The 144,179-nt window shown below is 41.1% G+C and overlaps 3 protein-coding genes across 9 annotated transcripts; 1 reads left to right on the top strand and 2 right to left on the bottom strand.

Moving 5' to 3' along the window:
• Positions 1-9,461: 9,461 nt before the first annotated feature.
• On the bottom strand, positions 9,462-38,459 carry RWDD2B (RWD domain containing 2B). Of its 3 annotated transcripts, XM_023548487.2 has the most exons (6): positions 30,996-31,153; positions 30,765-30,867; positions 21,399-21,625; positions 21,248-21,315; positions 20,761-21,123; positions 9,462-19,943 (listed from the first exon to the last, which is right to left on the bottom strand). In XM_023548487.2, the coding sequence occupies exons 3-6, from the start codon at positions 21,603-21,605 to the stop codon at positions 19,709-19,711; spliced, it is 873 nt and encodes a 290-aa protein (XP_023404255.1). In that variant the 5' UTR covers positions 21,606-21,625; positions 30,765-30,867; positions 30,996-31,153; the 3' UTR covers positions 9,462-19,708. The 3 variants fall into 3 exon arrangements, with proteins under 3 accessions (XP_023404255.1, XP_010588636.1, XP_010588635.1); XM_010590334.3 differs by lacking the exons at positions 30,765-30,867; positions 30,996-31,153 and adding an exon at positions 38,284-38,459; XM_010590333.3 differs by lacking the exon at positions 30,765-30,867.
• USP16 (ubiquitin specific peptidase 16) lies at positions 38,424-69,437 on the top strand. Of its 5 annotated transcripts, none has more exons than XM_003410318.4 (18): positions 38,425-38,562; positions 41,981-42,082; positions 43,941-44,119; positions 45,656-45,759; positions 46,553-46,656; positions 47,772-47,959; positions 49,102-49,197; positions 53,291-53,421; positions 54,217-54,304; positions 55,338-55,416; positions 56,899-56,990; positions 57,344-57,400; positions 58,328-58,504; positions 60,688-61,351; positions 62,537-62,631; positions 64,138-64,224; positions 68,346-68,502; positions 68,601-69,437. In XM_003410318.4, exons 2-18 carry the CDS (start codon positions 42,022-42,024, stop codon positions 68,723-68,725), a joined length of 2,484 nt encoding a protein of 827 aa, XP_003410366.2. In that variant the 5' UTR covers positions 38,425-38,562; positions 41,981-42,021; the 3' UTR covers positions 68,726-69,437. The 5 variants fall into 5 exon arrangements, with proteins under 5 accessions (XP_010588634.2, XP_003410366.2, XP_023404254.2 ...); XM_010590330.3 differs by having other exon boundaries at positions 38,426-38,562; positions 47,775-47,959; XM_010590332.3 differs by lacking the exon at positions 64,138-64,224 and having other exon boundaries at positions 38,424-38,562.
• A 600-nt stretch (positions 69,438-70,037) lies between these two features.
• Positions 70,038-83,799, bottom strand: CCT8 (chaperonin containing TCP1 subunit 8). Its single transcript, XM_003410317.4, has 15 exons — positions 83,666-83,799; positions 80,367-80,457; positions 79,752-79,831; positions 78,163-78,312; positions 77,526-77,706; positions 77,367-77,428; positions 76,593-76,730; positions 75,556-75,734; positions 74,712-74,778; positions 74,541-74,628; positions 74,336-74,451; positions 73,782-73,853; positions 73,540-73,704; positions 73,093-73,212; positions 70,038-70,252 (listed from the first exon to the last, which is right to left on the bottom strand). Exons 1-15 carry the CDS (start codon positions 83,723-83,725, stop codon positions 70,175-70,177), a joined length of 1,647 nt encoding a protein of 548 aa, XP_003410365.1. The 5' UTR covers positions 83,726-83,799; the 3' UTR covers positions 70,038-70,174.
• Between the last annotated feature and the right edge of the window lie 60,380 nt (positions 83,800-144,179).

The following is a 144,179-nucleotide window of genomic DNA, read 5'->3' on the forward strand; positions in this document are numbered from 1 at the left end:
TTTTCCTTGTAGCACCACTTCCACTTGAAATTACTTTATGTGTTTATTCTGTCGCTTGCATATCTCTGTTCTTTAAAGGCTTCCTGGGCGCTTCGTTTCGTTCTCTGCTGCGTCTCAACTCTTCCAAAGGTAAATGGCACATTGTTGGCACGCAGTCGCTAATTACTGCAGGAATAAATGCATGAAGTGCCGAACACTGTGCGAGGTTCCGGAGTTAAAAAGATGAACAAGACGAAAGTGAACTCTGCAGGTGCGGAGCTCAGTCTACAGGCGCAGTCAAAGGAATACAATATGAAGAGAAGTGCTAAAGTGGGTTGAGCCTCAAGGATTAGGGGAACAAGGACCCAATCCAGTGCTCACTGACTCGAAGCGTGAAGAGTGACCCAGACTGAAGAGTGGTCCATTTGAAGAATGAATAATAGGGAAACTGGAAGGTTGGAGGGCGTTATAAGCGAAGCTAAATTTAGGGAGTGCAGAATCAGAGATTTCCTATTTTAGGAGATCCCTGGGATACTGTGCAATGCTGAAGAGCAAGCAGGTGGCTGGCGTTCGTGTGAAAAACGAGGCAGAAGCACAGAGTTGTCACTAGTGGACAAAGAGACGTTTAAGTAAACACTTTTCTTCAGAGGGAGAAGGCTGCACTATCAAATAACTGCGCTCAGGCACCCTTAATAACTGATTATCGCGCCATGTATCCAACTGCTACTGGAGTTGGGTAATCAATCAGTAAATATTAGAAGCTTTTGAGAGCTAACCCTTCTAAAGGTTGTAATGACTGCAAAATATAAACTATTTATCTACTTATTTTTCCTGAAATAATTTGAGACAATTTATAGAATTAAACAGGTTAGGCAAAAAGGTAAAGATATAAATGGGACCAAAGAAAAGCAATATTATAAGACTAGATTTTGGGCCGCTTTTATGGTAGACAGGTTTCAGTGGAACTTCCACACTAATACAGACTAGGAAAAAAGGCATGTGATCTACTTCCAAAAATATAGTCCTGGAAGATAAGCCTCTCAGATTGAAAGGCACTCAAAATATGGATCAACATACTAGCCACAAGATGGACTCAAACATACCAGTGATCGTGAGAATGGCCAAGGATCAGGCAACAATTCACTGTTATACATAAGGTTGCGGTGAGTTGGAGCCACCTCAACACCAACTAACAATAACAGATTTAAGGTGCAGGGAGTTATTTAATGTACTTAGATGCTATGTTTTTCCTGGCACTTTAGAGGAAAATTGTTGGTTTGATACTCATTGTCTTAGTCATCTAGTGCTGCTGTAACAGAAATACCACAAGTGCATGGCTTTAATAAAGAGAAATTCATACAGTGTAGTAGGCTAGAAGTATAAATTCAGGCTGCCAGTTCCAGGGGAAGGCTTTTTTTGTTGGCTCTGGGAGATGTCCTTGTCATCAGTCTTCCCTGGTCAGGGAGGTTCTCAGCACAGGGACCCCGGATCCAAAAGATGTGCTATTCTCCTGGCTCTTGTCTCTTGGTGGTATGAGGCTCCCTTGTCTCTCTGCTCTTTTCTCTCTCAAAAGAGATTGGCTTAACAATCTACAGATACAGTGCAATCCCAATCCAAATTCCAAAGGCATTTTTTAATGAAATGGAGAAACAAATCACCAACTTCATATGGAAAGGGAAGAGGCCCCAGATAAGTAAAGCATTACTTAAAGAGAAGAACAAAGTGGGAGGCCTCACTCTACCTGATTTTAGAACCTATTATACCACCACTGTACTCAACAGATACATAGACCAACGGAACAGAATTGAGAATCCAGATGTGAAATCATCCACTTATGAGCAGCTGATATTTGACAAGGGCCCAAAGTCCATTAAATGGGGAAAAGAGTTTCTTTAACAAAGGGTGCTGGCATAACTGGATATCCATCTGAAAAAAAAATGAAACAAGACCCATACCTCACACCATGCACAAAAACTAACTCAAAATGGATCAAAAACCTAAATATAAAATCTAAAATGAGAAAAATCATGGAAGAAAAAATAGGGACAATGCTCAGAGGCCTGATACATGGTATAAACAGTATACAAAATATTACCAATGATGCACAAACACCAAAAGAGAAACTAGATAATTGGGAGCTCCTAAAAATCAAACACTTATGCTCACCCAAAGACTTCACCAAGAGAGTAAAAAGATGACCTACAGACTGGGAAAAATTTTTTGGCTACAACTCTGATCAGCATCTAATCTCTAAAATCTACAAGATACTGTAAAACCTCAACAGCAAAAGGACAACCCAATTAAAAAATGGGCAAAGGATATGAACAGGCACTTAACCAAAGAAGATATTCAGGCGGCTAACAGATACATGTGGAAATGCTCACAATCATTAGCCATTAGAGAAAAGCAAATCAAAACTACAATGAAATACCATCTCACCCCTACACAAGGCTGGCATTAATCCAAAAAATACAAAATAATGAATGTTGGAGAGGTTATGGAGAGTCTGCAATACTTATGCACTGTTGGTGGGAATGTAAAATGGTACAACCACTTTGGAAATCAATTTGGTGTTTCCTTAAAAAGCTAGAAATAGAAGCACCATATGATCCAGCAATCTCAATCCTTGAAATATATTCTAGAGAAATAAGAGCCTTCACACAAATAGGTATGTGCACACACATGTTCATTGCAGCGCTGTTTACAATAGCAAAAAAGATGGAGACAAACAAGCTGCCCATCAACAGATGAATGGATAAACAAATTACCCTATATCCACACAATGGAATACAATGCAACGATAAAGAACAATGATGAATCTGTGAAACATGGAGGAATCTGGAAGGCATTAGCTGAGTGAAATTAGTCACATGAAAGACAAATATCATGTGAGACCACTATCATAAGAACTCAAGAAAAGGTTTAAACACAGAAGAAAACATTCTTTGATGGCTACAAGGGTAGGGAAGGAGGGAGAGGAGTATTCACTAATTAGATGGTAGACAATTATTTTAGGCGAAGGGAAGGACAACACGGAAAACGGGAAGTCAGCACAACTGGACTAATCCAAATGCTAATAAGTTCCCTGAATACAACCTAACACTTTGAGGGACAGAGTAGCAGGGGTATGGGTCTGGGGACCATGGTTTCAGGGGACATCTAGATCACTGGGCATGACAAAGTATATTAAGAAAACTTTCTGCATCCCACTTTGGTGAGTGGTGTCTGGGATCTTAAAAGCTAGCAAGCAGCCATCTAAGATGCATCAATTGGTCTCAACCCACCTGGAGCAAAGGAGAATGAAAAACACCAAAGACACAAGGAAAATACGAGCCCAAGAGAAAGAAAGGGCCACATAAACAAGAGACTCCATCAGCCTGAGACCAGGAGAGCTAGATGCTGCCTGGCTACTACCAATGACTGCCCTGACAGGGAACACAACAGAGAATCCCTAATGGAGCAGGAGAAAAGTAGGGTGTAGACCTCAAATTCTAGTAAAAAGACCAGACTCAATGGTCTGAGACTACAGGGACCCCAGGGGTCATGGCCCCCAGACTCTCTGTTAGCCCAAAGTTAAAACTATTCCCAAAGCCAACTCTTCAGACAAAGATGAGACTGGACCATAAAAAAAAGCCAACTCTTCAGACAAAGATGAGACTGGACCATAAAGACATAAAATTATTCTGGTGAGAAGTGTGCTTCTTAGCTCAAGTAGACACGTGAGGCTAGGTGGGCAGCTCCTGTCCAGCTTTCGCGTGCATATGAGGTGATTGAAAACACCATGGCTTAGGTGAGGCACAACTTAGCCCTCAAGGTGACATCTTTGCTTTTCAACACTTATAGTAACATATTTGATTTTTAACACTTGAAGAGATCTTTTGCAGCAGATTTGCCCAATGCAATGCATCTTTTGATTTCTTGACTGCTGCCTCCATGGGTGTTGACTGGGGATCCAAGTAAAATGAAATCCTTGACAACCTCAATATTTTCTCTGTTTATCATGATGTTGCTTACTGGTCCAGTTGTGAGGATTTTTGTTTTCTTTATGTTGAAGTGTAATCCATACTGAAGGCTGTGGTCTTTTATCTTCATCAGTAAGTGCTTCACGTCCTCTTCCCTTTCAGCAAGCAAGGTTGTGTCATCTGCATTACGCAGGTTGTTGATGAATCTTCCTCCAGTCCTGATGCCCCGTACTACTTCATACAGTTCAGCTTCTTGGATTATTTGCTCAGCATACAGATTAAATAAAAAAGAAAAAAAATTTTTTTCTTTTTTATCTATAGGTATGGTGAAATGATACAACCCTGATGCACACCCTTCCTGACTTTAAACCATGCAGTATCCCCTTGTTCTGTTCGAACAATTGCCTCACATGTACAGATTCCTCATGAGCACATTTAAGTGTTCCAGAATTCCCATTCTCCATAATTAGTTATAATCCACACAGTTGAAGGCCTTGGCATAGTCAATAAACCACAGGTAAATATCTTTCTGGTATTCTCTGCTTTCAGCCAAGATCCATCTGACATCAGAAATGATATCTCTGGTTTCATGTCCTCTTCTCAATCTGGCTTGAATTTCTGGCAGTTTCCTATCGATATGCTGCTGCAACTGTTTTGAATGATCTTCGGCAAAATTTTGCTGGCATGTGATATTAATGACATTGTTCTCTAATTTCTGCATTTGGTTAGATCACCTTTCTTTGGAATAGGCACAAATATGGATCTCTTCCAATCGGTTGACCAGGTTGCTGTCTTCCAAATTTCTTGGCATAGACGACTGAGCACTTCAGCGCTGCATCCGATTGTTGAAACATCTTAATTAGTATTCTGTCAATTCCTGGAGCCTTGTTTTGCACCAATGCCTTCAGTGCAGCCTGGATTTCTTCCTTCAGTACCATTGGTTCCTGACCATATGTTACCTCCTGAAATGGCTGAACATCGAACAATTCTTTTTGATATAGTGACTCTGTGTATTCCTTCCATCTTCTTTTGATGCTTCCTGCATCGTTTAATATTTTTCCCATAGAATCCTGCAGTATTGCAACTCGAGGCTTGAATTTTTTCTTCAGTTCTTTCAGCTTGAGAAATGTTCAGCGTGTGCTTCCCTTTTGGTTTTTTATCTCCAGGTCTTTGCACATGTCATCATAATACTTTGTTTTTTGAAGCTGCCCTTTGAAATCTTTTGTTCAGTTCTTTTACTTCATCATTTTGTCCTTTTACTTTAGCTATTCGACGTTCAAGAGCAAGTTTCAGAGTCTCTCTGGCATCCATTTAGGTCTTTTTTTCTCTCCTGTCTTTTTAATGACCTTTTGTTTTCTTCATGTATGATGTCCTTGATGTCATTCCACAACTCGTCTGGTCTTTGGTCATTACTGTCCAATGCATCAAATCTATTCTTAAGATGGTCTCTAAATTCAGGTCGGAGATACTCAAGGTCGTACTTTGGCTCCTGCGGACTTGTTGTAATTTTCTTCTGTTTCAACTTGAACTTGCATATGAGTAATTGATGGTCTGATTCAAAGTTGGCCCCTGGCCTTGTTCTGACTGCAGATATTGAGCTTTTCCATCATCTCTTTCCACAGATGTAGTTGATTTGATACCTGTGTATTCCATGTGGCGAGGTCCATGTGTATAGTCACCGTTTATGTTGGTGAAAAAAGATATTTGCAATGAAGAAGTCATTGGTCTGGCAAAATTGTAGTATTAGATCTCTGGCATTGTTTCTGTCACCAAGGCCATATTTTCCAACTACCAATCCTTCTCCTTTGTTTCCAACTTTTGCCTTCAAATCACTAGTAATTATCAATGCATCCGGATGGCATGTTCAATCAATTTCAGACTGCAGATGTTGGTATAAATCTATTTCTTCATCTTTGGCCCTAGTGGTTGGTATGTAAATCTGAATAATAGTCGTATTAACTGGTCTTCCTTTTTTTTTTTTTTTTTCTTGTAGGTATATGAATATTATCCTATCACTGACAGCGTTGTACTTCAGGATAGATCTTGAAATGTTCTTTTTGACGATGAATGCAATGCCATTCCTCTTCAAGTTGTCATTCCCAACATAGTAGACCATATGATTATCCGATTCAAAACAGCCAATACCAGCCCATTTCAACTCAGTAATGCCTAGGATATCAATGTTTATGTGTTCCATTTCATTTTTGACGATTTCCAATTTTCCTAGATTCACACTTCATACATTCCATGTTCTGATTATTTATGGATGTTTCTTCTCATTTTTAGTCATGCCACATCAGCAAATGAAGGTCCTGAAACCTGGACTCCATCCACGTCATTAAGGCTGACTCTACTTTGAGGAGGTAGCTCTTCCCCAGCCCTCTTTTGAGTGTCTTCCAACCTGAGGGGCCCGTCTTCCAGCACTATATCAGACAATGTTCCACTGCTGTTCATAAGGTTTTCACTGGCTAATTCTTTTCAGAAGTAGACTGCCAGGTCCTTCTTCCTAGTCTGTCTTAGTCTGGAAGCTCAGCTGAAACTTGTCCACCATGGGTGGCCCTGCTGGTATTTGAATACTGGTGGCATAGCTTCTAGCATCACAGCAACACGCAAGCCCCCATGGTAAGACAAACTGACAGACGTGGGGGGTACATGCGATTAAGTCTAATCTATTTCAACACTGAATTTTTTCTAAAAGAAAGTTAGTAGGTTTTAATACTGTGGTAGATATGTAAATACTTATGGAGCCAAGTGGTATAAAGGATTACATTGCCATTCTTTAATCTTTTCTTTTTTTCCAGAGTATATATTTCCTTCACTTTTTATTTCTTGCACTATTTTGGTTAATAATCTGAAATTTTTTCACACTTTATTAGATATTTCATTTACTTTGCTCTCCTTCCCTACCACCATTTTTCTCTAGAAATCTTCCTCCTGAGACCTTCCGTCACCTACTCCAAGTTGGACTGACTGCCACAGAGGCAAATTTTGCAATTCTTACCCTTGTTTTCCTGAGTAGTTCCACTCTTTCCTGCACTTCCCCCCTTTTTCTTAATTCACTTCCTCGTTTTGCTCCAAAGTGCAGCATATTAAGTAGTTTCCTTTAAAAATGTAGAGTGATAATAAAATGTCTGATTCCTGGCATATCTGAAAATATTTACCAACATGCATGGTTGAATATAAGAATTTCTCATTTCAATTCACCATTGGTTAAGAGCTTAGATGAAGCTAGGTTTTCTCTAATTTAAAAAAAAAAAAAACTAGAAGGGGGTGGGAAGGGAAAAACACTAACTGGACAATAGATAAGTGGTAACTTTGGTGAAGGGTATGACAGTACACAATACTGGGGAAGCCAGCACAACTTGACCAAGGCAAGGTCATGGAAGCTTCATGAACACATCCAAACTGCCAGAGATACTGAATTACTGGATTGAGGGCTGGGGACTATGCTCTCAGGGGACATCTAGCTCAAGTGGCATAACATAATTTATAAAGAAAACGTGCTACATCCTACTTTGGTGAGTAGTGTCTCGGATTTTAAAAGCTTGTAAGCAGCAATCTAAGATACTCTACTTGCCCCGCCCCATCTGGGGCAAGGGAGAATGAAGAAAACCCAAGGAAAGACACACAAGGAAAGACTAGTCCAAAGGACTAATGTACAACTAGCACAGCCTCCACCAGACTGAGTCCAGCACAACTAGATGGTGCCTGCCTTCCACCACCAACTGCTCTGACAGAGATCACAATAGAGGGTCCTGGACAGAGTTGAAGAAAAATGTAGAACAAAATTCTAACTCACAAGACCAGACTTACAGGTCTGAGAGACTGGAGAAACCCCAAGAGTAAGGCCGCTGGACACACCCTTTTAACTCAGTACTGAAGTCACTCCTGAGGTTTACCCTTCAGTCAAAGATTAGACAGGCCCATAAAACAAACAATAAAACATACAGCTGAACCATGTATATGAGACTAAATGGGCACACCAGGCCAGGGGCAAGGACGAGAAGGCAGGAGGGGATAGGAAAGCTAGTAACAGGGAACCCAAGGTCAAGAAGGACAGAGTGTTGACATGTCCTGGGATTGGCAACCAATGTCAGAAAACAATATGTGTATTAATTGTTTAATGAGAAACTAAAATACTCTGTAAAACTTCATCTAAACCCAAAACCAAACCTAGTGCCCTCGAGTCGATTCTGACTCATAGCGACCCTCTAGGACAGAGTAGAACCACCCCCATAGAGTTTCCAAGGAGCCCCTGGCAGATTTGAACTGCCAACCCTTTGGTTCACAGCCGTAGCACTTAACCACTACACCACCAGGGTTTCCTTCATCTAAAGTACCATAAAAAAAAGCTACACAAACTAAAGCAAAATAATTTTCAAATATCATCACATTTGTCTTAGGAGTATTGATCATTTTTCTTCTCAGGTTTATTCTGAGCATTATTCAAGAAAAACTTAATTACATCAGTAGTAGATTCATATTTTAGTGGGGCCTCTTCAGGATAAAGGATACAAGTTAGGTTCAAAAACCAAACCAAAACCAAACCCACTGCTGTCGAGTTGATTCCAGCTCATAGCAACCCTGCAGGGTTTCCAAGGCTGTAAATCTCTAGGAAGCAGCCTGCCACATCTTTCTCCCTTGGAGCTGTTGGTGGTTTTGAACCATCTATCTTTCAGTTAGCAATCAAGCATTTTAACTACTGCACCACCAGAGCTCCTTAGGTTCAAAAGTGAATATTTATTTAGAATGAGAAAAAACAAAACACAGCAAATCTCAAACTTTAAAAAAGCCGATAAATAAAACAAGCATCACAAAATCTAAGAAAACATATTTTATTAAGCAAGTGCCTGATATGCCTCTACCACACTTTTCCCAACATTTTTTGTCTGCACACACTTTGACCACTACTTCACAGGACAATGACTTTGCAGTGTCTGCCATGGAGAGAACAGGCAGTAGTTCACACTTTCCTCTAGCATGACCTTCATCAAAAAAAAAAAAAAAAAAGCTCTTATTGTTAAATAAGTTCAGAAAAAAAACTCTTTCAGCCCCACGACTCATTACTAGTAAAGTCAAGAAAATCTTGGCTCATTGTCAAATTTAGGAAAAATTTCTCTCAAGTTTCCTTCACATACATGCTGAAGTGTTTCATATCATTTCAAGTGTTTTTATGCAGTGACTAATCTCAAAAAACTTTTCAATTGACAATACTCACTGACCACATGGCCTTCCATGTCCTAGTTGCAGCAAGCACTTTGTAAGTTGTATAATTGTTGACATCATTATTCATGTAAAAGTTAAGTCTTTTCCTAACATGTTCTTACGACACACTCTTCTCATTAATCGGATTCCAAACCATCCAAGAATCTATTATTTCTATTCAAAATTTACTCTCTTCACCATGAACTACTTTTCATTAGAATTTGCTTCCCAATAATTTCTACAGATTTCAGCTCATTTTTATACAGTTTTTAAAAAATCATTTTCAATACATTTATATAGATTTTCTCTCCGCTCTTTAATACGTCAAATTGAAAATGATTCATTTACATCTGAATCAGGATTCTGTTTTTTTTTTTGTTTTTTTTTAAACTGAACTGCTACAAAGTCTCTTTCCAATATGCAGGAAAAAATGGACTATCAAAGCTCTGTGGATTGAGGTAGGCGGAGCCAAGATGATGGAATAGACAGACGCTTCCGTCAAGCCCTTTTTACAACGAAGACCCGAAAAAACAAGTGAAACAAGTATATTTGTGACAAGCTGGGAGCCCTGCACATCAAAGGCAAGCTTAGACAATGAACTGAGGGTCGGGGAAGGAAGACACTGATCAGAAGCAGATAGGAGTTACTGGTCCTGAATCCCGGGGAGCCCTCAGGCACCATTCCCAGAGAGATGGTGGTGGTGGCGGCGGGCTACTACTAGCGTTCAGCCGCAGTTTCCTCAGGGAGAAGCAGCCAGCCACGCAGCCCACTCACACCTCCGGAAACTAAGGAGACCACCGTGCTCTTGGCAAAAGCTAAGTACTTGAATATATTTTATCGCATCCCCCCCACCCCCAAGCTGGCTTCAGCGGCTGAATCCCTGGGCCTGAGATAGACCCTGCTGAGCACCTAGAGGCATCCTTCCGGCCTTAGGGAAGAAAAAATTTGAAACTGGGGGGAAAAGATAATTTGCTAGCTCCATTAACTGGGGGAGCTCAGGACAGAAGCGGCTCCTATCCAGGCATAAACTGTCCGTGGACCTTGAACAACTTTCCCTTCTGCATGGACCTGTGTAGGCCTATTTCAGGAGAATAGGCCCTTGTTGGCAAACTCCAACCACTTCAGCTGTGTGGTGGAAAGGTGGGTGTTTGACGTTTGACATTGCTTTGCCTATTAAACAAGGTCCTCACCTACCCACATCAGGGACCTAAGGACTGGTAGCTCCACTCAGGTTACCCACCCACCTGTGACAGGGGTCTAAAGATAACTGGTACCTCCCAGTCCTTACAACCAAAAACTTTGGGTGCCCACGGTCCCTCTGCAGAACCCACCCACCAGCACGCTCTAGGAAACAGAGACGCGTTTTCCACAGAGACACTTGGGGGTCAGTTTTCAGCCCCCTGCCTTGTTCAAAGCATGACCCCATGCTGTAATCAGATACCGGTACGTACACCAATCATCCCTGCCCCTCTAAGACTCTAGGACAGAGCCCGTACCACACACTTGATATCAGCTACCTGGAAACCTGAGCTCAATTCATACAAGAAAACTGAATGGACTCCTAGACTGATATACCTGATAACAGCTCTAGCCAGCTGGGGACAGGACACCAGAGCTCCAAAGGCAAAACTAATCAAGCTAGCTTACTCAAGCAACCCATAGGGGTATACCAAAACAAAACAAAGCAAGCAGCTACGACACAGTATGCAAGCATAAACTAATACAATAACTTATACATGGCTCGGAGACAACAGTCAATATCAAGTCACATGAAGAAACAGATCATGATCACCCCAACAGGCTCTCAAAACAAAGAATCCAGGGATCTTCTAGATGAAAGTGCATTCCCGGAATTACCAGATGCAGAATACAAAAGTTTAATATACAGAACCCTTCAAGACATCAGGAAGGAAATGAGGCAATAAGCAGAACAAGCAAGGAACACAGATAAAGCAACTGAAGAAATTAGAAAGATTATTCAGGAACGTAATGAAAAGTTTAATAAGCTGGAAAAATCCACAGACAGACAGCAATCAGAAATTCAGAAGATTAACAATAAAATTACAGAATTAGATAACTCAACAGAAAGTCCGAAGAGCAGAATTGAGCAAGTAGAAGCTAGAATTTCTGGACTCGAAGATAAATCACTTGGCACTAATATATTTGAAGAAAAATCAGATAAAAGAATTTAAAAAAATGAAGAAACCTTAAGAATCATGTCAGACTCTATCAAGAGAAATAACCTATGATTGATTGGAGTACCAGAACAGAGAGGGATAACAGAAAATACAGAGAAAATTGTTAAAGATTTGCTGGCAGAAAACTTCCCTGATATTGTGAAAGACAAGAAGATACCTAATTAAGATGCTCATCGAACTCCACATAAGGTAGATCTTAAAAGAAAGTCACCAACACATATTATAATCAAGCTTGCCAAAACCAAAGATAAAGAGACAATTAAAAGAACAGCGAAGGATAAACGAAAAGTCACCTACGAGGGAGAGCCAATAAGAATAAGCTCAGACTACTCAGCAGAAACCATGCAGGCAGGAAGGCAATGCGATGACATATTTAAAAAACTGAAGGAAAAATTGCCTGCCAAGAATCATATATCCATCAAAACTGTCTCTTAAATATAAAGGTGAAATTAAGACATTTCCAGATAAACACAAGTTGAGGGAATTCGTAAAAACCAAACCAAAACTCCAAGAAATACTAAAGGGAGTTCTTTGGTTAGAAAATCAATAATATCAGGTATCAACCCAAGACTAGAACACTGGGCAGAGCAACCAGAAGTCAACCCAGACAGGGAAATCAAAAAAAACAAAGCAAGACTATTAAAAAAAAAAAAAAAAAGCCTAAAACAGGGTAACAGCGATGTTATTACATAAGACAGTATTAAAATAATAAAGGGACTAAGAAATATAATCATACACCTTCCATATGGAGAGGAAGATATGGCGATACAAAGATATAAAAGTTAGTTTTAAATTTAGAAAAATAGGGGTAAATAATAAGGTAACCACAAAGGAGACAAACTATCCTACTCATCAAAATAAAATACAAAGGAAAAATACAGACTCAGCAGAAACAAAATCATCAACAACAAATGTGAGGAAAAGGACAATATACAAAGAAAATCTACTCAGCACATAAAATCAAGTGGGAAAAAGAAGCTGTCAATACACAAAAAAAGACATCAAAATGATAGCACTAAATTCATACCTATCCATAACTACCCTAAATGTAAGTGGACTAAATGCACCAATAAAGACACAGAGATTGGCAGAATGGATTAAAAAACAAGATCTGTCTATATGCTGCCTACAACAGACACACCTTAGACTTAGGAACACAAACAAACTAAAACTCAAAGGATGGAAAAATATATATACATCAAGCAAACAACAATCAAAAAAGAGCAGGAGTAGCAATATTAATTTCGGACAAAATAGACTTTAAAGTTAAATCCATCAGAAAGGATAAGGAAGGACACTATATAATGATTAAAGGGAGAATACACTAAGAAGATATAACCATACTAAATATTTATGCACCCAGTGACAGGGCTGCAAGATACATAAAACAAACTCTATCAGCACTGACAAGTGAGATAGACAGCTCCACAATAATAGTAGAAAACTTCAACACACCACTTTCGGTGAAGGACAGGACATCCAGAAAGAAGCTCAATAAAGACACGGAAGATCTAAATGCCACAGTCAACCAGCTTGACCTCGTAGACACATACCGACACTCCACCCAATGGCAACCAACTATACTTTCTTTTCTAGTGCACATGGAACATTCTCTAGAATAGACCACATATTAGGTCACAAAGTTAGCCTTAGCAGAATCCAAAACATTGAAATATTACAAAGCATCTTTTCTGACCATAAGGCCATAAAAGTGGAAATCAATAACAGGACAAGCAGGGAAAGGAAATTGAACACTTGGAAACTGAACAATACCCTGCTCAAAAAAGACTGGATTATAGAAGACATTGAGGATGGAATAAAGAAATTCATAGAATCAATGAGAATGAAAACACTTCCTATCAGAACCTTTGGGACACAGCAAAAGCGGTGCTCACAGGCCAATTTATATCAATACATGCATACATCCGAAAAGAAGAAAGGGCCAAAATCAAAGAACTATCCCTACAACTTGAACGAATAGAAAGAGAGCAACAAAAGAAACCCACAGACACCAGAGGAAAACAAATAATAAAAATTAGAGCTGAACTAAATGAAATAGAAAACAGAAAAACAATTGAAAGAATTAACAAGACCAAAAGCTGGTTTTTTGAAAAAAATCAACAAAACTGATAAACCGCTGGCCAAACTGAGAAAAGAAAAACAGGAGAGGAAGCAAATAACCCGAATAAGAAATGAGATGGGTGCTATTACAACAGACCCAACTGAAATTAAAAGAATTATATCAGATTACTATGAAAAGCTATACTCAAACAAATTTGAAAACCTAGAAGAAATGGATGAATTCCTAGAAACACACTCCCTACCTAAACTAACACAAACAGAGGTAGAACAACTAAACACACCCATAACGAAAGAAGAAATTGAAAAGGTAATCAAAAAACTCCCAACAAAAAAAAAAAAGAGCCCTGGTCAGGATGGCTTCACTGCAGAGTTCTACCAAACTTTCAGAGAAGAGTTAACACCACTACTACTAAAGGTATTTCAGAGCACAGAAAAGGATGGGACACTACCAAACTCATTTTATGAAGCCACCATATCCCTGATACCAAACAAGGCAAAGACACCACAAGAAAAGAAAATTATAGACCCTGCATCCCTCATGAATGTAGATGCAAAAATCCTCAACAAAATTCTAGCCGATAGAATTCAACAACGTATCAAAAAAATTATTCACCATGACCAAGTGGGATTCATACCAGGTATGCAGGGATGGTTCAACATTAGAAAAACAATTAATGTAATCCACCACATAAATAAAACAAAAGACAAGAATCACATGATTTTATCAATTGATGCAGAAAAGGCATTTGACAAAGTTCAGCACTCATTCATGATAAAAACTCTCAGCAAAATAGGAATAAAAGGAAAATTCCTCAACATAATAAAGGGCGTGTATACAAAGCCAACAGCCAATATCACCCTAAATGGAGAGAGCCTGAAAACATTCCCACTGAGATCGGGAACCAGACAAGGATGCCCTTTATCACCACTCTTATTCAACATTGTGCTAGAAGTCCTAGCCGGAGCAATTAGGCCAGATAAAGATATAAAGCACATCCAGATTGGCAAGAAAGTAGTAAAAGCATCTCTATTTGCAGATGACATGATCTCATACACAGAAAACCCTAAGGAATCCTCCAGAAAACTACTGAAACTAATAGAAGAGCTCAGCAGAATATCAGGATACAAGATAAACATTCAAAAATCAGTTGGATTCCTCTACACCAACAAAAAGAACATCGAAGAGGAAATCACCAAATCAATGCCATCTACAGTAGCCCCCAAGAAAATAAAATACTTAGGAATAAGTCTTACCAGAGATGGAAAGCACTTATACAAAGAAAACTACAGTACACTTCTGCAAGAAACCAAAAGAGACTTACATAAGTAGAAGAACATACCTTGCTCATGGATAGAAAGACTTAACATTATAAAAATGTCTATTCTACCAAAAGCGATCTATACATTTAATGCAATTCCGATCCAAATCCCAAGGACATTCTTTAATGAGATGGAGAAACAAATCACCAACTTCATATGGAAGGGAAAGAGGTCCTGGATAAATAAGGCATTACTGAAAAAGAAGAACAAAGAGGGAGGCCTTACTTTACCTGATTTTAGAACCTATTATACCACCACAGTAGTCATAACAGCCTGGTACTGGTACAACAACAGATACATGGACCAATGGAACAGAATTGAGAATCCAGACATAAATCCATCCACATATGAGCAGTTGATATTTGACAAAGGCCCCAAAACAGTTAAATGGGGAAAAGACAGTCTTTTTAATAAATGGTGCTGGCATAACTGGATATCCATCTCCAAAAAAAGGAAACAAGACCCATACTGCACTCCATGCATAAAAACTAACTCAAAATGGATCAAAGACCTAAATATAAAATCTATAATGATTAAGGTCATGGAAAAAAAAATAGGAACAACATTAGGAGCCCTAATACATGGCATAAACAGTATCCAAAACATTATAAAGAAGATAGAAGAAAAACCAGATAACTGGGAGCTCCTAAAAAGCAAACACCTATGCTCATCCAAAGACTTCACCAAAACAATAAAAAGACTACCTACAGACTGGGAAAAAGTTTTTAGCTATGACATTTCTGATCAGTGCCTGATCTCTAAAATCCACATAACACTGCAAAAACTCAACTGCAAAAAACAAATAACCCAATTAAAAAATGGGCAAAAGATATGAACAAACATTTCACTAAAGAAGACATTCAGGTGGCTAACAGATATATGAGGAAATGTTCACGATCATCAGCCATTAGAGAAATGCAGATCAAAACCACAATGAGATTTCATGTCACTCCAACAAGGCTGGCGTTAATCCAAAAAAACACAAAATAATAAATGTTGGAGAGGCTGTGGAGAGACTGGAACACTTCTACACTGCTGGTGGAAGTGTAAAATGGTACAACCACTTTAGAAATCGATTTGGCGTTTCCTTAAAAAGCTAGAAATACAACTACCATACGATCCAGCAATCCCACTTCTCGGAATATATTCTAGAGAAATAAGAGCCTTTACATAAACATATATATGCACACCCATGTTTATTGCAGCACCGTTGACAATAGCAAAAAGATGGAAGCAACCAAGGTGTCCATCATCGGATGAATGGATAAGTAAATTATGGTATATTCACACAATGGAATACTATGCATCGATAAAGAACAGTGAGGAATCTGTGAAACATTTCATAACATGGAGGAACCTGGAAGGCATTATGCTGAGTGAAATTAGTTGCAAAAGGACAAATATTGTATAAGACCACTACTATAAGAACTTGAGAAATAGTTTAAACTGAGAAGAAAACATTCTTTCCTGGTTATGGGGTGGGGTGGGATAGGAGCATTCACTAATTAGACAGTAGATAAGAACTACTTTAGGTGAAGGGAATGACAGCACACAATACAGGGGAGGTCAGCACAATTGGACTAAACCAAAAGCAAAGAAGTTTCCTGAATAAACTGAATGCTTCGAAAGACAGCGTAGCAGGGGCAGGGGTCTGGGGACCATGGTTTCAGGGGACATCTAAGTCAACTGGCTTAATAAAATCTATTAAGAAAACATTCTGCATCCCACTTTGAAGAGTGGTGTCTGGGGTCTTAAACGCTAACGAGCAGCCATCTAAGATGCATCAATTGGTCTCAACCCACCTGGATCAAAGGAGAATGAAGAACACCAAGGACACAAGGCGGTTATGAGCCCAAGAGATAGAAAGGGCCACATGAACCAGAGACTACATCATCCTGAGACCAGAAGAACTAGATGGTGCCCGGCTACAACCGATGACTGCCCTGACAGGGAACACAACAGAGAACCCCTGAAGGAGCAGGAGAGGAGTGGGATGCAGACTCCAAATTCTCATAAGACTAGACTTAATGGTCTGACTGAGACTGGAAGGACCCTGGTGGTCACGGCCCCAGACCTTCTGTTGGCCCAGGACAGGAACCATTCCCGAAGCCAACTCTTCAGACATGGATTGGACTGGACAATGGGTTGGAGAGGGGTGCTGGTGAGGAGTGAGCTTCTTGGATCAGATGGACACTTGAGACTTTGCTGGCGCCTCCTGCCTGGTGGGAAGATGAGATGGTGGAGCGGGTTAGAAGCAGGCGAAATGGACATGAAAAGAGAGAGTGGAGGGAGAGAGCCGGCTGTCTCATTATGGGGAGAGTAATTGGGAGTGTGTTGCAAAGTGAATATGGGTTTTTGTGTGAGATACTGACTTGATTTGTAAACTTTCACTTAAAGCACAATAAAAATTTAAAAAAAAAAAAAACAAACAACTGTCTGTGGCCCCTCCAGAATCACCCAACTGAAGGGGAAATGTGTTGGAGGGGAAAGACAGTGATATCACTTCTGCAAAATTTACAAAAACATGACTCCCCGCAACCCCACATCTCGGTCTTAAGGTGAAGATGTCTACTGTCCCTACTGAAAAGGCAGGAGGCTATCTGTGGCGGTCTGGAACTCAGGTATCACTCCAGATTAGAGATAATCTAGGAGTCATTAATGTGTAGGTAACAATGGAGGCCATTTTCTCCCTCAGTTGCCACTGAGTCAAGTCCAACTCATGGTGACTCCAAACTGTGTCAGAGTACAACTGTGCTCCATAAGGTTTTCAACAGCTGATTTTTTTCAGAAGCAGATCAGCAGGGCTTTCCTGTGTGGTGCCTCTGCATGGACTCAAGCCTCTAACCTTTTGTTTAGCAGCCAAGTGTGTTACTGTTTACATCACCCAGGGGCTCAACTGAGACCGCAGGAGATCGTGTCATCGTCTGGCAGGGTCTGAAAACCTTTTCTATAAGGGGACAGATGGTAATTGTTTTCGGCTTGGCAGGCTATGCAGTCTCTGGGGAGACTACTCAGCTCTGTAGTTGTAGTGTGAAAGCAGCCATATATAACACAGAAACAAAGGGGTGGGATGGATTGGGGGGGGCTCTAGTTTACTGACCCCTGGTTTACCACATCAAAAGTTTAATTCTCACTCAGGCTAAATGCCCAGCATGGATTGACAGGGGTCTTTGCCTCACATTTTCAGAGACACAGGCTGATGAAGGCAATACCATCTTGAGGCGGAACCATCTGGAACAGCAGCTGTAGCAGAAAAAGACAGCCAATTGCCGATAGCCCTGTCACTCTCTCAGCTACAAAGCGGAACTTCAGGTACTCATATTTCACTGGCTAGAACTAGTCCGTTGGCTCCACTAACAGCAATTCGGCCAGCAAAAGTCAAGGAACAAATGAAGCATTTCATGAGTGTGGGAGACCGGTTGCCAAAATAACCCAACTCTGACACCTCCTCTTGTATTTATTATCCTTTGCAATGTGACTATGGGTCCTAACATCAAGAAAAGGAGTCTATTTTACCATCTCTTGAATGCAGACTGGCCTTGTGACTTGCCTTGACCAATAGAACATGGCAGAGTGATGGCATGCTGGTTCTAAGACTAGGCTTCACGAGGTGTGGTGAGCTCTGCTATCTCTTTTGGACCTCCCCCTCTGCCAGGTGACCAAGGTGGCTAGCCTGTAGGAGGATGAAAGATCATACGGACTACAATCATGGTGTCCCAGCCAGCACCCCAGACATGTAAAGCCACCTTGCTGACCAACAGCTAAGCAGACACACGAGTGAGTTCCTTTTCCCTCAGTCAAGTCTCACGCATTAAGGAACATCAACATGTGGTAGCAGCCTGAGTGCTAGCAAATAGAAAGTGTTTAATAAATACTTTTGGAACTGAACCTCAAAAACCAGGTAGCAGTTTTTGTGTTTATATGACTCGAGGTCAATTTGCTGAAAACAAGTTTACAGTAAGTCATTTTCCAGGATGAAAAATGTATTGAAATCTGACTTGCTGAAAACGAATTCTCTAAATTACCAATTCGCTGGATGGTCAAGAATGGTGGGTTCTACCTTTGCCTCAGCTTCCTGTGAGGCAAGCCCACGAGCGGCATGATGCTTATGTCCACAAAATAGAGAGACTGCAAACACCATATAGGAAAAACTTCGCCTACTTGCACATAAAATGGCTGGAGGTAGATGTACACTAAAGGTTTGAAAAAAACTCTATCTGCAAACTAGCTTTCAATTTGGCAAGGAGTAACAGGCATGGAAATTTAAACAAAACTTGTCTTATTTCATAATAAAACATCTAGAGATAGGCAAGGGCTGGTGTTGCACCAGCAGCTCAGCAATGCAGTGGGGTTGGCATCTCTGTGGCTCTCTTGGCCCTTCCTTCCCTTTTGTAAGAAAGTGCTGCTGTAACTCCAGCCATCGCTTTGGTGTTTGTGGCAGAAAAGAGGGGAAGAGGTGGTCTAGCTGCCTCTGTCAGTTCAACCAGGAAAGCAAAGGCTTTCCCAGAAGTCCCCTAGCCAAAGCTATGTGCTGAGGCCACCCCAAACCATAACTGAGGCTGGAGGGTGGGGCTTTAGCTTTTCCAGGTTCTTTAGTAGAGACAGGGAAGAGAGAAAGGGGTTGGGAATGGGGATAAAGTAGACCACCAACACTGTCTTCTCAGGTATAATTAACTTCTTCTTTATAACGGGTTCTTTATATGCTGCGAAATTTCTATCAACACTTTTAAGATCATAACTTGAAACTCAGTTCTGCCTTCCATCATGTTGATCATGCTTTCTCATCATCATTTTATGTATTTTTAAGACATGCATTTCAAGGATCTCCTTTTTCCTCTTTTTTTTCTTCTCCCTAACTTTCTAGGATGGGACTAAAATAAAATGACTTAACCTTTCAAGAAAGGATGGGAAAAACCAAATGGCCAACAGTGACAAAATACTTTCAACTACTCCTCTGTTCAGTCATTGTCCTTCCACACCAAAGAGCATCTGGAAAACACCCCCACATCCTCTGGCATTTAAAAACTGATACAGCTGACCAAAGTCCATGTGGTTTCCTCTGGCTCCGTCAGCACTGAACGCTTTCTCTTCAAAAACGGAAAACTTTCTTTGTCTTTCCAGCTCATCGCTTGTGCCATCAAAAGGAATGTCTTCTCGATGGCGAATTAAAATTCTCTTCCAGTTTAATTTTCTGAGTCTGAAAAGAAACGTTCCAAGCAAATTTTACTGACTCGTAGCAACATCTTAGAAATGTACAAACCGGTGGATCTCAAACTACTGAAGGGACTTCTCAGTACCATTTAGGGAACCAGTAGAGAAATGGGAAGACTAGCAAAAATTCTAATGCTCCTAGAAAGCCCCTTGTTTTACAGTGTATAGGGCTTATAGCATCTCTAAGTTGAAGGCAGACTCGGACCCACAGAAACAGACAGGGATAGAGAAGCCATCGTTCAGGGGCTCAAATCATTCAACACACATTTACAGAACATCTCCTGTGTGTCCTGTGTCAGGTCAAGGGAATAATGCTGATCATGTGATTTCTACCTTATCCACTGACTTGAGATCGAAACCCCATGAAGACACAACCCCAAGGACATACTTATTTCCACATCTCTACTATCCTGTTGGAAACCCTGGAGGCGCAGTGGTTAAGAGCTACAGCTGCTACCCAAAAGGTCAGCAATTCGAATCCACCAGGCACTCCTTGGAAACTCTATGGTGCAGTTCTACCCTGTTCTATAGGGTCACTATGAGACAGAATTGACTCGACAGCAACAAGTTTGGCTTGTTTTTGTTTTACTATCCTGTTATGCAACGGTTAAGATCTGGGCTACTAACCAAAAGGTTGGCAGTTCAAATCCACTAGCCATTCCTTTGAAACCCTATAGGGCAGATCTATTCTGCCCTATAGGGTTGCTATGGGTCGGAAATGACTCGAAGGCACATAACAATGACAACTATGCTGTTTAGTACCAAAATTAATGACACAGTATATAAAATATACGCAAGCCAACCTCGACCAGAACTCTTCACAGGCACTTTGTGGGCCTTCCACACAAACAACGCCAGGCTTCCCTGGCATGCTAAACCCAGACAGGGAAAGCTCCTTTGCCCATTCTAGAATATTCTTCCTTTTGCATTTGTTGTAGATGTGATGGCTATAGATCCAGAGCCGCGTGAGAATGAGGTCGAGTGGCTGGGCTGTACTTCCTGTGGTGGTGGAAGATGTGGCGTCTCTGCTGACGTAGCCAGAGGCATGTTCTCTGACCCAGTCTGTGGCATTCAGTATACAGACATCTCCGCAACAGTTCTTTTGCAGGTATGCGTGCAGATCTGTGTTCAGCTGAGTCTGCTGGGATCTACTTAAAAATACCGATCTGATGGAAAAGATAGGGGAAAATTTTGAATCAATTTTTTTGGAGTGAAAAACAAACACGAGAATTGCTTTTAGTCTCAGGTTGATTTTCAGCTCTAAGCTTGGCCAGACTTTCTGTACCATACCTGACGGTAATTTCAGGCAGAACTGCAGGGTATTTGAAAGGAAGAACACAGGCCAGTGAAAACGTCACCTGGTCGGAAAGGAGAAAAATGCCCTAAGTGTTGTTTTAAGTCTTGACATGTTTCTATTCTTCCAAAAACAATAATGAATTACCATTGCTTCCTCAGACACGTCCAGGTTGATATTGACAGTAAAGTAAATTTTTGAGGATCGCCCCTCTGTGGTCTTCTTTTCAACACAATCTTTCAGCTCGGCTAAAGCCAGCTGGTCATTCACTACGAACTCCTTCTCACTGGGGAACATGCTGGCCAGCAGCTCTAACTCAGAGAGCTGGGCCTCTGCCTGCTCAAGCTCAGTCATTTCTGCATACCTGTAAGTGCCTAAAGAGGTAAAAATAAGAGAGACGATTTACATATACCATCTTGGGGGAACTCAATCGACCAATACTTACTGAAAATGTATTTGATTTCTTTATAAAATGTGAAATTTAATCAGATTCTCTTTCTCCATCATTCTACTTATTGGATGTCATATGCTAAGGAGCAAAACATGGGAAAATCCAAGGATAGCCAGAACACTCTAGTAATAATGAGGCACCAAATTCCTTTGAATCAGGACAGTTGATCTGGCATCTTGAGCTACCACAACAAGCAATTTCACTGAAGTAAACAAATAATGTAGTTAGAAAGCTGTACCAATAATACAGCTGGAGAGAGGATATACCTGGCTACCTGGGAAACCTAGAATGAATGGGAAAGACAATTTACTAATGTGGATGGTTAGCTTTCTTGACTAAAAATTAAAGTTTATTAATTTAAAAAAAAGCAGAAGAATGTAAAGAAGAGAAAATAAAGAATAATAACCCACAGCCTACATAACCCGTTAACGTTAAACAAACAAAAATAGTACATGCTTAGAACATACAAGGAGCAGAAAAAGGTAAAAGATGGAGATTCTTTCGCCTCTTCCACTACCCGAGTAAGTCATCTCTCAAGGCAATGACTATTCATCGTTTTTGATGTTTCATATCACAAAACATTTTAAGCAGCATAAAACCCACTACTCTTGAGTCGATTCCGACCCCTATAGGACAGACTGGAACTGCCCCATAGGGTTTCCAAGGAGCAGCTGGTGGATTCAAATTGTCGACTTTTTGTTAGTATAAACCACTGTGCCACCAGGGCTTCTTAAGTATTATACATATATAAAAATATATGCAGGTATAATGCATATATGTATGTGTGTGTGTAGACAGTCATATCCAGATCTATTTTTCAATGTATCCAAAGAGAATATTATACATGTAATTTTTCTTATCACTTCCCAACCCCCTTAAAAATACATTTTGTCAATCTTTTCATTGTCAGCACATAGTGATCTATCTCATTCTCTCTAATGGCTGCCTGTCAAATTGAATCGTGTAATTATACCATAATTTATTAAACTCCTTACCTGTTGATGGGCACTTGGGTTGTTTCCTTGTTTTTGCCATTATGAAGAACGCTATAGTGGAGTCCTTCTGTATACACAGTTCGGTGAACTGTGAATACAGTATATTCAAGAATAAACTCATGGAGGCAGCTTTGCTGAATTGAAAGGTATGACAATGTAAATTTTGATAGATATTGCTGAATTGCCTTCCAGAAAGCTGCCGTACAGAATTTAAAATGTTTACATAGTCCTGTTTATCAATCTCTTCTTTTATGGGTTTTGAGTTTTATGTCTTGGTGAGAAAGGACTTGGCTACTGCAAGATCATTTAGAAATTTTTCCATTTTTAACTTGAAACACTTCTATTTTCAGTTTTTGCATTCAAATATTTGATCCATCTGTAATTTACTTTGGTTTATAAGGTGAGAGAAACACTAGCTTTATTTTCTCCAGTTAGCTAGTCATTTGTACCAATACATCTTATATTATGATCCATTTGAAGTGCCTCCTTAAACATGTTATACGCCTATTTGTATTTGGGTATATTTCTGGGTTCTCCATTCTGACTCACTGACATGTCATGTCAGGTCCCAATGCTCGATTGTTTAAATCACTATAGCTTTACGATGGGCCAGTAAATTGCTCCTACTCCATTCTCTCCACAGACATTACTCTTCTTTTCCAAAATTTTCCTGGTTATTCTCACATGTTTATTTTTCCATATAAATATTAGAATCATTTTGTCAAGTTTCAGAAAAACGACTGGGGAATTGCATTGAAATTAAACATTAATGTAGGGAAAAATGACACAATTACAACATAGAATTTTCCCTTCGGTAGAGTTTGTTTTTTTTTTTAATGGGTTTACTGCACTATAATTCATATACTATAAAATGCATTCATTTTAAAGTGTACAATTTAATGATTTCTGATATACTTACAGAGTTGCGCAACCATCACCAAGGTCCCTGGATAGTGCAAACGGTTTGCACTCGACTACTAACCTAAAAGCTGGCGGTTTGAACTCACCCAGTGGTACCACACAAGAAAGGCCTGGTTATCTGCTCCTATAAGATTACAGCCAAGAACACTCCATGGAGCAGTTCTATTTGGTAACATACGGGGTTGCCCTAAGTCGGAACTGACTAGATGGCAATGAGTTTTTAATTTTTATTTTTGCAATCACCACCACAATCTAATTTTAGAACATTCCTGTCACTCCAAAAAGAACTCTTGAGTCCATTCATAGTCATTCCCTGTTCCCACCCCTAGTCCCAGGCAACCATCAGTTTACTTTCTTTCACTATAAATTTGCCTGGTTTTTTGTTTTTGTTTTTTGCTATTTCATATAAAGGGAATCATGCCATATGTGGTCTTTTGTGTCTGGCTTCTTCCACTTAGCAAAATTCATCTATGTTATTGTACTTCATATATCCATGCTTCACTCCTTTTTATTGCTGGATTGTATGGACTCTATTGTATGTGTACACCAGATTTTGTTCATCCATTCTCATAAGAGTTTTAGACGTTTTTTCTTCATATAGGTAGTTGGAATCCCTGGGTGGCACAAATAATTAAGCTCTCAAATACTAGCCAAAAGGTTGGTGGTTTGAACACACCCAGAGGCACCTGGGAAGACAGGTCTCATAATCTGTTAAGGTCACAGCCTTGAAAACCCTACTGACTTCTACTCTGCGTACATGGGGTCACCATGAGTCCAAAAACTACTCAATGGCAACTAACAACAACAACAACAGATTCTGTACGTTTTGGGGGTAAGTTTATTTTATGCTGAACTGTTTTATTTTGGGGTCTGCTATTGTAAAGGGGGTCTTTTATTATACTTTCTGATATTGTTGACCACTCTCTCCTTGAAATCCTCTTCTTCTTTGTTTTCCTTCACACCACGCTCTCCTGGATTTTCCTTCTGTTTGGTCATTGCTAGGGATTCTTTGAGGGTTCCTACTGCTGAAAAGGATCTTTAAAATGTTAACACCCATTAGGTGCCCTTTTATCTTCTTTCTTTATTCTCTCACGGTGCCAAATACCATCTAATATTAAATGTCCACAGCCCTCAAATTTGTACGTGATGTCCATCTTCTTGAGCCCCTTATATGCAAATGTAACTGCATCTGTATATTTCTGTCGGATGGCATCTCAGACTTAGCAGGTCTACTACTACTAGTACCCACTACTGTTCAGTCAATTCTGAATCATGGTGAGTTACTCATGTGTGTTATAGAGCAGAACTGCTCCATAGGGTTTTCACGGCTGCCCTCTTAGTAGAAGCAGATCACCAGGTCTTTGTTCTGTGGTACCGCTGGGTGGTTTGAACTTTTAGGTTAATAAAAAAAAATTTAGCGCAAATCATTTGTACCTCCTAGGGACCTACTAACAGGTCTAAATTATGATTTTCTCTCCACCTGGACCCAACTCAGCAAATCTGTCCTTCCATCAGTGTTTCAGACTCATAGTGACCCTATAGGACAGAAGGGAATTGCCCCGTTGGGGTTCCTAGGTTGTTATCTCATAGAAGCAGACTGCCACATCATTCCCTCGCAGAGCAGCTGGTGGGTTCGAACTGCCGACCTTTCCATTAGCAGCCAAGACCTCAACCACTGTGCCACCAGGGCTCCTTCCTTTAGGACCCCTCCCCACTTTATTAAGTAGTTAAGGAGCCCTAGTCGCACAGTGGTTAAAGCAATTGACTGCTAACTGAAAGGCTGGTGGTTTGAAACCGCCAGTGGATCTATGGGAGAAAGATGTGGCAGTCAGCTTCTGCAGAGACTTACAGCCTTGGAAACCCTATGGGGTCACTATGACTCGGAATCGACTCCAGGGCAGTGGGTTTGGGGTGGGTTTTATTAACTAGTTAGGTCCCACTTAGTATTAACAGTTCATACGATGATGGAAAGGTGTCACTCTTTCCCTGGAAAAGTTGCTCGAGTGCCTGTGAGCCTGAATTGACTCACAGCACTCGAAAACAACACTAAATTGATGGAAATGTTGGATTTCTTCTGACCTAGAGGTACCACGAAAAAAGTTACTAAAGGCTGTGAGTGAACCAAGGAAAGTTGGGCACCCCTGCTGCATGGGATGGAAAGGAGTGGGTTTGGGACTTTTATTTTTCCTTGTGGGCACTGAAGTATTATTTGACTTTTTCAAACAATATGTTTATATTACTTTGATGAAATAAAATTTTAATTTAATTTTACAAAAGAAAATGTGCAAAAATACACAAGGAAACTTAGTAAGAGAAGGATAATGGAAGAGAGAGACATCAAAACATTCCATAAAGTGCCAATAGTTAAAACAGCCTGTGGTGACACAGTAATGGATACAAAAATCAGTAAACATAAGTAGTCAATTTAGTTACATGAGAATTTAGTCTGTGATAATGGAAATCTTTAAACTCACGGGGGAATTTCAACAAATAGTATAGGGGCAGTTAGCTAACAATTTTGGAAAATGTACATAGCTGGGAGTTTCAAATTCATACCACAGAAATAAATTCCCGATAGCTTAAAAAGTAAAATAAAATACAATGAGGTAACACACAGCCTTTGTGTTGTGATTATACAGGAGAGCAGAATACTCTTGCTCTTAGAAGACGCATGCTGATTGTTTAGAGGTCAAACGTTGTGACAGCTACAGCTAACTCTCAGATGGTTCAGCAAAAATAATTGTGCGCACACACATCCACACTAAACGTATACATGCAGATAAAGAAAGAGAAAAAGCAACTTTCTTCCATAGGTCTGAAGTTTTTCAAAACACAAAGTTGAGAGGTAAGCGATACTCCACCCAAAGGTAAAGATAAATCGCAATCTGGCAAAACATATTGACAACAGATGACAAAAGGTTTCCATCATTAGTGAATAAATGATCATAAAAACAGTAAGAAAAGATGAATATCCCGATAGGAAATGAACAAAAATGTGACAAGGCATCTGCAGAAGAATATAAATGGTTATTAAATTGATGAAAGGTTGCTAGACTTCAGTAATAACCAAAAAATTAAAGATAACAGTATATTCTATTAATTTTTTTGAGATAATAGTAGATTCACATGCACTTCTAAGAAACTGTAATACAGAGAAGTCTCACGTACCCTTTACTCAGCTTACCCCGATGGTAACGTCTTGCAAATCTATAGTATGAAATTACAACCAGAATATTGACGCTGCTGCAGTCAAGACACAGAACATTCCCAATACCACAAAAATCTCTCGCTTTGTTCTCTTATAGCTACACCCACCTCCCGTCTGGTCCCACTTTTTTTGTTAACGTCTGGAAACCACTAACCAGTTCTTCATTTCTATAATTTTGCCAAATGACAATGTTTTCTTTACTAATTAGTGACTTCATACAATTATATATCCTACTTGTCATGGATTGAATTGTGTCCCCCAAAAATATCTGTCAACTTGTCTAGGTCATGATTCCCAGTATTGTTTGCCTGTCTACCATTTTGTCATCTGATGTGATTTCCCTATGTGTTATAAATCCTAGCACTATGATGTAAGGAGATGGATTAGTGGCAGTTATATTGATGAGATCTACAAGACTAGTATCTTAAGCCAATCTCTTTTGAGATATAAAAGACAGAAGTTTTTATATCTCAGAGAGACATGGGGACCTCATACCACCAAGTAAGCAGTGCCGGGAGCAGAGCACATCCTTTGGACCTGAGGTTCCTGTGTTGAGATGCTCCCAGACCATGGGAAGACGGATGCATCACAAGGAACTTCCTCCAAAGGTGACAGAGAAAAAGCCTTCCCCTGGAGCTGCTGCCCTGAATTCAGACTACTAGCCTACTGGACTGTGAGAGAATAAACCTCTCTTTGTTAAAGCCATCTACTAGTGATATTTCTGTCAGAGCAGCAATAGATGGCCAAGACACTACTATTTTCACTTGAAATCATAACTTAAGCATTTGCTGTTATTAAAAAAAACTTCAAAAATATTTAAAATCCCTGAATTTACTGAAAATCCATACACATCTTTTCTAGTCTGTTTTGGAGCTGAGAAATCTAGAAAACAACCTGTTAGGCAGTTATTAGAGGAAGCGAATGTACTTTGATCAGAGAGAAAGTTTATCACAGTAATTTAAAGCATGGACTCTGGTAACAGACTGCTGAGGGGCAATTCCTGCTCTGCCACTTACCAGCTATGTGACCTTAGGCAAATTGCTTAATCTCTCCGTGCCTCAGTCTCCCTATCTCCAAAATGGGAATGACAGGGTTGCTGTGAGGATTAACTGAGAATTGAAATGAGAATAAGAATGTGTCATACAGTGCCAGGCCCAGAGTAAGTGCTATATACATGCTTGCTGTTATTATTATTGTGTGGTTTAAAATCAGGAAAGGTGTGCGTCAGGGTTGTATTCTTCCACCATATTTATTCAATTTGTATGCTCAGCAAATAATCTGAGAAGCTGGACTATATGAAGAGAGCGGCATCAGGACTGGAGGAAGACTCACTAACAACCTGCAGTATGCAGATGATACAACCTTGCTTAAAGTGAAGAGGACTTGAAGCACTTACTGATAAAAATTAAAGACTACAGGCTTCAGTATGGATTACACGTCAACATAAAGAAAACAAAAACCCGCACAACTGGACCAATAGGGAACATCATGATAAAAGGAGAAACGATTCAAGTTGTCAAGGATTTCTTTTTACTTGGATCCACAATCAATGCTCACGGAAGTAGCAGTCAAGAAATCAAATGACATATTGTGTTGGGCAAATCTGCTACATAAGACCTCTTTAAAGTGTTAAAAAGCAAAGATGTCACTTGGAGGACTAAGATGTGCCTGACCCAGTCATGGTATTTTCAATCACCTCATATGCGAAAGCTGGGAAATGAATAAGGAAGACCAAAGAATTGATGCCTTTGAATTATGGTGTTAGCGAAAAATATTGAACATACCGTGAACTGTTAATCTGTTGATCTGTCTTTGAAGAAGTACAGCCAGAATGCTCCTTAGAAGCAAGGATAATGGGGCTTTCTCTCACTTACTTTGGACGTGCTATCAACGAGATGGACTGATGGTGGCTGCAACAATGGGCTCAAGCATAACAGCAATTTTGAGGATGAGGCAAGACCAGGCAGTGTTTTGTTCTGTAGGCTCATAGGGTCGCTATGTGTTGGAACCGCCTTGACAATGGTCATTCATTCATTCCACAGATAGTTATTGAGCACCTTATTATATGTCAAGCATTGTCCTTGTCACCGGAATATAGCAATGAAGAAAAGTATCAAAAATGTCTGCCATGGAAGAGGTTTAATATTATGGCAAAAGACAACAAAAAAACAAATATTTATGCCTAGTGGGTAACTGCTATGAAGATGACTGAAGTTAAAGGGGACCCAGTGTGATGATGGAAAAGGTGTGTGATTTTGCACAGGCTGGTCAGGGAAGGCCTCTTTGCTAATGAGACTTAAGGAGAGAGACTTGAAGAACTGAACAGGAAGCCTTGTGTTTATCTGGCCCAAAGTGTTCCAGAAAACGAAACAGTATATTCAAAGGTCTGAGGGCAGGAGGGTGCTCCACCAGTGAGGCTGAAGCAGAGTGAGCCAGTGGGCACAGTGATACAAGACAAGGTCAGAAAGGAGATGTGGGGAGATTTATGTCGAGACTTGTAGAGCACAGTGAGGCTTCCGGATCTTATCCTGATATGAAGAGCATCAGAAGAAAGAGCTGGTAATCTGCTTCCAAAAGGTCATAGCTTTGAAAACCCTATATAGCATAGTCTACTCTGAAACACATGGGGTTACCGTGAGCTGGAATCTATCTGACAGCAACTGTTTTGGTTTGATATGACAGGCCACTGCAGGGATTTGACTTAATGAAGAGGCCCGCCTCTTGCTGCTGTGGAGAGTGTACGGGAAGGAGGATGAAAGCAGGGAGTCCAGACAGGCATTGCAATTACATGGGGAGTGACGGGATTAGGGTTGTGGTGGCTGAGGCAGTGAGCAATGCCCAGGTTTTGGACACCTATTGAGAGCAGCTCCAACAGTATTTACTGAAGAATTAGGTGGGGTATGTAAAAATGCCCCCAAGGCTTCAAGCAAGTAGAAGGATGGCTTCACCGCGTATTTAGATAGGGAAGATGGCGGAATGTGAAGCTTGGTTTTAATCATACTTCGTAATGAAGTGTCTACTAAGACAACTTTAAGTAGAGATTTGCAGCAAGCAGTTAAATATATGATTCTGGAGGTTAAGAAACATGTAATGTGGCTGGAGATGTAATTTTAGCAGTCACCTAGAGAGGGAGTGAAGTTGTATAGAGAGCCCTACTGAGTTTGCAGGTCTGGAAGATATTCAGAATGAAGAGACCTATGAGTGGACAACTACAGGAGTGATGTCACAAGTCAGTCATTTATGCCAAATTATTATCACAGATAAAATTTCGGCCCCCCCAGAAACCCTCGACATAATTTTCCGACTTAAGACATTCATTAATTGTTCTGTTATCGCGTTGTCTTGGCCATCTAGTGGTGCTATAACAGAAATACCACAGGCGAATAGTTTGAACAAAGAAATTTATTCTATCACAGTCTAGTAGGCTACAAGTCCAAATTCAGGGCATTTGGCTTTCTCTTCTCCGCTCTGGAGGAAGGTCCCTGTCATCAATCTTCCCCTGGTCAAGAAGCTTATCGGGACAAGGACCCTAGGTCCAAAGGACATGCATTCTTGCTCTTCATTCATGGTGGTATGCGATTCCCCCAACTCTCTGCTTGCTTCCCTTTCATTTTTCTCTAGAGAGAGAAAAGGTGGTACAGGCCACACTCCAGGGAATGTGATCTGGTAAGGGTGTTATATCCCACTCTAATTCTCTTTAAGATAAAATTACAATCACAAAATGAAGGACAACCACACAATACTGGGAATCAAGGCCTATCCCAGTTGATACATGATTTGGGGGGGACACAATTCAATCCATGACAAATGTAGAATGAAAAGTAAGTTTCCCAACTGGAATTTTTTTTTTCTTGCAGAATTTTCCCTATTTTAAATCAGAGCAGGTGTCCAGCAGCCCAAGTCCCCACGCAAGAATTCAGAAAGCATCCTAAACTCACCTCGCAACCCAGCGAGGGAGTCGTCGCCGCTAGCAACCGATTGCCCGCCACGCCAAGGAGGAGCCCCCAGGTATGGGCAGGACAGGAAACGCCGAGGTCGGCTCTGACCAATGAGAGACCGTGTAGCGCGTCAGAAGGCGGTGCCAGCAGGCCCCCAATTCCCTGAAGGTGGGGCGAGAGGAGGCGGCGTCCTAAAAAGTGCCGCTTGGGGCAGCAGGCTAGAGGACCTACCTCTGGTCATGGCAACGTCATGCTGTTATTTCCCGGTTTTCTGGCTGCACGGTTCTTTTGAGAGGCAGCCTCAGAATTCCAGGGCACAGACTGCTTCTGTGGGCGGCCTCACTGAACCGACGCGGCTCACTCTCGGGCTTGCGCATGCGCGCGCGCGGGCTGTCGGTCCCGGAAGCTCGAGCCGTGTGGGAGCGTTGGCCGGGTCACCGAGCCACCCGGGGTTGGCGCGGCGCGTGCCACCTGTTTCCTTCTTGTCTGCCGAGTTTTCATTATTATGCCTCCGCTTCCCGACCTTATGGACGTTTCCCAGCCGCTGCTACTACCAGGGAGAAGTGCAGTCGGAGCTTTTGCTGGGACAAGGGATGATCCGTTAACGTTTCTCAAACTTGAACATTTGTAGAAATAGGGGAGCTTGTGAGAAGTGCAGACCCCCGTTCGGGCGGAAGCGGTGGGGTTCCAGATGCTGAGTTTGTAAGAGCATCCCACGCCATGCTGCTAGACCCCCAAGGGTACTGACTAGCAACGTATTGGGAGATGTGACTGTGGCTGGATAGTGGCCATGATGGCCTTAGGTGGTCTTGCCCAGTAACCAAGATGAGGACGAGGGAGAGTGTGTGGGGCGCTCTGCATGCACAGAAAGGGACCCCAGATAAAAGGGCAGTTTGACAGATTCCAACACCAGAGTAAACAAATATTTTCTCCCATTCTAAGTATGTGCTTTATGTTACTTTTTCGTTTTAGAAACATGAGTTTTTAAACACTGATAATCAACTGATCTGTAACCTGACCATATGACTGCCAGTAAGTTTCCATTGAAGAAAAAGTCCCTTAAACTAGCCCAAGCCAGATTTGGCCCAACCCCTGAGGCTCAGAAGGACCAGCTGTAACTGTTAATTGACCTCAACAGTACTCTAAGAAACAGGTGAAATGAATTAGAAGGAAAATCTTCACATGGACCCAGTTCCAAAGACAGATGCGATAGAAACAACATCACTTCCTGTTTCCTGGCCCGCAATAGCATCACTACTTATTCCTTCTAGAATTTTCTCTCCTAGTACACCTGCTCGGCAAATCACAAATAAGCCCTGCTTCCCCATTTTTTTTTTCCCATAGCTCAGGTAGTCAGACCTGAGGAACTTCCTTGTGACTCCTGACCCTGCTTATTGCAGTAAAGTTACTTTCTCTAAGACCAGTGTCCAGGTCTTCGGCAAGTCTGAGCGCACTGGACAATGACCCACTTTCCCAGGTTCAGCGACGATAGGAAATGTGATCACCACGAACTTAAACTTTTTTTTTCCTATCCAAAAATAGGATGATAGTATAGGTCTTCATAGCTGCTTTATTATACTTGGTGTTTTGTGAGCGTTTTCTGATGTCATTAAATAACCTATTTTTTTCTCCAACTTTTACTATGAAATAAAGTTTCAAATACAGAGCAAAGTTAATAGAATTCGTGGAGCAGGAGTTCTCCAGCAGGAGGAGAAATCGATTTGCCGGGCCCCATTTTGCAAGGTCTGGAGACATTTTAGGTTGTCACAACTGGAAGGGTGCTACTAGCATCTAGTAGGTTGAGACTCAGAGATGCTACACAACATCCTACAATACACAAATCAGCCCCCCACAGCAGAGAATTACCTGGGCCAAAATATGGATAATGCTGAGGTTAAGAAACCCTGGCCTAAAAGAGCCTATTACAACGTTTTACTATACCAGCTTTGTCATATGCCTAGTCATCAATCCATCTGATCTGATGGATTTCAAAGTAAATTGCAAACATCAGTACACGTCTCACTAAGTATGTCAGCATGCAGATCAGTAGACTTCAATTTTTTTTTACTTTTTTAAGGTAAAATTTGTTGTTAGGTGCTGCTGAGTCGGTTCCAACTCATGGTGACCCTACGTACGAAAGAAGAAACACTACCCAGTCGTGGGCCATCCTCAGAACCCTTGTTATGTTTGAGCCTATTTGTAGGGTAACGCTATTCAGCTATATGCATCCCCTCCCTAATGGAATCAGCTTTGCTCTTCCCCAAAGCATGCTGGGGATGAATTCGGGATGGACAAGGGCTAAGGTACAAGGCCAGGAGTGGCATGACTGGGCCAGCGGCCAAGGCCGAAGAATGCCTTAGCAAGAAGGAAAACATCTGGGCCTGGACATGAAGTCCCTGGGAACACTGACTGCCCAAGGATGTGGGAGAAAACAACGAGCCTTGGCCCCACCTGGAATGGAATATAAGCTTGGGTCCCTTGCTAGGTAGTTGCAAAAAATACTCCAGCCAGCTGCCATTGGAGAGCAGCTGCTTGCTTGTGTCAGTAAGTTTCCCTGAACACATGAATCTGGAAAGGCTGTGTGTCAGTTCTTCAGATTACCTGCCAGGACGCACAGTGAGGGTTTTTCCTTGCTGGGGCTGTCCCCCGACACCATTGTTGCAGCTACTGTGTCAGCCCATCTCATTGAGGGTCATCCTTTTTTTCGCTCCCCCTCTACCAAGTACGATGTCCTTCTTTAGGGACCAGTCTCTCCTGATAATATGACCAAAGTATGCAAGACAAAGGCTTGCCATCCTTTCTTCCAGGGGATGCTCTGGCTGTACTTCCTCTATGACAGACTTACTCTTTCTTCTGGTAGTCCAGGGTATATGCAATATCCTTCTCCAACACTGTAATCTGAAGGCATCAATTCTTCTTTGGTCTTCCTTATTCATTGCCCAGCTTTCACATGCATATTAGGCGATTGAAATATCATGGCTTGGGTCAGGTGCACCTTAGTCCTCAAGGTGACATCTTTGCTTTTTAATACTTTGAAGAGGTCTTTTGCTGCAGATTTGGCCAATGCAATACATCATCTGATTTCTCAACTGCCGCTTCAATGGGTGTTGACAGTGGATCTGAGTAAAATTAAATTCTTGACAACTTCCATCTTTTCTCTGTTTATCATGATGTTGCTTACTGGTCCACTTGTGAGGATTTTTGTTTTCTTTATGATGAGATGTAAGCCATACTGAAGGCCGTAGTCTTTGATCTTCGTCAGTTAAGTGCTTCAAGTCCTCTTCACTTTCAGCAAGCAAGGTTGTATCATCTGCATATCACAGGTTGTTACCAAGTCTTCATCCAATTCTAATGCTGCATATAGTCCAGCTTCTCTGATTATTTGCTCAGCATACAGATTGGACAAGTATGTTGAAAAGATACAACTCTGATGCACACCTTCCCTGACTTTAAACCATGAAGTATCCCCTTGTTCTGTTTGAACAACTGCCTCTTGGTCTATGTACAGGTTCCTCATGAGCGCAATTAAGTCTTCTGTAATTCCCATTCCTCGCAATATTATCCATAATTTGTTATGATCCACATTGGTGAATGTCTTTGCATAGTCAATAAAACACAGGTAAGCATCTTTCTGGTATTCTCTGCTTTTAGCCAAGATCCGTCTGACATCAGCAATGATATCCCTTGTTGCACGCCTTCTTCTGAATCTGGCTTGAATTTGTGGCAGTTCCCTGCTGATGTACTGCTGCCACTGTTTTTTCATTATCTTCAGCAAAATTTTACTTGCATGTGATATTAGTGATATTGTTCGATAATCACCGCATTCTGTTATATCACCTTTGGAATGTGCACAACTATGGATCTCTTCCAATCAGTTGGCCAGGTAGGTGTCTTCCAAATTTCTTGACAGACTCATGAGCACCTCCAGCACTGCATCCGTTTGTTAAAACATCTCAGTTGGTATTCTGTCAATTCCTGGAGCTTTGTTTTTCACCAATGCCTTCAGTGCAGCTTGGACTTCTTCCTTCAATACCATCAGTTCTTGATCATATTCTACCTCCTGAAATAGTTGAATGTCGTCCAATTCTTTTTGGTACAATGATTCTGTGTATTCCTTCCATCTTCTTTTGATGCTTCCTGCATCATTTAATATTTTCCCGGTAGAATCTTTCCATGTTGCAACTGGAGGCTTGAATGTTTTCTTCAGTTCTTTCCAGCTTGAGAAATGTCAAGCGTGGTTTTCTAACTCCAGGCCTTTGCACATGTCATTATAATACTTTGTCTTCTCAAGCTGCCCTTTGAAATCTGTTCACATCTTTTATATGATCGTTTCTTGCATTCACTTTAACTACTCGATGTTCAAGACCAAGTGTCAGAGTCTCCTCTGACATCCATTTTGGCCTTTTCCTTCTTTCCTGTCTTTTTAATGACCTTTTACTTTCTTCATGTATGATGTCATTCCACAACTCGTCTGGTCTTCAATCATTAGTGTTCATTGCATCAAATCTACTTTTGAGATGATCTCAGTTGTAATATACTCAAGGCCTTAGTTTGGTTCTCATTGACTTGCTTTAATTTGTTTCAACTTCAACTTGCATATGAGCAAGTGATGGTCTAGCTCCACAGTTGGCCCCTTGGCCTTGTTCTGATTGATGACATTGAGGTTTTCCATTGTCTCTTTGAACAGATGTAGTTGATTTGATTCCTGTGTTTTCCATGTGGTAAGATCCATGTATATAGTCACGATTTATATTGTTGAGAAAAGGCATTTACAATGAGTAAGTTTTTGGTCTTGCAAAATTCAATCATGCTATCACCAGCATTGTTTCTATCACCAAGGCCTTATTTTCCAACTACCAATCATTCTATTTTCTAACTTTCACATTCCAATCACTGAAAATTATCAGGGCATCTGGATTGCATGTTTGGTCAATTTCAGACTGCAGAAGTTGGTAAAAGTTTTCAATTTCATCTTTGGCGTTAGCGGTTGGTGTGTAAATTTGAATAACAGGCATATTAACTGGTCTTCCTTGTAGGCATATGGGTATTATCCTATCACTGAGAGCTCTGTACTTCAGGATAGATCTCGAAATGCTCTTTTTATCAATGAATGTGATGCTGTTCCTCTTCAATTTGCCATTCCGGCATGATAAGACCATAAACCAAGAAAACCAAACCCACTGCTGTTGAGTCGATTCTGACTCATAGCAACCCTATAGGACAGAGTAGAACTGCCCCGTAGAGTTTCCAAGGAGTGCCTGGAGAATTCGAACTACTGACCTCTTGGTTAGCAGCTGTAGTACTTACCACTACGCCACCAGGGTTTCCATAGTAGACCATACCATTGTCCAATTCAAAATGGCCAATACCAGTCTATTTCAGTTTACTTATGCCTAGGATATGATCATCAATCATTCCATTTCATTTTTGACAACTTTCAATTTTCCTAAATTCATACTTGGTTCGTACATTCTATGCTCTGAATACTAACAGATGTTTGCAACTATTTCTTCTCATTTTGAATCATGCCACATCAGCAAATGAAGTTCCAAAAAACTTTACTCCATCCACGTCATTAAGGTTGAATCTACTTTCAGGCTGTACCTCTTCCCAAGTCATATTTTGAGTGCCTTCCAACCTGAAGGGCTCACCTTTCAGCACTATGTCAGACAATATTCCACTGCTATTCATATGATTTTCACTGGCCATTTTTTCAGTAGATAGCCTGGCCCTTTTTCCCAGTCTTAATCTGTAAGCTTAGTCTGTCAGTATGTCATACTGTGGTGGCTTGCGTGTTGCTGTGATGCTGGGAGCTATGCCACAGGTATTTCAAATACCAGCAGGATCACGCATGGTGAACAGGTTTCAGTGGAGCTTCCAGACTAAGACTGAGGTAAAAATTGCAAATGGTGAAATGCACACCTTAAGCATACATTTGCTAAGTCTGCTGAGTTACACCTGTGTAACTCAAACACTGTGAAGATAAAGGACATTACCATAACCTCGGGAAGTTCCTTCGTGCCCCTCTCCAGTCGGTCCCCTCGCCCAACTCCCCAAGAGAAAACAATTATTCTGACTTTTTCCCACCATAATTAGTTTTACCTATTGTAGAAATTCATATGAATGGAATCATACGGTACCGTTTTTTGAAGGCTTCTTTCACTCAGTATATTTTAAAGATTCATCCATGTTCTGCTCAGTAGTTACTTTTTATTGCTTAATAGCATCATATTGAATGAAGAATACACCACAGTTTTTCCTTTTGTGTGTGTGTGTGTGTGTAGAAATCTAGGTTTTTTCACCTTGTTTTCTGTACATGGCTATTATGAGTAAAGCTGCTATGAACCTTTTTGTACAAACATTTCATGTGCAATGACCATTTTCTTCAAAAATTTTTAAAGTGCTTATTATGTTGTAGGCACTTCTAGGTATTGGAGACATAGCCATGAATAAGACAAAGATGTAGCAGCTCTCAAGAAGCTTACATTTGCACATTTGTGTGTATTTGTGGTGAGGTGGAGGGGCAAGTATACAGGCAAGTATGAAAGAAAAATACCTTAGTAGTAATTGCTTGTCAAAGAAATAAAACAAGGTGATGTGAATGATCTGATGGCCATTTTATATAGGTCACTCAGCAAATACCTCTGCAGGGAAGTGACTTTTCAGGTGTGAAAATACTAACCATGATAGATCAAGGGGAACATCATTCCAGGAGGGGAAACAGGTGGTACAATGCCTTAAGGGTGCGTTTTTTAACAGGAAACAACAACAAAAAATGCCAGTGTGGCTGAAGATGTGCAAACAAATCTTAAAAAATTATATCTCAGTAGCAGTAAAGGACAGGAGAACAATTTACGACCAAATTTAACTAAACGTTTTTGTCTTGTCCATCTAGTACTGATTACTAGCAACGGTATTTTTTCATGTATTTTATGACCAACTGTTCTTTTTTTGTCAATTACTTGTTTACATTCCTTGCTTATTTTTCTATTGGCACTTGCATTTTTTTTTTTTCTTGCTGAATTTTGCGTCTCCTCTATTAACAAATTCTAGGAGGGTGAAGCCTATGTTTAACTCACTTAGCACGGGGCTTGGGACAAGTGGGCACTTACTTACATATCTGAAGGAATAAACACTACAGGTTTGACAATTTTATCTTCCTTAGTTCTCTGATCTTTTTGAGTTGTTTTAAATCTCCTTCACTGCTTTACCTTTTTATTCTGATGTATTACAGCAAGTTAGTTCAAGACAATTTACGTACTCAATTTTAGAAGTATAGGTTAGAATTAGGGAAACTGCGTGAAATTTCAATGTTCCGTTCCCCTCTGATGGAGACTTCACATGTAGCGAGTTTAAGAAAGGTAACTTGGAAGACACCGGCAGTCCTTTGTTTATATTCAAGTAGGAGGTCCCGAACCTCTAGCCCTCACTACCAAACCCAAACCAAACCCACTGCCTTGAGTCGATTCCGACTCACACCGACCCTGTAAGTAGGCACCCACAAGCCCCACACACTTACATAACCCCACAGTCGTACTGGAGTAGAGACTCTCTCAGGAGTTGAGGCCCCCGGACATCCGGCGCATGTGTGCGCAGGCGCCATTCACAAGTTTCAGTGAGCGGAACCCTGGGCGGAAGCCTCTTCCCATAATGCCGTGTCCCGGAAGTTGTTGCTTTCTCGGGGTCACTGGGTTTCGGGCATACTGTCGCTCACTAATCGTCTCCGGGAGGAGGACGGAGCTGGGTGCCCAGCCCACAGGGCCACTAGGGGATGCAGTTATGGGCGCTGTCGCCGTGGGTGAGTTCTGACCCCGCTGACTCGCAGTCACTGCTCACATGACTGCCTGCGCTCTGAGGGACCCGAATTTTCTGCCCCAACCTCGTTCTGTTTTCGACGGCCTGTTCTCCTTAAACCCATTACCCGGCCCCGGCCCGGTCCCGTGTTCTTATTGGCTGTATGTCCTGTCAGTTCCAGGAGCTGACCCGTCAGTCGCTGGTGCTGGCGCCCCTTTTGACCCCGTGGACCCCGAGGTTCTCCTGTGGGTGCAGAGCAGTTGGAAAGGAAGGGCAGGTGCCGCACGAGTGGGCGGGTGGCGCGCTGCTGGGAGCACCCAATGGCTGTGGCTGGGTTTGCAGCTGCGTCCACGTTCTGATTGATAGGATAGCCGAGGTCCGTCACCTACCCGACTGAATGCTCCCAGGGGAGGATCCAACTACCCAAAACTTAAAAGCCACGTTTAAGACCTGCTGACGATGTTTCCCACACACTTGCATTTTTAATAGAACGGAGTAGGCAGGGGAAGACTAGCTTTGATTTAAATTTCGTGTGACGTGAGTCCTGGAAAGAGTAACTTGGCCAAGCATCTAATTCTTTTCCGAAGACACTCCTGAAATTTTAATAGATTTTTTTAATGGCATTCCCAATACTCTCTTCTCAGATTCATTAAACGCCTTTTATAGTTGTCGAAATTTTACTGAAGTTGTTTCCACAGCGTTGAAATGATGACCCCCTACTGTCTTCTGCCTGCAGCAATTACAGTTCGTCTTTCAAGTTTTCCTTTGGCGTCTGGGCTTCTGCAGTCCTCAAACCAGATTTCCTAGTGCTGTCTTCAGTGCTGCAGACCTCTTCACTCTCCACCCTTTTCTTTTTCACCAGAACTTGTTTGCTTCATTCTTATGTATCCATCTTTGCACCTTATAATCATCCTTTATGGCTCAGGTACCATTCTCTTTTTCCATTGCAACACAAGAAGTATTTCTTGAGAGCCTTCTGTGCACTAACACTCTACTAGATGCTGTAGGCAATTCAGAAGAAATGCCTAAAAGCATTTCTTTTTTCTAGAACTTTAGATTTCAGGTAGAGAGGTAACATAGGGCCAGACTAAAGATTTAAGAAGCAGTTTGCTCTGGTATCTCATTGGGAACAAGATAAATAACACAGCAGAAATGCTGCGGAAGCTCAGTGTGGAGTTCATTCAGAGTAGAAAAGCTGGGTCAGGTTTTGTTGAGATGGAGAGCTTAGAGGATTGGTAAGATTTGGACAGATAGAGACAACATTCCTGCTAGAAATCAAAGGTATAGAGGTGAGAGCAAAGGGTTTTGGAGTGGAAGATACTGAAGAGACTGTCTAAATTGTAATGGAAAGAGCCTTGGAACCTAAAGATCTGGGTTTTGGTTCCATCTCTGCTGCCTTGTCATCTTTCATTGTTTTATTTCTGAGTTTCCTCATTTAGAGAAGTGCCTAGTTTGAAGAGTTGCTGTGAAAGTCAAATGAGATGTTTGTTAAAGGGCTTTGAAGACTCAAAAAAAAAAAAAACCAAACCAAACCTGTTGCCATCAAGCTGATTCCAACTCATAGCAACCTTAGAGAACAGAGTAGAACTTCCCCCTAGGCTTTCCAAAGAGTGGCTGTTGGATTTGACCTTTTGGTTAGCAGCGATAGCACTTAACCACAGTGCCACCAGGGCTCCTGAAGACCCAAAGCACTGTATAATTAGAACTTTGTATTGAAATGGAAAATGTTTTGTTATATATGCTGAGTAATTTTATCATACACACACACACACACAAACATTAAAAACAAACAAAACCCAAAAACTTAGTGGTTCTTTGTTGAGGAGTAATGAGAATCAGGATTACCAGAGTGCTGGGGCCAAACTATTAAGGACCATGAGTGCAAAACCTAGGAGTTTGGTTAGAGAAACTGTTAAATGCTTACAATCAAGACAGTAATGTGATGAAAATGACATTATTGGAAGATGAATTTGGTATTGGCATGCAGCATAGAATAGAGGGAGTTGGAGCTATTTTTTTTTCTGTAAAATATATGATTTATTCTAGGTGAAATAAATTACATGAAATGTGATTTTTGGGATGAGTAATAGTACATAAAATGTACATTGGTTTAATGTATTTACAGATACTTTGCGTTCCTTCATTGTTAGTTTATTCATTTATTTTGTAAACATTTTAGATTATCCTTGGAAGGATTTTCTTACCAGTTACTTGATGTGGCACTTATTTTTTATACAAGTCTTTTTGAATTACGTTACCTTCGATTACACTAACCTGTGAAGAACTAAAAAGAGGAATACATACATGTACGACTCTAAGCCAGAGCAGTGATGACAGCTACATACCAGAATTAACTGGGCAGTGTTTCAAAACATAGGTCCCAGGGCACACTCTCCACATATGAAATCAGAATTTTAATAAACCTTCCAAGTAAAACAACTGTTATGGAGTTAGTCATTTAAGTGATTTTGACACTCATAAAATTTTTTTTTAGTACATTTAAAATACAACTTTTCAAAACCATTATTATCATGTAAAAGTTAGGTAGATTTGTCTGTACTTTCAGCACTTTCCGTATTTTCTAATTATGAATTGTTAATTAAAGAAGCGAAGATTTGATGTGCAGCTCGGGGTTTGTCATAGCCTCCCAAAGTGGTTTTGGCAGTAATATAATAATGTAAATAGTTGAGAATGCAGTTGTGATCAGTTCTCTGCTAGCCAATAAAACTCATTGCCTTCAAGTTGCTGCCGACTCCTAGCGACCCTGTGTCCTACCCCCCATCAGGGTTTCCAAGGAGGGGCTGGTACATTCAAACTGCTGACCTTTTGGTTAGCAGCCGAGCTCATAACTCCCGGGCCACCAGGAGATCCTGGAATGGAAAATGCAGAACAGTGTATCACTTTTTATATTTGGGTTTGAAACGACTTTGTTAATTTTCTAACTCCTTTCAGAATTATTTTTAATTTTTCTTAGAAAAGTTATCAATTTAATCTGCATAGACTGCAGAGCTGCCAAGAAAAGTAGCTTTAAAGGAAAAGAAATCAGTCTGAGGTTTGAAGTGGCACCAGTATTCCACATTCATACAGTGAGGCGTTAGGTAGCTAGTAGTGTAACGTGCTGAGACCTTCCAGGTCTTTGTAACACCTGTGCCTTAGCCCTACCTTCTGGTTTATTTAGAATCTCTCAGCCTTACTCAAGATCAGTTTCTCGAGCTATGAAAAACGGGGTACCACTGTCTCTTCCGCCTACTGCACAGGGTTCCTATTGAAAATTAAGTGACGTATACGTGCCGTCTTTATAAGTTATCAAGTGTGATACATGCAAAATACCATCTCACGTGTGGTTTAGTTATAATACGATGTTCTAGAGAAATATAAAACAAACCTTTTTTTGGTCAGGCTAACTCTATCTTGTTTTCTAGATTGTTATTCTGTGTCATTAAGGCGTCCATGAAGTGCCAACATGGGAAAGAAACGGACAAAGGGAAAAACTGTTCCAATTGATGATTCTTCTGAATCTTTAGGTATGTTTCACTAATTAAATATTTAATGTTTGTATCCCTAATGGATGTGTATATTTTAATATATAAAAACACGATCAAAAAGCATGCAATATTCTTGTGCAACCTGCGTTTTAACTCAGTATTTATACGAACCTGGCACTTAATAGTCTGCTGTAATATTTTTATTGGCATAGTATTCCATTGATGTAAAGGACCGTGAATGTGTATTTCATAGTTCATGTAGCTAATCCCCTACCGTTGTAGATTTAAAAAAAAGTCTTTAACTTTTTAGTGTTATCAGTGGAGTAACAGTCAACGTCTTTGTAGCTAAATCTGTGCATTTAGTTCCTTACTACAAACTCTGGAAATAGAATTACTGGATCAAAGGGTATAAATATGTTCAAGGCCTTTTTGATACTGTTGCAAAATGACTCTCCAGAAATGTTTTACCGATTTAAAGTCCTAGCCACCACCTGTTTGTCAGCGGAGCCTTGCGTCATTGCTGTGATGCTAAACAGGTTTCAGCAGAGCTTCCAGACCAAGACAGACCAGGAAGTCTCTGCCTCTGCCTGGCGACCTGCTTCCAAAAATCAGCCAGTGAAGACCCTGAGGATCATAATGGTCCAATCTGTTGTGTGTGGGGTTGCCAAGAGTCAGGGGCCGACTTGACAGCAGCTAACAGCAGCAGCACCATAATAAAGTGCCCATTTCCCTAAAGGTCCACCAGTACTAGGTAATGTCATTTGTAAAAATACTTGCTCATTTGTTAGTTGGAAAAAGGTATTTCCTTTTTTAAGTTTGTATTTTGGCTGCTACTGAGGTTCAGTATTTTTTCACACAATCTCATTGGCATTTATATTTCTCCTTTTGGTGAATTGCATGTTCATTGGACTAAAGCTAATGATGCCCCTTGACTGTTTTCTAAACCTCCAGGAACTCTGAAAGCACTCCAGCCTTTGAGGGTAACTTGGAAAGCCCTTGACTTGCTCTGGCCCCAGTAGACTTCCAACCTCAGGTCCAGCTGTTCAGGTTTTCTACGCTGTGTGGCTCTGCCCCACCTTATGACTGGTCATTCTGGGAAACAGCAGATACTTTTCTCCCCCGTGCCTTTGCTCCTGGGGGTTGCCTTTTTAGACTGCTCTTCTCTCCCTGAGGTTGTGGTTTAGAGCTTTGGAATCAAAGGATCCGAGTCCAGATTCTGGCACAGCCCCTTGATAGTGTCTGTGGCATAAATCTTAGTTTTTTCCTCTGTTGTTGGGAATAGTAGTCTCTTTCTTCTAGGGTAGTTGTGAGGATTAAATGAGAGAAGTTATGCAGCCATTTAGCACAGTGCCAGGCTCATACTGTTTAATATCAGAAATTTTTATTGCTGTTAATGTCTCCGAGACTATCCAGATGTTACCACCACCGTGAAACTTTTGGCAGCTTTAGCCTTGTGCTGCTTGCTGTAGCCTGTTGTGGAGATTTTTACACATTTATTTATCTGCCTCCTGCAAGACTATGCGCTCCTCAAAGAGAAGAGCTGTGACATGGTCACTGCTAAGCTTCCTGGCATCTAACACAGTGCCCAGCCCCAGTAGGCATATTGTTGGCTGAATGAAGGACCCTCTACAGACCTTTTAAGATAAAGGGCCTTAATTTAAAGGAAATAGCTAAAGGAATTGAAATGATTTTTAAAAGTAAAATTTCAAATTTGTATAAAATCTGTTTCTCACATAATCATTTAATGGTAAATATCAAACAAATGTAAGTTTTCAGATTACTTAACAACTTGTTTGTAGAGTAAATTGGTTTGCAAAGTTCAAATGAGCGGTAAGTCCTGAGATTAACTGAAGAAAACCATTTTTGATCTCATATACTTCTTTATTTGTTTTAATAGAACCTATGTGTAGACACCTTAGAAAAGGATTGGAACAAAGTAATCTGAAAAAGGCTTTAGTGAACGTGGAATGGAATATTTGCCAAGATTGTAAGACCGACAATAAAGTAAAAGATAAATCTGAAGAGGAAGCAGAAGAGAACCCTTCAGTTTGGCTGTGTCTTAAATGTGGCCATCAGGTATGCTTAAATTTTGTATCAGTATGGGGTTTTGGGAACTCTGAACTTATTTTAGGTCCCTGGGTGGCTACAGCCAAGAAGACCTTGTGGAGCAGTTCTACTCTGTAACACATGGGGTTATCATGAGTGGGAATCGACTCGATGGCAGTGGGTTTGTTTTTTAACTTATTTTACAAGGTATTACCTAAAAGTACAGCATGGGTGACATGGATGCCAGCTGGCATAGGTCATGTTCTCTGGGGAACAGATTCTGAGATGAAGATTTGTGTATAGGTGGTTTATTGGGGAGTATTCTTAGACCCTATGCCAGGTAAAGAGTAAGGGAGGCAGGATTAGGTAGAGGGAGAAGATGAACTAAGAGGCAGTTGCTGCAGGATCCCACAGTGAACTCTGGCCCTTCAGAGATGTCCTGACTTAAGGCAAGGGGCCAGACCTTTGCACCTGCTCATTGGCCAGCCGTTGGATGTGGGCTGCACCTTTGGTTGAGGATAATTCTTGAGGATTGACTGGGCTGTGAGCTGTCAGCAGGCATCATTCCTGGCAGCTAGGGGAATTAGTGCCTCAAGGGGGGATCTGGGCAGCACACCTCAGCGTCCACTGCACTGTCTTACAGGTATCGCCATGGTACTAAATGTCACGGTCTTCTTGGTCACCCTTAGAAGTTGCAGGTTAAGTTTCTATGCTATGAAACTAGGCTACTAGGGAGAGCTTCAAGATGAGGCTGACAGCCATTTTTTTTTTTTCTCCTACATTTAAAGTATATTTTTAGCTTCAGTGGAAATAGGAATAGTTATTGTTGTGTGGTCCGGGGAGGTTGGAGGCCTGGTTCAGACAGATCACAGTGAAGATGCATTTCTTAGCGGTGATCTAACCAGCTGGAAGCAGAAAATCGTTTATGATTAAGCCTATATCTCTTTTAGGTGAAAAACTTCCATTTGCTTGTTCAGTTAATGCTTATTCACCAGCTCTCATATGCTAGGTCTTCTGGTAATAGAAAGGTTAATAAAACACAGTCTGTGCCTTCGAGACTTACAGTCCAGGGGAGAAAAGAGCTAAACATTAATAACGTAAATACAAGATAGAAAATAAGAAATGCCACTAGGAATTTACATTATGTTTTGTCAGAGTTTGTTTACAGGAAGGGTAAAATATTTTCTTCTTTGGGAGAATAAGTATAGCCTTTTGGGAGAATTCGATTTTTGAGCAAAATCCTGAAGAATGGGCAGGATTTGACTAGGTGGCAGTGATAGTGAAGGATTGCAGGACAAATGCAATAATATGAACAAAATTGTATAGCTGTGAAAGCGCTGAGTGTGTTTTTAGATGGTATATGAATAGGAGAGTATCAGAATCATATGTCCATTGTGTATAAGTACTCAAGTTTTAACGAAAGTCCAGACTTGTGTTAATGTTTTATTTTCAAAGTTGTATGAACGGCAGAATTGCTGACGCCCCTTCCTTGTTCATTCTGGATTATGAGTTCTGCCCTCCTTCCATGAGCTTTTGTGGCAGAGGTTTCTGGTTACGGTTCTCTAGGGCTGCGGCAGGGACTCTCAGGAGCAGCATGCCTTGAAGCACTATCTGACACCACGGTCGGAACCTCACTGTCTGGTTCTGAATTTGGACACCTGGAGCGTGTGGTGAGTTTTAGTTCTTGGGCACGTTGACTCGAAAGTCCCTGGAATATTGGAGAATGGAGATACTTGAACATGTTTAAGAAACAAAAAAGTTAAAAATTTGGTAATGTGTCTTTAAGTACTTCACATTCAGAAGGCTGGAGAGTGGGATGCTACGTAAAGCTTTTGCTTAGTATTGGACAAATGGAAAAATTGTAGCAGGTAGACTCAAGAGTCTTCTTCACCCTGTGGTTTTTTCTTTCTTGTGGTATTACAAAGCATTTAGTGGGCTGCTTTTTAGTTTTAAAATTGGGACACTAAGAACAAATTTTTTAAACTGGATATATAGTAAAATGTTGGCAGTGAATTTGCATAACAGTAAATCTCAGCCTGGTGTGTTATATTTCTATTATTTTACATCATTAAAACAGAAGCTGACATCTTTAAAACCCACGTGTATTCACAGCAGTGTTTTCACTGTCATGGTTAGGTTTGTTAATTTTGTTGGTATTTTGAATTGTATATATTTTGAAATACGTATAGAAAAATCTTTTGACTTCAGTGTTATAAATAACCATTCCAGTAAAATGTTTGGAATTTTTTCACAGTGTATGTGGCCAAAATTCTGGCTAACCTTAGTAGTAATATACTAGAGTTACCGTGGATAGTCTTTTTCAAGAAATGTAAAGAATTTTTATTTGAATAAAGAAGTTTGATTTTCAATTTCTCTAATAATTTGGTAGTTGCACATTTTGTTGTCCAGGAATTATTTTTGGTTGTCTGTCATTTTTCTTCTCTGTGATGTTTTGGGAGGCAGGTGTTACATGTGTGATGATGAGGTCCAGTACTGCCATTCAAACCGATTGGGGCAGGTGGTTGATTATATTAGAAAACAAGCCGGCCTTACAACTCTACAGTCAGGTAAAATCATTCCTTTCTTAGTGTATATTGTAGCGTTGACTTACATATATGCTGGTATGTGGATTTACTATACCATGCCAGCATTTACATAGAAAAACCTATTGCTGTTGAGTTGATTTTGACTCATAGAGACCGTATAGGACAGAGTAGAACCTTCCCATAGGGTTTTCAAGGAGCACCTGGTGTATTTGAACAGCTGACCTTTTGGTTAGCAGCTGTGGCTTTTAACGACTATGCCACCAGGGTTTCCCACTTATATATATCTGGGTAAAATTACTTATAGTTGGCTTCAAAATATGAAACTATTCTTGGTTAAGAATGTAAAACAGTAGAAATTTATACAGTTACAAGGTGCTAGATTTAGAAGGGATCTGAGAAACGAGCTAGTCAGATGTGACGAAGCGTCTGGGCCGAGATAACAGGCAGTAACTTCCTGTCTCCCTACTCTGGGATGGTGCTTAAGGCAGACCTGATACTGATACTGAATTTACTCTGTTACATTTTGTAATAGCAAGATATCAGTCCGTTTGTTGGGATGATAGTTAAGTAGCCTGATACGTCTTGGGTTTTTTGTCATGAATAATTGAATTACTTGGGTTGACTTACAGCATATGCTTTAAGCTTGTTTAGATTTTTACTGGGAAAGGGGATAGATAGGATGGTCGCAGAGGTACCTTTGGCAGAGCCAGAATTGTTTGTTCTGCACTTCTGGATTGGTTTTTGACCTGCAGAATTCACTTCACAAATTATTTCGTGTGTACGTTCTTAAAATAAAGACTGTTTTCTACTTCAGTTTCTCAAGGTAAGATATGTTTATTTGTAGAGAATTTTTGTGCAGTAGATAAGGGAGGCACATACAGTACTGTTTGTCTTCCTTTGTCCAATTAATGCTCCTATCAGTTTTGAATATTTTTGGTTTTTTGGTTCATTTCTTTCTGTATGGTAATTTACCTGTGTTAGTTAGTAAACATTTAAAAACAAACAAGTTGCAAATAATGACATTAGATAACATTTAAAAATTTCTAGTACTCTGTCCCGGTTACAACTTTGCATTTGGTATAACTGTTATATATTTTACTAAATCATTTTTCTCTCCCCCCCCCCTTTTTTTTAAGCAGCAAAAGACAATGGAAACATTGAACTTGAAAATAAAAAATTAGAAAAAGAAAGTAAAAATGAACAAGAGAGAGAAAAAAAGGAAAACATGGCTAAAGAAAATCCTTCCATGAATTCTACTTCCCAGATAACTGTGAAAGGACTCAGTAATTTGGGAAATACGTGTTTCTTCAATGCAGTTATGCAGGTGCCGATATTACCTTTTTTCTTATTTAAGAAACCTTCTAGCCTTTTCTTTATATTATAGATTCTGTTATTTATAGTATTGTATATATATATTAAAAAAAAAAAAATTTTTTTTTTTTTTTATATATGATATTTTTAAATAATTGTGCTTTGGGTGAAAGTTTACAGCACAAGTTAGTTTCTCATTTAAAAATTTATATGCAAATTGTGACATTGGTTGCAGTCCCCGGAATGTAATAGCACTCTCCCCTATCAACCCCGGGTTCCTTGTGTCCCTTCATCCAGTTCCTGTCCTTTCCTGCCTTTTTGTCTTCCTTTTGGGCAGAAGTTGCCCATTTTGTCTCGTATATTTGATTTCACTAAGGAGCATTTTCCTCACTTGTGCTATTGTTTGTTCTATAAGCCTGTCTAATCTTTGGCTGAAAAGCGGGCTTTGGGTATGGCTTTAGTTCTGGGTTAGCAGGCTGTCTGGGGGCTGTAGTCTCAGGGGTTCCTCTAGTCTCTGTCAGACTAGTAAGTCTGGTCTTTTTTGTGAATTTGAATTTTGTTCTGCATTTTTCTCCTGCTCTATCCGGGACTCTACTGTGATCCCTGTCAGAGCAGTTGGTGGTGGTGGCTGGGCACCATCTGGTTCTTCTGGGGAGTTTTTTCTTTTATGGAATGTATTTCTCTGTTTTCAAAGAAAACTCAAAGGTTTCATTTTGCATTACGGTAAAACACTACCCTGCATGCTGGGTTACAGTAGGGTTCAGAAAAAACATGGTCCAAACCCTCATGTAGCTTGCACTTGGGTGAGGAAGCAAAGGATAACCTAGAACAGAAACAAATTTCTAGTTACAAGTGGTGGTGGTGGTGGTGGTTGGGGAGAGATAGCTCTTCAGGTTGAGTTGTTGGAGAATGCACCTGTGAGGTGAAGAAACAGCTCTGAACTGAAGTGTTTATCAGCCAAGTAGAGTGGAGAGGAGAGCGCACCATAACTTCATTTCCCAGGTGTAGATGTAATTAAGGTGGTAGTGTTGGCAATGATTTTCTGTTTTGATAGAACGGACACTTAGGAAATATTTAGGAGACTTAGGAATGGACACTTACGAAAAATTAATTACCCTTTAAAATAATTTTCTTCTTTTCCGTTTTTCATTCCAGAATTTGTCACAAACTCCAGTGCTTAGAGAACTACTGAAAGAAGTAAAAATGTCTGGAACAATTGTGAAAATCGTGCCTCCTGATTTGGCACTCACAGTATGTACTTCAGAATTTTCTATTAAAGTCAGTAACCTACCTCTCTCTGAATGTCCACATTCTAAATTATTTGAAAGAATTGACACTCGTTTCCACCTTTTTTATTTGCTTTTGTTCTGTTTGAGATTATAATAGAAGTTATATGGAACTTCTGAAATTCAGTTTTTTACTTGAGGGTCATGTTCTTCTGTGTTCTAGTGTTGGGTGTCCTTAGGAACATTACTGATATTTGTGAAGCCCTAGACCTGTATTCCACCACTTGTCCATTGGTTATTGTACTGAGGTGGCGTGCGTGTTGCTGTGATGTTGGAAGCTATGCCGCTGATATTTCAAATAACAGCAGGGTCACCCATGGTGGACAGGTTTCAGCGAGGCTTCCAGACTAAGACTAGGAAGTGGTCTACTGAAGAAATTGACTGGTGAAAACCTTATGAATAGCAGCAGAACATTGTCTGATATAGTGCTGGAAGATGAGCGCCTCAAGTTGGAAGGCACTTGATACAACTGGAGAAGAGCTGCCACCTCAAAGTAGAGTCGACCTCAGTGACGTGGATGAAGTCAAGCTTTTGGGACCTTCATTTACTGATGTGGCACGACTGAAAATGAAAAGAAATGCTGCAAACATCCATTAGTAATCAGAACATGGAATGTACAAAGTACCAATCAAGGAAAATCGGAAGTTGTCAAAAATGAAACGAAACGGTTGAACCTCAATATCCTAGGCGTTAGTGAGCTGAAAGGGACTGGTATTGGGCATTTTGTATCGGACAGTCATATGGTCTGCTATGCGGGGAATGACAAGTTGAGGAGGAACGGCATCACGTTTATTGTCAAAAAGAATAAGATCTATCCTGAAGCACAACGCCATCAGTGATAGTTTAATGTCCATATGCCTACAATGAAGACCAGTTAATACAACTATTCAAGTTTACACACCAGCCACTGATGCCAAAGATGAAGAAATTGAAGACTTTTACCAACTTCTGCAATCTGAAATTGATCAAACATGCAATCAAGATGCATTGATAATTACTGGTGATTGTGAGGTAAAAGTTGGAAATGAAGAAGGATCAGTTGGTGATAAGAGTAATGACGCCAGAGATCACATGTTAGAATTTTGCAAGACCAACGACCTATTTATTGGAAATACCTTTTTTCAACAACATACATGGTAACTATATCCATCGACCTTGCCAGATGGAATACATAAGAATCAAATAGGCTACACCTGTGGGAAGAGATGATGGAGAAGTTCAGTATCATTAGTTACAAGGCCAGTGGCAGACTGCAGAACAGACCATCATCGCTCATGTGCACATTCAGGGTGAAACTGAAGAAAATTAGAACAAGTCCATGAGAGCCAAAATAGGACCTTGAGTATATCTCACCTAAATTTAGAGACCATCTCAAGAATAGATTTGACTCATTGAACGCTAATGACCAAAGACCTGACCAGTTGTGGATGGCGTCGACATCATACAGGAAAAAAGCAAAAGGTCATTAAAAAGTCAAGGGAGAAAGAAAAGACCAAAGTGGATGTCAGAAGAGACTCTGAAACTTGCTTTTGAATGTAGAGTAGCTAAAGTGAATGGAAGAAATGAAGTAAAAGAGCTGAACAAAAGATTTCAAAGAGTGGCTTGAAAAACAAAGTAAAGTATAAAGAAATGTGCAAAGAGGTGGAGTTAGAAAACCAAAAAAGGAAGAACATGCTTGTTACTTTTAAGTTGAAAGAACTAAAGGAAAAATTCAAGTCTCAAGTTGCAACACTGAAGAATGCTGTGGGCAAAATATTGAACAGTGCAGGAATTATCAAAAAAAGATGGAAGAAATACACAGCATACTGTACCAAAAAGAATTGGTTGATGATCAGCCATTTCAGAAGTTAGCATATAATCAAGAACTGATGGTATTAAAGACGTCTAACCTGCACTGAAGTCACTGGTGAAAAACAAGCCTCCAGGAATTGATGGAATGCCAACTGAGATGTTTCATCAAACAGAGGCAGTGCTGGAAGTGCTCACTAGTCTGTGTAAAGAAATTTGGAAGACAGCTACCTGGCCAACCAACTGGAAGAGATCCACGTTTGTGCCCATTCCAAAGAAAGCTGGTCCAGCAGAATGCGGAAATTCTCAAATGACACCATTAGTATCACATGCCAGTGAAATTTTGCTGAAGATCGTTCAAAAATGGTTACAGCAGTATATTGACAGGGAACTGCCAGAAACTGGAGCCAGATTTAGAAGAGAACATGGAACAAGGGATATCATTGCTGATGTCAGATGGGTCTTGGCTGAAAGCAGAGCATACCAGAAAGGTGTTTCCATGTGTTTTATTGACTACGCAAAGGCACTAAACCGTGTGGATCATAACAAATGATGGGTAACATCATGAAGAATGAGAATTCTAGAATACTTAATTGTGCATGTGGAACTTGTACATAGACCAAGAGGCAGGCAGTTGTTGGGACAGAACAAGGGAATTAAAATCAGGAAAGGTGTCCATTACCTTTCACCATACCTATTCAATTTGTATGCTGAGCACATGATCCGAGAAGCTGGACTGTATGAAGAAGAACTCGGCATGTGGATTGGAGGAAGGCTCATTGACAATCTGTAATACACAGGTGACACAACCTAGCTTGCTGGAAGTAAAGAGTGCTAGAAACACTGGAAAGTCAAAGACAACAGCCTTCGGTATGGATTGCATCTCAGCATAAACAATCCTCACAACTGGGCCAGTAGGCAACATCATGATAAACAGAGAAAATATTGACGTTGTCAAGGATTCCATATTACTTGGATCCACAATCAGTGCTCATGGAAGCAGCAGTCAGGAAACCAGGTGATGTATTGCATTGGGCAAATCTGCTGCAAAAGACCTTTTGAAGTATTAAAAAGTGATGATGTCACCTCGAGGACTAAGGTGCCCCTGTCCCAAGCCATGGTATTTTCAGTGGCCTCATATGCATGTGAAAGGTGGACAGTGAGTCTCAAGGCTGTAGAAGAAATGATGCCTTTAAATTATAATGTTGGTGAAGAATATTGAATATACCATGGTCTGCTAGAAGAATGAACAAATCTGTCTTAGAAGTACAGCCAGAATGCTCCTTAGAAATGAGTATGGTGAGATCTTGTTTCATGTACTGAAGAAGGACATCATGCTGGGTAAGGTGGAGGGTCAGTGAAAAAGAGGAAGACCCTCAACAAGATAGACTGACCCAGTGGTTGCAACAATGGGCTCAAGCATAACAAGGATTGTGCTGATGGCACAGGACCGGGCAGTGTTTTTTTCTCTTGCACATAGCCTTCATATGAGTGGGAACTGACTCAATGGCACCTGACAATAACAGGCTTATGTTATTATTTTTAACTTCTCTTAAGGTGATTGCTGTGTTGCCAAATGAGGTTTGCCTTATTTGTTTTTACTACGTTTTTCTTTGTCTTTTCTGTTTTTATATGGCAGTAAATTCTTCACAGCCTAAAACCGAAATTTAAAAAATAAAACAAAATCCGTTGCCATCGAGTTAGTTACCACTCATGATGACCCTATGTGTTACAGAGTAGAACTGATCTATAGGGTTTTCTTGGTTGTAATCATTATGGGAACAAATCGCCATGTTTTTCTTTTCCACCGCTGCTGGTTGGTTTCAAACCACCGACGTTTACATTGGTAGTCGAGTGCAAACTGAGCCAATAAATAGAGCTAAATTCTTTATAGGACAGGCTAGGGCCAGAAAAGGAGCTCTAGTGGTGGAGAGGTTAAGCACTCAGCTGCTGACCAAAAGGTCAGCGGTTTGAACCCACCAGCCGTTCCTCAGGAGAAAGATGTGGCAGTCTGCTTCTGTAAAGATTACAGCCTTGGAAAGCCTCTGGGGCAGTTCCACTCTGTCCTGTGGGGCTGCTCTGAGTTGGAATCAACTCGATGGCAAGGGGTTTGGTTTTTGGTAGGAACAGAAAGTTTATCTTGTAATGCGCATTTTAAACTTTTAAATGGCAGTTCTATGAACAATATTGGCAGTATATGTTAACTAATTACATTTTGGTAAGTTATCCCAGAACTTGACTGAAGAAAATAATTTTATTCTTATGTTCAGGAACCCTTAGAGGTAAACCTCGAGCCTCCAGGACCTCTTACTTTGGCCCTGAGCCAGTTTCTTAATGAGATGCAAGAGACCAAAAAGGGAATCGTGACACCTAAGGAACTCTTTTCTCAGGTCTGTAAAAAGTGAGTATCCACTTCGGTTGTGCTTTTAGTGCCTCAGTAAGACGCTGAGAAATAAAAACAGTAGCATTAGAGTCAACCCAGTACGCAGCGGTAAGTCAGAAAGTATTGCTCCTAGGGTTCCCATTGACAGGACGGTCACAGGGGCTTATTATGAAGAAAATTTTAAGAAAATTGAAAACTACATTGGTGAAAAAAAGGACAGGAAAGCCGCACTGAGGAATTTTTTTCTGTCACGAAAACGCGCTTGCTCATTCCTCAAGGGTAGCAAGGGCTGTCCTGTGAGAATTTCACTGGGAAGCCTTACCCCATCCACCCTCCAGCCCTGATCTTGCCGCTTCAGCCTTCTTTGTGTTCCCCAAATTCAAAGAATATTTAAGAGGAACACTAAGCCCCTGAAGGATGTGAAAACTGCCATTCTGACCTGCAAATTGGAAAGCATAGGATCCTTCGGGGAAGGGTTAGAGAGATGGAAACCCTACCTTAGAAGTGTGTAGACCTAGGTGGAGGATATGTTGAGAAACAGTAGCTTCATATTCTGATTTTTTTGTTTAGTAAAGGTTTCTGTGATTTTGTGGCAATACTTTTTGACTTAATCTCGTATACGTTAAGGCATGGTTTATTTCAGTTGAATTAACACGTATTTTAAGCGAAAGTTAAATCTGCCAAGGTTATTACTGGACGAAATAGAAATTTTGAGAAAGTAGAGACACCGTGACATTTGAGATACAAGCCTAAGGTTTTGTAAACACAGCTTCGTACCTTAGGAGGCTCATAATGTCTTCTCTTTCCCCGTAGAGCAGTGCGGTTTAAAGGCTATCAGCAGCAAGACAGCCAGGAGCTGCTTCGCTATCTATTGGATGGGATGAGAGCGGAAGAACACCAAGTGAGCGTATTATGGCATTGTATTTTAGAATCCCACCTTCGTCAACTTGTCTGTGATTTGATGTTTTGAGGGTTATTAAAGCAGTGGAGCCTAATGATCGGGGCCATTGTACTTTTTTAGCATTTTTTTCTACACTGGCCATGGCAGCCAGTCTGTTTTCATCATTAAAGTGAATTGAGAGTTAGCAGTGAGGCTCCTTTCTGCGACGTCCTAGATTACTGACGTTTGCAGCATTGTTGTTCAATGAGGTTCTGCTGTGCCAGCCTTGAGCAGGAGAGTGGCAAGTACTGGAAAACATTGCTCCCCACACAGCTCCCAGCTGCACCCTCCTGAGTGCCACTGAGCGGTTTTGAATCTAGGAAGTCTTTTCGTTTTGTACAAGTCGGGGAATATTTGTTACATTTAAAGTTTTTGTTAACTGCTAAGATAGGAAATAACGTATTTGGGAATGTGAATGTAATTAATAACAGTAATAGTGATGGCGACAATAATAAACATTTATTTTGCTCTGACTTTATACCGGACACTATGCTCAGTGTTCTGTGTGAATGGCCTTACTCAGTCCTCACAGCCATCCTGTGAAACGGATGACGTTGTCATTATTACTCTTAGATTCTGAAGCCAGGATGCAGGCAGGCTCAGTACCTGGTCTGAGGCTGCCTAGTGGCGATGGAGCTGGGCTTTGAGCTTGGGAGTCTGTTTCTGTAGCTCCCACTCACTGCTCAGCTTCTAGCATGAGATATTCCCGTGGCCTTCCCAAAGGAGGTGGGCATGTTCTAAAAAATTGGCTTGGGTAGGTTAAGAACTTGAAATTAAGATAGTGCCTTTATTCAGTGGCTAGCGATTGTTTCATAAGCACAGTTATTTTTAGCTCTTTGAAATAATTTTGAAAGGGTGATTTTGGAACTATTAATTTTTGTGTCAGTAAGTCTGTGGAGCTATATCTTGATCGCTTTCTTAATTATGTCCTTTCTAAGGAAAATGACTGAAATTTAAAATTTAATAGTGTATATATCCATTTTATTGTTTTTAGAGAGTGAGTAAAGGAATTCTTAAAGCATTTGGTAATTCTACTGAAAAATTGGATGAAGAACTAAAAAATAAAGTTAAAGGTAATGTCTGGCTTTTTGAACTAAAACACTGTAGTAGAGTTCCTCTGTACCTTAGGACAAGATTGCTACTAGTGATGTATTTCAAATCCATAGTTATCAACATAGAACGTCTATCACTTTTTTTTTTTTTCTAAATCATTCAGTCTTCAAAAGGTGAATACTTTAGAAAAACTTAACTTTGGCGTAGTCTTTTTATGCAGTGTTAAAAGGGACCTTTTAAAGCTAGAGCTAAGATGACATCCCAATTTGATTTTTCAAAAGTTTAGGATTATAATTAGCGATGAGAGAATCATACTTGCCTTTGTGAAAATGGCAGTGGCTGTGTTATTAGTCATGGAGCCACCTTAGTTCTTGCTGTTATCAGGCGTTTAAAGATGCAGGACTTTGCCCAGTAGAACTTTTCGTGACATGGCAATGTTCTTCATCTGTGCTGTCTGATACAGCAGCCACCAGCCACAGGCACTGCTTGAGCACTTGAAATGTGGCAAGTGCAGCTGACGGAGTAAATTTTTATTTAATTTTAGTTAATTTACATTTAAATGGCCACATGTTTAACGATTACTATGTTAGACAGCACAGATTAGAATCGGCACACAGCCAGCCACCCTTTCCTTTTGGTCCCCTTTAGGACCTGTCCAGTAACAGAATCATTACAATGTCCAAAAAATATGTTTCTGCATAAATGGACACCTGACATTTGAATAAGGCTTGTAAATTTCATGCGATTAGAAAATTATATATCCAAGTTGTAAAATTATATCACTTTATATTAAACTTGTCAGTACTCTTCAGGGAAATGGGAAGACTAAAAAGGAAGATTTCATCTGAAACATATTCCTGAAGTTTTGTTTATATAAAAAAGGAGTTCAATCTTAGCCTTCACAAAGCAAGTTACACGCGTTCTCTCCAAGTTTGCCACCATGCTGTTTTTTATTAATACTGAATGGAGGATGTGTTAGAAAGAAGCTAGGATGTCAACTAGCCTAGTCTGCGCTGCTTGTTTTACTAGTGGAGATGGTGATATATAGGAGGTTCCACCGACTTGCACAGTTTATTTTCCACTGGCTAGATCTTGGATGGAGCCCTGGTGGCGCCGTGGTTAAGCGCTAAGGCTGCTAACCAAAAGGTCGGCAGTTTGAATCCATCAGCCGCTCCTTGGAAACCCTATGCAGCAGTTCTACTCTGTCCTGTAGGGTTGCTATGAGTCAGATTCGACTCAACAGGAATGGGTAGATCTTGGATAAAAACTTTATTTTCTTATTAATGACAAGTGATTGTATTATAGAATGTCATTACGCTTAAAGGTAGAGTGTGTGCTGCCGACCACCTGTACCATAAAAATAAAATTATGATAATTCTGGATAGAGTTAAAAAGTATGAGAATAGGAAATTAAAAATTTAAAGTTAGATGAGTACGTAGTTTTAGCTTATTTTTTTCAATTAATTATATAAGGGTAGTTGATATGCTTCTTTCCTTCGTAGATTACGAAAAGAAGAAGTCAATACCCAGCTTTGTGGACCGCATCTTTGGTGGTGAACTGACAAGTACGATCATGTGTGACGAATGCAGAACTGTAAGTAGGTGTGGACATGCCTGCACTGATGGAGTGATATTAGTAGAGTACAGTTCATCAGCTTTTTCTTTGAGAAACAGAAACATCTAACATCCTGAGATATTCTTTGTTGAACTCTCCAAATATGCATGATTCTTTGCTGGGGATGTTAACACTTTCTAAGTGTTGAAGAAGGTAATTAAACACTTTAATTCACTTCCCCTAATCCAGTGTTCTCAGCATTTGTGTAATTTTAAAATTTCATTTTCTTAAGCCTTTGTTTATTTTAAAACTCAGGACAGCAGGATCTTACTGTGTAATGTTTAAAGTGAATCTTTTCCTTCCTTTCACATTTTCTTTTTTGGTTGGTTAAGGTCTCCTTGGTTCATGAGTCTTTCCTTGATTTGTCTCTCCCAGTTTTAGATGACCAGGTAAGACCACTGAGTTGATTTTATTTAAGTAGATTGTTCTTCCTCTGTTAGGGTCTTTGCAGGAAAGCCGTGTCACTGGTTCCAAGTTCGTACGTTACTAGCCCATAGAGAAGTTTTTTTGAATCTGTTTGAGACAGAACAATTTTTAAGATTTTTTTTTTTTTTAAAGAAGTTGGTGTGTCTAGAATTCTTTAACTTTATTCCTTTAAATATTGGGAAGTATTTTCCCCACGTTAAAATTTATCTATCTTTATTATTTAAGGCTGACCACAACTCCCCTGTGATCCTGAGTCCATAAATATTGAGAGTATCTCAGTTTTAAGGCGTGTTAGTTGGGTCCATTTTGAATAACAGTGGTAAAAAAGAAAACACGACTTTATTGGATAAAGTATCATTCAGTGTCATATCAATCATGGGGTCTCTCAGCCTGGCAAGATTAAAGTCTCAGGAAACTTACTTTACTTTTTCTTTCTTTGAAACTATCATTTATGTGCAAAGAAAGGAGAGAGTAGGGAAGACCTGGTGTGACGTGCGGACACCAATAAACAGGAAGTGCATTTGGAAATGGACACGTGTCCAGTGTGAAACAAGCACATAGCCAGGAAAAGCCGCTACTTTCCTTTGTTACATTTGTGTGTGCAGTTGCTTTTTCTTTTTTTGCCGTTTTTGTTTGCTTGTTTTCTTAGTGTGTGACGATTGCTTTCTAGTATATGAGATGAATGTGTTTTGTCCTGGATGTATTTTCAAATATTGTAGAAAATCGGTCTAGTGTAAAATCAAACCAAACCAAACCCGTTGCTATCAAGTCGATTCCGACTCCTAGTGTAAAAGAGGAGTAGAAAAATATCTAGGTAACGTGAATTTTCTTTTCACTCAACAGCAGTTGTAAAATTTTATTTTTGACTCATATTCTCTTCATATTTTAAGAGTGGCAAGAAAAGTATAAATGATAAAAATCTAAAAAAGACAATGGAAGGTGAAGATAAAGACAGTGAGGAAGAAAAAGATAACGATAGTTACATAAAAGAAAGAAATGATATTTCTTCAGGAACAAGTAAACACTTACAGAAAAAAGCAAAGAAGCAAGCCAAAAAGCAAGCCAAGGTGGGTAATTACGAAGACAACTTCACTTTCCTAATTTTGTATTTTGAACTATCGAGTTTGTAGTCTGAATAACATTGGATGCTGTGATTTCATTTTCTCTCCAGCACTTTTTATTTGCCGATTTCAGAATTGGCCCATTTAGGGCTCTCTAGAGAGGCATATATCTTTCAGTGCATGTGAAGAAAAAGTTGTGCTTTTTTTGAATCCTGTATTACTTCTGACAACAGTTTCTAAAAAGTTTTAGTTCATTTTAAATTTTTCGAATTGTCACTACATCAACATGCACAAGTTTAAAGATACAATAAAAAAAAGCCAAAGCCAAACCTGTCACCATCAAGTCAATTCTGACTCATAGTGATCCTCTAGGACAGAGTAGAACTGCCCCATAATGTTTCCAAGGAGTGCCTGGTAGATTTGAACTGTTGACCTTTTGGTTAGCAGCTGAGCTGTTAACTACTGCACTACCAGGGCTCCAAAGATCTAATCAGATGTAGGATAAGTCACCCTCCCACCATTTTTTTTATCTTGTCCAGTATTCCTTGCCATAGGTAACCACTTTCATTAGTTTCTTACCAACTTTTCTGGAGCCTCTTTTGGCAAATATGAGCAAATACGATTAAAGAGTCTTGTTCCCCCCCACTCCCCTTTATTTTTTTTACTGTACAGTCAGTTCCGGATCTTGGCTTTTATTTTCGTTGACTAGATATTTGGAGATCTTTTCATATCAGAATACAGAGCTTCTTTATTCCTTTTCTTTTTTAACAGCTGCATAGTATTGGATTTTACAAACCCACTGGCTGTCTGGTCAATTCTGACTCATGACGACCCCACGTGTTACAGACTAGAACTGCTCCATAGGGCTGTCTGGGCTGTAATCTTTATGGAAGCAGATTGCCAGACCTTTCGTCTGTGGTGCCGCTGGGTGGGTTTGAACTGCCTACCTTTCGGTTAGTAGCTGATTGCAAACCACTTGTGCCATCCACAGACCTCTTCCATTTTATAGATCTACCTTGGTTTGTCCATTTCTCTGTTGATTTTAGTTGTTTGTAGTCTTTTCCTACAATATCCAATCTGCCAGCAATAAATAATCCTGTTCATATGTCATCAGTAGGATAAATTTTGAGAAGAGGGATTGCATTTGTGATTTTGACAGCTAGTACCAAATTGTCCTCCACGGGTGGTACCGATTTGTATTCCCGCCAGAAATATATGAGGCATTCTTTGTCTCTCTGTGCTTGATTTTTGCCAGTCTGATATATGGAAAATATTATCTCGATATAGTTTTATTTTGCATTTATTTTAGCATAAGTGAGGGTCAGCGTATTTTTATGTTTGGGAGCCGTTTGTATTTCCTTTTATGTGACGTGTTCATTCGTATCCTTCTCCCCATTTTCCTCTTGTGTGGTGCTCTGTTTTTAACCGAAACACATCAGCAGCCATTTGTGTCCCATCTGCCCCCTTCAGCCTCCTGGTGTTACACATTTGTCTCACAGGGACTGTGTTTTCAGTTGCAGCCACAAATGCTGACTCCTCTGAGTCTTTAGGCATTCTAGCAACAGAAATCTTGATGAAATGCCTTTTTGATTCTACTTGGAATTAGGCTGTGACAACAAAGACAATTTTGGTGGGGGCATGTCCTTTACTGTTCGCTGTACACGCTCCTTCCTTGCCTCCTTCCTTAACCTTGTTCAGTCAATTCCTGGATTGTTTTTTCTCCATGTCTCTGTCCAGGCCTGTCCCGTGCTTGTATGTCCTTGAATTTTCAGTTCATTTTTTATCTCCTCAGCAAAACCTTGACCAAGTCGTTACACCTCACATTGATTCATCTCTTCCTGTAGTGTGTGTGGGCCGAGCTGCCATGGGGCATAACATTTGGCGGCTTCGGTTTCCAGTTTTAGTACTCAGCTTAGACTTGTGTCAGGCCATGTCTCGTGCCTGTTTATCTGCCCCCGTGTGACAATTTTAAATAGTTGGTCGTGGTTTTTTTGCTTTCAACTGAAGAATTGTCCTCTGTAATTTACTTGGTTCATGTAGTAAATGAACTGACACTGAGGGGAGCCTCTTCCTGACTAACTTGGTGATTTTTGATTGATAAGCAGCAGAATCTGATGTGGCCCACATGTTCATGTGCAGGCTCGCTTGCTTCCCTGTTTTAAAACAAGTCCTTTATACTCTTTACACAGAACCAGCGAAGGCAACAGAAAATCCAGGGAAAAGTTCTTCTTTTAAGTGGTATCCGTACCATTGACAATCCTGAAGATAATGAATGTGATGCTGAAGTGTCACTTCAGGGGGAATTGGGTGTTAAGTCCAGCCATGTCTCAGAAGAGGACGTTATTGATAAAGAAAATTCTGTCAGTCAGAAAGATTTGAATGGCCAAGAGAAAGTGATAGAAAATGTAACTGACAGTCAGAATTCCACAGAAGAGGTAGATGTGGAAAACGTCCACGGGGATAACGTTCTGGAGGCTTTGGCATCTTCCCCCACTGAATGCACTGAGAATTTAAACGGCATCTACCTGAAGGAAGGGAGCGATGGAGAAGTGGACATCTCCAGTGGCTTTAAAAACCTTAACTTGAATGCTGCTCTTCAGCCCGAGGAAATAAATATAGAGATTCTGAATGACAGTCATACTGCTGGGACAAAGATCTATGAGGTTGTAAATGAAGATCCAGAAACTGCTTTCTGTACGCTTGCCAACAGGGAAGCTTTCAATACCTATGAGTGTTCAATCGAGCACTGTTTATACCAGTTCACGCGTAATGAGAAACTTCGAGATGCGAATAAACTGCTTTGTGAAGTATGCTCACGGAGACAGTATAACGGACCAAAGGCAAATATAAAAGGTATCTAGATTCTCTTGCTGTAAGTAAAATCACCATGTAGAGTATGTTTTGCACTGCATAGACATATTCCTGTTCTATCAGTATTTGGATGGCATCAACAAATGCTCTCTGCTTTGTAAATATTTTGATAGAAAGATGAAGCAGAGCGTTGTTGAAATGGCTAGTGCTTTATGGCATCCTCCCCCGCACCCCCCCCCCAAAAAAACCAAACCACTTGCCACTGAATCGATTATTACTCAGCAACCCTATAGGACAGAGTAGAACTGCCCCGTAGAGTTTCCAAGGAGCGCCTGGAGGATTTGAACCTTTTGCTTAGCAGATGCAGCTCTTAACCACTGTGCTACCAGGGTTTCCTTACGGTCTCCCAGCAGCAGTTAAAGTGGACTTGTTTGCTGTCCCACACCTCTACCTGTGGGTAAATCACCCTGTTGGATGCTCCCACACAGCCTCGTGACTAACGGTACCTCTCTCTTGGTATCAGCAGTTAGCGTTTGTGCCGCCCTTGTCTCCCAGGAAGCCACACTAATTCATCCGTGTGCTAATGTGACATGTCCTGTGCGAGGTATCGGGAGGACAGTGCTTTCTTAAAATCTTCCTCAGATAGTGGAGCAAAAAAGTATTTACAACCTTCTCCCGCCTTTTTTTTTCCAGTTTGGATAGTGGGATTGTGGGGGCAGGAGAGACCCTAGGAACTGTTGAAGTGTTTTCATTCTAGCTATTTATTTACGTGTAGATGCAAAAAGTAAGTTGTGTTGCTTTTAAAGCAGTTCTGTTTGCTTTATAGCGGGGGTTGGCACGCCGCAGCCCCCAGGCCAAGTCTAGCCTGCTGCCTGTTACCATATGGTCTGCGAGCTAAAGATGGTTTTTATACATGAACATTTGCAGCTGATTTGATGATAAGGAACACAGATATTGAACCTCAATTAAGTGAAACGTTACCCCCCAAAAGAATCCCATTCTTCTCACTAGTCAGTAAGCATCTATTAAAAAATCATATTCAATTATTGTCTTTTGAATTTCATTAATAAATACTTGTGGAAAAATTTCTTTTGTATTATCTGGCCCTTTGCAGAAAAAGTTTGCCAGTCCTTGAGTTGGAGGTCTGAAATGACTTGGTAGCACATCTAAACGTTTCCGAGACCTAACCAAGATTTTCACGCTGCTAAAATGTCTTTGTTTCTTTAGGTGAAAGGAAACATGTTTACACCAATGCCAAAAAGCAGATGCTCATTTCTCTTGCCCCTCCTGTCCTCACTCTTCATTTAAAGAGATTTCAGCAGGTACCCTTGTTTGTCTCTGTTATTCAATATCTGTTTGAAACATGGTTCTTAGTTTGCTAGTGCTGCTATAACAGAAATACCACAAGAGGGTGGCTTTGAAGAGCAGAAATTTATTTTCTCACAGTTCTGGAGGCTAAAAGCCCAAATCAGGGCCTCAGCTATGTCACTTCCTCCCTTGTCAGTAGCCTTGGGCCTTGGTTCTTGGCCAGCCTCACATGGCAGCTATCTTCCCCAGTGTCTGCTCGCCCTGTGTCTGATGTTCTTTCTATATATAAATCAGAAGGGATGAGGTTTAGGACACACCCTAGACTAATATGGCCCCATTCTATAACCAAGAAAACCCTGTTCCCAAATGGGGCTTACACCCCCAGGAATGTTAGGATCCCAGCACGTGTTTTAGGGGGACACGTTTGGTCCGTAGTGACATGTAACATGTTTTTTGCCACCATCTCAACATATTACTGTGTTTCTTTGGTTTTCTCTCTTAACGCTAATAACAAGGAAGTAGGAAAGTGAGAAATACACAAGAGTAAGAAAGTGATGAAGATATGCGTCAAGGTAGAGGAGCAATTTAGGCACAATCCTTAATCAGTTTTACTAGCATTCATGTTGCTCTTTTTAGTAACATTGGCATTTTATTCTAATGTTAATTTCAGGTTAAAAAAAAAAAAGGGACCAGTTTTCTAGCTGTATTTTAAACTGCAAAAGATACGACAGTAAACTCTTCATTGTACTCTTAAAAAAAAACTCTTAGGCACCTTAAAAACCAAAAACCAAACCGACTGCCATCGAGTTGATTCCGACTCATAGCGACTTTAAAGAACAGAGTAAAACTGCCCCATAGAGTTTCCAAGGAGCACCTGGTGGATTCAAACTGCCAGCCTTTTGGTTAGCAGCCGTAGCTCTTAACCACTAGGCCACCAGGGTTTTTAGTGATGTTTTTCTTACAGTTTCATGTGTGGTATCTTATTTTTTACTGACTCTTGATAACAGACATCGCAGTTTCATCATTTTGATGACCCCATCATTTCTGGAAAGGTTTTCTATTTTAATTTCAAATTTAATTCCAAACCTCCAAAATTATCTTCAGGATCTTCAGAATGTTCTTCTACCTATGGTTAGCATGGGCTTGGCTAGTTGGGTCTGTCTTAAAAATTGACTGAACTGGGGTAGAGAATGAGATTGAGATTGCTTGTGTCACGGGAAAGTGGTTTGTTACTGCTCAGTTTTAAACACTCAGAACATCTGGCTTGATCTGGCTTCTCTGGATGGCTAAAGCTCCTTCCACGGGAGCAGCTTTCTTAGTATGTTGTGGGGCTGTGTGTGCACACACTTAGCAACAGCAGACCAACTCAGCATCAGTTAGTGGTTAGGGGAAGAAGCGTCTCCTAAGAAGACTGACCTAGGGCTGGATGTTGGCATTCTTGATGGCACTAGAGAGGAACTGCTATTTACTTACTGTGCACAGCTTTTTCAGAACTCAATCTCTTATCCCTTTTTTTTTAGGCTGGTTTTAACCTACGCAAAATTAACAAACACATAAAATTTCCGGAAATCTTAGATTTGGCTCCTTTTTGTACTCTTAAATGTAAGGTAGGTGAAAATGGTCTTTATCTGGAAAATCCTTTTAAAAATCTATTTAAAGGAAAATCATAACTTATCACATAATCCAATAAAAATAGCAGCTCATAAATATGAATTGATGAGAATTCACTGAGTGGAGTGGGTCTTTCGATCTTTCTGTCTTTATAATTTCAAGGTTCATGATGTCGTTTTGAACATTAGGCTATTATTTCAGTTCCACAAACATTTTTGAACCCTAATTATTATGGCAGGCATAGTCTTGGGAGCTGAGAGGCACAAAACCAAAAGGGAATAAAGATGTAACTGGCTTATTTCAGTTTAATGTGGAAAGTGTTATGGCTGGTACACACGGAGCAGGGATAATGTGCACACGACCCACCATGTTGGAGGATCAGGGTAGGCTTTGTGCTGTAGACCATCCCTCAGGTAACACTAAAAGGAGGAGGAAAAGTGAGGGTGATGAACTGCCCAGCAGAAGGAACAGAGCAAAGGCACGGCAGCGTCACAGCATGACGTGTGCCAGAACTGTTAATATAAGCATTAAATTTTTTTTTTTTTTTTAGAGCTTAGGGAAGGAGCCCTGGTGGCATAGTGGCTGAGTGCTTGGCTGCTAACTGAAAGGTTGGTGGTTTGAACCCACAACTAACTGGCGATCTGCTTCCATAAGGAGTACAGCCTAGAAAACCCTACGGGGCAGTTCCACTCTGCCATGTGGGGTTGTTATGAGTCGGAATCGACTCGACAGCACTTGTCGACACCAGAGCTTATGATCGTACAAGGTGTAGGGACTGTTGGGAGATGAAGCCAGAGAAGTGAGACAGGAATGGGGTTTTGGAGGGCCATTATGGTGAGGAACTTGGGCTTCATTAGGTATGCAGTGGCGAGCCACTGAAGGGCTTAAAGCAGTGGTGTGATGTGGGCAGATCTGTGTATTAACGTAGGTTTATTCGTTGAGTAGGGAGGCTGGGCTTTAGGAGAGAAAGATGAGACAGGGAAGTGAGTTAGGTAGCTGCTGAATTAGTTCAGCCCAGAGAGGATGAGAGCTTAAACTGGGGCAGTCAGGAAAAGGATGGAGAGGAGGAGATGGAAGGAATATTCCTGGGAGTGAAATTCATCAGACTTATGATTGGCTCTGGAAGGCAAGGCCAAGACCATTAGATGGATGCTGAGGGTGACCCCCCGGGGCCTGGCTTGAGTGGCTAGGCAGATGAGAGGACCATGAACTGAGATGGAAAATACAGGAAGAAGAGCAGACTGGGAGGTGGAGGAAGAATAATGAGTTTGGTTTTGGATACGTTGAGTTCCAGGTATCTTTGAAATATTCATGTGGTTATGTCTAGAAAACATTTGGATGCACATGTCTGAAGCAGGGAGGGAGGTTAGGGGTGGAGAAAAAAATGAGGAAATCAACACAGAGGAGGTAATCAACACCATGAGAGGATAGGCTCTCTGGTTCAGAACGTGGAGGGGAAAGAGAAGGGATGGCCAAGAACTGAATTCTGGGGAGCGTCTGCATGGAAGAGGTATAGCTCCAAGAGGATCTGAAAGAATCTCTGTCTTGAAGAAGCTGGAGTCAGAGTGGCTATACTGGAGTAGTTGATTTGTACTACTTGCAGATTTCAAATACTGCAATATGAATGTATTGATAAAAGTCTTAATTTTTGTACAAAATTTGAAATGATGCTTGTTCCCCCTCCCCTCTCCCAATTAAAAATTCTCAAAAGTATAATTTCAGAGCTGGTAGATAGAGTGGGTTATTATTATGTTAATACCACAGGGCAGGGCCACTTCAGCTGGTAAACAGAAGTACCTTTGGTTGGGTTTGTTTTAAATCAAGGTCATCAGGGTTTCCTCTTCTGTGTAAGATGCCATTGTCCTGTGTTCCACTTTCAAGGAGAGGACTAAGTGGCCTCAGGGTCAGAGTGTCAGAGACAAGGACTAGGAAGTCTTTATGCATTAGATATTATAAAGGTCATGGGAAATTTTGCAAGAGCAGGGTAGGGACCTTCACTGGGTTGAGAAATCAGTCAAAATATTGGAAATGGAATATGTAAGATATGTTAACAGGCTTGGCTCAGAAGGAAAAAGTGGTGGATGGATGAATTTTTGTTGTTTCATCAACTGTCTGGGAGACTTAAGTAGGTTTGCAGGCCAAGAGGAAAAACTAGAAGTTGAAGGTGTGGAAAAGAGGGATAACTGACTGAGCAAGGCTCTGGAGGCCACTGGGACCAGGATGAGGACCATAAGTTGGAGTTTCGTCTTTGAACAGAAGGGAGGTGATACCTCACCTTCCTGAGAATGGGCAGCCTGTAGTTGGGTAGGTTGTCTCTCATTGTTCCTGCAGTGGGAGGTGAGGTCAACTGTAGAGACTAGGGGGTGGGGGATAGGGAGAGGCTTAAGAGTGGTGAGGACGCCCTGGGTGGTGCAAATGGTTACGGCACTCAGCTGCTAACCGAAAGGTTGGAGGTTGAGCCCACCGAGAGGCACCTTGGAAGAAATGCCTGGCGATCTACATCTGAAAAGTCAGTCATTGAAAACGTCATGGAGCACAGTCCTACTCTGACACACGTGGGGTCACCATGAATCAGAATCGACTCGTGGCACCTAGAACTGGAAGAGGGCGGAAGTTTAGGCCAGTTGCTGCGAAGGGCATCCATGGATGAGAAGCTAACTAAAGACAAGATTGTATAGTTACATGAAGGCCCCTGATGAGGTGGAAGATCCTAAGTTTACCAGTCTGCGTGGTTACGTAACATTTATACGCTTAGTGTATACGTACGTATGTTCCTTAGCAGCAACAGCTGTCTGGGTATGGGATCAGAGATTCAAGGTGGGATTTGTATTGAATTGGGTGTGATGACAAGGTTGGTGTTAGGTATAAGAGAAGAGGTTACTTCCAAGATTTGCATGTGGTTTGACGTCTCAAGCTTTAATGTGCGTATGCATTACCTGGGAACCTTGTTAAAATACAAACTCTGGTTCAGTAGGTCTGGGTTGGAGTCTGAGAGTCTGCATTTCCAGGACACTGTCAGGTGATGGCAGATGCTGCCAGTCCAGGGACCACGTTTTGAGTAGCAAAGGTCTAGACTTCGTATGGGACACCAAAGGAGGCTTCATAGGCCAGGAGAAAATGAGGATTGGAGAAAGATGTGCCAGTCTGCTCCCGTAAAGTTTCAGCCTTGGAAACCCTATGGGACAGTTCTCCTCTGTCCTGTAAGGTTGCTATTAGTCAGAATCAACTCGACAACAGTGGGTTTGGGTTTTTGGTGTAAAGATACAGAATAAGAAAGATTAGAGTTGGAAGGATTGTGGACCAAAACTAGACAATTAGTATGATATCTGAGGTCAAACTTCTGAGTGATGACCCAAATCCAGAATAGTCCAGGTTGTGGTGGGCTAAAATGCAATGGCAGCGAAAAGACCCGGAGATTCATCCACGTGGCCCTGAAGTCCTTGAGGAACCTGATGGGACTCGGGGTGGCCAAGTATCAAGTTCTCCAGTGAATTTGGGTGCTTACAGACAGTACAGCTGAAGAGCCATGAATCCTATCCAGGAGGGCTTTCTACAAGAAAATGTAATGGAATAGTTGTCTGGAAGTGGCCCTGGGGCGCTGAGAGAATGCTTGTCCCTTTCCCAGCCCTGTGGCAAGCGGGGTCCACTCTCGGATGTCTGTAGGAGTAAGTGAGCCCTTGAGACACGGTGAATGTGCTTCTCACCAACTTCTAGAGAGCGTTTGAAAATGTAAGGGGTGCTACTGCCTCCTGTCAAAGGCTTACATTTCTGGGCAGGGACCAGGATAGTAGGTAGGGATATTAAGGTATTCAGGAATTATCTGATCCCAAAAGTTGCTTAAGGAACAATTTCAGTTGTTCACTATCTGAATAAACAAATGGATTCCAAATGGCCTGAGGTTTATGGTTCTTCCAGCAGAGAGATGGTAGTGACAACTTCCGGTAAAAACCTACGTGAGGTATTAGCAAGGAGGCTGAGAAGAGGAAGGGAGAAACAGTTAAGGTCAGAGACTCACGAATGATTTCTGTATTCTCAAACAGTTTAAAATCATCTCGTCAGCAGAATCTGTGTAACTGGGACAAGAACTAACACTTTCGAATTCTCTTCATTTTTAAAGAATGTCGCTGAAGAAAATACAAGGGTACTCTATTCCTTATACGGAGTCGTTGAGCACAGTGGCACTATGAGGTCTGGACACTATACTGCCTACGCCAAGGCAAGGACTGCAAACAGCCATCTCTCTAACCTTGTTCTCCACGGTGACATTCCACAAGGTAGGGCATCTTGGAAAATTCCAGCATTATGGCAAAACCAAAAAATAATGAACTTGAGTCTTCCCGTTTGTATTTAATGTCACATTTCCTCTTGACAGATTTTGAAATGGAATCAACTAAAGGGCAGTGGTTTCACATCAGCGACACACACGTGCAAGCTGTGCCCACAACTAAAGTCCTGAGCTCACAAGCGTACCTCCTGTTTTATGAGAGAATATTGTAACGGTTTCAAAAAAGGACTTTTTCCAGAAACATGTTTATGGCTTTTATAAAGGCTGTAATAATAAAAAGTAAAGACTAAAGTTAAATTACATTCACTTAAAACTAAGAACATGCCAGAAGAAATCATGTTCCTTGAAAATACTGAAGGGAGAATGCCTAAAAACTTAGTGGTTTTTACCCGCTTCCAGTTTCTGGAAGTTCTGAGTTACTTAAGTCCTCTGTGTTTAACATGTGTGGGTGCTGGGTTGAAACACATCAATAAACTGACTTACCCCAGAAACCTGTTTTATTGGAAGATTTTAAGTTGTATTGACTTACTCTACCAAGTAACTATTTAAAAAAAAGTTTCAAGCCAGCTAATGACACTTTAGTACAGGCGTGTCAGTAGGCAGTACAGAATTGGGAGAAACTTGGCTCCAGGCCTTCTGACGCCTGGCAGTGCGCATAAGCCAGGGCACAGGCCCAGTTCTACATGTGCCTGTGCAGTGGCACTGAGCCCAGGGAGAAAATCTGGGTACTAGCTCAATAGCTGCACTCCTTAGAGTGTATGTAACTGGGACCAGGGTCCCCTTCACGCCAGCCTGCCAGAGAAGCCTGTGTATTGTCTTTTACCATTTCAGCTGCATGCAACTCAAAGAGCCTTAAGGACACCAGCATGTCTAAGCTTCTGGTAAGGTTCTCGTTTAGGCTTTTCCTTGTTATCCTAGTTAACCCTCTCCTTGCTGGGACAGTCCTGAGAGACATATCACCCTAACACCTTGAGTTAATCAAGACCAGTCAGCCATATTTACCTCCAAAATTCCTTCCGAAGAATATCAAAAACATAAAATTTCAAACGGTGTTATTCAGGAATCTTACATAAACTGTTTACAATTGTTTTTGCTTTTTCAACAATCCTTACTGATCTAAAGGAAAAATGGGCCCTACTTTATGAAACTTGACTTACTTAATTTTACACATCAGGAAATGTATTTTCAGTTCTATGACGAGGATCTCGTTTGTTACCTTCCTGATAATCCATCAACTTTCCATTAACCCCAGCTGCTCCGAGACTGTCTGTACTGAGTCTACCATTCAGCAGCTCACTCACTGATGCTACCGTTAACAAGTCCCGTAAGAGCATTAGTATTTCTGGAGTGAGAAAACTCTGGAAATCTAGCCCAGGGATCAGCAAACTTTTTACATAAAGGGTCAGTTAAACACTTCATCCCATGCTCTCAAGCTCTCCCTAGATCATTCAACATTTACATGAAACAGACATTTAAGATGTTTTCATTTAAGATCCAGTAACAGCGGTCATCAGACGATGAGGCTTTGATAGTAATAACACATTTATTGTATCATCCAGCTGAGAATATAAACACAAAGCACTTCTTAATTTAAGGAGAATAAGAAAACCTTGGGCAATTCCTAGACTACTACGAACATAACCACCTACAATAAAGTTAAGCTATTCATTTTGGTCATCATCCCAGTCCTTCTTCCCACTTGGAGGCTTGGGCCCACCAGCTGGTTTTGCCATGATGATCTATACAACAAAACAAACACAAAAAGTACGGTTTCATAAACTCAGCCTTTAAAAGGAAGAGAAAGAGCACACTTAAAATATCTTATTAGCCTGACTGAAGATGAAGCAATCATTTTGCTAATCTATCATGTGCCACACACGAAACCCCGCAGCACAAAGTTTGTTAGATTCCTTATCAGAAATTAACCTGCAAACTTCGAGCACCACTGAGCTTCCCGCCTTCCTGGACAACAAAGCAACAAAACCCATGTCAGCAAAGCGCGTTCTAAGACACGCGCTCAGTAGCTCGGTTAAGTTGAATGTGACGATGTTGGCAGGCACTGTGACTTCTGAAAGTCCGTTTGGCACCTGACTTGCTATTTATATATGAGGTACATCTTGCCAAGCATCTTTATCCCAATTTCCTTGTGGTTTAGGAGCTTTAGGTCCACCCGCCAGTTTTGCCATTATAATTTAAAGCAGGTGATACATAAATACATATATGTATTAGGTTCAACACTGACATTTCCTATTACCTGCAAGTAAGGACCATTCAAGTGGCAGGAAGTGTTCACAAACAAAAGTCCAAGTTTCTAGTTCTTTGGTAACTTAAGTTTATTTCATCAGTGCTAAGCCAGCATTTTCCAACTATATAATCACCAAGCATTTGCAAAAGATTGTCTTTTTTTTTTTTAAGTTGTGGTAAAAAAAAAAAAAAAATAGCTTTAGGCTCAAATAAATTTGGTACAAGCTAAATTAAACAAAACTGCCTTTCCTCATAGAACCTCTCTGAACCTCATCATCCACACGCTAAATCTCCAAATTGGGATTATAATATTCACTGCTTCCCAAATTCCATGTGACATCAATGGGCCTGGCTTGTGTTTCAAGGAACATAAACTGTAAAAAGCACCTTTACTACCATCTTCAGTATTCTCTACTCCTTTTTAGAAGCTCCTGTAATTAAGTAGCAATTAACAACATACCTAGAATTCCAAACCTGACATTCTTGGAATAACATTTTACTGAGAATAAATTCAGGATGAATCAAAGACAGTAAATATAATTTTAGAACATAAATATATCTTGACTTCAAAAGACTAGAAGAGCAGTCCTCAAACTTGAGTGGGTCTCATAATCATCTGGAGGGCGTACTGAAATAGATGGCTAGGCCTCCCTCAACAGCATCTAATTCCATGGGTTTGAGAATTTTTTAACAAGTTCTTAGGTAAGAGTGATGCTGATGATTTGAGGACACTGAGAGCCAGTGAAACAAACATTTAAAAAAAGATTAAACTGCCCAATGCTTGAAGTCTGGTTTGCAAATCTCCAGAATGTATCTACTGCACAAAATTAGGTACAGCCGGTTTTTAAAGTAATAAAGTTCATTATGGTACTAAAGCTGGTTAATAAAGTCAGATGGCTTCTTCAGATACCTTCTGTGTGTATAGTGCAAAGGCCACAGGTACGTATCAGCAACTTCCCCTTTCTATAAAACAGGTTTGCCATTAAACCAAAATTCAGATGGGCCTTTGTGACCAAGGATTATGCTTACTGCCTTGCTTGGATAACGGATATTCAAAAAGCTCCCCAGTTAAGGAACTTTCACTACCAGAATTTCTGCTTACTGCAAGCTTCAGTCTATTTAGCTTCTCTTGTTGCCTTCTCTTTTTGGTTCCCCACTCTATTCTTAGCCATATTTACTTGTATAACATTTCTTTAGGCTTTTATTAATAGCTCCAAAAACATTTCTCCACTGAAAACTTTCTACGCTTTAATTACAAAACATCTTTTCTGAGAAAATGGTTTAAATTATTCAGCGTTACTCTACCACCACCTCTAGTTAGAGACATCAGCGATAGAGAACTCCCTAATAATAAATGATAGATACGCATCCAGCTTCTGCTCATTTCCAATGTAGAAACTACTCTGGTTCCGTTTTGGTCATTTCTGGTTATGAAAAAGTTCTTCCTTATCCCGAGCTAAAATTTGCTATAATTACCACTGATGTGATTATGCCCAGAATTAAGTCTAACATCCTTTCCAGTAATGTCCACCTAGGGCTTGCTTCTCCCAAGACTGAATAATTTGGCATAATTTTTGCTCAACGATTTTGTACCATGCTTCTAGCAATTATAATTTTCTAATAGGAAGTACTTAAAATAATTCACGGTTTAATCGTTACTTCGAGAATTTTGTGGAGAAATGCCATCTCATTAAGTTTACTGACAAACACCTTCTGGAAGATAATTAGGAATTCTAGTTCACCTCCACATACAGAACAGTCTCATGGTCCCCTCTGCCATGTTTGCTCCAAAACAAAAAAAAAGGGGGGTAGACATGCTGATAGGAGCACTTCTAAGATAACTTGAGTACTTCAAGCCATAGTGTCACAGCAGAAAAACTGTAAACGCCACGGTCCTGCCCACAAATAACCAGAGGCTTCGATTCCTCTAGCTAGTAGTCTGCAATGTCTGCTTCAGGGCTTTACGATCCTCACATATGCCCTGTATTATACTTTCCCTTGATTACCTATGGAAATAGTTCTAAGGCTAACAGAAAAGTTGGAAAACTATGGATCTAGATCAGATTTGTTCTACCCATTCCAATTTAAAGATATCAAAAGGTTTCCTTCACTGGAAAAACCTTCATTTTAAATTAGTTAAAATACATTCAATACATTTAAAGCTATAATTCCAATAGAAAAAAAAAAATTTATGGCACTTTAACGAACCTAAGATGTAATGGTAAGGAATACTCCTTTAAATGGAATTAGAGCTATGCTATGTTCTCGTTTCATGGAAATAGAAATCCCCTGAAAATCAGCATCTTTATGGATTGCAACTCCGCCTGTCACTCACCTGATCGACTCTCAGTACGGTGATGGCGGCATTGGTCGCTAGCTTGATGGCCCAGTATTTCCCCAGGTAGGTATCCAGAACACCAGCTTCCAACATGTCCTTCACAGCAGGGACTTCAGCCTGTCAACACAAAACAACCTTCATTTTCCACCTCAAGTGCTTTTATGTGAAAATGCTTATGCTCGACAAAAACGCATGGCTCCTTCAACAGTACCAGAAAAGTAACCCATTAGGAGTAACTAACACACTACCCCCAAAACAGAAAGAGAACTGGATTTTCTTACCAGATAACTATGTAAGCACTAATTGTTAAGGAAATCATTTACTTACAAATCAACACGACTTCTCACTAAATGTCCTTTTAGTTAAAGCCTACTGCCTCTATTTTTAGGCTGTACACTCACAAAATAAAACAACTCAAGTTTGTAGTTTTTTTCTCCCCCATACCTCAATATCTAATCCAACATTTTTATTTCCTTCTTGATGTACTGCATAAAGTTTAGAGATGACTTCATTGGCCTTAACACCAGAATTTTCTGCCAGTGCCCGGGGAATAGCTTCAAATGCCTCAGCAAACTTCTTAATAGCGTACTGTTCAAGTCCAGGACAAGTCTAAATCAAAAATGTGTTTATTATTATATTTTATTCAAGCAATGATAAAAAATTGATTAATTCAGAGAAAACTGTACCTCTCCATATGATGTGATCTGTTTGGCCAACTCAATTTCTGTAGCTCCACCTCCAGGTACAAGACGTTTGTCCTGTAATAAAGAGCAACACACCCAGAATCACCAAGAGGCAGGTTGTTCATTTTTCCAGCTTCCATTACTCTACCAGACTACATGTGTTTAATCAGGCATTGTTACTTGTTGTCATTACAAACTTTGTAAGGGTTGAGCCATCTGGGCAAATTCCCTTACTGTGCAGTGTTTGATACAAGGAAAGGGAGGCCAGGGAAAAATGTGAATGGCACAGATATGGCGCTAATCACAGTGTGGCAGCAAGTGAAGGTACATGGTAATAAACTACACCTGAGACAGTTTAAGAAACAAATAGCCTACCTTTGCAACATATCTCCCTTTTGTGTAGTCATTCTGGAAAGCTATCATACTCATCAGCAGTGGGCACAAAAATCCTGCTTTACACGGGCTGTTTATTGTGATGATCTCACAGTGTTCAGGAGTCTGCCAATACGTTTTTAAGGTCTTATAAATTACTAAGGAAAATAACTGCTAATACTGACCCTCGTGAGAACTTTAAAAGTATTCACACCATCATCAACTGCCCTTTCTATGTCATCCATGAGATTGTCGGTAGAGCCTCGGAGTACTATGGTGGAAATGGCACCATCTTCCTTTTCTGTCAATAAATTAAATATATTTGGGGATTAAGTAAAAGAAAATAAACATCTCACATTTATATAAACAGATTTTACTATTACTACATACCATGCTTAAAGACAACCACCTGTGTGTCTCCAACTTCTGAGAGATAAACACTGTCACAATGGCCCAACTCTTCAGGGACAGGTGGAGTCTGGAAGAGAAAAAAAGACCATTGTAAAAAAAAAATAATCCAAGTATGTTCAACCACCTTTTAATGTTTTTCAAGATACATACCAATCTAGGAAGAGCTATAGCACCAACTGTTTTACATAGTCTTCTGAGATCCCATTTTGAGTTCAGTCTTTAAAAAAATAAAACAAAACAAAAAAACAGAATTCAATAGACGTTTTAATTCCACTAGATAAAGTAAAATGCAGAAGTCACACAGGAAACTGCACTGGCCCAAATCATATCTCTTGACCCCGTATGTTCCAGCCCAGAACACGACGTTGGATTGCACTGTGCGCCAAGGGAGAAAGGCCGACTCCTGTACCTGGGAGTGGGCCTGGCCTGCCAGCATCGCCACATCTTAAGGCTGCGTCATATGCTTTTAATGTTGTTTTTCTAGAACTGGGAGAACTGGAGTCACCTTAGGAGAAGCCCTTGTAGAACTCAAGAGTATACAGAAAACGTTTGCTTCACTTGCAAAATCACGTCTGTGGAGGTGATTTACTCTGCACATTGGAGTGGGTGCTGCGGATGGTGGCAGAGGCAGGAATGGGTAGACAAGTCGTTCAGAATGCCCATAAATGTGTTTACGGACTGAAGTGTGTTCCTGACCCCACTCAATTGAGCACAAAACCTTCATCCGGTCTCTGTAACAAGTTATTTCTTTTGCTTGGAAAGCTTTCCCTCTCCCTAAGTGGCACCCATCTGTTGATCGATCTTCGGCTCTCAGCTTAAATGTCAGCTCCCTCAGAGCTGTTTCCTCTTCCCCTGCACCAGGTTAAACCCCTTTGCTATTTGATCTGACAGCTTACTTTTCCTTTCCTAAAAGTCCTCCCAGTTGGTTGAATTGTTGAACCACCACCAAATAACAATTTATAATACAGGTTAACAGAGCACAGCTTCTTCGTACCTCACCAACATGATATTGTATTTGTTTGCATAATGAAGAGCCATGTCTGCCACTTTGCCACCTGTTACAATGACATTTGCACCGGTATCAGCAATAGCTTTGACTTGTGCGTCCATGAGATTTTCTTCTCCTTTACTAAAATTCATCAGTTCTTCAGCAGTCTTTATCAGTACTGTTCCCTGGCAAAACAAGCATGCACGCACTCACTTTAAACTATTTCAGTACTCTGGTGTTCAAGTCACAGGTAACATTTTACTAAGGAAATAATTTAAAAAACAGAAAATGTGAAGATAAAAATGAATTTTGATGCAAAATACAAAATCTACATGAAATCAATAGAAGCTCAGCTTGCTACTAGACTTTCACCCTCAGAACCAGATGCACTGTGGTGGGAAAGCTGGGGAAGGACTGTTAGGTTAGATATGTTGGACAGGTCTCTAGGTGTTCTCTCTTTTGACAAAGGGCAATTCATGTCATCAAAACAACAATTATTATTCTCAAACTTTTAAAATATGTGGACTAAATGCCAAACACCTCCTCTTTCATCAAAAGAATTTTAAGCCAACAACTTGCATCTCAAGAGTTCTAGGAAGAAGACAAGCAACCTATAACCATAAACTTCAAATTTTTTAATATAAATTTTAGAAGACTTGTCAATTTCAAATTCCCTCAACAAAACTCTGTTTCAGACTGTCTGGAGCATCTTTCTAAGTAACGCTTTTCCTGAAGAGCACAGTACAGGCACTCCCATTGTCTCCAGGGAGAGAATGCACAGGCTCTACTTAAAGTCAAGGTCTGTACGTTAGTATATAAACAATATTGCCACTGTAGTTTTTCTAGTATTTTTGTGAACTTAGAAATTCAAAAACTATATACTGGATTTTAAAAAGATACGACCCAGCAGTTCTCAGTAATTATGCAGTAGTCACTGGAAAAGAGCAAATTCTACCTCACAACTTCAGAATCATGCAACATTAATCTGAAAAAGACAATCTCAAATTCTGATGTTGAATTTTAAGGTTTTGAAGTCTACGTACCTTAGTTTCTGTTATCATGCCATCAAAAGGACACGAGTACACTGCTATTTTTGCATCTTTGACAGATGTTACATCACCTTCGGTTTCCTTCTTAAAAACCATGCCATGTAACACTGATGAGGAATAGACACCAGAGCCCTACAGAGGGGAACACCGACATCATGGAACAGCGAGTTCACAGAAATGATATTGGGGCTAAGCTGTTGACTTGGTACATACCAAAAGCAGCCTTTTCTAAAAGACCACACTAAGGCAGTGACTCTGGGGGGAAAGCACAGCACTTACACTCTGCTTGAGGCAGCAGCCACCAACTATATTAACAATCAGAATGCCAACGTGCAAATATTACACTTGTCTATTTTACTGTATCAAGCACGTACTCTTATCAAAAACATACTCTTAACGCAACACTAACATCACATCCAAGTGTGAGTTTTATCATAAAGCAACAGGACAACCTTCATTCCATTCAAAATTGCCTAAGTCATGAATACAAAAGAAATTGTTTTGTTTATGCACCGTTTTAACCTGAAAGCTGTCACAGAAAAATGCTGACTTCACAATGTTATGATGTCAATACCCTTTTCCAATTTAAAAGGCAGTGGTATCATCACCTGGAAATACCAAAACGCTGTAAGCTGATGCACCTTTCCAAAGGCAGTAAGTCCTAAGTGTCCAAAACATGAGCTAACACTTAGGGTATATAACACAGACATTCTCTTTTCCAAAGAATAAGGACTTATCTAGGTAACGTTACACATTTTCTCAACTTACCAGAATTTTACAAACTCTGATGTTATCAACATTGAAATGGCCGGAATCAGGAAAAATAGACACTGTTAAGAAAATGAGACATATTAGAAAGGATGTGGGAACAAGAGAGAAAACAGACATTTTTATGTGAGCCCTTGGCGTTTACTGATACTGACTTACCACATGCCTGAGCAATAAGTTTGGCCAGAAACCCTTCATTCCCATACTGTTTACTCATGACGGAGGTGCGCAGGAGAGATGAGACTTCATCAACATCTCGAAGGCTTTTTGCAGAACAACATACCAAATCAGGAAGAATCTCATGGGCTTTTCTACAGCCTATTTCATAACCTTCTATGACCTGAAACGTTAAGGAACCAAAACATAGACAGAGGAACTACTCTTCAAGAGAAACGGGTATTTTCATTATAAAACAATGAAGCATGTCCCCCTCCCCCGCCCCTCCCCAAACACATATGGTAGAATCTAGTAGGGAAGTGTGTAGGCCCTGGTGACAGCTCCAATTTGAGCCCTAACTCCACCACCTCCTAGCTACAAGATCTGGGGTGAGGTTTTTTTTTTTAAGCTTCCGTCTCACTCTCCTCATGTAATATAAAACAGGGTTTATTTTGATAGGCCTCACTCATAGCAGTCTTGTGAGGATAAAATAATAAATGTCAAGTATGTGTACTACAATGCCTTGCAAGAATAAACTCAATCAATATTAACTATTACTATGATAATAATTTTTATTTAAATTTAAAGCAGTAGGTACATGTAAGCAAAAATTAAATAGAAGTTATACAGAAACACTCACCTCTGAAACGGAAAGGCCAATTCTCAGAAGCTCTTCAGCTAATTCCAGAAGAGCGCCGGCAAACACCAGAACAAAGTTCGTGCCATCTCCAACCTCCTGCTCTTGCATGTGAGAGGCCATTACAATCATTTTTGCAGCAGGATGTTGTACCTGGTGGAAAAGGTTTCAATTTAAATACCAAATTGAAACATTTTATCCTTAAAGCTGTACAAAACTGTTCATGTCCATTTCTTCTAAATGAAGACTATTTTCTTGGGGGCCATGTAACTCCACTTGATCCCACTGCTATACATTACTTACAGTGTGATCACAAGAAAAAAAAGCAGTTCTCTCTGGGCCTACCCACAGAAATGCATCACTGTGAACGAATCTAACTTCCTAGTGCACCTCTTTTGATGTCAGTCACCTTTCTGTGAGGTTCAGCACATCACTACATGTTCATTAAATTAAAAAAACAAAATAACTTCAACCACTAAATCTAGGCATTTTTTTAAAAAAGGCTTTGGGAGAGCGAAGACAGGCACCACCTTCCTTCATCATGAGTCTCAACTTTGTGTGCATGTTCTTGTTGTAAGGGGCATCACTCATAATTTAAAAAAAAAAAAAGGAAATTTAAAATTTTATCAAAAGACAAACACCTAAAAAGTCAATACCATGGTTCTTAATATGCAGACAGTATTCCCATTCTGCATCACTGTGTACATCATCAACATTCACTAAGTCCCCTCATGGAGATTCTGTTAACGTTTGTTCAGTATCTTTAAGGATATGTTGCTATTTAAGAGATTAAAGAAATGTTAATGTATCTACAGAGTTTCATTTAGAATACAGGATTAACTTCTCGTAGTTTAATGGCTAAGCTTACAAAAAACTCTGAGATTGAACATGTAATCCTTCAATTACAGACGAGCTAAAAAAGGAACGGCTGTGTGTGTGTGTTATGGTGCCAGAACTTCTTGCTAACACTGATGGTAGTATCCATTCTACAGACTCTGTAACATCAAAACTGAAGCTCAGGAAAGCAGAATTTCATCAACCGTTTTATTTTCACAAAGTCAAACAAATGGTTTGATGTTAAAAATCGCTATTTTAAGGTCCAGCTATTCTACATTACAGGGTAATTCATGTCAGTGTCAATCTATAATACATGATAACAGAATCAATTAGGTCTGATTATTAACATATATACTTTTACCACAAGCAATCCCTTCATAAATAACAAGATATTCTCAGTGCCCATAAACCTAAACAGAACTCTTTATAACTAAGAAAATCTGGAGACACATATAATTTGTAAAAAACTGGCTATACAATAAAACCTGTGAAAGCCAGACCTGTGTAAGGCAGAAACCTGTCAGAGAAAGAAAACTCAAATATTTTCCACTGAAACAGGCGATTTCAGAAAAGTGGTAAGACCACACCCTGTCAAAGGCAGAAAAACACTGAGAGGCCTGGAAAAACAAGGCAGTCCCAGCTCTCACAAGTTGCACTGTAGTCCATAACCTAATCCAAAATAAGACTTCTTCCTTCTGTGTGGAAATATAGTGTTTGACGTTACCAAAACATTTCTTAGCTCTTTTTAAACTTACTTCCAACTCTCTCAAAATAGTTGCTGCATCATTTGTTACAAACAACTTCTCCAGGTGGTTGATAACCATTTTATTCATTCCTCAAAAGGTAAAAAAAAAAAAAATTATTATTCAATTCCTTCCCCAAATACCCAGGAAAACCTAGTCAAGAACTATAAAATGAATTCACACTGTAAAACTGTGGGAATAACAAATCTTAGCACATTTCTACTGACTTCGCATTTTTAAAAAAACAAGTACCTTCTTTCAACAATACTGCAAAGTCCTGGAGAGCAGAACTGCACCTCATAATACTTTATCTTTCATTTGAAACAGGCCTGGCATGAAGAAAGTGCTCAATACACAGAAATTACATTAATGCCTAACAGACCAACAATATCTACTTAAAAGTGTATTTATTCTATAAAAATATAGATCTATATAAATTCAGTTGGTGGTAGCAGCCAAGAGGGAGAGGACTTTCTTCTTTATAGCATAATATCACTTTAGTTAGAAGAAATGTTGAGTTTATCACAATGAACAATAGCCATTATCTCAATGATGAAAATGCTGTAATTTTTCTATGCTCTCAATGGGATAAAAAGTCATTTTTGATTCCAATGCATTCAGAATTACCATTTGGTCCATATGCTGTACGGGTGGTCTGGGCAAGCTCCTTGCAAGCCTGAATGTTCCTGTAGACAGCCTCCTCCAACCCTGAAAAATGCTGTAAAACACTTCACATTACACAAGACAGTGACATGCAAGAATTTTCAAAGCAATGGATGTCTCTGCATATTTTGCTTATAATACAGCTTAGGAATTTGGCACACGGGGTTCAGAGTATGACTGGCTGGCTACAAATCTTAATCTGGTTAACTGACTACATGACCTTGGGCAATTTACCTGAGATTTTTCACTTATAAAATGAGGGTAGTAGTATCTACTTCACAGGACTGCTGAGACAATCAGACCTATATCAGTAAAGCACAGTGCTGGGTATTCATAAACGACCATAAACTTGCTCACTAGTTGAAAGCATGACATTTTTAGGGACCACCGATATGCACTTACTCATCAAAACATAATATCTACATATGTTTTTAAGGTAGTGAAAAGGCAGTGTGGGGAAGAGTACAAGATCGATCACAAAACATGTTTCAGGAAGAACACCTTTTCAGAGTTTATCTGTATTTTCTAACCACAGGTTGAAATGTGGTATGGACATTTTTCTTACTCTATTAAGAGCCTAGGCTTTATGGCCAGTGGGAATTCCCACTCATAAAGTAAATGAAGCTAAATACCTGCCTCCAAATACTTAGGCGCTAGAGCGCACAGGCTTCTGAATGGTCTTGTAATTACAATTCTAAAGCACGCATACTGAAAAACTGGTGAAATGGTGGGAATACTAAAATTCTGAAATTTTACACTGGACTTTTTCAGAGCTAGAATTAATTTGGGGCCTCAGATAGGCTTTATGAGCTTCCTGCAGACCTGAGCATTTTTCTAGAGCCGCACTGTCCTAAACAGTAGCCGTTAGTCACACACAGCTATTTAGGATAAATTCAGTTCCTCAGTAGTACTTGTCACAGTGCAAGTGCTCAGTGATCACATCTGGATAGTGGCTATCGTAGTGGCACAGATATAGAACATTTTCATCGTCGCAGGAAGTTCTGGACTGTGTTGTTCTAGACATTAAGGCATAGCTTAAAAAATATTCATAGAAGGAGCTGTGATTCAGAAAAGCTTAACAACCACTCTTTCAGAAGTTTCTCCAGTGAAAAGAGCGGGACTCCTACAGCAGCAGTCAGACTGACCCCCAGGCTTCCTCTCTTGCTCTTTTCCCTCACCCTCATCCTGGGAAACAAGTTTTTTTTTTGTTTGTTTTAAATCATAAATCAGACCCCATCACTCCCGTATTTAAGACCCTTCTATGGCTTCCCATCACTCTGAGAATAAAACCTAAATCTCTCTTTAGGGCTACAAGGTCCAACAAGACCTCACCCCTGCATACCAAAACCTGTTGCTACTGAGTTGACTGGGACTCATAGCGACCTAGTCTTTTCTGGATATTCTGGTATATTTAGTTTTCCAGGTGAACTTATTCTTTTGTCAGATACCTCCCCAAACCCTGTTGCTTCTTGAAGTTCTTAAAAGTCCTATTTTTGAAAGTTGAATTGACAGACCCTGTAGGACAGAGTAGAACTGCCCCATAGGGTTTCTAGGGCTGTAAATCTTTACAGAAGAAGACTGCCACATCCTTCTCCCACAGGGTGACTGGTGGGTTCAAGCTGCTAACCATTTGGTTAGCAGCGAGCACTTAACCACTCTGCCACCTGGGCTTCTTGCCCTGGCCTACAGCTCCTCTACATACATCTATCATTTGTGTCTACCCTTGGTAAGCTTCAGTCCCATCATCCTTCTTACTGCTCTTTTAACAGGTCAAATTAATTCCATCCTCAGGGTCTTTCTACTTCAACACTCTCCCATCTGATCTTGGCTGGTCCATCCTGTCAACTCAGAACTAAGCTAAACATTCTTCCCCAAACATCTCATTTGTTTTATTTGCCCCTGACCCTTCTTTTTTTAGGGAGGCAGTTTTTTTGTTTGTTTGTTTAATTTCTGTCATTCTCAACTACAGTACTATTTGTTTTCTTCAGGCAACTATTTAAAATGTTGTTGTTTACTTGATTATTTCTTCCCCGAAAGAAAATAAAGTTTAAGAGAGCTAAGATTTCTTTCATTGCAGGCCCTCAAGTCCCTATTTGTTGAATGATTATCTCACATACAGCGGTCTGCAGAAAACTACTAGCATCTGAATGACATTTAAATAAGGTTTTGTGATACAGAACAATTTTCCAAACCTGTATTAATGAAAAGTGCTCATCCTGATTTTTTACGGAAGCAGCCACTGCCCATTTCAGCGAACTTGTTTCCCCAACGTTTACATTATACACTGACATTACTACACCCAAGTTATCCTCAAAGCACATCCTGCAAGTAGTAAAAACCTAGCTTTCTAAAACTGTTAGTGCCCCTTTACGTCCCATAAAACCTTAAATTCAACCTCACTGATCTGTATTTCCTTAATTAGGCAAAGAAAATGTGGGAAACGAGTATCAGAACACCATTATTCCAACGTTCAAGACCTGACCATAAGCCAAGATAATTTTATTTGGGTCAGAGTGTCAGTTATCTTGCGGGTTACACGGGTAAGTCACATGGTTAGAACTCAAAGGTACCGTCTTCTGGTCCCATCTCCTCAACTGAAAGACGAGGAATTCAAGACTCAGAGGGACAAGTTCTACACCAAACGAGCTCACAGCAGTTGGGGCCAGACCCCACTTGGATTGCATGTAATGTCTGTCCTACTCTAACACCTGCTTCTACAAGCGAAAAGCGACAGAGGGGAGCCCTCCGTTCTCCTGTGGAAAGAGTCAGCCAAGAACTGGTCCTTGTTCTACGCTCTCCTCGTTGCGTCTCCCTCCCCTTGCTCTTTCCCATCGTATAACCTCGAACACTACGCCAAGAGCTGTGCGTGAACCGGCTTCGCGGACCCAAAGCAGTTCTCACCCTCACAATATCCTGTAAAAGTGGAGAGCCAAATTAGCCCCATTTTACGCATAGAGAAAACGTGCACCAGGACCTCTGCGCTCGCCCAGCCAAGAAGTGAACGCAAATGCCGGCCTCGACCCTCATCTGCCGCCCCTGCCCCTCCGCCCACCTGCCTTTCCCCGGGCCGGGGAGGGACTGAAATGCCCGCGGACCGATGGGCTGAGTCCTACTGAGCACTCCTCCCTTTCTGGAATCTTCTCCAGCCCCGCGCGCGGCGCCGGGGGAGCGTGTCCGGCCCGTTACTAGACCCTTCTCCTTCGCTAAGGTCGCCGCAGCCCCACGCTGACTCCCCCACCTGACCCTCTTCCTCCATCTCTTACTTTCGCTCCTTCCTTGAGCATCTGGGCAAAGCCCGGGGCCTTGGGGACGTGAAGCGCCATGCTCGGTCTGCACAGAGCCGCTCACGCGCTCACTCGGCTGCTCCCGGAGGAAGCGAGGGGCGCGCACAGCCTTCTGGGAGTGCTACGAGCCGCGGCCTCAAGCTCTCAGTCGCTCCAGTTGGGCACGCCTCCTCTCTCCTGCGTAGTCCTCAGCCGACAGCATCGCGAGAGCGAGGGCAGCTCCCGCAGCCAGAATCGAGCAGACGATCTTCGATCAAGTCGATCAATCGGGCGGGTGGCAGGCCGCGCCTTCCGGTCAACGCATGCGCAAGAAGCCTAGGCCGTTTGAATCCGAGCTCGTCGTGCTGTTAGGGTCGGCGGGAACGTTTGGTTTTCGTTGGTTCTGACTTGGGAACGCCCCCCTCCCAGGCTTAATTTCCCAGACCCAGCCACCAACATCAGGGCAGGTGTGCCTCTTCTTTCCAAGGCAGAGCACCTGTTTGTATATATATATATGCATGTACGTATATATAACATAATTGAGCGTCGGCTCTGTGCTGGGCATTGCAGGACGTGCTGGGGACGTGAAGGTGAAGATTAAATTCGTTAATGAACGTAGCATTGTATCAATGACTCATATATTCCACGCTCTGTTATTTGCTTTACGCACAGTATCTTAGTTAACGGCCAGTCTTAACAAGTTAACTATTTTCTCCATTTAATAGAAGGGGAAACTGAAGTTCACACATGGCAAATGATTTCCCTGAGACCACAAAGCTAGTAAATGTTAAAGCCAAGATTCCTACCCAGATGAAAAAAAAAAACCCAAAATGCATGTTCTCAACCACTATCTATATTCCCGTTTTCTACTTCTCCCTGCAAAAATAAATCCCTTTTGTTGTCGTTGTTAGTTGCCCTCGAGTTGGCTCTGACTCATGGTGACCACCTGTACAACAAACTGAAACGCTGCCTGGTCCTGCACCATCTTTAGGATGGTTGATATGTTTGAGTCCATTGCTAGGGGCCACCGTGCATTTTAAGAGTCTTCGAGCTGGCAAAAACATGCTGGACTGCTAACCCAGCTGGTCCGATGGAGAAAAGACCTGGCAATCTGCTCCTGTTAAAATTACAGCCAAAAATACCCTATGGGGCAGTTCTAGTCTGTCACAGTTCTACTAGGAATCGAAACTGATTCCATGACACAGCAACCAACCGAGGGAGTTCATTTTCTAGCATTATATTGGACAATAATCTGTTGTGATCCATAGTATTTTCATTGGTTAAGTTTTAGATCATCGGGCCTTTCTTCCTAGACTGTCTTAGTCTGGAAGCTTTGCTGAAACCTATTCACCATGGGTGACCCTGCTGGTATTTGAAATACTGGTGCCAATAACTTCATAAAACCTAGAACTGCCCCATAGAGTTTCCAAGGAGCGCCTGGAGGATTTGAACTGCTGACCCTTTGGTTAGCAGCCGTAGCACTTAACCACTACGCCACCAGGGTTTCTGCTATAACTTCATAAAAAAAAAAAAAAAAACTTCATAGCAACATGCAAATCCACCACAGTATGATGAACCGACAGACAGATGTTGGAAATCCCTTTTACACTCCTAACCAGTTGCCATGCAGGCAACTCCAACTCATGGCCAGCCCATGAGTGTCACAGTAGAACTGTGCTCCACAGGGTTTTCAATGGCTGACTTTTTGGAAGTAGTTCGCTGGGTTTTTCCTCCAAGGTGCCTCTAGGTGAACTCAAATTTCCAACCTTTCAGTTAGCAGCAGAGCACGTTAACCATTTGCACTACCCAGGGACTTTTACTCTCCTAGAATCCTTTAAAACCTGATCTCTGAATCATCCCACATCATCTGATTTAAAAAGATTGAATAAGGGAGAGAATCCTTTAAAACCTGATCTCTGAATCTTCCCACATCATCTGATTTAAAAAGATTGAATAAGTGAGAGCTATTTTTTTTTTTTTAATGTTTAGGAAGTAGTGAGGGTTTATGGTGAAATTTGGCACTGATTATAATTATTATAATTGATAGCACTAAACTGTGTACTGAATGTTGAATTGACAAATGTGTTATTTTTTTACAACAATAAACAAAGACTGAATGATAATAGAGTTGCCAGGTGATGGTCACTTTTACGTGGCCTTTCTTGTCATGGTCTTGTAACTCCCACCCAAATGATTGGGTTGGACTTTGCAAATAAAGGAATTGTGGCCCACCAAGGGGATTGGTCAGTTTTGCCATCCTTCCGGGCTTAAAAAGAGCCATTCCAGGAGAGAGAGGAGAGGATCTTACTACCACCTAGGAAGAAGAGCCAGAAGCAGAGCGTGCCCACTGGACCCGGGATCCCTGAGCTGGGAAGCTCCTGGAACCAGGAAACCAAGAGAGAGGGCTGTAACATTGAAGTCAGGGAGAAGTGATGGCAGAGAAAGGGAGGCAGCAGAGCCGAGAGACTGGCGTTGAAGACAGTGGAATAGTAAAGTCATGCTAATGTGGATAATAAGCTGTGTGGTTTTGAATGGTTTCAGTTGTCACTCCTAACACTTTTTTATGGTGACAAAGAGGATTGTTTCCAGGTGATTTGAATTTCCTGTGAGCTGAGCATCAGGGTTGATGTTACGTTCCAGATGTTGTTCTTGTTGTTAGGTGCCATCAAGTCAGTTCCCACTCATAGCGACCTTATGTACAACAGAACGAAACACTGCCTGGTCCTTCACCATCCTTACAATCATTGTTATGCTTGAACCCATTGTTGCAGCTGCTCTGTCAATCCATCTCGTTGAGGGTCTTCCTCTTTTCTGCTGACACTGTGCTTTGCCAAGCATGATGTCCTTCTCCAGGGACTGATCCCTCCTGACAACATGTCCAAAGCATGTAAGACGCAGTCTTGCCATCCTTGCTTCTAAGGAGCATTCTGGTTGTACTTCTTCTAAGACAGATTTGTTTGTTCTTTTGGCAGTCCGTGGTATGTTCAGTATTCTTTGCCAACACCACAATTCAAAGGTGTCGATTCTTCTTTGGCCTTCCTTATTCATTGTTCAGCTTTCACATGCATATGAGGCAATTGAAAGCATCATGGCTTGGGTCAGGCGCACCTTAGTCTTCAAGGTGACATCTTTGTTCTTTGACACTTTAAAAAGGTCCTTTGCAGCAGATTTGCCCAGTGCAATGCACCTTTTGATTTCTTGACTGCTGCTTCCATGGGTGTTGATTGTGGATCCAAGTAAAATGAAATCCTTGAGAACTTCAATCTTTTCTCCTTTTATCATGATGTTGCTCATTGGTCCAGTTGCAAAGATTTTGGGGTGTGTTTTCTTTATGTTGATGTGCAATCCATACTGAAGGCTATGGTCTTAAATCTTCATCAGTAAGTGCCTCAAGTCCTCTTCACTTTCAGCAAGCAAGGTTGTGTCATCTGTATAAAGTAGGTTATTAATGAGTCTTCTAACCCTGATGCCCGGTTCTTCATATAGTCCAGCTTCTTGGACTATCTGCTCAGCATACAGATTGAATAGGTATGGTGAAAGGATATAACCCTGACGTATACCTTTCCGGACTTAAAACCACTCAGTATCCCCTTGTTCTGTCTGAACAACTGCCTCTTGATCTATATACAGGTTCCTCATGACCACAATTAAGTGTTCCAGAATTCCCATTCATTGCAAAGTTATCCATAATTTGTTATGATCCATGCAGTCGAATGCCTTTGCATAGTCGATAAAACACGGGTAGATATCCTTCTGGTATCCTCTCTTTCAGCCAGGATTTGTGTTACTTCAGCAATGATATCCCTGGTTCCACTTCCTCTTCTGAATCCAGCCTGAATTTCTGGCAGTTCCCTGTCGATCTACTGCTGCAGCTGCTTTTGAATGATCTTCATCAAAATTTTGCTTGTGTGTGATATTAATGATATTGTTCAATAATTCCTGCATTCGGTTGGATCACCTTCTTTGGAACAGGCGTAAATATGAATCTCTTCCAGTCAGTTGGCCAGGTAGCTGTCTTCCAAATTTCTTGTTATAGATGAGTGAGCACTTCCAGTGCTGCATCCGTTTGTTGAAACATCTCAGTCGATATTCTGTCGGTTCCTGGTGTTTTGTTTTTCACCGATGCCTTCAGAGCAGCTTGGACTTCTTCCTTCAGTACCATTGGTTCCTGATCATATGCCACCTCTTGAAATGGTTGAACCTCGACAAATTCTTTTTGGTATAATGACTGTGTATTCCTTCCATCTTCTTTGATGCTTCCTGTGTCGTTTAACATTTTCTCCATGGAATCCTTCACTATTGCAACTCAAGGCTTAAAGTTTTTCTTCGGTTCTTTCAGCTTGAGAAGCGCCGAGCGTGTTTTTCCCTTTTGGTTTTCTATTTCTAGCTCTTTGCACATGTCATTGTAATAGTTTTTCTTCTCCAGCCGCCCTTTGAAATCTTTTGTTCGGTTCCTTTACTTCATCATTTCTTCCTTTTGCTTTAGCTGCTTGACTTCCTAGAGCAAGTTTCGGTCTCCTCTGACATCCATCTTGGTCATTTCTTTCTTTCCTTTCTTTTCAATGACCTCTTGGTTTCTTCATGTATGATGTCCTTGATGTCATTCCACAACTCGTCTGGTGTTTGGTCATTAGTGTTCAATGGGTCAAATCTATTCTTAAGATGGTCTATAAATTCAGATAGGATATACCCAAGGTCATACTTTGGCTCTCATGGACTTGCTCTGATTTTCTTCAGTTTCAACTTGAACTTGCGTATAAGCAATTGATGGTCTGTTCCACAGTTGGCCCCGGCCTTGTTCTGACTGATACTGAGCTTTTCCATCGTCTCTTTCCACAGATGTAGTCGATTTGATTCCTGTGTATTCCATCTGGTGAGGTCCGTGTGTATAATTGCTGTTCATGTTGGTGAAAAAAGGTATTTGCAATGAAGAAGTCATTGGTCTTGCAAAATTCTATCATTCGATCTCTGGCACTGTTTCTCTCACTAAGGCTGTATTTTCCAACTACCAATCCTTCTTCTTTGCTTCCAACTTTCTCATTCCAATCCCCAGTAATTATCAACGCATCTTGATTGCATGTTTGATCAATTTCAGACTGCAGCAGCTGATAAAAATCTTCAGTCTCTTCATCTTTGGCCTTAGTGGTTGATTCATAAATATGAATAATAGTCGTATTAACTGGTCTTCCTTGTAGGCGTATGGATATTATCCTATCACTGACAGCATTGTACTTCAGGATAGATCTTGAAATGTTCTTTTTGACGATGAATGCAAAACCATTCCTCTTCAAGTTGTCATTCCCAGCATGGTAGACTATATGATTGTCCAATTCAAAATGGCCAGTACCAGTCCATTTCAGCTCACTAATGCCTAGGATGTCAATGTTCATGCATTCCATTTCATTTTTGACTATTTCCAATTTTCCTAGATTCGTACTTCATACATTCCACATTCCAATTATTAAGGAATGTTTGCAGCTGTTTCTTTTCATTTTGAGTCGTGCCACGTCAGCAAATGAAGGTCCTGAAAGCTTTACTCCATCCACGTCATTAAGGTCAACTCTACTTTGAGGAGGCAGCTCTTCCCCTGTCATCTTTTGAGTGCCTTCCAACATGGTGACCTCATCTTCTGGCACTACATCAGACATTGTTCCGCTGCTATTCATAAGGTTTTCATTGGCTAATTCTTCTTAGAAGTAGACTGCCGGATCCTTCTTCCTAGTCCGTCTTAGCCTGGAAGCTCAGCTGAAACCTGTCCTCCATGGGTGACCCTACTGGTATCTGAATACTGGTGGCATAGCTTCCAGTGTCACAGCAACACGCAAGCCCCCACAGTACGACAAACTGACAGACACATGAGAGATGGTCCACATCATCTTCTGAATCTGGCTTGAATTTCTGACAGTTCTGTGTTAAGGTATTGCTGTAGCCACTTTTGAACAACTGTTGACTGGTAATATTTGCATTGAAAAAATTCAGGTTAAAAATTAGTATGGTAATTCTTTGTGTTGTAGAGTTTTTGTGTCTTACTTTCCCATTTATTTATATTTTGAAGTGAATCCAGAAGTTTCTTGAGGGTACAATATTGGTTCTTTTTGAAGGTACTTTCTGTAGACATCATGTGTGCATTTGCCTTGCTTAGTTCCTTGATTTTCTCTGCCTTACTCCACTATAGAGAATATCTGCACCCTGGCTTCTAGTTTGAGCTATAACTTTTTACCATCCTATATCCAACCCTTATGAAAAGCCTAATTGCAAAAATCAGTTGAGGGAAATCCCTTGAATGGCATGCAGTACATTCTCATTTATAGAATAAGACTTGCCCTTGGGTCAAGACAGATGATCAAAGTTTTAGTTCTTTGGAGAAGTGAATTTGTTAAATTGCACTCTGGTGTCATGCCATCGTCTTATAATACAGGATATGAAAAGGACCAGCCAAATGTAGAGGACAGTTGTGTCTATTCTAGACCTGCTTAGCAGTAGATGTCAATCATTTCATTTTTACATGACTCACTGGGAAAATTGATCTAATCATTCAACCAGTATGGTTTTATTTTATGGTCTTTATGAATCTTAGAATCTTTTTGCTCCTCTCTTCACTTTAACTGCTGGAAACTTTGAGCCCAATGTGTAGTGCTCCTCTACCAAAATGTAGGGAGCAATGATAAAACATTTCTGCATAACTGTTCTTACCACTTGGCTTTATTACTTTCCTGCTTGTTCTTTCTTTTTTGCAAAGATTGTATCAAATTTTTTTAAATTCCCTATTGATTTTTTTAAACAATGTTTTATTGAGTTTTTGTTGAATGTTTACACAGCAGGTTAGGTTCCCATTTGAAAATTTCCACACAAATTGTTCAGTGACATTAGTTACACTTATCACAATCTGTCAACATTATCTTTTTTTCTGAACAATTTCTACGCGTACAATTCAGTGACACTGATTACATTCCTCAAGTTGTGCAACTGTTCCCACCCTCCTTTTCGAAGCTGTTCCTCCCTCATTAACATAAACTCGCTGCCCCCCTAAGGTTCCTATCTAATCCTCCAAGTTGCTGTTGTCCATTTGATCCCACAGAGTTAGTTCTTAGAAAGCATAACGCTCAAGGAAGACTTTTTCTTACTAGATAAGCTAAACTTTTGGCTGGTTTTAAGAAGACTTCAGGGATATTTTTGGTTTGAGGTTTAAAGATTATCTCAGGGCAATAGTTTCAGAGGTTCATCCACCCTCCATGGCTTCAGGAAGTCTGGAGTCCATGAGAATTTGAAATTCTATCCTGCATATTCCCCCCTTTTATGAGAATTCTTCTATGGAATCTTTGAGCAAAATGTTCAGTAATGATAGTCAAGTGCCGCCCTGTTCTTCTGGTCTAATGGCAAACGAGGCTGTTGTTCATGGAGGCAGTTAGCCACACATTCCCTATCCTCCTCCTATTCCTGACTGCACTTCTTCCTCTGTTGAGCCAGTTGAATAGAGACCAATTTTTGTTCCTTGAATGGCTGCTTGTAAGGTTTTAAGACCTCAGGCACTATGCAACAAACTAGGAGGTAGAACAGAAGCACTAACCATATTATTAGGCCAACTAACTGGAATGTCCCATGAAACCACCCTAAGCTGCCAAACTAAGGAATGAAATCCCATGAGGTATTTGGTTGTACATAAGCAGCCTCAGTAGCTACTCTTCTTTTTCTTTTTGTTGTTGTAAGCATATCTATCACACAACTTTTGCCAATTAAACGTTTTACAGGTGTGCAACTTATTGATAGCAATTATAATAATCGGCTGTGCAATCATACCCTTAATCAATGCAATTTTTCCATCATTGTTAACCCCCCTTTTCTGCTCCCTACCACCCCTGGTAACCACTAATAAACTCTGGTCCCTATATACTTGCCTTTTCTTGTCCTTTTTATATAAGTTATGTCAGATAATATTTGTCCTTTTGTGATTGGCTTATTTCACTCAGCATAATGTCTTCAAGCTCCATCCATACTGTAGCATGAATCAAGACTTCATTTCTCCTACTGGCTGAGTGGTATTCCATTCATATATATGTACCACATTTTGTTTATCAGGTTATCTGTGGATGGGCATTTAGGTTGTTCCTACCTTTTGGCTATTATGAATAGTGCTGTAATGAACATTGGTGTAAAAGTCTCTTTTTGAGTCTCGGCTTTCAAATCTTTTAGGTATATACCTAGGAGTGGAATTGCATGGTCATATGGTAGTTCTATTTTTTATTTTTTAAGGAGCCACTACACTGTTTTCCACAACAGCTTATACCGTTTTGCATTCCCACTAGCAATGGATGAGGGTGGCAATTTTCCCACATCCTCGCCAACATTTGTTATTTTCTGCTACTTATTTATTTATTTTTTAAATCTTAGCTATCTTAGTAGGAGTGAAATGATGTCTCATTGTAGTTTGATTTGCATCTCTCTGATGGCTAATGGGAAACCCTGGTGGAGTGGTGGTTAAGTGCTACGGCTGCTAACCAGGAGATCAGCAGTTCAAATCCACCAGGCACTCCTTGGAAACTCTATGAGGGAGTTCTGTTCTGTCATATAGGGTTGCTATGAGTCGGAATCGACTCGACGGTGGTGGGTTTGGTTTTTTTTTGGTTTGATGGCTAATGATGCTGAGCATCTTTTTCATGTGTTTGGTGGCCGTTTGAATGTCACCTTTGGTGACTTTCCCATCGATTTTGTTTGTTTTGATATCAGGCCAGTTGCTGTTGAGTTGATGCTGACTCATGGAGATTCTACGTGTGTCAGAACAGAACTGTGCTCCACATGGTTTGCGATGGCTGATTTTTTCAGAAGGAGATCGCTGTCTTAGTTACTTAGTGCTGCTGTAACAGAAATACCACAAGTGGATGGCTTTAACAAAGAGAAATTTATTTTCTCACAGTTTTGGAGGCTAGAAGTCAGAATTCAGAGTGCCGGTTCTAGAGGAAGACTTTTTCCCTCTGTTGGCTCTGGGTGAGGTCCTTGTCTCTTCAGCTTTGGCTTCCTGGTTCCTTGGAGATCTTCATGTGTCTTGGCATCTGTCTTACCCCACTTCTCCTCTGCTCACTTGTTTAATCTCGAAAGAGATTGATTTAAAATACACCATACACTTATCCTGTCTCATTAACATGACAAAGACAACCCATTCCCAAATTGGATAATAACCACAGGCATTTTAGAGGTTAGGATTTACAACACATAATTTTGGGGGACATATTTTTTAATTCAATCCATAATGGTTGCCAAGCCTTTTTTCTGAGGTGTCTCTGGGTGGGCTAGAGTTGCCAAACTTTTGATTAGCAGCTGAGTGCATCCATTGGCATCACCTAGGAACCTTATTTTTTATTTTTTATAAGCCACCTCAAATTCTTTATAAGATGAGGTGGGGTATAAATATTTTCTAAAAAGTTTTTCAATTTGCAGATGAGTTACGAATAATTAAAGGGGTTAGAGCCCTCACTCCAGAGTGTTTTGCTTGTTGGTTTTTACTCACGTAGGAAGAAAGATTCACAATCTGTTGCTTGAACTGGAAACACAGCTACACTACAAGTAGCAGGACACCAAATTAAAAAACAAGCTTGGGACCTTTTTACACTACACTATATAGAGTTCCATTAAATACAATAAGAGGGAACTAGAGGGTCATGGTAGACTTTTTTCCTTAAGGTCCATACACTAATTGATTCTTATAGGATCAACCCTGATTACTTTTAGGTACTCAGTCCATGAGCCAGCACTTATTTTTGTGGTTGGATTAGTAAGTATGCTTGATGGTTCCAATGCTTATCGGCCATCATCATTCTCACTTGTCCTATTCTCAACATTTTGGATGTTTTTGTTACGATTTCCACTGGGATTTTCATTAGGGTTGGTCATTAGTCTCATTAGGGGAATAACATTAAGAGAGGGTGTGTATGTCCATTTACACAGTAATCTTCTAGAGCAATTATATTTTCTCATTGCTATTTGATTTAGCTTTTTTCTGTTCCTTAACGGATATTCACTCTTGTGCTTTTATGCCAGATTGCACCACCATGGTGCAAGTTAAATCACATCAGGAATCCCGATAGAGAACGAGGGTAATGCCTACCAAAAACTTCTTCCAAAAGATCTTTTATCCTCCTGTATCATCATGTGGAAATGCTGGTGGCCCAGTGGTTCAGTGCTGCGGCTGCTAACCAAAAGGTTGGCAGTTCAAATCCACCAGGCGCTCCTTGGAAACCCTATGGGGCAGTTCTACTCTGTCCTATAGGGTCGCTATGGGTCAGGATCGATTTGACAGCAATGGGTTTGGTTTTAGTTTGGGCATTATCATGTAGTGATTAAAAAATATATCTAATGACACATTTGTCAATTCAACAATTTTTACTTGTACAGTTCGGTGATACTGATTACCTTCATCCTGTTGTACAGCCATTACCACTATCTTATTCCAAATTATTCTGCCACCATTAACACAAACTCAGTTTCTCCCACCCTCCCAGCTCTGGTAGCCACTAATAAGTTTTGTTTTTCATACGTTTGCCTATTTCATGTCAGTGGGATCATACAATGGTTGTCCTTTTCTATCTGATATATTTCACTCAGCAGGGTATTTTCAAGGTTCATCCAGGTGGTAGCACGTATCAGGACTTCATTTCTCTTTATGGCTGAGTAATATTCCATTGCATCATACGGTGATTTTTGACAACTTAGGAAAATATATTCTACCAATTGTTAGAAATGAACTTTCTTTCTGAGATGAGTAAGAAAATTTATTACAAAATTGGAAGTGAGAAATGAGAGTTACAAGAGAATATGTTTAGAAAATGTAATAAAACACAGTCATTTATCTCAAGATGGCTGTTGAAGCTCATCAAAAAAATCACAAAGGAAAAAGGAAATTAGCAAGGAAAAAGGCCTGTCCCCAAATCCACAGACTTTTTTTCTCATTTGAGATATGGAATGATTTTTGTAACAATTCTCTCTGAGAATTGTTATAAAATAATGCCACCGATTCAACAAGCTTTATATTCTTGTTTCTCACACAAGGTGTAATGGATTGAATTGTGTCCCCCCCAAAATGTGTGTCAACTTGGCTAGGCCATGATTCCCAGTATTGTGTGGTTTCCACCATTTTGTGATTTGATGTGACTAAAAAAAAACCCAGTGCCATCGAGTTGATTCCGACTCATAGCGACCCTACATGACAGAGCAGAACTGCCCCATAGAGTTTCCAAGGAGCGCCTGGTGGATTCGAACTGCTGACCCTTTGGTTAGCAGCCGTAGCACTTAACCACTACGCCCTGACTATCCCATGTAAATCCTAACCTCTCTGATGTTAATGAGGCCATGTAAATCCTAACATTTCTGATGTTAATGAGGCAGGATTAGAGGTAGTTATGTTAATGAAACAGGACTCAATCTACAGGATTAGGTTGTATCTTCAGTCAATCTCTTTTGAGATACAAAAGAGAGAAACCAGCCGAGAGGTGAGAGACCTCCTACCACCAAGAAAGAAGTGCTGGGAGAGGAGCACACCCTTCGGACCCAGGGTCCCTGACCTGAGAAGCTCCTAGACCAGGGGATGACAAGACCTTTCCCAGAATCAACACAGAGAGAAAGCCTTCCCTGGGAGCTGGTGCCCTGAATTCATACTTCCAGCCTCCTAAACTGTAAGAGAATAAACTTGTTTGTTAGAACCATCCACTTGTGTATTTCTGTCACAGCAGCACTGGATAACTTAGACACAGAGCAAATGAGAACAGGTATGGGAACGCACAAGCTGAAAGCAGTCAGGCCTACTGACCAGTAAGAAGTGACAGCTAATGACAGTAGCAAGGACTGACAGCTAGTAGCCAGACAGGTAAGGGCCTGACATACTGAAAGGAGAGTCCTAGAACTAGAGAGGCACAACGGGGGCTGTTTAGTTAGTGAAGCCACTCCGTGCATCAGTGTGTTACAGTGAAGGTGATAATTAGCCCTGAATAAACTAAATAAAGATCAGTGCACCTTATTTAAGTGGTCACTGAACCTTTAAAATACATTCAAGTCTACCAAAAATGATTTAAGAAAATTTAAAGCATCTTTTGGTTCTTGAAGAGGTAAGCTTCACTTGCCTGGAATATTCATTTATTCAGAAAATCCCAATCCCCTGATATTACATATGAATGAAATGTTACTGTATTTAACATTAATTGAATGTCAATAGCATGGCTAGTGTGTCATTTGAAGCAAGGTTCAAGCCAAGGCACCTTGAGAAGTTATATGGGATGTGTCGACCAATCTTACTGCATGCTCACCCTTTGCCAACCCTTTCCCATAAGATTATCAACTGTTAATCCTCTTTTCATTGAAATAAAACCCATTGCTGTCGAGTTAATTCTGACCCATAGTGACCCTATAGGACAGACTAGAACTGCCTCATAGAATTTTCAAGGCTGTAATTGTTTTTTTTTAATCTTCATGGAAGCAGACTGTCATATCTTTCTCCCACAGAGTGGCTGGTGGGTATGAACTGCCGACTTTTGGTTAGCAGCCAAGCGCTTAATCACGGTGCCACCAGGGTTCTTCCTTGAAAATAGAGTAGGAAAAAAGTGGAAAAGAAGCAGGGAGAAATGAACCTTGGAAGTCTCTTAGCTAACTATTGCTGTTGGCAATCTCTGGCAATCCATGGGAGGTCAGGAGCCTATTAAGGTGCTGATTGAAAGTCTGGGACACAGGTACTTTCCCTTAATACAAAGTCAATTTTCAGCCAAGTCATTTAAGATCTTTTGAAAAGTGACTCTAAAATAGCATGCGATATCCTGAGGAAAAAATAAACCATGATTTAGTAAACTAAATGATCTACTGAAGAGGGATTGCTTTATATGGCATTCCTACAGAAAGAGAAGGCACAGATATATGGATAGGAACAATCTTCGATGCGCCCATGTGGGTTCCAACGTGAAATGGACTTCCCAACGTTCTTCACCCAGTGTTTGCTGCCTACCAGTTCGAGAAATGGGTACAAGGACTCTCACTAATCCTGGGAAATAGAAAGTCCACTTACCTGTTGAGGCTGTAGAGGAAGTTAAGCACTGTTTATGCCATTTCATGGAGACCTGTTGCACAGTGGTTAAGAGCTACGGCTGCTAACCAAAAGGTCAGAAGTTTGAATCCACCAGCTGCTCCCTGGAAACCTTATGGGGCAGTTCTACTCTGCCCTATAGGGTTACTATGAGTTGGAATTGACTTAACGGCTATGGGTTTTATGAGTATGCCATTTCATAGTGATCACAGCATTTAGTATTGCTCCTTCAGGCTCATTTTCTGTAGGCAGTTTGCCATTTTATTTCAGATGGCAAAAAGCAAGGATGGTGAACAGTGCCGGCCTAAGACGTCACTTTGATTTAATTGATATTAATGCTGATGGCGCAAATGATAATGATGAAAAAAAGATAATACAAAATCTGGCTATATGGAGATCGACAATTGACTTCTGTCTTCTTCTCAGACCCAGTTCTGGCTTCATTAATCTTGCAATAATGACCCTGACTTTCACATGAATGAATATTTTTGAACCTCAGGTACAATATTATGTCAGGGATTTTACCCCTGACACCGTTGTGACGATAACGATGAGGATGTCACTTCCAGTTGAGGGTTCACTCTGTGCCTTTCAGTGTGCTGAGTACTTCACATATGTTTTCTCATCTAATCTCCACAACCCTGGATGAAAACCCGTAGTGGTTAAGAGCTACGGCTGCTAACCAAAAGGTCAGTAGTTCAAATCTACCAGGTGTTCCTTGGAAACCCTATGGGGCAGTTCTACTCTGTCCTATAGGATCGCTCTAAGTCGGCATTGACTGGATGGCAACAGGTTTGTTTTTGGAAACCCTGGTGGCATAGTGATTAAGTGCTACAGCTGCTAACCAAAAGGTCAGCATTTCGAATCTACCAGGTGCTCCTTGGAAACTCTATACGGCAGTTCTGCTCTGTCTTATAGGGTCACTATGAGTTGGTGCCTTAGTCATCTAGTGCTGCTAGAACAGAAATACCACAAGTAGATGGCTTTAACAAAGAGAAGTTTATTTCCTCACAGTAATGTAGGCTAAAAGTCCAAATTCAGGGCGTCAGCTCCAGGGGAAGGCTTTCTCTCTCTGTCAGCTCTGGATGAAGGTCTTTGTCCTCAATCTTCCCATGGTGGAGGAGCTTCTCAGGTGCAGGGACCTCGGGTCCAAGGGATACGCTCTGCTCCTGGTGCTGCTTTCTTGGTTGTCTGAGGTCCCCCTGTCTCTCTGCTGGCTTCTCTTTTATAATTCAAGAGATTGCCTCAAGACACAATTCAATCTTGTGGATTGAGTCCTGCCTCACAAACACAACTGCCGCCCATTCTCCATCATTAACATCATAGAGGCAGGATTTACAACATACTGGAAAATCACACAATACCAGCCAAATTGATACACACATTTTTGGGGGAACGTAATTCAATCCGTGACGGTTAGAATCCACTCAACAGAAATGGGTTGGGTAGTGACTTCAAAAGCCTGGTAATCTACTTCGGAAAATCAGCCAATGAAAGCCCTGTGGATAAAGAAGTCTGATCTGCAACCGATCATAGGGGTGGAACAGGACAAGGCAGCATTTCGTTCCATTGGGCGTGGGGTTGCCATGAGTCAGGGGCCAACTCAAGGGCATCTAACATCAACAAAGACTTCCTATTGTACTTAAAATAGAAGTCAAACTCTATACCAGGGCCTCTCAGGCCCAGCATGATCTAGCCCCTGCCTACCGCATGTCCCGCTGCTTTTCCTCCCACTCTGGCACAGCCACACTGGCCTTCTTACTGTTCCAGGGACATGCCAAGCACATTCCTGCCTTGGGGCTTCTTCACCAGCTGTTCCTTCTGCCTGGGCTGCTCTTCTCCCAGATCTTTTCTTGGCTAGTGTCATGGATTCGATCATGTCCCCCCAAAATACGTGTAGTAAATCCTAACCTCTATGCCTGTGGTTATAATCCCATTTGGGAATGGGTTGTCTTTGTTATGCCAATGAGGCAGGATTAGTGTGGGGTACATCTCCAGTCAACCTCTTTTGAGATATGAAAGAGATTAAATGAATGAGTAAGCAGAGATGGGGGAAGATTGATGCCAGCCACATGGAGGTTTCCAAGGAACCAGGAAATGAGCTGAAGAGACAAGGACCTTCCTCCAGAGCTGACAGAGAAAGGCTTCCCCTAGAGCTGACACCCTGAATTGGGACTTGTGGCCTCTTAAACTGTGAGAATATTAATTTGTTTGCTTAAGCCATGCACTTGTGGTATTTCTGTTATAGCAGCACTAGGTAACTAAGACGGATGGCTCCTTCTTGTCATCAGGACTCAGTTAAATCTCACCCCCATTCTCACCTCCCCAGAGAGGTTTCCTTTGACAACTCAGTCTAAAGAATATCCTCAATAGCTCTACCACATCATCTTATTTATTATTCATCATAATACCTAAAAAAAAAAAAAAAAAACCCAAACCTGTTGCTATCAAGTTGGTTCCAACTCATAGCCACCCTACAGGACAGAGTAGAATTGCCCCACAGGGTTTCCGAGGAGTGGCTGGTGCGTTTGAACTGCCAACCTTTTGCTTAGCAGCCAAGTTCTTTAACCTCTGCACTACCAGGGCTCCAAATACTCTCTAAAATTTTTCATGCTAATTAATAAATTTCTAAGATTTCTCTGTCTCCGCCTATTAGATTGTAATCACTCTGACGGTTTGCACCATTTGCACCAACTGTGCCCTTTATTGTTTTGTTCTTGGCTCTAAGAATGGTGCTTAGCACATGAAAGCCAAACCCAAATCAAACCAGTTGCCGTCGAGTCATCCTGAGTCATGATCATGCCATGTGTGTCAGAGTAGAACCATACTCCATAAGAATTTTTAAAAAGATTTTTATTTTACTGTGCTTTAGGTGAAAGTTTACAGAGCAAACTAGTTTCTCATTCAAAAATTTATGCACAAATTGTTTTATGACATTGGTTGCAATCCCTGCAACGTGTCCACGCATCCAGTTTTCCTATCCCTTTCTGCCGTCTCATCTTTTGGGCAGATGTTGCTCATTTGATCTCATATACTTGATTGAACAAAGAAGCGTGTTCCTCACATGTGTTATTGTTTGCTTTGTAGGCCTGTCTAATCTTTGGCAGAAAGGTAGACTTCGGGAGTGTCTTCAATTCAGAGTTAGCGGGGTGTCCGGGGGCCGTAGTCTTGGAAGCCCATAACGTTTTTAATCGATGATACTTCAGAAGTGAATTGCCAAGCCTTCCTTTGGAGGCACCTCAGGGTGGAGTCAAACCATCAACCTTTTGTTAGCAGCCAAGTGGGGTAACTGTCACACCACGCAGGGACTTCTAGCACACAGTAGGCGTCCACTGAGCTCAGTTTTTGGATGAGGAAACTGAGGCATAGAGAGGTTATCTGTATTAAGCCACACGACCCCTAATGGTTCATGCAGAATTAGCCAAGCTTAACCCGAAAGCCCATTTTCTTTCTAAGAGCAAACAATTTATTCAGAGCTTGCTAGAGCAAGGGAGTCAGCCTCCTTCACTTTGATTTGGCAAAGAGCCAAGGGCAGGTGGAGACAGAAAGCTTTAGCAGGAAAAGGGGAGGCTTCAGGTGTGCTCTGATTGGTGGCTGCTGGCATGGGGAAGCTGGAGGGAGGGTAACTGGAAGCTGTGACTTTTACCTGATTGGTTAAGGGGGCATATTTGGCGTTTTCTGGTTGGTCCTAAGTTGGAATCGGGGACAAAACGAAGGAAGCTGTCTGTTATTAATTAAGTCTTGGCCATTTTGGGTGCATTGTTACAGGAATTGTTGTCAGGGCAAAGCCCATTTACTAACGACCATGTTACAAACCACTGATTAAGAGATCTTTGTACATCACACCTGGAATTGTGTAAAGGTTATCACCAAAAGCTAAACTTGGGTGCCCAAGAGAGGACTTGTGGTTGTATTTTAATCTACCAACCAAGTTAATTGAGTGGGTAAGAGCTTCCATATTGCACAGTGGCCATATTGCTCAAAAGTGCTGAGTTTCAAGACTGTTTGCCCAGGAGAGGGCAGAGCTGCAAACACGTTCCACTTACGTTCTGTAATTCTGATCATGACAGACGCTTTTCTTTTGTCAGCAGTTTAACTGTGAGAAATGAAGCTGAAATCGATATACAATGCAAGCTGCTGCTCTAAACACTCTTGATTAACAGAGGCCTGGTGGTGCAGATGCTAAGTTCGAATCCACCGGATGGCAACGGGTTTTGGCAGTGCATTGGTTAGGAGCTCGGCTGCTAACCAAAAGGTCAGCAGTTCAAAATCCACCAGCCACTCCTTGGGAACCCTATGGGGCAGTTCTACTCTCTCCTACAGGGTCACTATGAGTCGGAATCGACTCCAGGACAATGGGTTAACTGGTTAAGACGTTTTAGCATAGGCATAAGAAAAAACAAATAACAAATGCTATCACCTTTTGCTGTATTTTTCCACAAGTGTGTTTTAAAAATCTCTAATCGGTATTTGGCAAGAAGCACACAAGTTTGGAGGTTTGAGTTACATTTTCACTGGCTTTGAATTATGTGATAAGAATTAAAAAAAAAAAAACCCACTGCCATTGAGTCACTTCTGACTCATACCAACCCTACGGGACAGAGTAGAACTGCTCCATAGAGTTTCCAAAGCTGTATCTTTATGGAAGCGGACTGCCTCATCTTTCTGCCTTGGAGTTGCTGGTGGGTTTCAAAGTGCCAGCCTTTCCTTTAGCAGCCAAGCACTGTAACCACTGCACCACCAGGGCTCCTTGTGTAAAGAGTAAATATAATTAATTTATGGGTTCTTCCAAACCCCCTCTCATAAACTCTCCTTAGGTTATTTCCCACCTGGCAAAGTTTAATTTAACCATGCTAGTTTGACTTAATAGGTTAAAAGGAATTCAATTAGTTTTTAAAAAATCATGCTACAAATAACAAAAATGTTCATAGGAAATACATTCCATGACACTGATGCTAAATTCCTCAAGGCTCCTGAAACCCAGTTGTTGTTATTATGGCAGGCAGTCCTAGACTACAACTGACTAACTTATGACGTGAGTTTTGGTGACCCAGGGAAATGTGTGTTTTTCTGTGAGTGTGTGTTGAGGAAGGCAGGAAGCATCTACCTTTTGTGGTTCTGCTTTCTCTGATCCTGTGGTGATGAGAGCGTTCCTTCATTCTTGGGTTCCAAGATCTTGAGGTGTGGCTGTCCCCAGTGAGTTAGCTTCCCTTTCTGCAACAGAGAGAGCTAGCAAGTCACTGGTGCTGGGAGTATGTGGCACTGGGATACCAGAGGGAGCGCTCATTCCCAGATCAAGAAGCTGGGGAAAAAACTCCTCATCCTTCTTGGGAAAAGGGAGGTGGGCTCCAGAGAGTCCAAGTTGGGTCTTAACATTTGTGTTTTCCCATTAAAAGTCTGTTCTATATTACTGTCTGAGAAAGTAGAAAGAATGGTGTTAGCTGTTGTCTATCTCAGATACATTGTAGATTAAGGTGTATTTGTAAACAGTAAAAGCCGCGAAATCTGGAACCTGTGTAAGGCGGGAAATCTGTCAGAGAAGGAAAACTCAAATATTGAGTGTGGAAAAGTGGCAAGACTACACCCTGTCAAAGGCAAAAAACTTCGGAGAGTCAGAAACACAAGGCAGTCCCATTGAGTTCCGCCTCTCACAGGTGTCGTTTATTTGTAAACTGGCCCTGGAACAAATAAGAAAAATATTTTTGATTCTGAACAACCAACATAAAAGCTACCTTTGGAAAGATAACCCTTTCCTAAGTTAAAAGCCACTAAAAATCCACTGCCGTCGAGTCGATTTTGACTCATAGAGACCCTATAGGACAGAGTAGAACTGCCCCATAGAGTTTCCAAGAAGAGCCTGGCGGAATGGAACTGCTGACCTCTTGGTTAGCAGCTGTAGCACTTAACCACTATGCCGCCAGGGACTGCTTATAATGATCTATTTGACACCATTGAGTATGTAGCTGGAGAAATTTCGTGGCCTTATTTCTTGACCTCGCCTGCCAGCCTGGGCTTAGCGACATAAATGAGTATTAACCTCATAAAGAAAACATTTAGAAATAAGCAATGAAGATCTCTGAGTTGAGTTTAGCTTTGTGCCTTTTGTCTTTCCATTGTTTTTACAAAGGATTTTCCTGGATGTCCAAAAGGTGAGAGAAATGAAAGAAAGGAAGGAGGGCAGGAAAGAACTAAGGAAGGAAAAAAGGAAGAGAAGGAGGGTGGGAGGGAGGAAGAGAGGGAGGAAAGGAAGGAGAGAAGGAGTGAGGGGAGCAAGGAAGAAAGGAAGATAAAGAAGAGGGCAGGAGGGAAGAAAAGAAGGATTGAAATGATATAATAATAGTTTCTACACTATCACTTCTGGCCCTTTGTTTTTATTTTCATTATTGAATTCATGAGGAAAGCAGTAAGTGTTATACTGTGAAATGTAACTCATTCATTTATTCATTCTACATTATTTTTACAGACCTCTTTTTTTTTTACTGTGCCTTTCAACTTTTCTTTTACAATACCACGAAGTGGCCTGCAGTGGGCGCACTTTCCTTAGTTTTGCATCTTTCCCACCACTTAACTGACCAAAAGTCGTTCTACAAGTTTAACAATTTATCCAATGAAAAGAGGTGAAGAAACCAGCCCACCTTCTCTTTTCTCGCCTTTACCAAAGTTTACAAAATAGAATATTAAGAGGAACAAGGAATGCGGTCTCTTAGCTCCCCCCCCCCCCGCCCCGCATAGAAAAATCAGTTTTGGTGATTTCCTTTCTTTGCGTGGCGCTAAAAATTTTTTATTATGCTCAAGTCCATGTCCTCTTACAAGAACTGATGTTTTTTCAACCTTCTACAATCCTAAAACTCCCCTTTTTTACCTCTAGTTTGTTTTTTTTTTAATTCTTCTCTCTCTTTTTTTTTTTTAAATATTTTATTGAGTTTTTGATGAAAGTTTACACAGCAAATTAGGCTCCCATTTGACAATTTCTGTACCTATTGCTCAGTGACATTGGTTACATTTTCCACATTGGGTCGACACTCTCCATATATCCATTCTGTTCCACTTCCGTTAATCCAGTTTCCCTGCCCCCCTGACCTTCTTATTCATGTTTTACGGTTAATGTTGACTGTTTGGTTTCACAGAAATGATTTTTTTTTTAAAACAGCGCAAGACTCATAGGTAATATTGTTTATTTTATGAGGCAATCTGTTATTTAGCTGAAACATGACTTCTGGGAGTAGTTTCAGTCCAAAGTTTAAAAGGTGTCTCAGGGTGATAATACCTTGTTAGTCTCTACTGGTCCAGTAAGTATGGCCTTTAAAAATTAAAAAAAAAAAAGTTTTGTTCTACAATTTTCTCCCATTCTATCGTGGACCATTGATTGTGTCTCTGGTCAGACAGGTTGGTAGTGGTAGCCGGGCACCATCTAGTTCTTCTGGTCTCTGGATAGATGAGGCTGTGGTTTGTGTAAGCAATTAGTCCTATAGACTACATTCTTCTTTGAGTCTGGTTTCATTCTTTCTTTTTTTGCTCCAGATGAGGAAAGACCAACAGGTGTATCTGAGATGGCCTCTTGCAAGCTTTTAAGATCCTAGACGCTACTTACCATACTAGGATGTAGAACATAAACTTTATAGACTATTTTGTGCCATTTGACCGAGTTGTCCCATGATACAATGGTCCTAAGCCTTCAAACCCAGTAAACCAGTCCTACGAGGTATTTGGTTATATCTGGGAGGTAACCAGGATTGTGTTCCCTGTGTGCTTTATTATATATGTGAATATATGTGCAGCACACACAGACATGTGTATATCTATGCCTACAGATACGCACATGTATATACACACATATACCTTGCTATACACATATATACACATATGTCTTCCTATGTAACCACTCACTTATTTTTGGGTTGTCACTGCTGTTGTTGCCAAATTGTATATGTTATAGCCTTTACCCATGAGGTCCCTAAACCTTATGAATTTCTTATTGTCATCATTTACCTTGCTTAAGTTGTGCACACTTCACCCACATTTGGTATTGCCTTTCCTATCACTAAAAATATCAAGTGTCTACTGTATAAGGAGTGATTTCCCTCCATCCCTGGTAACCACCAAAGAACATGGATTTTTGTACGTATACCTATTTTTGGCTTTTTTTAAGCATGGCATCATACAATATTTGTCCTTTAGTGCTTGACTTATTTCACTCAGCATAGTGTCCTCCAGATTATCCACGTTATAAGATGTTTTGCAGACTCATCATTATTCTTTATAGTTGCACGGTATTCCATAGCATGCACGTTCCACATTTTGGTTATCCTTCCATCTGTTGATGGGCACTTAGGTTGTTTCCATCTTTTTGCTATTGTGAATAAGACTGCAATGAGCATAGGTATGCACATGTCTATTTCTGTCACTGCTGTTAGATCTCTAGGGTACATAACTAGGAGTGAGATTGCTGGATCAGAAGGTAATCCTATTCCTAGCTTTTTAAGGAAGCACCATACCGTTTTTCATAGTGGTTGTACCATTACATAATCCCACCAACAATGGGTAAATGTTCCAGTCTCCCCACATCCTTGCCAGCATTTACTATTTTCTGTTTTTTCATCAGTGCCATTTTTGCGGGATTGAGATGGTGTCTCATTGTACTTTTGATTTGCCTCTCTCTAATTTTTTTTTTTTTTAATGGCTAATGGGAGATCCTGGTGGTGTAGTGGTTAAGAGCTACGGCTGCTAACCAAAAGGTCAGCAGTTCAAATCCACCAGATATTCCGTGGAAACCCTATGCAGCAGTTTTACTCTGTCCTGAAGGATCGCTATGAATTGGAATTGACTTGACAGCAACAAGTTTGGTTTTTATTTGGTTAATGGCTAATGATCATAAGCATCTTTTCATGTGTTTGTTGGTTGCTTGAACGTCCTCTTTGGTGAAGCGTGTTCATGTCCTTTGCCCATTTTTAAAATTGGATCGTTTGTCCTTTTGTTTTTGAGCTGTTGAAGTTTTCTGTATATTTTAGAGATTAAATCCTTATCAGATACATATTGTTTCTAAAGATATTTTTTCCCAATCTGTAGGTTTTGTTTTTACTCTTTGGATAAAATATTTTGATGAGCATAAGTATTTGATTTTAAGGAGGTCCCAGTTATCTAATTTGTCTTCCGTTGCCAGTGTGTTTGAAGTTGTGTTTGATATTCTATTACTGAAAAAAATTAGGTCTCATAGTTTTGTTCCTATATTATCTTCCGGGAACTTCATAGTCTTAGCTTTAACTTTTAGGTCTTCGATTCATCTTTAGTTCGTTTTTGTGTATGGTGTTAGGTATGAATCCTGTCTTATTTTTCTGGAAATGAATATCCAGCTTAGCTAGCACCATTTGTTAAAGAGACTGTTTCTTCCCCATTGAACAGACTTTGATCCTTTGTTGAAAATCAGCTGCCCGTAAAGCCAAAAACCCATTGCTGTCAGGTCAATTCTGACTCATAGCATCCCTATAGCACAGAGTAGAACTGCCCCATAGGGTTTCTAAGGAGTGGCTGGTGGATTCAAACTGCCGGCCTTTCGGTTAACAGCCTGAGCTCTTAACCACTGTGCCACCAGGGCCCCTCAGCTTCCCATAGATGGATGGATTTACTTTTGGATTCTCAATTCTATTCCATGGGCCTATGTGTCTGTCATTGAACCAGTCCAGGTTGTTTTGATTACAATGTGGCTGTGCGATGTGGTGAAAAACAGGTGGAATTGTGTACTACAGATTACTAAGTAAGCAGAAGTAAGCCCGTGTGTACCTTGCTTACTGTGAACTGATGCATACCACGCTTATTGGTTAATCTGCCCTGATTACACCTATAATCCTAGTTAGTCCTCATAATAACTTTTTAAGGGAAGTACTGATTATTACCCCTATTTTAAAGATGGGGAAACTGAGTGTAGGGAGGGTTAGGTGAGTTGTCTGATATGATCCACGTGGAACATGCCAGATATGGGATTTTAAACTGGACCTAAATGACTCCAAATCCTAGGTTCTTTTACTTTATGCATGGTTTCCCATACTGGTTGCTGTCGAGTCAGTTCTGACTTCTGGTGACTCCACGTGCTCCTGAGAGTTTTCAATGGCTGATTTTTCAGAAGTAGGCCACCAGGCCTTTCTTCCAAGGCACCTCTGGGTAGATCTGAACCACCAATCTTTCAGTTAGAAGTCAAGCGCTTAACTTGGGGTTTGGGACTTGAGTGTCTCCAATGTAGTGGGTACATTAGCTGCAAGTTTAGGATGTTGGTAAAGCATAGGATTCTAGAAGTGGAAGGAATCCTAAGGTGCCTCTCATTGGACCTCTGCTATAGGACAAACAAAAGTAAAAGCAAAACCTGAGGCCGAGAGAGGCTAAGTGGTTTTGCTCCGATGAACACCCAGGCCTAGACTGAACCCAGGCCTTCTGAGTCCAAGCCCATTGCTCTTTTCCCTAATTAGAAATGTTTCCACATTTAAACTCCAGTTTACAAGACCATTAACAGCCCTCTCTAAAGAGGAGGCAAGCGGTTTCAAATTCTTCTCAGGGCAAAAAAGAACTGACATCAAAAGGTTTCTTTGGGGTCATTTGTCTCACCGTGACTTTGACTTGAACTTGATCTTTATTTAGCATTTCAGTTTTATGCTCTGCCACAAGTTTGGCCGTGTTGGAGGACCGTCCAAAGGTCAGCAAATTGGCCGCTGGCGAATGGGTGCTCACTCAGCAGCCAAAGTCTATTACTGCGCCCGTGGAAATCCCCAGCTCACCTTGGATGTGTAGTCCGGTCTTTTCCTGGGAGTGGTGAGCTCTGGAGCTTTTTACAAACTGCTGCATAGATGCCCAACCCTGGTCAGGCAGCACTTCATTCTGCAGGGACCTGGGTCAAAGTGGGACAGATGGCTTTGTGACATTCTGGGCCTCCTCCTCCTTTGTCGTTCAGGCAATGCCCTAGGATTTGACTTCAGTTTCTCACCAGGGGGTGTGGCCTAGAGGAGAAAGGCTATTCTTGAATCTGTTTAATTGTGCTATTTTTTACTTCTCTGATTTGAGTGCAGGTCTCCCTGCTGTTTCTGGGTAAGGCCCATGAGGACTATCACAAGGCCTTTATTTCTGAGCCTTGTAACCCATGTGAACATCTACAGATACTCTTACTCTAATTTTGAACACAGAACACATTTTTCCTCTTGAACCATCTGTGAAAGTATTCCTGTAACTGTTGTTTCCCAAATATTGAATTTGTACCAAGAGAAATGATATAGTAAAGACTAGGGATATCCACTCTATAACTCAGTGACAAGATAGTTCTCTTCGTCTCTGGGGAAACAAGACCTGGGTTTGAGTCCCAGCTCTGCCACTTAGCAGGCAGTGACCTGAGCCTACCAAGGCACCGGTATGAATTTGTTTCCTTATGGGTAAGATGAGAATGAAGATGCTTACCTTTCTCAGAAGATTGTCGTCAGGACCAAATGACACATACATGAAAGTACTTTGTAAACTGCAAACTATTCAAACGTTAGTTATGTCAGTGTGTCACACATCTGTGGACATTCAGATGCACGTATGTCATGGACGTGAGTGTTTATATATTGTGATTTAAGCTGGGGCCAGTCTAGACCACAGTGATTCTCATCCAGGGACAATTTCTCAATGTCTGGAAACAGTTTTAGCTATTATAACTGGGGAGATGCTACTGGTGTCCAGTGGGTAGAGGCCAGAGTTTCTTCTAAACATCCCACAGTGCCAGGACAGCGCCCTACAACACAGAACTCTCTGACCCCAAATGTCAGTAGAACCGAATTTGAGAAGCCCTGCTTTATAGTAGTGGTTTCCAAACTTTAGCCTGCATCAGAATCACCTGGGGGCTTGTTAAAACACAATTCGCTGGCCCTCATCCTCACAGTTTCTGATTCAGGAGGTCTAGGATGGAGTCCAAAGTAGCTCCGGTGACGCAGTGGTTAAGCCCTCAGCTGCTAACTGAAAAGGTTAGTAGTTTGAACCCACCAGGAACTCCGCGGGAGAAAGATGTGGCAGTTGACTTCTATAAAAGCTATAGCCTTGGAGACCCTATGGGGCAGTTCTACTCTGTCCTGTGGGGTCCCTATGAGTTGGAATTGACTCAATGGCAATGGGTTATGGTGGAGTTAAGAATTTGCATCTCTAACAAGCTCCAGAAGCCCTGGTGGCACAATGGTTAAGAGCTTGGCGTTAATCAAAAGATTGGCAGTTTGAACCCATCGGCTGCTCCTCGGAAACCCTATGGGGCAGTTCTACTCTGCCCTATAGGGTTTGCTATGAGTTGCAATCAGTTCAACGGCAACAAGTTTGTTTTTTTTCTAACAAGCTCCAGGTGATGCTGATGTTACTGGTCATTGCTAGAGACAAATTTATCACTATGCATCAGCTGGTTTGATGGACTGCTTTGCTGAGTCCATACAACGAGGTAGTGTCTCTAGTTGTTAAATGGTGCACAGCTTGTATCAGTTGGTCAAGGAGTCTGGCTCCAGGCCAAAATTCTATGTTTACTTTCTCAGGCTGGACCACAGGTGATGACAAGGCTTTGCCCGGCAGGTCTCATGGGGGACACTGCCCTGAACCAGACTAGGTGCCCAGCCTGGGCATGCAGTTTTCTGGAAGGAGGTGCAGTCAAGTCATAGGCATATCTGTGTTCCTAGCCAGGTGCCTCCATTCAAAGGCCTCTTTATCTAGGCCTTGGCTGAAGTATGTCCAAGGCACCTTCAATGAGACCTTCTTATCAGAGGCCTTGCCTGAGGCGCTTTTCTCCCTTGACCTAGTACCTTTCCGTTCCCAGCCCTTTCCCCTCATTCTACCCCAGTCCATGAGTCCACAGAGAGCCAGGAGCCTTTTGTTCGGGGTTCGTCGGCAGTGACAAGGTTCTCTCGTCTACCTTGTGTGTCCTCTGATTCTTTGCCTGGTGCCATTCTTTGGGGAGAAATGGAATAAGGGGAGTTGGCATTTCTTTTACCTCTTGTTTGCACTGTAATAATAAGTAAATAAAGTCTTGACTATTATTCTTGGTTTGGCTCACGGTTCTTATTGACCAGCTCGACACCTGGTTGCTCCACAGCTAACATTATTTTCCCTTATCTACAAGCTTCCTTCGACCCCTGTGCTGGGAATACAAATGCCATGTGTCATGGATTGAATTGTGTCCACCAAAAATATCTGTCAATGTGGTTAGGCTATGAGTCCCAGTATTGTGTGGTGGTCCTCCATTTTGTGATTGTAATTTTATGTTAAAGACTATTACGGTGGGATTGTAACACCCTTACTGAGGCCACATCCCTAATCCAATGTAAAGGGACTTTCCCTGGGATGTGGCCTGCACCCCCTTTTATCTTACAAGAGATAAAAGGAAAGGGAAGTAAGTAGCATTCCATCAAGAAAGCAGCGCCATGAGCAGAGTGCATCCTTTGGACTTGGGGTTCCTGAGTGGAGAAGCTCCTAGTCTAGGGGAAGAATGATGACAAGGCCCTTCCTCCAGAGTCGACATAGAGTGAAAGCTTCCCCTGGAGCTGACATCCTGAATTTGGACTTCTAGCCTACTAGACTGTGAGAAAATAAACTTCTGTTTGTTAAATCCATCCACTTGCGGTATTTCTCTTATAGCAGCATCAGATGACCAAGACACCATGGTACAAAAACGTCTGTAATGACTGAGTACTCCACAGCATGGTTCTCAGCCTTGGCTGTCTATTGGCATTACCTGAGGATCTTGTTAAAATGAGTCTTCTCATTCGAAAGGTCTGGGATGGGGCTGGAAACCCTGGTGGCATAGTGGTTAAGAGCTATGACTGCTAACCAAAAGGTTGGCCGTTCGAATCCACCAGCCACTTCTTGGAAACTCTATGTGGCAGTTCTACCCTGTCCTATAGGGTCACTGTGAATTGGAATTGGCTCAAAGGCAATTGAGTTTGGTTTTTTTGGCTGGGGTGGGGCTTGAGGTCCTTCATTTCTCAAAAGTGTTGAGGTGATGTTGATTCTGCTGGTGCAGGGACTCCACTTTGAGTAGCAAGACTGGTGTTTCAAGGAGCTAACAATTCCATGAAGAGAATTAAAATTAATTACACATGAAACAATCAGAGTGATACCACTTGGTGGTAACAGCTCTTTCTAAGATAGAATAAATTAGAAGGTGATTTTAGAACAGTGGTGTTCAACCCTGCTCACCTAAAGAACTTATCATTTTTTATATGGAAAGTATTTTTAGAAGGTGTTTATAGTAAGAACTCATTGCCATTACGTCAATTCTGACTCATAGCAATCCTACAGGACAGGGTAGAACTGGGTTTCCAAGGAGGGGATTTGAACTACCAACCTTTCAGTTAGCAGCTGAGCTCTGAACCACTATGCCAAGGGCTCCTTTATAGTCAGAAGTAAACTGAATTAGGAGTAAAAATATCACAGTTCCAGCCTAGTAATTCTGAGTTGTGAAATCTTAGAGAACTTCATGTCTACCAGCTTGATTTTTTCTGTTAAAACCAACCAAAAACAAATCCACTACCGTCAAGTTGATTCTGACTCATAGTGATCCCACAGGGTTTCCAAGGCTATAAATCTGTATGTAAGCGGACTGCCTCATCTTTCTCCCATGGAGCCCCTGGTGGTTTCAAACCTCTGACCTTTCAGTTAGCAGTCAATTGCTTCAACTACTGTGCCACCAGGTCTCCTTTATCTGTTAAAAAATAGGGATGAAAACACATACTGCGATTTGACAATGCTCAGAGATTTGCTGTCAGGTTTCAAGTGAGAAAGTATAAGTGAAAACACCATGTAGTCATTTGTTTGTTCAAAATATTCACTGGGTGTCTACTCCAGGCCAAGCACTACTCTAGGTGTTGGGGAGTAATAGCAGTGAATAAGACAGGTACAGTCCCTGGCCTGGCAGAGCATGGCGTCTAGTGGTAAAGGCAAACATCAGAGAGGTAATTATAACAAGGTAGGGTGTTATGACAAGGGAAGCACAGGGTCATGACAGCTTATAGCAGACAAGCTGTGTCCTTGATCTAAAAGCTGAGAGAGGGATGCTTAAGCTGAGATCTGAAAGAAATGGGTCCAGGCAGAGGGACAGCATGTTCAAAGGCCAAGCGATGACATAGCACAGCAGCCAGAGAGACTTTTGGGTTATGACAGGATCATGGGGAGTGAGGCACACGCCTCCCCATGAATTTGGAGAGCTACTCTGTTTGAATGCACATATTTGGTTGTATGTGATAGTAACTCAATTCAGAGGAGCTTAAGTAAAAAGGGAGTTGTTGGTTGATGAAACTGGGAAGTCCATGAGTGGAGCTGGCCTCAGAGGACCGTGCAACGGAATCCTCAGGTCTGTCTCTTTGCTCTCTGCTCTCCTCCACTTCTCTCTGTGGGCTAATTCCAATCTTCCCCAACTCAGAAGAGCTTTCTCCACGTGGTTGGAAGATGACACGGCATGGCTAGAGACAGCTCAATGTTTACAGCATCCTGGTTTATCTACCACAGGGGAAAGCGAGGTTTCCTTTCTTCCAGGATTTGTACAAAATCCCAGGTTAGAACTCTGATTGGCCTAGCTTGTACCATGTACCATCCTGGGCCAATTACTGTGGGGGGTGGGTGGGGAAGTACTGTGATTGGCTGTCCCACTAAAATCACAAGGAAGGATAGAGGAATACTGTTTTAAAAGAAAAAAGGTGACTGTTCTTGTTGTTCGATACTGTTGAGTTAGTTCTGACTCATAGCAACCCCATGTGACGGAGTAGAACTGCCCCATAGGGTTTTCTTGGCTGTAATCTTTATGGAAACAGACTGCCAGGCCTTTCCTCCACTGAGCTGCCGGGTGGGTTAGAACTGCCAAAGTTTTGGTTAGCAGTTGAGCACTTAATTGTTGTGCCACCAGGGCTCCAAAGGGGTGGCAGTCCTCAGAAAAAAGAGGCAAAGTGATGCTGGGCAGACAGAAACAAAAAATATTCACTGCAATCATTCAGTGGGAGGAGCATGGAGTGAGTATACCCACCATGGCATGGGCTTGGTCTCTTGCTGATTGTTTGCTTGTTTATTATATATTTTGAACTTAAAGATTTTTTTTGACTTGGTCTCTTTCCTAAGTTCATCTTAGAGGATGAGTTTGGTTTTCGATAAAACTGTTGAGATGTGTTTAGACAGTACAGTCGTAGAGAGATCCTTGGAGTTTGCCTAAGAAAAGTGAGAAAGCAAGAGAAATGAAGAAAATAGCAGAGGGCTTTTACAAATTGAAAATATCACCATTAAACATGAAATATAAGAAGGGAGAACAAAATTCAAATGTATTCTCAATTTGACCATCATCACTGCAATTACTTTCAAGTCAGTCTTTGGGTGCCAGCTAACTACTTGTGGTGTGGTGACAACTTCAGTTTTTAGGCCAGAAGACAGATTTATTAGCAGTTTGTTTAGGTCATAGCCTTCCTTCTGGGTCTTTCTGAACTTAATCATTCCTCCTGTAGGCATTACAGTCAAGTAACATGATATGTGGTTACCATAGCAATTGATTTAACGTAAATTAGGCAAAGGAGCCATATGCCAACTTAATTAAAATATGCAAGGATATAATTTATATAATGTTTACCATTGGTCAAAATGGGTTATCCATTAATGTTACGATACTGGGATTAATAAAAGTAGAAAAATCTTGTTTTTTTTTTCTTTCAGGTTTTGGCTCAATTAAGAGAAATTAGCCAAGCAGCTAAGGGTTGGACAGGAACAGATGAGTAGATGAGGATGCAAAATTGTAGGTTCTGTAAATTTTTATATGTGAATAATTTGAGGGGATGATAGGGAAGAAGTCCCTGAGCGATGCAAAGGGCTAACACACTTAGCTACTAACTAACTGAAAAGTTTGGAGGTTCGAGGCTACCCAGAGGTGTCTTGGAATAAAGGCCCAGTGATCTACTCCCCCAAAATCAGCCATTGAAAACCTGATGGAGCCCAGGTCTACTCTGACACGCATGGGGTGGCCATAAGTTGGAATCAACTCAAGGGCAACTAGTTACTGGTTATAGTGGAAAGCATCTGGGCTGTCTATTACCTAGACCTGCCCTGTCCAATGTAGTTGCTATGTAAAACTAAATCCATTAAAATAAAATTAAAAATTCAGTCCCAGAGTCTCACCAGCTACATTTCAAATGCTCAACAACCACGTGTGGATAGTGTTGACCCTATTGGGCAGCACCTGTATAAAAAATCTTCCATCATCACAGAAAATTCTATTGGACAGTGTGGATCTAGGCAGCACCTTGGGTCAAGTCCTCTTTCCTTGGGATGAAATAAGCTAGGTAAAAGTTTTCACAAGGCTTTTCTTCCTTCTCATGCCCCACAGTAAGCTCTGTTGACTCTACCATTAAACACACCCTAAATCCACCCACTTCTCTCACTGTCCACTGCGGCCTGCTGGGGTCAAGGCATTATTAGCTCACATGTGGACAACTGCAGAAGCTCCTGACTCATCTCCCTATCCCTATTCTTCCCCATTTATACACTTTCTTCATAGAGCAGCTGGAGTGATTTTGTAAAAATGTACATCAGGTCTGAATTTCTTGAGAAAAGTTAAAAAGGAAAGCAAAGGAAGGAAACAACATTTTTTGGATTCCTGTTATTTGTAGCAGTGTGCATTGTTCTTTCAAATAATTAATCTTCTTTGATCTTCACAATGAGGGCAGTGGTGATGCATTGGCAGAGCTTACCCATTCCATGCGGGAGACCTGGGCTTGATTCCCAGCCAATGCACCTCATATGCGGCCACCACCCGTCGGTCAGTGGAGACTTGAGTGTTGCTGTGATGCTAAACAGGTTTCAGTGGAGCTTTCAGACTAAGAGGCACTAGGAGGAAAGGCCTGGTGATTTACTTCTGAAACTCAGCCAATGAAAACCCTATGGATCGCAACGGTCTGTTCCTGCTATGTGTAGGGTCTCCATGAGTCAGGGGCTGACTAGATGACAACTAACAATAACAACAACCACGGTCTTCACAACAGTACCTGAGGGAGGTACTGTAATTCCCATTTTGCAAACGTGGAATTTAAGGCTCAGAGAAAACAAATAACTTGTCTATGGTCACCCAGCCAGTGAGGAAAGAAATGAATGAATGATTAGACAGAAAATTCTGTAAGCTTTCAACTAGCTGCATTGCCAAACATTATTGCTGTTGTTAGGTGCCATCAAGTTGCACTGGACTCATAGCGACCCTATGTACAATAGAATGAAACCCTGCCCGGTCCTGCGCCATCCTCCCAGTAGTTCCCAGTAGTTGCTGTGTTTGAAGCCACTGTTGTAGCCGCTGTGTCAGTCCATTATTAAGCCCTAAAGACTTGTTTTGGGCTTCTTTTGTTTTAGGAAGAGAGGAACTCTTGGCATCTGTCTTAGTTACCTAGTGCTGCTATAATAGAAATACCACAGGTGGATGGTTTTAACAAACATGTTCTTTCACAGTCTAGGAGGCTAGAAGTCCTATTTCAGGGTGCCAACTCTTGGAGAAGTCTTTCTCTGTCGGTTCTGGGGAAGGTCCTTGTCATCAATCTTCTTCTGGTCTAGGATCTTCTCAGCACAGGGACCCTGTGTCCAAATGATGTGCTCCGCTCCGGGGCCTCATAGAGGCATGAGGTCCCTCTATCTTTCTGCTTCCTTCTCTCTTCTTTTATCTCTTGTAAGATAAAAGGTGATGAAGGCCACACCCTAGAGAAGCTCCACTTACATAAGATCAGGGCTGTGACCTGAGTAAGGGTGTTTCAGCCTACTCTAATCCTATTTAACATAACTTAATCTTGCCTCCTTAACCACAGGCAGAGATAAGGATTTGTGACACAGAAAAACCAGGTCAGATAACAAAATGGAAGACAAGCACATAATACACGGAGTCATGGCCTAGCCAAGCGGATACATACTTTCAGTGGACACAATCCAATCCATAATAGCATCTTTATCTACTTTATCTGTTTATTTATTTAGACTTTGCTTCCTTAGTTACTATTGCAATAGTCTTGGGTTTTTTTTTTCATAAGGTTAGAGGTGAATGTTTTTATACCTTTAAATACTGAAGATTACGAAGTGGCTGGTCAAATTTTGGCAGAATTTATACTGAAAGAGGAGTCCTTGGGTAGTACAAACAGTGGAGGAGCCCTTGGTTGCTAACTCAAAAGGTGGAGGTTCTAGTCCATTCAGAGGCACCTCAGAAGAAAGTTTTGGTGATCTACTTCTGAAAAATCAGTCACCGAAAACCTCATGGAGCACAGTTCTACTCTGCACGCATGCAGGCGCAGTAAGTCAGAAGCGACTCTTGCAACTGGTGGTATCCCCATTGAGGAGTCCCTGGGCAACGCAAACAGTTACTGCACTCGGCTGCTAATCAAAAGGTTGGAGGTTTGAGTCCACCCAGAGGCACCTCGGAAGAAAGGCCTGGCAATCTACTTCTGAAAAATCAGCCATTGAAAATCCTATGGAGCACAATTCTACTCTGACACACAGAGGGTCACCATGAGTCAGAATTGACTCGACAGACAACTGGTTTTTATACTAAAGAAGCCCCCTTCCCCACCAAGGTGGGCCATTGTATTAGAGTTTAGAGAAGTGATTCCCCAGGTTTCTGGTTTTGAGGCACAATTTAAAATACTAGAGTTTGGAAGGCACACCTGAAGGGGTTAAAGGATTCAAAACAGCAGATTCACAAGCGTCGGTAATAGTGATAAGAAATCCTAATCAAGTAAATCAAGTAAAAATGTATATGACTACATATGCAATGATCACGGAGTCACTCTTTGACATTATGCTCTTTTCCTGAGTTGCTCGGTGTTCCCTCTATTGGGCATTGCTGTATTAAGAGTAAGTATACTGAGTTGCAGCAGAAGTAAGTTTTACACCTTTATTAGCATATGGGAGGATCCCTGTGAAGGACAGCAGCATAATAGAAGGTCTAGTATTAGAAAACTCTTCTTGGTTTCCTCTTAAGAAGCACGTCTCCTCCCTCCTTATCCTCTGAGTGGCAGCACTGGGATGTATAGTAGGCTGTTGACATCAGCTACATATAAAGCTGTACTACTATAGAGGTATGTAGGAGCCCTGGTGGTGCGGTGGTTAAGAGCTCGGGTGCTAATCAAAAGGTCAGCAGTTTGAATCCACCAACTGCTCCCTGGAAACCCCATGGGGCAGTTCTTCTCTGTCCCATAGGGTCACTATGAGCTGGAATTGACTCGACAGCAGTGGGGTTATGGAGGTGTGTAAGGGTCCCTGGGAGGTGCAAATGGTTAATGAACTTGGCTGCTAGCCACAAGGTTGGAGGTTCAAGTCCACCCAGAGGCACCTGGGAAGAAAGGCCTGGCGACCAACTTCTGAAAAATCAGCTATTGAAAACCCTACACGACACAGTTACACTCTGACATACATGGTGGCGCCATGAGCAAGAGTCGATTCACGGCAGCTGGAATGGAGATAGGAAAGCCTTACAGGTTTTTGACTTTGCTGTATTCCTGCAGTTAAGTGATTTTGAAATCCATGTCTTCCCAAAATTCCTTAATATAAAATACATTTAAATTTGCTTCTTCAGCCATGGATAAGGCAGAGGAGGGATAATGAAGTTAAGAGTATCAGAGATGAATAAATTTTTTCAGTCCCTAATTTTACTGATGAGGAAACTAACTACTAAGTGGTTAAAGTAACTTGCCCAAGGCCAAATTGAGTGTGCTGTCTGTTTTTGTAAATAAAGTTTTATTAGAACGCAGCCATGCCCATTTTTTTACACATTGTCTATGCCTGCTTTCCTACTGCAAAGTCATGCCTGTGACATGCCCGTTGCTTTCATGGTAGCTCTCCTCTAAGGAGGCTGGAGACACCCTGTTTCCACTTTGACCAGAGAGGGGTCTAGGGTGCAGGGAGGAGCTTGGTCTGGTGGGATCAGAACTGTGTTCCTAGGACCCAACCCCACCCTTAGCCTGGCCTCGACTAGGTGGGAGTTGGATGTTGCATTTTGTCTATTCATTGCTTGGGTCAGTCTTTGACCCAAAACAGCCCCATCCTTCTTTCTCTTGCCTAACGCTTCTCTTACTTGCTCCTTGCTAACTGATCCTGGGCCTTCCCTTCTTCTTCCTTCCCAGCTTTCCAACCCCCTGGCTCACCTAGTGGTTTTCAGTTTGCGTTGAGAGTTTCCAGTCAACTCAAACTCCTGCCATGATGCTGCTTACAATTTCCTCCTGATCCTCCTCTCCCTACAAACCCATCTTAGGCCTTGTGTCCCTGAAGGCATGCTACTCTGGACCAGCGGCATCAGCACCACCCTAGGTGGTCTTTTTAAGAGAATAGACATTTTTTTCTCAAGGCAATTTCTGGTCTCCTTTCAAAAACAGTTCTCCAGGTCTTCCCTTATCAAGAGCTATGGTTTACATTCAAACTGTTGCTGCCCCAACTGAAAAACAAAGACAAACAAATCTTTCCGCTCTTTTAAATGCTGTGACTTCTTCCTGTGCCCCTGAGCATGGTCTAAGCAGTTGGTGTGTGCAGTAATGGTTTTATCTCCAATTGAGCGGTGGACAGAACCATCAGCCAATCCTCCACCAGGAGGCCAGCGTCACTGCAGCTCTGCAACGAGCAGCCTTACCCACATACTGTGAATGTGAGAACCTCCTCCGCAGAAGCAGGCTTGTCTAGATTAGAAAAGTCCAACGTGAAAATCTGACACTGTCCTGAGCTGGGAGTATTTGGAATCAGATACAGGAAAAGGCTGGATATTCGTTGACCTGCCTGAATGGCAGAGTGTGTGTGTGGTTGTCTCTAGTTACAGCACTCCAGGAAGCATCACCCCGAAAGTACGCCTGCTATGAACCACAGCACGTCCTCCTGCTAATCCTCATTAACCGAGGTGGATGTGTCCTTTCTGCAAGCACCTCCTCTTCTCAACGCCATCCTTCCTGTGGTCTTTCATGCCCTGGTGACTCACTGGCAGCATACCCTGGAGGAAGAGGGTGTACGTGAGCTTAGCTTTGCCCCCCACCAAACATATTTAATAGTTATTAGTGAGTAACCAGCTCTCCTCTGGCAAACTCTGAGTCCCATTGAAGGGCCCTGGATAGGGGGCTGGAGAGGCAGATACCATCTCCCACTAAGAAGAACACATTTCCTGAGGAAAAAGGAAGGACCTCCTGTTGGCAGCCTTTTATTCTACCACTAGCCATTTGATTTCTACTCAGGAAAGGTTGGCGGTTCAAATCCACCCAGAGGTGCTTTGGAAGAAAGCCCTGGAGATCTACTTCGAAAGATCAAAGCCATTGAAAACTCTGTGGAATGCAGTTCTACTTTGAAACACGCAGGGTCACTGTAAGTCTGGAATCCACTCAACCGCAGCTGGTTTGAATTTGGTTTTATCCAGTCACAGCCTGTTGTTGTTGCTCTTGTTAGGTGCCGTTGAGTTGGTTCCAACTCATAGTGGTCCCATGTACAACAGAATGAGACACTGCCCAGTCCTGTGCCATCCTCACAATTGTTGTTATACTTGAGCCCATTGTTGCAGCCACTGTGTCAATCCATCTTGTGGAGGGTCTTCCTCTTTTTCGTTGACCCTCTACTTTACCAAGCATAATGTCCTTCTCCAGGGACTGGCGCCTCCTGATAACATGTCCAAAGCATGTAAGACGAAGTCTTGCCATCCTTGCTTCTGAAGAGTATTCTGGCTGTACTTCTTCCAAGGCATATTTGTTCATTCTTCTGGGAGTCTATGGTATACTCAACATTCATCGTCAACACCATAATTCAGGGGTGTCGATTCTTCTTCAGTTTTCCTTATTCATTGTCTAGCCTTCACATGCATATGAGGCAATTGAAAATACTATGGTTTGGGTCAGGCACGTCTTAGTCTTCAAGGTGACGTCTTTCCTTTTTAACACTTCAAAGAGGTCTTTTGCAACAGATTTGCCCAGTGCAAGTGCATCATTTGATTTCTTGACTACTGCTTCCACAGGAGTTGATTGTGGATCCAGGTAAAATGAAATCCTTGACAACTTCAGGCTTTCCTCCGTTTATTAAGATGTTGCTTATAGTCAGAACTTAAACTGAAAAACCAAACTTGTTGCCATCGAGTCGATTCCGTCTTATGGTGAAACTATGTGTTATAGACTAGAACTGCTCCATAGGGTTTTCTTGGCTGTAATCTTTATGGAAGCAGATGGCCAGGCCTTTCTTCCTCAGTGCTGCTGGGTGGTCACAAACTTCCAACCTTTAGGTTAGGAGTTGTGAGTAAACTGACCCACTCAGGAGCCTTTCTGGCTTAGCGGTGCCACCCAATTACTGCTCAGCTGCTGGGACAATTGGATCTTTTGCTTTCTGCCTCCATGGCTCCAATTCTGGAAGCAGAACTTGCCCCAGAGGGTTTTATGTTTAAGGAAGGCCCTTCTCTCTGACATTTCCCAATCCTCCGGCGGGTGTTCAAACTGTCCCTTCCATTCCTCCCCATGCCATGCTGATTATTAACGGTCAGCAGGTCAGATGTGGCCCTGCTTTCTCACTGCATTTGCTCCATTGAGCTTCTCAATCTCTGAGCTAACACGAAAAAGACAAGGACCAGGTCTTCCGCCCTGAGGAGCAGGTTCCTGTACAACTGTTGAGTCACACCCATGAACTGTTCATCCCAGCAAACTGGGATTGATGATCCAAAGGACATTCAAGTTCTATGGGTCTCTTGAGGAAGGAGCAAATAATTTTTCAGGAGGAGAAGAAGGCCAGGGGAAGGAGGTTCCAGGCAGGGGGAATAAATACAACATTTTTTTTTTTTTGGATAGGGGCTCAGGGAAGAGCTTATAAGAGGTTCAGTTGGAGGAAAAATTTTATCCTAGGAGTTCAGAAGGGACGGTGACATCTAAGAGCATTTTAAACTGCCTACCCACACCACATGGAGGCCTGGTTGCACAGTGGTTAAGTGTTTGGCAGCTAACCGAAAGGTCAGCAGTTTGAATCCACCAGCTGCTCCTTGGAAAACCTATGGGGCAGCTCTACTCTGTCCTGTAGGGTTGCTATGAGTCGGAATCGACTCACGGCAGTGGGTTTGGTTTGGTTTTACCCATACCATGTAGGAGTCCCTGGGTAGTACAAACATTTAAATGCTTGGCTGCTGCCATGGGAGCTGATTGTGGATCCAAGTAAAATGAAATCCTTGACAACCTCAGCCTTTTCTGTTTTATCATCATTTGGTTCATTGGTCCAATTGTGAAGATTTTTGTTTTCTTTATGTTGAGGTGGAATCTGTAACTAATGGCTGTGGTCTTTGATCTTCATCAGTAAGTGCTTCAAGTCCTGTTCACTTTCAGCAAGCATGGTTGTGTCATCTGCAAGTTGTTAATGAGTCTAATAGAAAAATAAATGTATTTCTGTTGAAATTTTAGAGCTTAAAAAAAACAACAACAGGAACAAAAGTGCCTTGGGCAGGTGTTAAGACCTTCACATAGTGGTGTGAGACTTCTGGCAAAGCCCATCTCACCATTTGCTTGTTCTCTCTTTGCCTGTAGTTGCAGACGTAGCTATGAGTCAGAATTCGACTCGACGGCACTGGGTTTGGTTTTTTTGGTTTTGGTAGATGTAGACACAGGAATTAATTTTGACTAGCAATTTCCATAAATATTTCACTGTACTGAAAGCCACTCGATTTAGAAACCACCTGTCTAATTTACATAGCATACTGTTTTCCCCTGACACACAGAGGTGTGTAGTAATGATGTGTGTCTACAAGCCTTTGGGGATAAACTGCAATCTATACAGACAGCTGTGGCTGCAGCTGGCCCTAGGTAAAGGGTAAATTGGTTCAACTTGAGGTTCCTCCTCGTCTTTTTTTCTCCACTTCTCTTATTCATAAATCTTCTTTCCACAATGCCCAGGGAATCCTGTAGATCCCACGGTTAGAATAAGTCACTCGAGAGACACACACGCGTACACTGAATCCTCACCTTCTCCCTCCCAAGTGAAACTTACTGAGTCAGGATATCAAATCTTGAGGCTCCCTGTGTTTCACTAAGTGACGATTAATTAATCTTGCCAGATCATATATCCTGACATAGCATTTCCTCCCCACTTTTAGAAAATAAAACTAAATTTTTTTTCTTGCAAATTAAAAAAAAATTCAAACATCTGTGCTTAAATGCATAAAGGTGATCAAATCTTGCCTACTTTTTTAGGTAGTATTTTTTTTCTTTCATGCTTGGCTTCCCCTTTCTCCCTTCCTCATGTGCCCATGGAGCCCTGGTGGGGCAGTGGTTAAGAGCTCAGGCTGCTAAGCAAAAGGTTGGCAGTTCGAATCCACCAGCCGCTTCTTGGAAGTCCTATGGGACAGTTCTCGTCTGTCCTATAGGTTCGCTGTGAGTCAGAATAGATTCCACAGCAACAGGCTGGTGTGCCCACATTACCTATGACTCTTCCTCCCAACCCATGTTAACAAAATATTCTTCCATATTCTTGCCCAAGCTTATATAATCATGTTCAATCATATATGCATAAGCCTACATATAACTGAATATGTATTTTCTACAAATAAATCACATTATGCCTACTCTTCTGCCCCCTGGTTTTCTTACTCCACAACCCCTAGTCGTAATCTCTCCAAGTCCGCTGCAATAGCTCTCCAGTAATTCATCCTTTTGAATGGTTGTAAATAGTCCATGGTATGAAAATACTATAATTGAATCAACTATTCCCGCTATTGATGGGTACTTGCTTTGTTTCTATTTTTGCCTTGATGTACTATGAGCCAATAATCTGTCTTGCACGTATATCCAATGTACCACTGCTCTTATTTTTTATAGTGTAGACTTGTAGGAAGGCAACCTGGTGGCGCAATGGTTAAGCACTTGGCTGCTAACTGAAAAGCTGGTGGTTTGTATCCACCAGCGGCTCTGCAGGAGAAAAGACCTGGTGATCTGCTGCTGTAAAAGTTACAGCCTAGGAAACCCTATAAGGGAGTTCTACTCTGTCATATAGCGTCACTATGAGTTGGAATCGACTCAACGGCACACAACAATAACAGACTCGCAGCCATAGGATTTTGGGGTCAAAGGTATGTACAATTTGAACTTGAGTTGATGTTGTCAGATAGTGCCCCAAGTAGACCTAGCACTGCATAATAGTATGTTTTCCCTGCAACCCTGCCGAAACAAAAATAAAACTGTGGCCATTGAGTCGATTCCAACTCATAGAGACCCTATAGGCTAGAGTAGAACTGCTCCATAGAGTTTCCAAGGAGGGCCTGGTGGATTCAAACTGCTGACCTTTTGGTTAGCAGCCATAGGACTTAACCACTATGCCACCAGGGCTTCCCTACCGACAAAAGATGTTATCTATTTTTAAAAGGTTATCAGTTCAATGAAGTACAAAGTGACAGTGTATTGTTTATATAATTTGCATTTCCTTGACTGTTAGTAAATCTGAGCATATTTTTACTTTTCTTTAAACCTTCTAACACACATTTAAGATTTTTGCTTCCCCCCATCTTCCGTTATGTCCTGGAACAACCAACCACACTTTTTACTTTAAACACAAATTGATATTGATATATTTTTTTCTTCTTCATGGATAAAACACACATCCATGATGTTGAACACATGTTCGCATTTCTTTATCAGTATGTTCCTCAGTCACTCTATTACAAATTTTAACTAAAATAACTGACTTCTACTTCATGGAGAGAACTGGGATACAGGTAACTGACAACAGTCTCACGGGTTAGCAAAACTCTCGAAGCTCACATAACACAACTCCACAGGTGCATATGTCCCTTTTACAGACTCACAAAGTGCCAAAAATGGACATGTACACACATGACCCAAAGTTATAGCCAGAGTATAATATATAAAAATAGGAGGCAGATATACATATGTTAAAACCAGGCCTAGTGACAAGCGTTGTTGTGTTTTACCTTACTTAGAAATGGACCAAGTTCTCAAAGATTTCATATTATTCAACTCAATACTAGTCCAAGGAGCCCTGGTGGTGCAGTGGTTAAGAGTTTGGCAGCTAACCAAAAGCAACTGCTCTTTGGAACCCTGTGGGGCAGTTCTACTCTGTACTCAAGGGCAATGACTCAAGGGCAACGGGGTTTTTGGTTTAATACTAGTCCAACATCTTGATGTTAACTAACCAGAAAACAAAAACCAAACCAAACCAAACCCGTTGCTGTCGTGTGAATTCTGACTCATAGCGACCCTATAGGACAGAGTAGACCTGCTCCGTAGAGTCCAAGGAGCACTTGGTGGATTTGAACTGCCGACCTTTTGGCCAGCAGGTGTAGCTCTTAACCACTATGCCACCAGGGTTTCTTTCCAATGTTAACTAAGGACTTCAGGAATTATTTTTAAGCTGACATATCATGTTGGTGTTGAACAAAAAGTTTCTCTGAATTGTGATTCAGTTATTTGAGTGTTCATAATCTTGACATTATGTTATGTGGAAGTAATATTATCTGACCAGTATGCCCAGTATAGAAAATGTACATTAAAAGTAGCTTCTCCATGAGAAAACACACCTGAATATTCCAAGACATAAAATGTATGCTTGTATTATATCCCACTGAGATAAGATTAGGGAGAAGGCATTCTGCTGTTTTTAATTTAAAATTGTTAAACCTGTGCGATTTGTCTAAGGCTTTACCTTGATGAGCTTGGATTATTTTACAATATGCATCTCAGTTACCGGTTTCTTTGAAAAGGATTTTTTGTCAGTTTCTTCTCTTGAGTTCCCTTATATTTAGATTTATGTAAGGCTAAGTATAAAAAAAAAAAAAAAATTTTATACGTGTTTATGTAAACTAATCAGATCAAAGCTTCTTTTGTTTAAAAGACATTTTAATCTAATTTATTAATACCTTCTAGAAGTAGAAAGGAGCCCTGGTGGCGCAGTGGTTAAGAGCTTGGCTGCTAACCAAAAGGTCCGTAGTTCGAACTGCCAGCTGCTCCTTGGAAGCCTATGGGGCAGTTCTACTCTGTCCTATGGGGTTGCTACGAGTGGGAATTGACTCAAGTGCAATGGGTATGATACAGAAGAAGTAGGAAAATATTTTGCATCCATACAAAAAGAGTAAGGTTTTTTTTTTTTTCTTTTTCTTTTCTTGCTTGTTTTTTTATCATGGATACATAGACACATGGGTAGTTTCGCAGCTTCGGTTCCGCAACCTCAGCCACAGATCCAAAAAAAAAAAAAAAAAAAAAGAAACCCACGGAACATAAAATCTTACTGGTCCAGAGAACAAGGGTTTGTTCTTATTTCGAATGGGCATGACACATTTTCTTAACTGGAACAGTAGACATGAAAACATTTAAACAAAAGAGACTGATGAGACTGACTAGCCATGTGTTTCCCAACCAACAGGAACCGGTCTCCACCAGGCCCGGGATAGAAATCCTACCCGCCTCTCTACCCGGGAAAGATGCTGTCTCCAGCACGGCTCTGACTGTTTCCATAACTAAGTGGTCAGATCATGAAACAAAACCTGCAATCACTGCTGACACCATTATCGGCTGTGCACAAACCAGAACCAGGAAAACACGCAAACGCGTGGGCGCGCATACACGCAACATGCACGTACACACATACTCAGACACACACACACAAACAAAAAAACACCAAAATGAAAACAGAGTTAAGAGGGGAAAACAAGCTAGAAAAAAAAAAAAAAGAAACAACAACAAAATGAAAACCCAGACTCGGCAAAGGTAAGCTCCCATTACCATTTGGGATTTAATCCAGAATCCACAAAAAGATGTGCCTTGGCCTCAACAGCCCATAATGTACACTTCTTGGGTAATACAATTAAATTGAATGGAGAGAGTCCTTCCGGGCATCTCGGTGGGAATCTCAAGTACTGTTAAATTTCCAAAAAGTAAAAACCAAAACACAACAAACACACACACACACAAAACACGATTCCAAATAAATATACAGTGAGCACGTGTCCAGGATGTTGTTTCTCATGAATGTGAGAACCAGTAGAATGGTTCAAAGGAGAATATGAAAGAATGTCATACATATAACACCAAACTAAACCAGCTGCCGACGAGTTCATTCTGTCTTATGGCCACCCCCTGTGTTTCGAAGTAGAACTGTGCTCCATAGGGTTTTCATGGCTATGACCTTTGGGAAGTAAATTTCAAGGCCTGTCTTCCGAAGTGCCTCTGGATGGTTTCAAACTAACAGCCTTTCGGTTAGTAGCCAGCACTTAACTCTTTGTGCCACCCCGGGATTCCCTCTCATATATACTATAAACCAAACCAAACCTGTTGCTGTCAAGTTGATTCCAACTCATAGTGACCCTGTAGGACAGAGTAGAGCTGCCCCATAGGGGTTCCAAACAGCAGCTGGTGGAGTCCAGCTGCCAGCCTTTTGGTTAGCAGCTGAGCACTTAACCACTGTGTCACCAGGGCTTTGTCATATATATAGTCAGTGGAAAAAAATACTACTGGAATAAGATGGCAAAGTAAACACAAAATTGGTTAATTTCCTAAAGGGCAATGAGCCCGTAACTTTTCAGGATATCTTCAATACCAGATAGAAATCATTTGCATTTCTACCAACAAAATTTATTTGAAACCTGTCTGTTTTCTTTAAGTGAAAATCTAACTTTACAGACTCTCAGCCCTAATTAACAGTGAATAGTAAATCAAACCAGGTTACTTTTATCTAGAACATCAGATGACCCCGAGGCTGGCTGGTTAGACAATGTTTTAGTGTGACATGAAAGATCAAGCAATCTCTTTTTTTTTTTCCTCATATCCAAGCTTTGCCTTTTTTTTTTTTCAAGTTTCCAAGCTGTATTGAGATGCTTTATTATACTTTTATCAATGCTTCCTTAATATTTTTGCTTTGCATAGCTATGGCCTTGGCGTAGTGGTTAAGTGCTATGGCTGCTAACCAAAGGGTTGGCAGTTCGAATCCACCAGGCACTCCTTGGAAGCTCTATGGGGTAGTTCTGCTCTGTCCTGTAAAGTCTCTATGAGTCGGAATCGACTCGACGGCACTGGGTTTTTGGTTTTATAGCTATGGCCTATATTGTCTGGTGCATATAGGCTCTGGAGCCCTGGTGGTGCAATAGTTAGTGGTAACCAAAAAGTTAGTGGTTCGAACCCTCCCAGCCACTCCACAGGAGAAAGGCCTGGTGACCAGCTATGTAAAGCCTGCAGCCTAGAAAACCCTATGGGGCAGTCCTGCTCTGTCACATCAGGTCACTATGGGAAGAAGTCAACTTAACCACAGCCAACAGAAATAGCATACCGGCTTATGACTATTTTATCTTTGTAAATTGTGTCTTTTATTATTACATTATGTCCTTCTTTATTCCATTTGGTAAGTTTAACCTTGAAGTTCCCTTTGATGATACCATCACCACTCATGCTTTCTCTCCATTTATATTAACTCATTATTTTCAGCTTTTCTTAAAGTTTTACTTTTATCTCATGACTGCTTTGAAGAATTGAGCCATGTAGTAAACTACAATAACTTTTCTTTCATACAAAATTTATTTTCCCTAGAGTTAATAAGCGTCCCATTTTTCATTTGCATAGATTTCTATGGACTTATTTATACTTCAGCTCCAAACTCCTTGCCAGTGGTCCAAATTTTCTCTTGATACATTCGAGCAGGAGTTCTATTCAACAACTGGATCATCTTGAAGAAATTCTGCCCAGAGCTTTCTTTCCACTTCAATCTGGACTGATGCACAGCTCTTTTCATGGGTTCTTTTTTCACTATCATTCTGGGAATTCCTTTACAGCAGGGATTGACAAGCTATGGCCCATGGGCCAATTTTGGCCCACTGCCTGTTTTTCTAAATAAAGTTTTATTGGATCACAGTCATGCTCATTCATTCAGCTATTTTCTGTGGCTGCTTTCACACTACAGTGAAAGGTAAAAAGTAAAGTTAAGCCTAAAATATCTACTATCGGACCCCTTGAGGAAAAAGTTTGCCCATCTCTGCTTTAAACTCTTTGGTTGAATCTCCTATTTTAAGAATTCCTTCTATTCCTTCTTCTTGGTTTATACCCTTATTTTGGTGGAGAACATCCTTCAGTCACTTCTTTAGAGACACTGCATGTCTTTAAAGTCTTTATTTCCACCCTGAGACTTGACAATGGTATGAATAGCTATGGAATTTTAGGCCAGGAATATTTATCTTCTGAATTTGAAGACATTTTTTTATTACCTTCTAGCCTCTAAGACTGTTGAGAAGTCCAAATCTATTTTGATTTCTCATCCTTTGTATGTGACTTTTCTCTCTCTTAGAAGCTTATAGGGTCTCTTCCCCCTCCCCCACCCCCAGTGTTCTGAAATTTCATAATGATGTGTCTTGATGTGAGTCAATTTTCATTCATTCTGTTGAGAATTTGATAGGCTCTTATAATTATCTTCTGTTTGGGGAAATAATATTGAATTTTGATCTTAGTGATTTGGTTTCTACATTTTCTGCTTTCTTGCTTTCTAGAACTCCTATATTCGTATGATGGTAGGACCAGTTCTCTAATTTTCATAAAGCCCCTTTCCTCCAACCCTAATTTTCCACCTCTGGGCTGTTTGGATCTTTTTACCACCCTTCTGTTGAATTTTTCATTTCTGCTTTCATGTCCTTAATTTTCAAGAACTTCTCTTTGTTCTCTGAATGTTCCATTTTTATACCATCCTATTCTTTTTCCCCAACACCTGTCTGTCATTTTCTCATACTGTAGTGGCTTGTGTGTCACTATGATGCTAGAAGCTATGCCACCTTTATTTCAAATACCAGTAGGGTCATGGTGGACAGGTTTCAGCAGAGCTTCCAGACTAAGACAAACTAGGAAGCAAGGCCTGGGGACTTACTTCTGAAAATTAGCCAATGAAAACCTTATAGATCGCAACAGAATATTGTCCAATATAGTGCTGGCAAATGAACCCCCCTAGGTTGGAAGGCACTCAAAATACACAGCGGCTGCAACAACGGAGCCTAGTATACCACCGATTGTGAAGACTGTGATGAGTCAGAGCCAACTCAATGGTAGCTAGTAACAACATTGTTTTTTCATGAATGCAATATGTTTTAAATCTGCCATACAAATATATGTGTATAACTTTTTTAAAAAGTGTTCTTTTTTTTCTTTGCAGTATATTTCTTCCAAGTGACTTTTTTTGTTTTCTGTCTTCTGTGTAAGACATTTTTCTCAGGTGTCTGCTAATCTAGAGCCCTGGTGGTGCAGTAGTTAAGAGCTCAGCTGCTAACCAAAAGATAGGCAGTTTGAATCCTCCAGCTGCTCATTGGAAACCTTACGGGGCAGTTCCACTCTGTCCCATGGGATTTCTATGGGTTGGAATTGACAGCCATGGGTTTGGTTTTTGGTTTGGTCTGGTAATCCTCAGTTGTCTACCCTTGTTTAAAAACGAGGAACTAAAATGCTGACGGGAAACTGAGTTACACTGATGGGCTTATGGAGTATAGGGTAACATGGCTATTCCATTTGTAGGGAGCTCCCTGTCTCCCATATTAGTATCTTTAGATATATCTTTCTGGGCTTGTCAGATTCCCCTGGAAGACTCTTCCAATCTTCGGCCTGTGAAAGGGCTTCTCCGTCAGCACCGTGGAAGCTGAGGAGAGGAAGACCGTATACAATACCGTCGCTTAATCCCCCAGCTCCCAGGCTGGTGGGTCCACAACCCTCCCTTCTTTTCACTTCTCCAGAGAAGGGCACAGTGCTATTCTGCTGGGGTGGGAGCCCTGCTGGCGGTTAAGAAACTGGCAGCTAACCAAAAAGTCGGCAGTTCAAATCTACCAGCCGCTGCTTGGAAACCGTATGGGGCAGTTCTACTCTTATAGGGGGCAGTTCTACTCTTACAGAGTCACTATGAGTTAGAATTGACTCCATGGCAATGGATTTGATTTGGGGTATGTTCTTTAGAAGGGGAGATTTTTTTGTATGAGACTAACATTGACAATCAACATTCAACAGATTTCCACGGACTCTATCAGTATTGGAGCCCTGGTGGCACAGTGGTTAAGAGCTCAGGTTGCTAACCAGAAGGTGGACAGTTTGAACCCACCAGCAGCTCCATGGAAACCCTATGGAGCAATTCTACGGTGTTCTATAGGGTTGCTTGAGGGCAACTGAACAGTTTTCCACTGGGATGAGGAAGGGAGCGGAGTAAGGAAGGGATTTAAAGGCCTGTGTCTTAAGCAGATTGCAACCAACCTTCTTTATTTTAGCTTCTCACTTTGCCCTTGCTTTCAAAGGTACCTGGTGACACCAATTCTTAGGTTTTTGGATCCTTGTGTGTTGTAAATCAAGTTATTCTTGACCTTTCCCACGGATGGTTTACACCCTCAGGTATGCTAAGCCACCTGTCACTTTCATCTGCTTTGCAAATGCAAATTTTGTGTAATTTCCTCTCCAATTCTCCATGTCCTTACTGTTCTGTGACCTTTATTACAAGATCCTTTGCTACGGTTTCTGGGGAGGATTAAAATTAGATGCAACCCTTTATCTACAGAGGCCAATCTTTCTGTATTTGTTTTATATGTGCTTCTTGTAATTAATACATATCTAGGCTTTTTTTTTTTTTTTTTTAACTCAACCTGACAGTCTCTGCTTTGGGGTTTAACTGTACACGTTAGACTTTATTCCTTCCAGCTGATTTTATATATATATATATTTTTTTTTTTTTCTCTTTTTCCTTTAGCTTGGTAGGTTTGATCAAGTTGCAATTCATTCCTTTTCTCTTACTATCCACTTTTTTTTCCCTTCTACCTTTCTTTTTTTGGCCCTCATAATTATTTACATATTTCTGTACTATTTTTGAAAACAAGATATCAATTATTATCCTTATCAACATGCCCTTTATACTTATCTGTGCTTCCCTTTCATCTAGATTAGCTGACTCCTTCAGAATACTTTCACTCTTCTTTTTTCCTCCCAGCAAATGAGACCTTTGGGACTTTTACCCTATACACTCCCGCTCACTGAGCCAACTCTCAAATTCCATTCTTTGGTGAAAAATTTGAATACTTTTAATTCTGCATTTCTATTAGAATTTCCCCCTGCTGTGTGTTTCTTGGGGCCCCAGTGGCATGGAGGTTAAGCATTTGGCTGCTAACAAAAAGGTGGGCAGCTTGAATCCACCAGTTCTACTCTGTCCTATGGAGTCAGTATGAGTTGGGATGGACTCGATGGCAATGAGTTTGCTTTTATTTATTTATTGGTTTGGTGTGTTTTTTAAGGAGCTCTGGTAGTGCAGTGGTTAAGTGCTCTGCTGCTAATCAAAAATTCTCAGGTTCAAACCCACTATCTGCCCGGTGGGAGAAAGATGTGGCAATCTGCTTCCGTAAAGTTTTACAGTTTTCCACTGGGATGAGGAAGGGAGCGGAGTAGGAAAGGGATTTAAAGGCCTGTGTCTTAAGCAGATTGCAACCAACCTTCTTTATTTTAGTTTCTCACTTTGCCCTCGCTTTCAAAGGTAACTGGTGACACCAATTCTTAAGTTTTTGGATCCTTGTGTGTTGTAAATCAAGTTGTTCTTGACCTTTCCCACTGAGAGTTTACACCCTATGGGGTGGAAACCCTATGGGGCAGTTCTAGTCTGTCCTATAAGGTTGCTATGAGTCAGAATCGACTCGATGGCAGTGGGTTATCGGTTATATGTTTCTTATCTTTCAAGAGTTCCTATTGGGGGAGATAATGTTTAAAAATGAGATCTGGAGCCAGGGTGCCTAGGTTTGAATCCTGGCTCTGCCACTTTCTGGTTTTGTGACTTTGGATTGGTTGCTTAATCACTTCGTGCCTTAGTTTGCTCCTTGGTAAAATGGGACTAATACTAATACCATCCTCATAAGGATTTTATAAGGGTTAAATTAGTTACTGAATGAAAAGTACTTAAGAGAGCACCTCAGTCATAGTTCTAATAGCTCAATAAATGTTAATTTATTAAAGCTTTTACACACATTCCTAGATATTATATTGTTATTTATTTATACGCACACATACAGTCAAATATATACATATATTCAAATATATATATATATAAAAAAGTTATTACTCGTTCTTGTCTCCCCTTTTCATCTTTGTCTATTTTGGAATTTCTGGTAAGGTTAGTTATGGCCGGGGAGTGGATATAGGATTCTTGGACTGTAGTCCCTTTTTCTCAAATTTCTTTACTGAAAACTTTATAAATTTATAATGAAACTTGATTTTTAAAGGGAACTTTAAGATTTATGATTTCCATCTATCTATATTTTTCCTTTGTGATTTAAGATATTTATTTCATTTTTTCCTTTGTGATTTAAGATATTTATTTCATCAGATATTCCAGGCCACTATTTTGGGTCTCAACATGGCTGCACTTCCCTCCAATTCATCTCTTGAAATGGTAGTTGAAAAATTATAATTTCTAGCTCCAGACTGTTTTTGGACCTGAATTTGGACAACCTTCATTTTTTTCCCTCTCGCCACTGACTCTGCCCTCCATCTCTGTTTCTCTTAGATGTAAACAACCTGACTGTGCTGTCTATCCACTCATCCTCTTTATACATGTGTCTATTTGTCTACTGATTATGGTTTAGTTCTAGTTGTTGGGTCTCCAAATGCCAGCAGCCAAGTCTCATGGGAAGGCCAAATAAGGACAGGCAGGCTACTGATCCATGGCCGAGATGCCTGCGCCCAGAGTCCCCTTTCCTTGTCTCATGCCTCCCCAACTTCAAGGTCAGTTAGGGGTTAGCTCACCTCTTGACGCACCAAAAATCCTAATTGCCATTGAGTTGATTCCAGCTCCTGGTGACCCCATGTGCTGCAGAGTAGAACTGTGCTCTATAGGGTTTTCAACGGCTATGAACTTTCAGAAGAATATCATCAGGCTTTTCTTCTGAGGCACCTCTGAAAGACAACTTTTTGGCTAGTAGCTGAGTGCATAACTGTTTGTGCCACCTAGGGATCCTCTTGAGGGACAGCGAGACCATTTCCCTGGGGGCCCGTGGACATTAGCAGGCCAAGCTGGGTTCGCCAGTGCTGGGCTCCAGTCCTTTCTCATCCTACTGGGGAAAAGGCCCTGCGCCAGTTCTTTCCTCTGCAGATTCCACGGGACCGAAGGCCTTTCTTGCATCTGTTTGCTTATTGCTTGGCATTTGTATGAGTCAGTGGATAAATGAACTGGGGTTGGTCCTGGAAGGGAAAGAAGTGATGACAGCTCAAAATACCATTTTTTTTTTGTAAATGTATTTGTAACAAAACATTTGCCACTTCAACATTCTTCATGTGTGCAATTTAGTAGCATTAGCTGTATTTATCATGTTGTTCAACCACCACCCTTAATAGCAGCTCAGTGTCTCCTAGGGGGTAGCCACTTTTGAAGATAGCCTTGCAGTTTGTTGCAAAGCTAAATGTAGGCTCACGGCACAATCCAGCGCTTGCACTTGTAAGTATTTACCCAAGTGAATTAAAAACATACGTCCACAGAGAAATGTGCACATGAATGTTTATGGCAACTTTATTCATGAGTGCCAAAATTGGAAGCAACCAATATGTTCTTTGATAGGTTAATAGATAAATAAACTGTGGTACATCCACACAATGGAGTATATTACTTATAGATAAAAAGAAACATACTATCAGCTATGAAAAGACTTGGAGGACATTTAAATGCATATAGCTAAGTAAAAAGAAGCTAGTCTGTAAAAGCTACATACTGTATGATTTCAAATATATGACGCAAAATATCAAAATGTTGATAAAGTAAGCCAGGGTCTAAGCAGCTTCTTGGAGGGGTGAGGGCGAAGGCACGGCATATCTATGAGGTCTGGGTAAGGCGGGTCTTTCAGTGGGGCAGGGTTGGACAACACTTGTTATCAAATAATTCAGGATTGGTGGCATAGCAAGGGTTGTGAAGCCAATCATGAAATGTAAATAGGCATTTGATGAGTTTGGTGGAGGGATCTCAGTTCTGGAAACGCAAAAAACCCACCGAGTGGAGAGATCATCACAACCCTATCATACAGTGTAGAACTGCCCCATAGGGTTTCCAAGGAGCGCCTGGTAGAGTTGAACTGCCAACCTTTTGGTTAACAATTATAGCTCTTAACCACTGCGCCACCAGGGATTCTAGGGACCTCAGTTATGAGAGCTGGCGAGCAGTCAAGTGTCAGGCAAATGAAGTTTTGGGAAGTTCCTGAAACAAACATAAAAGTTATTTGCAACTTCATCTTCGTGATCAAGAGTTTCCTGGGATGGTAAAGTGATGCTAGTTTAGACAGTGAGCTGTGTGGTTGCAAATGGTTCTTGTGTTCAGAAGTCAAGGTCAGATGCTGTCCTTCCATAATCTCTGCCCCCAACCATGACCTCCACGAGGACAGCGTCTTCAATTTGGCTTTTAGGGTTATCATTTCTGATTTGTGGTTGTGAACAGAGCAACGATGCCATGCAAAGAAATTCCAGGCCAGATTGCAGGGACAGGCTGTCCCACAAGAGATAAGTGCAGAATAGATTTGGAGCAGGCAAGGCTCTTAGGGAACCCACACCTGGTGCCTGGTAGTTCTGAGCAGGGTGGCAGGATGGGAACCTTTTAAGGAGACTGTTGTTGACTAATTGATTAAATATTAAAAGAAAAGGCACAGAGGCCCTTACTGACCAACCAGAAAACAATAATAGTCTAAGAACTATGGATTCCCATTGGCCTTATTTAATCCAGTCAGAAGATATGGAATTTTATCAGAGAACCGTAAGATTCTTTGCTGTTGTTAGTTGCCATCGCGTTAACTCCGACTCATTGTGACTCCCATATGTAACAGAATGAAACGTTGCCTGTTCCTGTGCCATCTTCACGATCGTAGGTGTGCTTGAGACTGTTTTTGTGGCCACTGTGTATCTCGAGTGCCCTCCAGCCTAGGGGGCTTACCTTCTAGCAGCATATCAGACAATATTCTGTTGTGGTCCATAGATTTTCTTTTTTAGTATTTTATACATAACAAAACATACACCATCTCAACAGTTTCTACATGTAGAGTTCAGTAACATTGATTACATTCTTTAAGCTATGCAACTACCCTCGCTATCCTTTTTCAAATCATTCTACCATTGTTTACATAATCTCAGTGCCCCCTGAGCAAAAGCCCCACTTTCCCCCTCCCTCCCAACCCTAATAACCACTAATAAGCTTTGGTTTCTATGTATTTGCTTCTTTCATGTAAGTAAGGTTATACAATATCTGTCCTTTTATGACTGACAGTTTATTTCACCCAGCATGATGTTTTTCAAGGTTCACCCATGTTGTGGCATGCATCAGGACTTCATATCTCTTCATGGCTGAGTAGTATTCCATTGTGTGTATAGACCACATCTTGTTTATTCATTCATCTGTTGATGGTCCTTTAAGTTGTTTCCACATTTTGGCTGTTATGAATAGTTCTGCAATGAACATTTGTTTATGGATTTCTGTTTGTATTCCTGCCTTCACTTCTTCTTGGGCATATACCTTTGATGGGCCATGATCTATAGGTTTCCATTGTCTAATTTTTGGAAGTAGATTGCCAGGCCTTTCTTCCTAGTCTGTTTTAGCCTGCAAGCTCCTCTAAAACCTGTCCACCATGGGTGAACCTGCTGGTATTTGAAATGCCCATGACATAACTTCCAGCATCGTAACAACATGCAAACCACCACAGTATGTCAAACTAACAGATGGATTCTTTAAAACTCTTCATTTCCATATAATACTTACTTCACCATCGATTACTGGGTCTGTTCAGTGTTACTCACACAGTTCTAGTTTGCACTGGGTAAGGGCATTTGACAATGAGAAACAGGCTGGATTTACAACAGCAGCTTCTGTGACTCTCTTTGGAGGCATTTCCGCCCAAATCTGGGTGACCTTTTTATTGACTTGTATTTGGAAGTTAATTTTGCAATTAATAGAACAAAAAAGGTTTTATTCTCATTTAAAAAAATCAAATGCAGAATGTAGATAGAAAACCATACGATACTAACAATAACAGTAAAAAATAACCTCCCAGAGTCTGTATACGGTAGATCAGGCCCAGATTAACGGGAGTGTCCACGTTCCATCCCCTTGAGCTGGTAGATTTTAGTCAAAACAAAACACCTACGGTTGCCTGGGATAGACAGTGAGAACAGAAAAGGGTGAGGCATGAGCCTCTGAAAGTCACAGGAGGCCAGAAGCATCTCTCTGCAGGGGACTCGACCTTTGACTCAGAGCCCTCAGGAAATCTTGACCCTTTTCTTTACTATTTGCTCCCCAGCTGATGCAAGCCTTTTATTTCTGTTTGCCCATTGGACTACCGTGCGGTTCATCTATAAAAGGCAGTGCCAAGTGCTTCTTTTGATGTGTCCCGCCACTGCTGTGGTATCGCCATTCCCGGCTAACTTGGTCTTCTCCATGTAGGGCTCTGGATCCCACTCCTAAAAGCTCTAATTTGGGTACCAGACCCCAAAATAGCCCCAAAGGTATCCTGTTTAGCTCGTCATTTAAATAGCTAAGCCCCTGCCACGACCATTTCAAACGTTCTCACCTTTCACTTAGCTAAGCAGTTCTTTTTCCAAATCTGGCTTGTTTGTGAATACGACGTCTCTTTTTCTTTATCTATTACAATTCTCCATCTATAAAAGGCATCGATGGAAGGAGCAGAGGGCGAAATCAACATTCCTTTTAACAAGTGACCTTCGTTGGGACTGCAGAACTACCAGGAACCTTATCAATAAGGACTTCCAAGGTGTTCTCTGTGAGCAGCAGGAAAGCAGCATGGTTACAATTGTGGACTAGCCAGCCAGCCAGCCTGGGTGTAATTTCTGGGTCCAAAAAGGAGCAGATTTTTAACTTTGGGCAAGTTACTTAACCTTTTTGCCTGAGTTTCTGCATCCGGGAAATGATATTGGAGGCAGTGGTGGTTCAGTGGTAAGAATTCTTGTGTTCCATGCGGGAGACCACGGTTCAATTCCTGGCCAATGCACCTCATGCATGACCACCACCTATCTGTCAGCGGAGGCTTGTGTGTTGCTATAAAGCTAAACAGGTGTCAGCAGAGCTTCCAGACTGAGATGGACTAGGAAGGAAGGCCTGATCTACTCCCGGAGATCTGCCAAGGAAAATCCTATGGATTGCCATGTCCGTTCATGGAGATGGCACAGGACTGGGCAATGTTTTGTTTCATTGTGCAAGGCATGGGTCACCATGACTCTGGGGCCGACTCAATGGCAGCTAACAACAATAACAACAAAATGGTGATAATAATTCTAATCTCATACAGAGAACCAGTTACATATTTGCAGAGCCTCTTGTTCTGGTTTTGATTACATGAAAATGCAAGGCCCTCTGTTCAGATTTTGAGATGGTAATCCCAAAACTAAACACATTGCTGTCCAGTTGATTCCAACTCATACCATCACTATAGGACAGAATAGAACTGCCCCACGGGGTTTCCAAGCAGCAGCTATTGGATTTGAACTAGTGACCTTTTGGTTAGCAGCTGAACTCTTAATCGCTGCTCCATCAGGGCTTCAAGATGGTAATAACAGAGTAGTCAACCAAGCACTGGGAGGCCCTGTGTGAAAGAAGCCCATGGAGCTGACCGTGCTCATAGGCTGTTGTGAGGATTAAACAAGTTATTGGATTTAAAGCTCTTAAAGTAGTGCCTGGCACCTATGCAATCTATAGAAACATAGTTCAATCTATAGAAACATAGTTAAATCTAAAAAAAATGACAATTGGGGAATCTGGGAACCAGAGAGATTTTTACTAGCTCAGGATAACACAATGAGTTAGAGGCCCAAAGAAGCTTAGACGATCTCTGTTCTATGGCTTCCTGCATGGTTTATTTCCCTACACTCAGCTGCTTTCTTCAGTGAAGCTCATTCATTCAATCAGCAGTGATGAATGTTTCCCTAAGTTCCATGCACAGCAGTACACAATGGCAATACACAACCCCAAGAGTTTTGCTTATTTGATTTTTATTTATTTCTACAGTGCCATAGCATTCTAGAAGACAAACTTGTTAGTTGCCATTGAGTCAGTTCCAACTCACGGTGACCTTATGAATAACAGAAGGAAGCTTTGCTTTGTCCTGTGATCATTGGTGTGTTCACGAAAATCTTCATGGATAAGAATCAGCATGAGCCCACTTCCCAAAATATGGAGATTGATCCAGTCCCCACCGTCCCACTTCTCAATCATTTCTGACATCAGCTGCCCACATGGCACACTTTTTCTTTGACCCTAGCCACTCCTTTTAGACTGCCAAATAGGCAGATGCCAGCCAAAGGTTTGGGAGGACAAAACATCCTTGTTTTCACCTGCCAGCTTTTCTTCCTCCTTGAGGTTTCACAGTTTGCTGGCATGACTCACAAGACTCAGGGACAGTACTATACTTACAAAATAAAAAAACTATATATATAAAAAAACTATACTTATGATTATAGATTTATTATGGTAAATAATCTCCTCATAAAGAGGAGATGAACGGGTGAGGTCTGGGAGGGCCCCCAATGTGGAGCTTCCGTGTCCCAAAGGACATGCTATCCTTTCAGATGCATGGATGTCTCTCACCAACCAGGAAGCTCCCTGAACCTTCATGTTCCAGGATTTATCCACCAGTTATGCGTGACAGGTGAAATCATGCCTCCTGAGGCTAGTTGATGTCGGCCTCCCAGATGAGCCTTTTCTGCTCTGGCCAGCCCCTACTTGCCAGCACAAATCCTCAGGTGTGACCTGGAAGTCCTACATCAGGACACCACCATTACTCCAAGGGTTATTCCTCAGGAACCAAGGACGAAGACCACCTTACTTTGGGTAAAGTTAAATTCTTTACCCCACAGTATCTTTGAGTCCATTGTTGTGGCTACTGTGTCAATCCACCCCCACTGAGGGTTTTCATTGACCCTGTAGTTTACCAAACATGGTGTCCTTTTCTAGTGATTGGTCTTTCCTGATAATGTGTCCAAAGTAAGTGAGTCCCAGTCTTGCCATTTTCACTCCTACAGAAGACAAACTGTTGTTGTCACTTGCTGTTGAGTTGATTCCAAGTCACTAGTCCTCAAGATATACTAATTCTGTCATCAAACACCCCATGGAGTTCTTACTTTATGAGTAGTTAGAAGAGTTACACAAGTGATATTGGGATTTTGTCACCAAAATATGAAAAAAACCTATAAATACACATTATTTTTAAAAGATAAATGTAGTATAATGATGGATGAGTTTTCCCATGTGTAAATTAAGAGGATGATTTAGATGATCTAAAATAAATCTTCTAGCTCTAACATTAGTTGTATAGTAACATAGGACCCAAATTTTCTTTCTTACCACCCATGTAGACACAATTGGGAAGACATAGTTAAAAATCACTGTATTTTTGTTCTTAATGTGTCCTTAGATAAATTATTAAAAATATCTCAGTTCAATGGCAGATAGAATTTTCTTAAAATCTTTGTTTAAAAAACCTAAAAGGAATACAAAATACTGTTCTGTCTAGAGTCTGATTAACCTTAACGTACTTTTTCTTGGTAAAAAGGGAATGTCATTCTTGTTCATTGTGAATTTCAGAATCTAAATTTGGAAAAAGAATTCTGAAAGTATGCTAATTAGGTTCTACAGAGAGTTCTTTAAAAATTTGAATATATGAATAATTTTCCATTCAGACTATGAATTAGCTATAGTTGGTCCAGGGAGCTTTTTAAAGCAACAAGCTTTTTTTTTAGTGTTCACAGCCTTTTTCCTGACAGATAAATAACCTCCATTTTCACGGGATTCAGACCATAAAGGGTCTTAAAGTACAGACTTGTCTAATGTGAATTGTTTGGATTCATTTGGAGACCTGTGAAATATCACTTTGATTTTTATTGTGGTCATGTTCACCTGGAGCAAGACTTTTTGTTGGTTAATAAATAACAGAAACTCTCATCTCGAACACAAAAGCATCTGTGAACTGTGTTCTCAACTCTTGATGTTTCTTGTATATCATATACTCTCCAGTCTCCAAAGGAGATAATCTCCTATCTTCCACTGAGATTTTTCTGTTCCAGGAAAACGTCCATTTCTATTTGTGGCTTCTTCTAGGAAATCTTCATTCTCATTTAGCCAGAGCAGTGATGGGAAGCTGTCCTCTCGTGGACAGACTTAACAATGCTATTTCTGTGTCTCGTTTGAGAAATCAGGCAGCCATTCATTTGTGGTTAATACTGTAACTCTTAAAATGTATTTTTAAGAAGTGGATGGAAATATCTGCAACTCCATTTTCGTTTAAATGCTATCACTCCTCAGGCATACACAGAACTGTCAGCAAAATGCTGTTTGCATTGGACGACTCCTGTGAACCGAAAGTAGCTAAGCTAAAAAAGGGAAATTGGCAGGTGTCTTATTAGGCCTCAGTGATTAGTCATTTTTGTATCTGCACCAGGAATTGACACCCCACTTCTAAACAAGGATGGTGCATTTGCATGCTTTCAGGAAGAAGTCCTGATGGGTGATTCTAATCCACTATTTTAGGATGTGATGGCTTTATTGGAAAAGTGTTTTGATGAACAAAACATGATCTCTTCCTTGTCACTGTTTTGAATGTCCTCGGGTTTCACAATAATCAGGGACTGAATGGATTTTGCTCGGGTACCAGATATGTGATGACTAAGTGGGTTTGGCAGCAAAATGGGGCGGGAGCGGGGGTGGTGTTAGTAACTGGCTTCAACAGGAAAGAGGAAAGGGATTATCCTCATTCTGTTCTTTTCCTGATGATTGCTACAAAACGTATTTTTGGTTTATTACAAACCAGTTGAGTCTTTACTCAATCAAAACCGGGCAAAGGCATTCTGTGGATAATTACGTTTTCATTTTCGGGCGAGCTTCACCTCCTAAGATGAAAGGATTTAGAATTGTAAGGAACTTTAGAGAGCATCAGTTTTAAACATTTCCCTTCCAGATGAGAGAGCAGATTCAGAGGAGTCAAGTGATAATCCGGACATGGCTCAACTAGTAAGATGCAGAACCAAGACCAAAAAAAAAAAGCTAATACAGCTAGTTTGATGCCATTTTGTGGAAGACCTAAGTCCTGTTTCTCATATCTTTGTGTTAACTTGATTTTTTTCCACTAAAAGGCAAATTGCTACGGCATTCCCCAGCCCTCCTGCACCTCCATGTTGTTTTACTTTTGACCCTCCTTCTGAGAAGAATGACTGTATCTAAGCTAATAACCAAATGGAAATGTTTGAGTTGGTGCTTTGATTAATGAAATGTCACCACAACATTTTCTGGTGTTTCCATACCAGCAGCTTCTCATCTGGATGATTGCTATGACTCTCTGTGTCATTGGTTTTGATACGCTATACCGAAAACATCACACCAGTTACCATCGAGTTGATTCTGACTCATGGCAACCCCATGTGTTGCCGAGCAGAACTGCTCTGGGAGGTTTTCAAGACTGTGACCTTTTGGAAGCAGATTGCCAGGCCTTTCTTCCGAGATGCCTCTGGGTGAGTTCAAAAGTAGTGGAGCACTTAACTGTTTACACTACCTGGGGACTTCTATTTTGAGACACTGTGTTGTACCTAAAAGTGACAGAGCCCCTTTGAGTACCCTCTGTTGTCACTCCTAAGCCAACTTTGAGTTCTAACTCAGTACTTCTTTACATCTCCGAAATACACGACTGCGAAAGCGTTGGTGAATAATGTGGATTTTACTGAATGTGTCATAGGGAGACAGAAGGGATGGTGTCATCACATACCACACAGAAAGATTTAGACAGCCTTAGGTCGTCGCTATCGTTTCTCGCCTTGGTATCCCATTTCCTGGTCCCCTTTCTTCACTTAAATTTCATCACACAGGTTCTGAAATCATTATTTTTTGGAGCCACTCAGCTCTGGTTCAGAGAGTGCATGCCCCATAGCAAGACAACAGCCTGTGGAGAACAAGGAGTATTTTTACATTCCTCAAACAGGCCTTTTGGGGCAGGGCGTCTCAATTTATTTGGTCATACTGGTGGCTTTTGGGCTACTGATTCTTCACAAAAACAGACAAAGTTAAAAGGCTAACTTGGATCCAGGTCTAGAAGAAGATAAAATGAGAGATAGTGGCAAAGGAAACATGTAACTCTTAAGTTTCCTTCTTGTGTCCCTGGCTTCTGTGGGTGCCTTCTTTACTAGGCACCTATATCCCAGGTTCAGTTTAGTTCCAGAAATATTTATCGAGTCCTTGCTATGGACCAAACACTGTGCATGTGTCTTTGCTCTAGCAGTCGAATGGAGGATAGTCCTGTAAAGAGATGAAGCCATACTAGGTTCTACCAAATGCTTTAGCAAGAGAATGAACAAAGGGCTTTAGGAGTACAGAGGCTGGAATGACTACAAAGGAGGTGACTGCAGAGATGCCCTTGATCTGCAAAGGCACACAGTTGACACCAAGTCTATAGTGTTTGAGGGGCTGAAAGGTCATTGTGGTCCCATTGCGTGGGGGGTGGAACATGGAATGAGCACAGAAGACAACACATCATGGCCGCCTTTGGATGCCGATTTAAAGGACTTCCTCCTCTAGGCAACAGTGAGTCAACAAATGGATCCTTAAATATTTTTACTTTTATCTAAGTTTTACACATGTGTATGTGAAAGAGTCTAATAGTTCTGCAAGGTTGCTAACAACAAACCTTAGCTGGGCTCAGCCCTCTTCCTTCTCATCTCCATACTGGAGCTAACCATTCTCTAGATGATTACGTTGGGCTTTACTTCCTGCTTCTATAAGATGCGTTTGCATCAGTATTTCTTGATTTCCTACCATGGAGGATGCGGATTTAGCTGTCTTTGCCCCAGGCCATGGCCACAAGCACACTTCCCATGTCACATCCTACTGAAACAAGTCGTGTGATTTGGTAAGGTAACGAAGTAGTAAGTTTGAACTCAAAGTTGACTCTGTGGGATGACAACAGAGGCTACTCAAAGGGGTTTAGTCATGTTTGGGTTAAGACACTAGTCTTGAATAGTGTCTCAGAGACCAATGACATGGGTTGCAGCAATCATTGAAATGAGAAGCTGCTGGTATGGAAACATTTTGTTGTAGATGGTGGTGGTATTTTATTAATCAAATCACCAAGTCAGACTTTTCCATTTGATTATCAGTGTAATTTTAGTTAGATAAATGTTCGGTATTTACATTACTGTTGCTGTTGTTGCTAGCTGCGCTGCAGTTGGTCCCTGACTCACGGCAACCCCATGTACGATGGCACTGGACCACTGTGATCCACAGGGTTTACGTTGGCTTGTTTTTGGAAGTAGATTGCCAGACCTTTCCGCTTAGTCTGTCTTACCCTGGAAGCTCCACTGAAACCTGTTCAGAATCATGGCAACATGCAAGCCTCCCCTGATGCTGGTGGCTGCACGTGAGGTGCATTGCTTGGGAAACGAACCTGGGTCTCCACCATGAAAGGCGAGTATTCTACCACTGAACTACCCTGTAAATGTTATTCATAGCTGAGACACATAGTCGACTATGATTATTTTTACTTTCCTACAGACTTTCAGCCCTGCCCTTTGAGTTAATGTTTTTGTTTGCTTTTTTATTCCATGCACTTACTATCAATTCAATCCTAAAAGATCTAAATCTCCTTTCTGTGTATTCACATAGTCTGCCTATTTCTCATTCCCAAAGAGTCATTCCTGCAGCTTTCTGATCTGTGTCTTTGGGGACTGGATGTCCTTTACTGTTGTTGTTGCTGTTGTCAGGTGCTGTTGAATTGGTTCCTACGTACAACAGAATGAAACACTGCCCAGCCCTGCACCATCCTCACAATCAGTGCTATGTTTGAGCCCATTGTGTCAATCCATCTTGTTGAGGGCCTTCCTCTTTTGATGACCCCCTACGTTACCAAGCATAATGTCATTCTCCAGGGACTGGTCCCTTCTGATAACATGTCAAAGTACGTGAGACGAAGTCTCATTATCCTCGCTTCAAAGGGGCACTTTGGCTGTACTTTTTTCCAATACAGATTTGTTCACTCTTCTGGCAGTTCATGGTATATTCAATATTCTTTGCGGACATCATAATTCAGAGGCATCAATTCTTTTTTAGTCTTCCTCATTCATTGTCCGGCTTTCACATGCATATGAAGCAATCGAAAATATCATAGCATGGGTCAGGTGCACCTTAGTCCTCAAAGTGACATCTTTGCTTTTCAACACTTTAAGAGGTCTTTTGCATCAGATTTGCCCAATGCAATGGGTCATTTGATTTCTTTCTTTTTTTACTTTAGATGAAGGTTTACAAAACAAACTAGTTTCTCATTAAACAGTTAATACACATATTGTTTTATGACTTTGGTTAACAACCCCATGACATGTCAACATTCTCCCTTCTCAACCTTGGGTTCCCTATTACTAGCTTTCCTCTTCCTTCCTGCCTTTTAGTCCTGGCTCCTGGACTGGTGTGCCCCTTTAGTCTCATTTTGTTTTATGGGCCTGTCCAATCTATGGCTGAAGGGTGAACCTCAGGAGTGACTTC

This window comes from Loxodonta africana, chromosome 20 (genome assembly GCF_030014295.1).
Source record: "Loxodonta africana isolate mLoxAfr1 chromosome 20, mLoxAfr1.hap2, whole genome shotgun sequence".
NCBI classification, from domain to species: domain Eukaryota; kingdom Metazoa; phylum Chordata; class Mammalia; order Proboscidea; family Elephantidae; genus Loxodonta; species Loxodonta africana.

Bases quoted from the DNA above. Each gene is read 5' to 3' on its own strand.
- RWDD2B (XM_010590333.3), bottom strand. The intron at 21,316-21,398 runs GTAATTCATTAT...CTTTCCGACCAG, and splicing joins ACGTGTCTGAGGAAGCAATG to GTGACGTTTTCACTGGCCTG. The intron at 21,124-21,247 runs GTATGGTACAGA...CTTTTCCATCAG, and splicing joins CTGCCTGAAATTACCGTCAG to ATCGGTATTTTTAAGTAGAT.
- USP16 (XM_003410318.4), top strand. From the start codon at position 42,022: ATGGGAAAGAAACGGACAAAGGGAAAAACTGTTCCAATTGATGATTCT. The intron at 45,760-46,552 runs GTGAGTTTTAGT...TTTGGGAGGCAG, and splicing joins TTGGACACCTGGAGCGTGTG to GTGTTACATGTGTGATGATG. The intron at 57,401-58,327 runs GTAAGACCACTG...TCATATTTTAAG, and splicing joins TCCCAGTTTTAGATGACCAG to AGTGGCAAGAAAAGTATAAA.
- CCT8 (XM_003410317.4), bottom strand. From the start codon at position 83,725: ATGGCGCTTCACGTCCCCAAGGCCCCGGGCTTTGCCCAGATGCTCAAG. The intron at 79,832-80,366 runs GTAATTCTGAAT...TTACCTTTTGAG, and splicing joins TACAGCATATGGACCAAATG to GAATGAATAAAATGGTTATC. The intron at 73,854-74,335 runs GTCAGTATTAGC...TCTTTATTACAG, and splicing joins CTTTTAAAGTTCTCACGAGG to GACAAACGTCTTGTACCTGG.